Here is a 132435-nt window from a genome sequence, read left to right on the forward strand (position 1 = left end):
ATCTGAACTTCAATAAGAATAATAATTGCAATAGATTAAAGCACATCAAATATGTATAAACCCATGAATTCATTGATAATCTTTTTAAATGTTTATTGATCGATTTTGGAGGATGATAGAGAACCAAGGCATTATTTTGAAAACTGATAGGGCCGGCCCTGTGGCTTAGTGGTTAAGTGCGTGCGCTCTGCTGCTGGTGGCCCGGGTTCGGATCCAGGGCGCACACCGACGCACTGCTTCTCTGGCCATGCTGGGGCCATGTCCCACATACAGCAACTGGAAGGATGTGCAGCTATGACATACAGCTATCTACTGGGGCTTTGGGGGGATAAATAAATAAATAAATAAATAAAAAGAAAACTGATAAAGGGAAATTCTATACCCTAATAAATCACTTTTAGGTATATACCCAGGAAAACGTATACAACAGGAGACATTCACAGGAATGTTCTTAACCACACTATTTATTATAGCAAAAAACTGGAAACTCAAATGGTCATCCTCAGGATGAATAAATAAATAAATGGTGTGTGGTATATTTACACAGCAGAATAGTATACAGCAGTAAAAAGTAGGTATGGATGGAACCATGAAATGGATAAACCTTGGTAACATGTTGAGTGAAGAAAGCAAATAAAGGACAAAAAAATATGATACTCTCTTCATAGAAGTTCAAAACTAAGCAAAACTAAACAATATATTGGTTAGGCATGTATATGTGAGTGAATTTATTTTTCTTAAAAATTTTTTCTTTCAAAAAAGTCAAGGGAATAATAAATACAGAATTCTGGATGGTGGTGCCCCCGACACGGGGGATAAGGAAGGGAAGAACAGGTTAGGAGCACAAGGGTGGATCTAAGTCCTGGCCGGGTTCCATCGAGCCCCTGGAGTTTTGCAGTGGGTACACTGGAACTCGATGTATTAATTTAAAAGTTATAAACACATACGAATTTTTAAAAAGAGGATCATGCGAGGATCAATGACGATTGTGTGTCACTAACCAAAGATTATAATTAATCTATTCTGTCGACCTGAAGTTGGCCTCCTCAAGAAAGTTAGCAGACTTTTCTAACGGGGCCAGCCACGTGAGAAACTCAAGTGAGTGGGAGGGGTAATAACTATTTTCACTTTTCTCTTCCTGTTTTTTCAGAGCCTGGGAAAGCAAGTCAGAATTTCCAATCTTTTCCAATTCCCACATGATTCCCTAATTTAGAATGAATTTAGAGAATATAAAAAAGTCTTTCTTCATCTGGGGAAGGCTCCACCGCCTGCCATGGAGCATCCTCATTCTCGGATGAGGAAACAGCCTGGGGTGGGGGGCGCTCTAGCCCCCTCCCTCACCCCGCACGAATGCGCCTTGGGGTTGGCCTTGGGGACAATACTCCCGCCGAGGGCTTGCATGACGGTTAACTGCTGGAAATGCTTTGGCCAACGGTTAAACTCTAGCTGGAGGCCCTGGGGAGGCGGGCGGGGGGCGTGACCCAGCGGGTTCAATTGGCCCCTGGGAGCCCCGGACCTTCTAAGACACAGGCGTCAGGCTGCGGAGACGAGGTTCCGGAGATTGACCCCAGGGCGCCTCCTGCCCAACCTCTGCCCCAGATGGCTGGCAGGGTGGATGCATTTTAAACCGACGAGCCCTCGGCCCGCTCGCCGGCGGGAGCGGACGCGGCGCGGAGCCTCGGTCGCCCCTTGCGTGCAGTGGGCTCCGGGAAGCCCGCGATCCAAGCACCGCCAGGTGGAGAGGTCCGGGCGCTTCCCTTTCCCCGTGCTGCATCTCGATCGGGGTGGCCAGGAAACTAAAAAGTGCTTCTGCGGCGACAGCCACCAAGAGCACATTTAGCGATTAGGAAACCGTGTGGAGGTCAGCCACCCGGCCTTTGCGGGCGAAGCAGGCCCCGGGCCTTTCCCTGCGCAGGGCGGGCGGCCGCAGCCCAGCAGCCCTGGCTCTGCTCCAGACCCGGCCCTGGGTGACATCACCAAACTCCTCCGATCCGCGGGAGGGGGCCCCGAAATCCCCTAAAAACATTGTGAGTAATCGCCGGGCCCGCCCTCCAGGAGGCCCAGCCCCAGGAGCGAGCCAAGCCGCCCCGCCAACCCCGGGAGCAGCCTCCGGGCGGGTAGCCTCTTCGTCTCCCGCGGGGCGCACGCTTGTTCCCGGCCCCCGGCAGCACGGCGCGCGCGGCCTCTTCGTCCTCTGCGCAGCAGGCACTTGGCCCCAGGCCCCGCGGGGCGGCAGCAGTGGCAGCGGCGGCGGCGCAGCGCGCAGGCGCATTCGGATTCCCGGCAGTGACGCGGCGGCGGGCGCGCGCGGCGCATTTCCGCCTCTGGCGAATGGCTCGGCTGTAGTGGGCGCCGCGGGCCCAGCTGCGACCCCGGCCCCGCCCCCGGGACCCCGGCCATGGAAGGTGAGGGCGCCCTCCAACCCCGCGGGTGGCCGCGCCGGGGCCGCCGGGACCGCGGCGGGAGCCCCGCGCCGCCTTCCGCCCCTTCCTGCGCCGATGGGCGCTGCGCAGGGAGCGGCCGGCCGGATGGTGGCGCGGGGCGGGGCAGGCGTTAGGGGTCTGACTCAGTTTCCCCTCTGGGTGGAGGGGGTCCTGACTCAGTATCCTCCTGGGGTGGGGGTGTGGGGTGAGCTTTGACTCAGTTTCCCCCCGAGGCCCATGGAGGCAGTTCTGACTTAGTTTTCTTGTTAGGGGAGCCTGTATCTGACTCAGTTTCCTCTCTGGATGGGGGGTGGGGAGTGTCCTCCCTTAGTTTTCCTTATGAAAGTAGAGAAGGACCTGACTCAGTTTCCCCCAGTAAAGGGAGGACGCGAAACCCAGTTTTCCCTCGGGAAACAGGTGTTTCTGGCTCCTTTACCCCGACCCCTTAGTTTTACTGCGGCTTCCAGGTAGCGGGCCCTGACTCAGTGTCCCTCGGAGGGAGCCTCGCTCCATCTCCTCTCCGTGGGGAAGCAGGCCCTCCCTCGTGAGGATGGGAAGTGGGCTTGTGCTGACACTTGTCTCCCTCCCCTTGCAGACCTGTTCCCCCTCATCTTCTCCTCGGGTAAGTGGACCATCCTTTCTCAGTGGTTCGGGATGAGCTCCCCCCGGGGGTTAGGGGCCATGGGGTCAGCCACCTGATGGAGGCGGGCCGGTGTCTCCCCAGCAGAGCCAGCCCAGGCTTCTGGCCCCTATGTGGAGATCATCGAACAGCCCAAGCAGCGGGGCATGCGCTTCCGCTACAAGTGTGAAGGCCGCTCAGCAGGCAGCATCCCAGGCGAGCGGAGCACGGATACCACCAAGACCCACCCCACCATCAAGGTCAGCACTGGCTCCCAGGGTTGCGGGGGAGGCACAGAGTCATCCGGGCAGGGCTCTGGAACCCCAGCGGCCTTGCTTCCAGACCCCTGTGCAACCTGTGTCTGGGAGTTGGGTCTGCAATTCCTGAGCCTCTAGGATGCTCTCTGTACTTTGCACAGATCAATGGCTACACAGGACCAGGAACAGTTCGCATCTCCCTGGTCACCAAGGACCCCCCTCACCGGCCTCACCCCCACGAGCTCGTGGGGAAAGACTGCCGGGATGGCTTCTATGAGGCTGAGCTCTGCCCGGACCGCTGCATCCACAGGTGAGCTCCCCTCGGACAGCAGAGGAGGGAGCGGGAGGTGGGAGGACCAGAGAGGGGGCAGTGTGTAGCTGTCACAGTGTTACTCCTTTCTGGACAGAGGGCTGAATTCCTCCCCAGCTCTGCAAGCAGATTCCCTTTGTCTTGAAGTTATCTGTTTGTGTGTCTACTCTCAAGCAGATGTGAGCTCCATGGGATAGGGATGGGTCCTTAATCACCTCTGAACCCCTAACCCCTGTGACTGGAGGGGCAAGTCCCTCAGTGTCACATCTCTTGCAGTAAGGAAGAAAACCACTGGACCAGCAGTCTCCCCTGGAGCTTACATACCAGTTGACAGAGGCAGGCCGTAAATAAATATACAAATAAATAAACAAGATACTGTTAGTAATAATTTCAGTGCTGAAAATAAAACAGTAATAGGCTGGAGGAATAGCCCGGAGTGGGGGAGGCGGGGGAGCTGGTCTCATTCCTTTGGATCAGGAGGTCAGGAAGGCCTCTCTCGGGTTAGATTTGAACGGTGAGAAAGCAGAGAAGCACAGAAAGAACATTCCAAGCAGAATGAACAAGTGCAGAGGCCTTGAAATGGGAATGAATTTAGTGTGTTTGGAGAACGGAAAAGAAGCCCCTGTGGCTGAGGGCAGGGAGCCAACGGGGACTAGGGCTAGGGCCAGGTGGCCGGGCACGGGCGTGTCAGCCAGAAGAAGGAGTGGGTGTCATTGCAGCACAGTGGGAAGCCATTCGAGGGGGTTAAGCACGGAGTGATCATCTGGTGAGTGGGTGGGAGAGGAATGGGCAGACTGGGCGAGGCGGGAGGGCCCAGGCTCTGCTGGAGACAGTGGGACTGATGCCTGGGGGGCCTCAGCTTCCAGAACCTGGGGATCCAGTGTGTAAAGAAGCGGGACCTGGAGCAGGCCATCAGTCAGCGCATCCAGACCAACAACAACCCCTTCCAAGGTGAGGGGTGAGGGGGAGAAGGCCTGGGCCTGCCTGGAGCACCCCCTCCCTCTGTCCCCCTTTCGAGGCCACCTTCCCTTCATCTCTCCCTCATTGGCCAAGATTCACAGTATAGATGGCATCTTGCTGCCCAGTCAGTACACGCTCCCATTTTACCATTAGGGAAACCGAGACCCAGAGAGGGGACATGACATGTTGGGTCACAGGTGGAGTCAGTGATGGGTCTAGAACCTTCTCTTCCTCCTCCTCTAGGACTCCTACTGTTTCACAAGCCTTCAAACAGCCCTCCCAGCCCAGAGCTCCCTGCAGCCCCCTGCCCCCAGCCCCAGCTCTCCTGACCATCTGTTCTTCTGGCAGTTCCCATAGAAGAGCAGCGTGGGGACTACGACCTGAATGCAGTGCGGCTCTGCTTCCAGGTGACGGTGCGGGACCCGGCAGGCAGGCCCCTCCGCCTGTCGCCTGTCCTCTCTCATCCCATCTTTGACAATCGTGAGTGGCCAGGGAGTGCAGGAAGGGGAGAGGGATGGGCTGGGAGGAGGAAGGGGGTGGGGTGGGTGTGGCATGTGAGAGGAGGTCCGGCTTCTTTCAGTCATCGGGCATATTCGGTGTCTCCTCTGTGCCCAGCTCTGTGCTGGCTGGGGAGACAAGGCAGAGAAAACCCAGAGCTGCCTTCGAGGTGTAGCTTCTGGGCTGGCAGGGAGCCAGAGGGGAGACAGGCATTTCCAATATGTGATGAGAGGATGGTGTGGCCATAACTGCGCTAAGGGCTCCAGAAAATGAACTCCCAGGCCCCAGATAATATTAGAGAGTAATAATTCAGTGATGAAAGCTCACCGGAAATTCACAGATGCATTGGGCTGACGTTGATCAATTGCAGTCTTTACTTAAGTAACCAGCAGGACAAATGAAAACAAAAGGGTTCTGGTGCCCCAAGGACAGGAAGCCAGGATGAACCGGGGCTCAGGAGAGAAGGGTTTGTGGCCAAGGTGTGTATGAACTGGGCCTTGAAGATTGCTTGGCCAGGTGGAGAAAGAGGAGGTGTGATCAGATTGGGTCCCACTAGACGGTGAGCTCCGTGAGGGCAGAGCTGTTCGGGTTTTGTGCGTTGTCATATTCTCCATGCTTGGAACAGTGCTGGGCACGTAATTGGCACGAGTAGATGTAGTTGCTGAATTGGTGGGGTAAGGAGCCAATAGGAATGGTGGAACTTGACTGCAGAGATGCAGTCAGCAAGCTCTGGACACCCTGAACTCTGGGCGGGGCAGGAGCCTGGCATCTCCTGCAGGCCGGCCTCGGAGACGCTGGTGGTTCAGGGCTTCCTTCCGTGTTCCCACACCCTCAGGCGCCCCCAACACCGCTGAGCTCAAGATCTGCCGAGTGAACCGAAACTCGGGGAGCTGCCTTGGGGGGGATGAGATCTTCCTGCTGTGCGACAAGGTGCAGAAAGGTAGACACCGGGAAGCAGGGCTGGGCTCTGGAGCAGGAGTGAGGGGCAAGGCTGAGCAGAGATTTCGAGTGTCAGGGAACTGGCTCTAAATGCTCTCCCCACCACCGAAGGGCCGGCAGGGTGATATATCCCAGGAGACGAGTATCGACAGTTGTGGGAGTGGTGGGCCATGGGTGAGGTGAGCACACTGACCCACACTGCCGCCCCGTCTCCTGTAGAGGACATTGAGGTGTATTTCACGGGGCCAGGCTGGGAGGCCCGAGGCTCCTTTTCGCAAGCTGATGTGCACCGACAAGTGGCCATTGTGTTCCGGACACCTCCCTATGCGGACCCCAGCCTGCAGGCCCCGGTGCGCGTCTCCATGCAGCTGCGGCGGCCTTCGGATCGGGAGCTCAGCGAGCCCATGGAATTCCAGTACTTGCCAGACACAGGTACACAGCTGCGGAGGGTGGCAGAAGGGCCACTGGGCTCCAACCAATGAGAGTGAGGCCGGGGCTGGATGTCTGGGGCTGCAGCTGAGTGTCAGAAGCTGGAGTCGGGCAGGGATTTGCACAGTAATCAGATTCTCTTTCTTGCTTAATTTAGTAATATTGATACCCCAGACTTATTGAGCTCTTTCTTATTACATGCCCTAACCAAGCATATCAATGAATTACCCGATTTTATTCTCTCAGGAACCTTTTGAGGTAGGAGATAGCATGTAGCTTGCCTCAGGTCACGTAGCCAGTGCGTCAGCATTTGAATCCAGGCCATCTGACCTCAGAGTCCTGTTGCCATGCTGTGTCTCTCGTCACTACCACACAGCCGTGGTTTGGTCAAGGCTTTCAGGCATCTGACCACAGTAGGAACAGCCAGAATGACCCTTTATCCAAAGCCCATCGTCTTGAATGTTTTCTCCCCTGGGAGCAGTGTAATACGGTTTGGAAAACAACCCTGAAACAGCCATCAGTTCATTCCACAAATAATTATTGAATTCCCACTCAGTGCCAGGGCCTGTGCCAGGTATTGTGAATACAAAGATGAATAAGATGCGTTCCCTGCCCTTCGGAAGCTCAGTCACAGGAGGAAGACACATGCAAAACAGATCCTTAAGTCACAGGATGACGTGTAAAAGAGGGAGGAGTGTGCAAAGTGCCAGGGAGCTGGAGACGGCTGCATGGAGGAGGGGTGGCATTTAAGTTGCAGAAAGACCGGGAAGCGCATTCTCCCGGCGGGTGGACCAGCAGGGGTGTTGGAGAGTGCACCGCACGTTTGGGGGCAGCTTTTTGGTGGGAGCTGATGTTGGGCAGTGATTTCCAAAGTAATCAGGCAGGAGGGCCTTGAGTGTTAGGCTCACGGCGCTTGTCCAGGGTTTCATCTTGAAACAGCGGGGAGCCACTGAAGGTTTATAAGCAGGGAAGTGACGTGTGCAGATCTGGACGCTCACTCTGGCGGCAGTGGGTAGAGGATCAGAGAGGGAGAGACTCGAGACAGAGAGGCCATTTTGGAAGATGTGTGGTCCGGGAAGAGAAGACGCTGCGAGAACCACGTGGAGGGAATGACAAAGCAAGACGATCTCGTCTACCGCTGTCCTCCATGGGTACCCTTCAGCCCCACGAGCCCTTTGTGTCCGACACACACCAGGCTCAGGCCCTCCTCTGGACCTGGGTTCCAGCTGTTGCCTCTGCCTGGAATGCTTGGCCCTCAGATCTTCCTGTGACAGGCTCACACCAGTGCTTCCCCGGCCGCCTCTAAATGACTCCCTGACCTCACTACTGTTACGTCACTCTGTGTCTCTTCCTCAAAGCTCCTGTCACTTGTACATGGTTGTGTCCCTGCCTCTCTGTCACTGGGATGTCACCTTTTGGGAGCAGAAACCTTGTCTGCTTACTCAGGGCTGTATCCCCGGTGTCTAGAATGGAGCCTGGCACATAGTGGATGCTTGGTAAATATATGTCGAGTCAGGGAACGGGGGGGAGTGAGAGAAGGGAAGATGTTGAGGATGATTCCAAGGTTGTTAGCTTTGGTGACAGAGCACACAGGTGGTGAGGGAACATGAAATGAGAAAGAACCAGGTTTTTGAGGAGAGATGATGAGGCTGGCTTTGGACTGATGGTGTTGGGTACTTTGGAGTTATCTAAGTGCTGCGGTAGTTGGAAAGACAGTTCTGAAAGCTCTAGAGTGAACTATCAAACCCTCAGAGACAAGAATAAGAGTGTCTGTTGAAGTCATAAGCAAGCCAGTCATGCCTCAACTGCCCCAGAGTGCCAGGAGATCATCGCCAGGCCTGGATCGAGGCTGGAGATGAGCTAGGACATGAGCACTGGAGGTAAGCGAAGAAGCTGGAGACTAGGGCCCCAGGAGGGCTCCTGTCCCCCAGAGCATGGCCTCTTTACTTGCAGGCATCCATGTGGCCTGCAGAGGGGCAGAGGCAGCCAACAGAGGCCTTCTCAGAAAGCTGTGGGACTGTTAGAGTTGTTTAAGTGTCTCGCAGCTCTTCTCATTGGCTGGAATGGTTTGGAGAAAGGGTCTTAGGAAAGCTTGGCTCATCCTCTTCCTCCTGAGGGTCCTCTGAGAGCTTTAGGGGTCCAGCTAAGGAGAACAAGACCCACTTCCTATTACTTTTCCAGATGATCGTCACCGGATTGAGGAGAAACGCAAAAGGACATATGAGACCTTCAAGAGCATCATGAAAAAGAGTCCTTTCAATGGTGAGAGGGGCAGTGGGGAGAATTGGAGAGAAGGCAGTAGGCAGGGCAGGGGAGACCCTGGGGGCCAAGAACTGACCCAGCCTTGCCCTGCAGGACCCACCGACCCCCGGCCTCCAGCCCGGCGCATTGCTGTGCCTGCCCGCAGCTCAACCTCCGTCCCCAAGCCAGGTAAGGGTTTCCTGTTGTTCTGGAACTGCAGGCTCAAATCCGTTCAGCCTGTGGTTTAGACACTTTCTGGAGGAGAGACACCAGCAGGTGTCTGAAGCCTGCCCTCTGTTGGGCTTGTGTTTTTCAGGGTGTGAGGCCTAGTTACCTACGTCAGAGCCATCTGGGGAGGGGTGAAGGTGCAGATTCCTGGGCCCCATTACAGACCTATGGAATCAGAGGGTTTGGAAGTGTGGCCCAGGAACCAGCAACTTCCTGGGGATGCTAATGCACACTGAAATCTGAGAACTGCTGTGCCAATTAAACCCCATATTGGATGCCTTGGGGTACAGAAGTCAAAAAATGCGCAGTCTCTGCCCTCAGCTCTCAGTTGAATTAGGGAAAAAAAATCACCTCTAGAGAAGCAGAATGTGGGGTTGGCCCGGTTAGCCGGAGTAGCAGTTAAGTTCGCATGCTCTGCTTCGGCAGCCCGGGGCTCCCAGGTCCAATCCCGGGTGCTGATGATGCACCCGCTTGTCAAGCCGTGCAGTGGCAGTGTCCCGTATAAAGCAGAAGAAGATGGGCACGGATGTTAGCCCAGGGCTAATCCTCCTCACAAAAAAATAAATAAAAAATAAAGTAGCAGAATGTATGTGCTGGTGTGGGCCTCAAAAAAAAGTGACAAAGTCACTCAAAAAAGTGTGACGAGTGCCCTGCTTCAGGCCACTACTCACTGGGTGCACCCTGGGCCCAGGCCCTCTTGAGGCTTGGTTTTTCAGCTGTAAGAAGAGGTTTTACCAGCTGATCTCTGAAAGCATCCCTTCCTCTAAAAGGCTGAGAGAGCTTTGGGGGCTGGAGTACACAGGGAGGGCTCCAAGGAGGAGGTGAGACTGGAAGTGGGCCCTACAGGCTAGGTCAGCTCTTCTCATTGGCTGGAATGGTTTAGAGAAAGGGTCTTAGGAAAGCTTTGCTTTCCTAAGGTGCTCGCAGTGACTCCCTAGCACTAATGACAGGCCCTGGGGTACAGAGGACAGGGTGGGTCTCTGAGGCTTTCTCTGACCCCTGCCTCTCTGTCTCTCCTCCAGCTCCCCAGCCCTATCCCTTTACGCCATCCCTCAGCACCATCAACTTTGAGGAATTTTCCCCCATGGTCTTTCCTGCTGGGCAGATCCCAAGCCAGACCTCGGCCTTGGCACCAGCCCCTGCCCCAGTCCTGGCCCAGGCCCCAGCCCCTGCCCCAGCCATGGCATCAGCTGTGGCCCAGGCCCCAGCCCCTGTCCCAGTCCTAGCCCCAGGCCTTGCTCAGGCTGTGGCCCTGCCTGCCCCGAAGACCACCCAGGCTGGGGAAGGGACACTGACGGAGGCCCTGCTGCAGCTGCAGTTTGATGCTGATGAAGACCTGGGGGCCCTGCTCGGCAACAACACTGACCCAGCCGTGTTCACGGACCTGGCATCCGTCGACAATTCAGAGTTTCAGCAGCTGCTGAACCAGGGTGTATCTATGGTCCCCCATACAGCTGAGCCCATGCTGATGGAGTACCCTGAGGCTATAACTCGCCTGATGTCAGGGTCCCAGAGGCCCCCTGACCCAGCTCCCGCTCCCCTGGGGGCCTCTGGGATCCCCAACGGTCTCCTCTCAGGGGATGAAGACTTCTCCTCCATTGCGGACATGGACTTCTCAGCCCTTCTGAGTCAGATCAGCTCCTAGGGAGGTGACACCTGCCATGCCCAGAGTGCTGGGTCGCAGGGGATTGAAGCCCTCCAAAGCACGCACTTACGGATTCTGAGGGTTTGTGCTCCAACTGCCCCCAACTTCTTTGGGTGATATTTTCCTGGGGAGGGGGGGTGCATTTTATTCTTTTATTGGCAGTATCTCTCTCTCTCTTTTTGGAGGTGCTTAAGCAGAAGCATTAACTTCTCTGGAAAGGGCGGACCTCAGAGCATTCAAACTCTTCCTTCCCCCATCCTGATGTTTAGCTCCCTTTTCTCTGTAGGGAATTCTGGGGGCCCCCATCCTCACCCTCCAGCTTCTAGTACTCTCCTAGAGAGAGTGACAGGCTGGAGCTATGGCCTTTGAGGCCGCAAAGCCTTATTACCAAGTGTCCTCAAATCATGGATTCATTTACACCTTGAGCCAGAATAATGCCCCTGTTACCAGCCCCTGTGGTGCTGGTATTGTCCTTGTTCCTAACACCAGCGTTTGAGGGGCTGGCCTTCCTGCCCTGAGAGGTCTCTGCCAGCTCATTCCTTGCTCATCTGTGGCTGAAGGGAACTGGTGGGACTGCACTGGCCCTCTCCATGATCCAGGGAGGTTTGGTCTGAGACTTCTCGGTTCCCCCTTTTCTCAAGTGCCTTAATAGTAGAGGGAGTTGTTTGGAGAGTGGGGGGAGGGCAGGCTGGCAGCTCTCCAGTCAAGAGGCTCAGTTTATACTGAAGTATCAAAGCAGTTGGACTCTTGCTGTTTCTACTCTGAACTAATAAATTCATTGCCAAGCTGGCCAGAGATCTGCCTTCTTTCAGCGAACACTCAGCACACTCTTTGCTGGTCATGTGAGGCTGGACATTGGTGATACAGAATTGGATGAATATTTACACTGTCATCTGGGAGCTTGCAGTCCGAGGATGCCCTTGGAAACCCCTGGTTTTCATCCAGTGGATGAAAGCAGGCAGCTAAAGTGGATGGGGTCCCAGCGTAGTGAGAGCCCACCCAGCGGGGCCGCTGGCTGTGGGGATGGAGCGTTTCAGGAAGGGCTTCACACAGAGGCTACGTTAGCTTCAGGTCTTGGAGTAACAGAGGAGGGTGGGTCTCGCAGAGGGGCTAGCCAGCGTTTGTAAGTGAGCGGGCTAAGACAGCGGATGTGGGAGAAGTTGGATGGGGCCAGGCTGTAGATCAAGAACGCTGGGCTAAGAGGTTTGGACTGCATCTCTGGGCTGGTTAAAGGAGGGTTTGCGTCTGTTAGGGAAGGGGAGCTGCCAGGTAAAGGTCTGTGGTTTGATACTCTGTTCTGCTTCTGCAAGGACAGAAGAAGTCTTAAATCCGTAGCCCCAGGAGGCCTAAACAAGAGTCCTGCCAAAGCCCGAAGCGCTAGCGCGGGATGTACTTCCGGTTTCGCCCGACGCACGCGCAGTAAAGCAGGGTCAGCGACAGGCCCCGGAGGGCTAGGCCCTGCCTTCTCAAGTGCGCATGCGACGGTGAGGCCAGGCAATACGCTTCAGAAAAACGCGTGTCCTGAGAGCAATGGCGTTTATGTTCCGGGCTTCGCACTGTTGCAGGAAAGTGAAGGGAGGGGCAAGCGGGTTATCAGTGGGACGTGCTGCAAAGGCCAGCGAGTCCCCTGGGAACACAGGAGACTTTGGGTGCAGACTCAGATGGACGGTGCCTACGAGGGAAGATGCCGGCGGGCGGCGGAGTGTTGGGGAGCCAGCAAGCGTCTAGACAGTTGAGCTCGCGCTCCAGCCTCTAGGCCAAGGGGCGGGGCCTGAAACTGGGTGGACCACTCAGGGACCAGGCCAAGCTGCACTTCCGCCCGAGGGGCGGAACCCGAGCGTGGTGGCCCGCTCAGGACCCGGGCGAACCTGTCGGGGAGCGCTTGGGGGCGGGGCTTGATGGAGCCGCGGCGCTGGGGGACGGGGCCGGGGCGAGAGCGAGGAGGGACCTGGCGGGTGCGAAGACTCTTAACCGGCGGAAGCGGATGGCGGAGCTGCCCGCAGTGGGGCCCACCTGAGGCCCAGAGGGGAACCAGTGAGCCCAGGTCCTCCAGCCCAGGCCGCACTTCCCTTTTCTTGGCTTCCCCGGTGTCCTGCAGTGCCCTACCGTGACCCCTGGAAGCCTTCTCATGGTCCTTCCCACACTCCCTGAGTGACCACATGATGCTCTTGGCTCCCCAGTCCCAAATCCTTATCTCCAGCCCAGACCTGTCTCTCCTGCGCGCCAGCTCACTGGACATCTCACGCCGACATCCTTCAAGCCTCTCAAAGGCACCGTCCCAAGACCGGAGCCATCCCCAGCCTGCCCCTCCCCCTCCCAGTCCCTGGCCCTGCCATCCTCCAGGTGTTCCAGCCAGAAACCTGGCCACCGCTGTGGATGCTACATCTTCTCCCCTAGTAACCCCAGTCCACTGCCTCGCCAGGTCCCGGCAAGTCCGCCCACGTCTCCCCATCTCCACCGCCATCACCTAGTTTGAGCCACCACGACCTCCCACTGGGGCTGCAGCTACAGCCTTCTGCCTGGCCTTGCCTTCCCTGCAGCCAATGGGCTCTGACACCCAAATCTTACCTCATCACTCCCTCTGAACATCTATCAACCACGGGACCAGATCCCAGTTTTCTGCAGACACGCCCAGAGAGTGACCAAAGCCTTTCACACTGCCCGGTGAGGGCTGCTCACGGTAGTTCATACCAGGTAAAAGCTGGGACACGGTGTGGGGGAACTGCTAGTACAGGACCCGTAGTGCACCCTTCACAGACCTTTCTGATTCAGCTCCAGCTTCCTCGCCCCTGGGTCCCTGCATGTGCCCTGAATCCAGTCCAATAGGCCCCCAGTCTGGTCCCATCCGGGTAGCTTTGACTTCTCTGCCTGGTGAACCCCTATGCAACCTTCAAAACTCAGCCCTCACATTACTCCCTCCATGAAGCCAAATCCCCTGACACTGTTTCTCAGAGCCTAGCTCATCCTACCAAAGCCTAGTGGACCCAGGGCCTGGGTCTCAGCAGGGGGAGCCTCAGGCAGCCTGGGAAAGGGGCTGGACTTGGCATGTGATGCTGGGCAAGTCAGTGCCCTCTCTGTGCCTCAGATTCAGAAAACAAGGGGTTTGGACAAAATCCAAGTTTGGACCTGCTGATGCTGCTCATGGGAAAGGGCCCAGCCTGGTGGGGAGAGAAGTGGGTCCAGGGCTGATTTCCTCTGGGACATGAAAACGTCTCCCAAGCAACTAAGGCAGAGAAGCTGCCCCTCTGGAATTGGGCCTGCAAGATCTGGCCAGGTGGCCAGAGTGCCAGGCTTGGGGGCTCAGTGACTAAAGAGAGGTGGGGCCCACGCTGGGGGGCGGGGCCTTGCAGGGTGAGATGGCCTTTATAAGGGGGTATGGTCAGGCTCTCCTTGACCCCTGGGCTCTCCCTCCCCTGTCCTGCAGGTCTGCCTTCTGCCCCTGATCTCAGCCCCTCAGTTTGGTTCCAGGGCAGGGGCCTGGCTGGGCCTGGCTCAGACGACAAAGCAGAGTTAGGTGTGGGGTGTGGCCACCTGCTTCCCAACAGACCAAATAAATGTTTGTGGGAGAGAAGCCAAGGGGTGGCCGAGCCTCAGAGAACCCCTCAGTGAGTGCCAGCCCAACCCTGGGCCAGTGTTGCCAGGGCCTGCCCTTCTAACTGGTCCCAGGAGCTTGGCTGGGGCCTCTGGGGGAAAACCCCTTCCCCTGTAATGTCATGAACATGCATACAGACACAAATAGCAGTGGTTTCTTTACTCCTTGAAGTCCTATTTTCTCCACAGAATATTTACAAACAGGGATGTGGCAAGGGCAACTTCGCCACCAAATAATGGGCCGGGCAGTGGGGGCAGTGCTAAGATGCGCCTATGCGCGGGGGCAGTTCCTGAGGAAGGCCAGGGCCCGGTGTGCCCCGGGGCCCTGAAGGTCCTGGGCAGTTCGGAGCAGGTCCACGGGCAGGCTGAGGCTGGACCAGGCGGCTCAGGCCAGGTCGGCGGTGGGCGGGCCTAGCTGCTTGGAGGCCAGGAGCAGGCGGGTGGCCGCGCTCTCCGACTCAGCCTGCAGCCGCCGGTTGTTGTGCCGCAGGCTCCGCACTTCCTCCTCCAGGGCTGCCTTGTCTGCCTTCTCCTGGGGTAGGGGGAGCAGGAGTCAGTGGCCTGCCCCTGTCCTGGGGCAGCCCTGTGATTCCCAGCTGACCCCAGGCCCACCCAGTCACCTTCTGCAGGTCATCCTGCAGCTTCCTGAGCATGGACTCCAGGTGACAGACCTTCTCCGACAGGTTCCCCGGTTCTGGCCTGAGGACACGGGGGTCAAGACTCAGCAGGATCAGGGCAGGGGGCAGCAGCACAGGCTGGCTCCCAGACCCAGCTGAATGAGAGGGGCCTAACCCCAATCGTCTCAAACTTAGTGTCTGTGAAAGCAGAGCCCGGAACAATGCTTAACTCCAATGGATGTGCACAGGCAGTGGTCACCAAGGCACAGTGAAGGGGCTAGGTGGGGGCGGGGAGCCTTACTCAGCATCAGAGTTTGGAGTTCCCTTGGCATCTCCGCTCTCTGGGATGGGCTGTCCTGTGGGGACAGAGGGACCGTTTAGACAGGTAAGTAAAGGGAACAAGAGCCCATCCTGGCTCCTACCCCCAGCACCCTGGTAGCCGTAGCCTCACCCTCCCGGGACAGCGACTCCAAGATGGTGTTGCAAGTGGAGGCGATCTCCGAGATGGACTGCCACTCATCTTCCAGGGTCTCGCTGCCTGCCTCTGACATGACTGTGGGCACGAGGAGGTGGGCTCAGCCAGGGAAGCCGAGGCCAACTTCCCCACCCCCCCCCCCCGCCGCCCCATACCCCACCTTGCTCCAGACTTACTTTTGCTGATGGAGTTGCGCAGAGACAGGGTTCGTGGCAGGAAGGAGGCCCTCAGCTCCGGGGCCGGGTTGTCCCTGTCCTCACAACCATTGGGGCTGCCTGGCCCGTCCTGGGAGGCAGAAGTGGGTATGGATGCAGCGACACCCACCATCACCACTGTGCACCCCCCATTTTCTGGGCTCCAGAGCCTCGTTTCTGCCCACCTGGGTCGGGGGAGTCTCCCTGCCAGTGCTAGGTGTGGCCGGCTTGGCGGTGGTAGCTAGGAGGAGGTCCGGGGTGGTGTTGGGCAGGACTGGGGCCTCGTCTGACAGGGAGCTGGGGAGAACAGGGACAGCTCAGCACTCAACGCTGTACCGCGTGGCCCCTGCTTTCAGAGGCCTGCCTGTCCAGCCTCGGGGGGCTGGAGAAGAGGGAAGGCCAAGAGGGTGCACCTGTGGGGTGATGGTGAGTTCTGGCTGTGCAGGAACTCAGTCCTCTCCTCCGCCAGGTCCCTGGGCCCTGGAGGACCACCGCCATCGTTCAAGCACAGATGTAGCAGCTGCTTTGTGGCAGGCAGCAGGACCAGCCTCGGGGCCTCATCCTGCACAGGCTCTGGGGCACCCCGCCGGCTGGGCTCCTGCAGAGACAGTGTGTACAGCTCCGAAAAGCTCCTGGGGGGAGGAAGGGACAGTGTCAGGGACGCCCTGCCCCCAGCGTCCTGCATTGCCAGCCCCCTCCCAGTTGTGCCTGAGGCTCACTTCCAGGAGGAGGAGGAGAGCTCTCCAACTCCCTAACAACAACGAAAACTGTTTGCCTGGCTACTGGCCATTTTCCCAGATCTAGGTTCACATCACAGTGCTGCCCCTATGTATCCTGGGCAAATCACTCTGAATATTCACTTCTCCATCTGTGAGACGAGGATGACAGTACGGAACTCATAGCTTACGGTGAGGATCTAAATAATAACCCAGGCTAATCACTTAGCATAGAAATCCAAAAACTACTGCCTGAGGACCGAGTCCAGCCCCAGCCTTTCTCTTTTCTGTTTTAGATGTGCCTGTTTTTGTACTCCTGCAAGCTAAGAATGGTCTTTACCTTTTTAAATAGTTGAAAGAAACCAAAATATTTTATGACACGAGAAAATCATATAAAATTCAAATGTCAGTGTCCATAAATAAAGTTTTAGTGGAACACAGCCACACTCATTCATTTGCATTCTCTATGGATGCTTTTGTGCTACACCGACAGTCCAGTTGCCGCAGAGACCAGACGGCCCAGAAAACCTAAAATATTTACTATCTGGCCTTTTACAGAAAAAGTTTGCATATCTCTGACTTAATGCAGTAAGTAATCAATAGTGTGTCTGTGTGTGTCTGTGTGTAATACTTTTAAAAAGAAGTGAGGGCTGCTATTTGATCTTTTGAGCAGTGAAGACGGCGGGCTTAATTGGCTTCCTTCTACCTATAAGGAAAGTGCGGTGGTTCAGAGAGACGCGGGATTCCGGAGGGAATACTGATGCCGACACGGAGGCACTACGCGGTGGTCGGCCGCCCGGTCCTCCCACCTCCCCGCGCCCGGGCGTCCTGACCTGCGCGGCCGGCCGGTCTCGTCAGGGAGCAGGACGGTGACGCAGACCTTGGGCGCCGAGCGCAGCAGCTGGCCGGTGGCCTCGGGGCCGAGGCTGGGCAGCGTCTGGCCGCACACACGCAGTAGGCGCGCCCCGGGCCGCAGCCCCGCCGTCTCGGCAAAGGTGAAGCGCTCCACGTGCGTGACGAAGCCCTCGGCGTCCACCTCGAAGCCCAGGCGGCCTTGGCCGTCGCGGGGCAGCGCCAGCTCCCGGGTCTCGCAGCCGCGGCTCACCAGCTGGGGAGGGCGGGGCGTGAGCGGGCTGCCGGGGGCGGGGGGCCGCCCCAGCGCCAGCCCCGGGGACCCCGTCCCAGGCCACCCAGACCTTTGCACAGCCCCCGAGGAGAGCATTAGCAAGCACCCGGCCGATGAGGGCCTGGGGCTCAGAGACCAGGGACCCCCCGTTCCAGCGCTGCCAAGCTCCCGGGCTGGGGCTGCACCCTTGACTTTCCCCTTCGCAGGAGGCGGCGGGAGCGAGGGCTTCCAAACCCGGCTCCGCCCCCGAGCCCCCGAGGAGCCGAGGGCCCCGGGCAGCCAGTGCCCCTGCGCCCCGCCCTTACTGGGGGCCTCACCTGCAGCCGCGCCACCACCTCGCCCACGGCTTGGCCGGGGGGCCCGTCGAGCCGCAGCGTGACAGCCTCCCCGCGGCCGTGGTACAGGTCGAGCTGCTGCTCGGAGAATGTCCAGGCCAGCACGTCGCGACAGGCACAGTTGAAGACGACGCGGCCGTCGCGCGGCGCTACCAGCACCAGCGCCTCGGCCGAGATGCCCAGCAGGCAGGGCACCTCGCCACCGTCGGGGCCGCTCGCCTGGGCCCCGGCCGCGCCCCGCGCCCCGGGCGCCGCGCGCACGCCCCACACCAGCGCGCCCGCCGCCTGCAGCTCGGCGCCCGGGCCCCGAGGGGGCGCTCGCCGCCTCCCACCCAGGGAGGGCAGACCGAAGCGCGAAGCCGAGTCCAGCGACGTGGTGGTGACCTCATTGGTGGCCAGTTCCTGCAGGTACTGCTGGCGCGTGCGCGTGGCCATGGCGTGGAACTGGCCTGCGTGGCCCGCTGCCTGCTCGCCATTGAGCGCCTTGGCCAGCAGGAAGGCCCGGAAGTCGGCGTTGGCTGCGAAGGGGCCCCCGCCAGGGGGCAGAGCTGGCCCAAAGGCCGGGGTGTCCTGGGTGCGGCTCACGGCCACCCTGCGGGGAGGGAGGCGGTCGTCAGGGGCAACAGGGAGGGTCCAGGAAGCCAGGCCAGTGGCAGAACGGGGAGCACCGGGGCGCCCACCTGTAGGAGGTGTGCGGGGTGCAGGGCGCATGCGCCCGCACCACTAAGAACACGTGCTGGAAGTGCGAGCGGATGGTGGCGGGGCAGAAGGGCTTGCTACCGGGTTCCTGGAACACGATGGTCACAATGTCGTTGCCGATGTGGCGCTTCCGCAGGAGCTGGGGGTTAACGGTAAGGGATGTGAGTGGGACCTGTCTGCCCCCCAAATCCCTCCTTATTCAGGCAGGGCAGAGCTCGGGCACCAGTGGCTCCCCCACCCGCCCCTGGAGAAGGCCTGGGTGGTCGTTTTTGGGGAGCGACACCAGCAGGGAGGGTTGTTGGGGGTTAGCAGAGCTCAGGCCAAGGCTCAAATATTGCCACCCACACAGCACCCCTCCGTGGTTCCCCAGAAGCCCCCAATCATCCCCCACCCTATCCTAGCCACCTCACACCTGCTGCTGGTTATTGGGGGTGTAAGGCAGCATTGTGGACACGTGGAACATGACCTCGTAGTCCTGGTACGTCGTGTAGAGGGAGTGCGTGCCCGTGGAATCCGCTGCGGCCAGGGAGTTGGGGACACAGAGGGAGACCAAGGGGAATCGGGGTGGCTTGAACCTGCCATCCCTGCCTGCAGTCTGGAGCCTCTGTGCCCCCAACCAGCAAGCAGACAACTCCTTTCTGCCATGAGGTCCAGGGGCCTCAGCCTTGGCTGCTCCCCTCCCCCTCCCAGGCAGGCTCCAGCCTCCAGCCTGGGGTGGGGCTGGGGGCTGTTGAGATAGAATGAAGACAGAAATGAGAAATGGCCTGCTAAGAGGGAGGCAAGGGCAATGTCCTAGGAGAGGACAGATGTTGGCCTCGGCACCAGCATGTGTGGAGCAGCTGCAGGAGTGGAAGGCAGGCAGGAGATGCTCAATAAAAACACTTCCCGGTGGCCCTTCCAACCAGCGAGGCAGGGGTGCTCCCCAGGAGGCTGGGCTGGTGGAATATGTGTGTTTCATGGAGGGGGTGGTGCCCCATAACCCTCTTGGCCCCAGCTCAGGCAGTAGGGCACAGGGGCCTTGGGGGACAGTCCCAGCCCCTCCTCCCAGCCCATGGCTTGGCCTCTGCAGCCCCTGACCCACATCCTCAGCCTCCCCAAAGAACTCTCCACCCTCTCCACCCATGGCCCCAGCCCCAGGACAATATGGAACAGAGAACTGACTAGGCAGTTGGTTCTCACAAGGCAGCCTGCCCCCGCCCCCCAGTCCCCTGGGCCTCACTTTTGGTGTCCAGCTGGGCCCGGTAGCTCTCGAAGCCTTTGAGCCGCACCACGTCGCCCAGCAGCGTGAGGAACTGCGTGAAGGCCGGTCCTGCCTCCTGGTTGTTGTACATCTCCTCCTCAGAGCCCTGGCCCTCCCGGCAGTACAGGATGCCCACTTTGCGCTGGAAGCTCAGCTAGAGGGGAGGGCACAGGCACAGGCCTCAGTCCCCCCCAGCCCCACCCCCACCGGGCCTTGGGGAATGGATGGGGCACTGGCCTGGGGGCTGGACTGCCTTGATGTGTAGCCCCGAGCACCGCCCTTTCTAAGCTGCCTCTGTCCTCACCCATCAGGTGGGTTCAGTCTGTCCTGTTCCCTCCCAGTGCTCAGGAGGGGAGAGGGGGTCACAGGTGGGACGGGACCAGGAGAGGGTTGGTTCTCATGTGACCACAGAGGAGGTGATTGACAGAAAGGACCCTGCACGTGGTGTGCTCCATCCCAATAAATGTCCCCATTGTCATCCTTCTTATCTCAAGGTTGGCCTGTCCTACCCTCCCTCGAATCCCAGGCATCCCCCTGCCCTCACGCTCTGCTCCCGGCTCCTTTGGCTCCTTTCCATCGAGGGTTAACCCTGCACAGCTCAAGGTGCTCTGACCCCATTCAGACAAGCCGGGTGCCCTCCAGCTCTGGCCTCCCTTCTGCAGACTAAGCTTGTCTCCACCCACAGTCCCCGAGTTCATGTCGTCCCTTCTAACCCCTGCAGCCCTGCTTCCACCCCAGCTCCTAGGGCCCAGCTCGCTCTTGAGGAGGGCACAGCCTTGGGCCGGCACCCTCTCACCATAGTTGGCTCTTGGGACAACGGGAACTTCACTCTGCCTGAGACCCCAGGGACCCCACCCTCTCGTGCCTGGGACTCTTCCCCACCCGTGCTCTTCGCCCTCAGGGGCTGCAGTAGCCATCTCCATGGGATGACACCCCCGTCTCTGCCTCTAGCCGAGGCCCTTCTCCCAAGCTCCAAACCCATTTCTCCAGCAGCTCGGATGTCCTTCCAGCACCTCGGCACCTCACCTCCTCCCTGTGACTGCCCATCCTGTCCATCCTCCAGGTTCCCTGACTCTCCAGTCTAGCCCCTACACTGCAGCCAGAGGGCTGCTCTACCTCTCAGATCTTCCATAGCTCCCTAGTGCCCTCAGAACCAAATTCAAGCCTTTCCCACCCATTCCCCCCAAGCCCTACTCCAGCCACACTGAACTGCCTGCAGGACCCCAGTGTGACCTGCTTTCAGTCTCTAAGGCTTCACACAAGTTGTTCCTTCTAGTCAGAACACGCCTGCTCTTCCTGGCTCAAGCTCTTGCATTTCCTCCATGATGCTAAACCCCTGACCGAGGAAGAGCTGTCAGCACTACCTTGGTGCCCCAGGGAGCCCTCAGTATTACCCTTTCACTGTTATCCTGCTCCACGATTCTCCATGATTCTCTGTGGTTCTCTCTCCCCCACCTGGCTATGAGCTACTCAAGGACAGCACCTGGTCTGGACATGTCCCCAGCATCCAGTCTGGGGCCTGGCACCAAGATGGTGTCAGAAATGTTTGTTGAATGACTGACAGATTGAATGACACAGGAGAATCAGGGCCAGTGGGCAGCTTTCAGCACAGAGTAGGGAAGGACTTCCACTGGCTTGAGCTGTGCCACAGTGGAATGGGCAACCCCAGGAAGAAGTGAGCATGCCATAGTGGGAGGAAACCAAGCAGGGCCTTGCAGGGCAAATTGACAGGGAATGAGAGGGACTTGCAGAAAGAGGGGGTCAGACCAGTGCTTCTCGGCTGAAATGTACAGAAGAATGACCTCGGGATCTTCTTAAGTGCAGGTCTGGGGTGGGGCCCAAGAATCTGCAATTCTAACAAGCTCCCAGAAGATGCTGATGCTGCTGGTCTACAGACCTTACTTTGAGAGGCAAGGCTCCAGATGACCTCTGATGCCCTCTCTGAAAAGCCATGGCTCCTGGGGTCACCATCCAGCCCAGGATCAGGGTCAGGGCTAGTCAGCAGAGAGCTGGGCACGCTGGGTTCAGACCAGATCTAACTCAAGGACTGGGGGCGCCCCAGCCACTCACCACTTGCTCGTCCAGTGTGAGCAGCGTGCGTGGCACCTTTGGTGAAGCGGAGCCCAGGCGCAGGCAGGTCGGGCTCAGCCGCGGCGCCACGTGCTCCAGAAGCTTCCTTGGGGACAGGCCCCGCGGGGGCCCCGGCGGCAGCGCATCCTCGGAGATGGTGCCTCGGAGGGTCCGGAGCTAAGGAGGGATGTAAAGGCGCTCAGGATCCGTACAGGTTGTCTGTCGAGGAGGCAGTCCGCGTTCTGATCCCACGATCCCGGCTCACCTGCGTGGTCCGCACGATGATGCGGTAGCTGTGCAGAGTGCCGCCTCCGCTGCTCTCCTTTTCCTCCCGCCGCAGGCTCACTGCCACCGGGCCCAGCGCCTCGTCCAGTCCGAAGAAGTTCTGGTGTTCTGTGGGGCCAGGTGGTGGATGACCAGCCCTGTGCCCCACGCCGACCCACCCTCGCTCGACCACGCCCACCACTAAGTCCCGCCCCGGGCCCCGTCTCCTCACCTGGCACAGACCTTAGGCTAAGTCCCGCCCCCTCCGCAAGCCCGCCCACATCCCACCAAGCCTAATCCGGACTCGTGCTTGCTTCCATCCACTTGGCCCTATGCCCCGCCCCCTCTGCGGCCCCGCCCCTATCACACCTCGCCCCGTGCCTGCTCCCATCCCTAGATGCTGTCATGCCCGCCCACCATGCCTTCATTCTTCTCCAGGATGTCTGGGGCCCTCCCTCTGGGCACCGACGAGAACAAGGTTCCCGGATGCAGAATTTTTCAGGCCTCAGTTTCACCTCACGGAAATGTAGATGGGAAATCTGTCCCCAGCTGGGAGGGGGATGAGGATGGACCAGATGGAGGCAGAGGAATGTGCCTGGCTGTGGATGGGGCTGGGGTTGGCCTTAGGGGGGTGGTTAAAGCCGAGCCCAGCGAGGCAGCCTTGGCCTGGAGACAGAGCCCGAGCCTTCGTATGGCCCGGGACTTGATGGGGACAGGACAGCTCATGAGCCCTACTGTGTGCACTGCGGGTGACAGGGCCCTCCGCCCCTCCCTGGCGGCCCTCCCCTCACCTTTGCCATAGAAGTACTTGCGGTAGTAGCCAGCACCCAGGTCTGCGTGCTCCAGGCTGTAGGCCGAGGTTCGGTTCTGTGGCTCCTCCAGGACAGACACGGCCGCGTTGGGCAGCGCAGGGGGCACAGGTGGGGACACAGGGCCACCCAGGCCCAGCTCGCCCTCGCCCCCGAGCTCACTCACGAAGCCAGGCGCGTCAAGCAGCAGGTCCGAGCTAGCAGTCTGGTCCTCAGCGGAGGCGGGGGTCCCAGAGCGGGACTCTGTGCGGCCCCCCGGCCCCCGCGGCCTTGGGGCCCAGTCGAAGAGCAGGCTCTGCACGTCGTAGTGAGCGAACCAGCGGGGCTCGGGCACCGGCGGGAAGGCGGGCTCCGGCTCCTCGGCCGGCAGCCCCAGCAGGGCCAGCGGGTCGGTGAAGAGCCGGGTGACGGCGGCGGCGGGGCGGCTGGCCTCCTCGTGGCTGTGGGCCCGGGCGCGAGGGCTGGCCGGCGTTGGGGGCCGGGCCTCGCCGGCATCGCTGCCGCTGCGCAGGAGCGGGCCCCGGGCAGGCCTCGGCTCGAAGGTGAGCGGCGTCAGCGGGGGCCGGGACGGCTGGCGCAGCTTTCGGGCGAACAGGTCATCGGTGGGCGCAGGGGCCACGCCCCGCCGAGGGCTCCCCACGCCGCCGGCCCACATGGGCGTGCCGCGGGCCTGGCGTGGGGGCCGGGCCGCATTGGCGGGCACGGGTGTTCGGTGCCCAGCCGGCAGGCCGGTTTCTGCCCTGGGGGAGGAGGGGGCTACTCAGAGGGGCCTGGGGAGAAAACAGGAACCCAGCCCGGCCTGGTCCTCCACCTCGCCGGTTGGCTTCCGGCCCCCTCCGTGACCATCAAAGCCGCTTCCGCTTTCCTGGCCACTTCCTCGTCTGCCTGGGGCTTAGGTTTCCAGACCCCTTCTCCAGCTTAGCTCTGGGCAGGGCCCAGGGTGGGCTGTCGAGGCTTTGGCCCTGAGGCTCTTGAGCCTGGGCAGCCCTGGGGCTGCCAGGGTCCTCTAGTTCCCACTCCTACACCTTGGCTTTGGCCTGGGCCCAGAGTGAGGGTCCCCACCAAGGCCTGGCCCAACCGGACAGATGATTTGTCTCATCTGCGACGGGAAACCCGTGGGGCCACTGGTGTCTGGGTCCTGCCCACTTGACAAAGGGAGGACGTCCTGTCCCCAGAGACCTTCCTCCCTGCCCCTCCCACTTCCTCCAGGGTCCCTGAGGAGCTGAGCACCCAGAGGCTGGGTCTCAAGGCCCTGGCCCTCACGGCTTCAATACCTCAAGGCCACAGGGGTTCCCAGGGGGCACTGTCAGGACAGCAGGAATGGCAAAAGGACGTCCTTCAGCACAGGAAGTGGCCCCAACTCTGGGCCCAGCCCCCTGCCTGGCCCCACATCCTGAGGAAGGTGCTGGGGGTCATACCAGCTCAGTAATGGGACCCAAGTCACCCTGGGCTGAAGGACAGGCCCGGGTTCACCCTCTTGCAGGCTACTGTGGCCATACTGGGGGCATGGGAGGGAGTCATGCTGACTGGGCCCCTTTGCTGGAACTGAGACCCATGGGGACCTCTGCCTACCTGGCCTCACGAATGCTGACAGGGAGGTCTGAACCATGTGACAGATGGTCAAACTGAGGTCCAGATAAAGAGATGCTCTTGCCTGAAGCAATTCTATGTCACAGCAAGAATTTGAACTTGGGTTTGTCAATCTCCAGGGCCTAAGCAGTGCCGTACCTCCCCCCTCCTATCTAGCGTGTGTAGGTGTGGGGTGAGTGGGGGGTTGGGTTGAGCTGAAGGTCTCACAGGATGTAAGACCGAGACACGCAAGGCCCCAGGGACCTGTGAAGTACGGAAATGTGTCTGAGGCCAGGGGCAGGTGCAAAAGGTGGTGTGAGAACATGAGGGGGAGCCACCCCTGGGTGAACCCAGGATGGAGTGGGCAGCTGCAGGGGGGATGTGGGGACCCTCCACTAGGGGTGCAGGCACCTACCAGTGGGTCTGCATGCATCACCCAGTGACACTGTGTGCGGCTGGGCTAAGGGGAGGTGGGGGCGGGGGCTCCGTGCACCCCTCAACTGACGCTCCAGAACAAGCAAGGGTAGGCCTGCAAAGCTCAGAGTGCCTCCTCCCTAGGTCTCTCCTAGGACAAGCTCTGATACTGAGCCTGAGCCTCTGCTCTCACATCTCTAAAATGGGGTTAACCATTCCTGTCCCCTCCCAACACTGCTGGGAAATTGAAAGGAGGTTGAAGCAAGCGAGGCTGGCTATGTGTTACGTGTGTGGCGGCGGATGCAGGCCTGGCCCCGTGTGCCAAGCTCTTGGGCCGGGGCTGTGGTGTGTGTGATGAGGGTGAGAGGGGACATGAAGGAGGGGTCTGTGCAGGCCCCTGCTCCGTGTGGGCTGAGCTCTGTGTGTGTGCGTGCACAGCCCACGGGCTGCCTCTTGCTCTGGCCCAGTGCCGGGCTCTGGCCCTGCCTTGGGGGTGTTCTTGGGCTCTGCCCCCCACCCGGCAGCTTCACACAGGGTCCATTGAGGCCAGGACATTCCTCGCGGCCTGTGTCACTGGGGGGGAGGGGGCGGGCCCCGCCCCCACAGATCCGGAAGGCCTGGCTGCCCCAGGAGGAGGCGCTGGACGCTTCCCAGCACATCTGGAGGTCATGACCCCATTTCTGCTGCCAGGGGGTGCGACAGATGTTTCCTCCCAGGCCAGGCCAGGGATGGGGGGCAATGTGCAAAGGCTCCCCGCCCAGGGAGAAGGGGAGCCCCAGAACAGGGAGAGCCCCGCAAACAGCCGGCAGCAGGGGCGGCCGCCAGTGCCGCCGAGGGGAGCCGGGGGCGCCGCATGCACTCTCCCGCACACCGGCCCGGCCGGGCCGTTACGCAGAGGAGACAGTGGGAGCCCGCCGGCCGGGGGCAGGGGACTGGACGTGCTGACTCTGGACGGGAGCTGGCGCCCAGAGGGAGGTTGGGAGGGTTTAAGCGACGGACGGCGGCGAGGACCCCCCTCCCACACACACACCACCTGGGCCCACGCCAGGCCGCCACCTCCCCTGTCCGGCCCGACCGCGGTGCCTCCGCTCCCCAACTCCCGCCGGTACCTCTGGGGCTCCCGCCGGCGGCCGCCTCCCGCGCTGGGGTCCCGCTGCCTGCTCTCCCGCTACCGCTCCAGGCGCCGGCTCCGCCTGGGGGCGGGGCCATGGCGGGGGCGGGGCCGCAGCGGAGGGGGCGGGGCCGGCCGGGAGCCGACCTCGGCGGGAAGCGCAGACGCGGGGGTGGGACTCCAGGCCAGGCCGGCGCGCAGACCCGGCGCCCAACCCGAGCCAGGCCCAGCCCAGCCCTCGGCTGAGAACCGCGAACAAGTGTACCTGCCTTCCAGACCAACTGGGAGGGCCAGAGCAGGGCACCTAGTGTCCAGCTCTTACCTGGTGCACAGCAGGTGCTAGGACCTTCCAGCACTTGCTAAGCACTGGGTGGGCCCTGCTCTACACACGCTCATTTATTCTTAAAAACACCTTAGACCAGTGTCATCTCTTCTTTATAGCTAGAGATATTGAGGTTCAGAGACAGGCTCTGGCCAAGGTCACAGCTGATAATCCTAGGAGCCAGCCACTGAAGCTGGAAGTCTTTGAATATACGGGGGTGAGAAATTGAACTTCAGATTAAGGCTTGAAAAGGCAACGGGCTTGTGAGGAAACGGACCCAGGCCTACTTGAACCCCACCTTGGTCTGACGTTGATCTCTATCACAATCAGGCAGCCTCACACCCTTCATCCCCTTCTCCATGCTCATCCACCCTGATCTGGCCACCTCCTCTAGCCTCCACCCAAACATTCCCAAATAGAAAAAACCGCCAACCAAAATCAAAAATAGTGTTATTAATTCTGGTGTCTCCGAAACACAGAAAAAAAAAAAGAAAAAGACAAAGAAACCACCCTTCCCACATTTCAGCCCCAGGTCCAGGCCAAGGGGCTGCCCCTGCAGGCAGTGCAGGCCCAGGGGCCAAGTCAGTCCTGGCCACGGGCTTCAAGTGGGACCAGCCCATGGGTTTGGTTCTTAGGGCCTGGCTGGGAGGCTGACTGCCTCAGTTTGGGGAGCCCAGGCCCTAGACGAGGGATGAGAGGTCTGGGCCACTCAGTTCTGGTGCTCTGGCTGAGGCAGCCAGAGGTCAGGGTTCAGATGTGGAAGCCAAAGCCCTCAGTTCTGTGGTCCAGCAGAGAGGCCCAGAGGCCAGGGGTCCAAGTTACTGAATCCTGGGCTGCAATCCAGAGGGCACCAGGCTGCTCAGTACTGATGCTCCAGCAGGGGCTGGGCGGCCGGGCTCTCACGTTCCTCAGTAGGGACAGGCCAGTCGCCCAGGGCCCCAGTGGGCGTGCCACTCTCAGGACCACTGCTGTCCAAGCAAGGAATGTCCTGGGCTGCTCTGGGGGGTGAGGTGTTGGTACTGATATCCGGGCTGAGGCTGAGGTCTAGGGGCACCTGGGGAAGGAGAGAGAGGTTGGTGGCAGAGTAGATCTGAGCTGCCTGTGACCCGACCTTCCCACAGGACCCTTACCTGAGATTTGGGGGTGCCTCCTTTGGGGCTCCCTGAGGTTGGCTCCCCCTCGGATACCCCCAACCCCTTCCGACCCCCCAGGCTCCACTTCCCACTGGGACCCTCAGAACTGAGGAAACCAGGGCCAGGGGGCCTTGAGGGCCGGGGACCCTCGGTGGGGGTGGGTGAAGCAGGGGGCGGCCCAGAGAGCCGAGGGGGTGGCCATTGCAGCAGAGGAGGGGGGCGTCCATCACCAGAGCTGCTCAGGGAGGGCCTCGGGCCCCAGCCAGGGCCTGACGGGAGGGGTTGGTCACCACTGCCTGTGGGAGAGAGATAAGAGGGCAGAGACCTCAGGCAGGCTGTCCTCCTTACCCACTGGTTCAGCCTGGTCTATACCAGCTCACCTGAAGTGTTCTCAGGCGTGGGGTGTGCCAAGGGGGGGTTACTGCTGAGGGAGGTCAAGCCACCGCCTCCGCCACAGTCCGAGTCGTCCACATTCCCGCCACTATTGCAGCCGGCACCACAGCCCTTATGAAGCCTGGGGGCAGGGAAGTAGTGAAGAGCTGGGCGGGGGTTAGGGCCAGAGACCTCACCAACATAAGCCCGCAGCCCAAGTCATCTAACATCTCTGAGGCCCAGGGTCCTGTCTCTTCTCAGGATCTTTTAAGGGAAAACAACAGCCAGGGGGTGGGGGGGGGTGGATCAGGTCAGCTCCGGGAGGGGCCCACTCCAGGGCTCAGTCCAGGCTTCAGTACTTCCTCACTCTGAGACCAAGCAGGGAGCAGCTTCATCTCTCTCAGCCTCTTTCCTGCTCCATGAACCTGGCCTCCTGGGCTAGGGGCGGCGGGCAGGGCTCACCTCTCCCAGCTGTGCAGAAGCCAGCGAGCAATGGCGCCCAGGCTCACGGGGCCCCCCCACAGCACGCGCAGCTGAGGGTGGCTGCCAGCCAGCGAGGTGGTCAGGGGCGACACGTAGATGGGGTAGCCCAGCGGCTGGTCGCAGGAGGAGTTGATCATGTTGCGCAGCGCCTGCTTAGCATTCTGGATGCTGCCCCGCTCGGGGTTCCGGTTGCGCAGGAACACCAGCTCCTGCTGCTGCCCAGCCCACAGGCCTCGCACGCACTCGCGGTTCACCTGCGGGCGGCCACACGCAAGGGTCAGGAGGCCGGCGCCAGGGCGGGGGGCCGGGTTGGGCGGGTGGGCCATCCCCACCTTGATGACTCGGAAGCTGAGGTGGCGCCGGTTGAGCATGATGATCTTGTACTCGTCAGAGGCGTCATCCAGGACGTGGCGCAGAGCCAGCAGTGAGGGTGTGTTGCTGAGGATGGCGCTGCGCCAGGCTGGGTCGCCCTCATGCGAGATGACGAGCCGCTCCTCATTGGCCGCGATGGCATCATACAGGGCGGCCGGCTCCTCATACTCATCTGGGGATGTGAAGTGGTCCTGCAGGGAGGCCGGGAGGGCCGGGGTCAGTGGCCCCTGCCCTCGGGAGGGGCTTCATCACCCACCCAGCCTGGGTACACTTCTGCCCACCTGGTGAAGCTTCAGGGCCATGCGAACCCCAGGCGCCACCACGCGGTGAAGCAGGTCCATGTCGGCAAAGACCCACTCGTCTCGTGGGGAGGTGATGCGGAAGTCCCCCTTGAACAGGGCGTGCAGGCCATAGAGGAAGGGCTCCAGGCTGGGAAGAGGAGCAGGGAGGTGAGCATGAAGGTTTCGGAGCTCTGGCTCTACGTGCGGTGGTCCGAGCCAAGCCCTTTCTTCATGCTGGGCCTCAGTTTCCCCATCTTGACAAGAAAGTCCGTCTCTGCCCAGGTCCCTCACACGGTGGTGAGAAGGAGGCAAGGTCACAACTGGGAGATGCCTTGCCCACAGGAAAGAGCCACACAGAAGGAAAGACCGACGTGGTTCCTGGGGTCTCTGGCCCGGAGCTCTTGACAGAGTGGGTGGAGGGGAGAGCGGTAGGCCCGGCTGGACCCGTGGGCACTCACCTGGCAGACATGCTGTGGGAGGCTGTCCCCAGGGCCCGGCGGCCCAGCACACACAGGCCAAAACACAGCGTGACCAGCGGCGAATTCCAATCCTGGTCCACAGGCTGTGGCACAAGAACCCCCGTCCCCAGAGCCCAGCTCAGACCTGGGACAGGTAACTTGGGGTGCAAGCCGGGGCCCAGGCCAAGGGAGGCTGAGGGTGAGAGGAACCCATACAGGGAGAGCAGAGAAGTAGAGAGGGAGAAGGCAGCTCCAGGGTAGTGGGGGCCGGACCTGGCTGCGCCGGGAGGCGCAGTACTGGATCCACTCGAGGTGCACTGCGCAGAAGGAAGGCAGTGAGAGGCCAGAGAGGCGAAGGTCATAGTCCTCATCCACGCTCAGCGAGAAGGTGGGGTCCGAGTCAGCGTAGCCAGGCGCCCGCACAGGCCGCAGGGCTGCCACAATGCCCTCGTGGTTCAGCCACGCTTCCAGCTTCGGTGAGCGGCTCACGTAGTAGATGATACTCTGGAAGGCGAGGGCAGGCATCAGGGCTGGGACCAGTGGCAGGGGTAGTGCCCTAGACCTAGCCAGTGGAGGGAAAGCATCAGGGTAAAGAGGTTTCTCCCTGGGGCCTGGTCCCGTGGCTTAGCGGTTAAGTACGCGCGCTCCGCTGCTGGCAGCCTGGGTTCGGATCCCGGGTGCGCACCGACGCACCGCTTGTCCGGCCATGCTGAGGCCGCGTCCCACATACAGCAACTAGAAGGATGTGCAACTATGACATACAACTATCTACTGGGGCTTTGGGGGAAAAAAGAAGGAGGAGGATTGGCAATAGATGTTAGCTCAGAGCCGGTCTTCCTCAGCAAAAAGAGGAAGATTAGCATGGATGTTAGCTCAGGGCTGATCTTCCTCACAAAAAAAAAAATAAAAAATAAAGAGGTTTCTCTCCGAGACTGAGATGAAGTCTGCTCCCTAGGACACCCACCCATGTCCATCTCAGCTCCCAGAAGCCGCACAGGCAGGTCTGCGCCCCTCCCCACTCCAGGGAGGAAGAGCGAGAAAGCAGACAGCAGCGCCTCTCCTGACAGAGTGCGCCCTGGAGGGTCCCTCACTGAAGTGCTTGCATGCTTGCCTCAGAAGACACCCCATTTGTGAGGGAAATTGAGGCTCAGACAGATGGCAGACTTGCCTGAGGTTACAGAGCAGGGCAGATTGAGCTGGGACTGGAACCCGGGGACCTTCGACACCATGAGGCTGTGGGATCCAGATCTCAGAGGCCTTGTAAGGTCAGGCTGAGGTGGCGGGGCTGCCTGTAGGCCAGTGGGTCTAATGCCCCTGGGTCACAGGTCCCTTTAGGTAGCTGAAGTGTGACAGCCACAGAGCCTCCTCTCAGAAGAAAGGTAGAGGTGCAGCATCCTGTGCCCAGCTGGGGCTCCCAGACCCCTTCAGAGACTGTGGGTATCTAACCAGGGTTTGGGCACATGGAGAAGGTAGGCAGCTGGCACAGCCAGGACGGATGGGCAGTGCGAGGCTGGCAGCTGGCAGCCAATGAGGTTACTAAGATTCCATGTGCCGCCCTGGGATGGAGCCGATGGGGCTGGCCCTCTGCCTGGGTAAGGGGTGGGGAGTCCGGGGCTGGGGAGGGTGGTGCAGCTGGCCATGAACAGAGGGCACCCAGGCAGTAGGGGTGTCCAGCAGGGTGGCTCTGGTGGGGCATGGAGAGGCCAAGAGCCTGGGCTAAATGACTGCAGTACAAGCTGGGAAGAGCCAAGGGCCTCAGACAGCTCCCTGGGGGGGTCACGTGGAAGCCACGGCTATGGGGGGAGGGGGGCTTGCCTGGCGGCTGGGAGCCTGGCCCCAGCATCACCTTGGCAGTGGGCAGGTGGGCGGGCAGTCTGGGGAGGGCTGGGCTGCCTCTTCACCAAGAAGAAGGCGGACCAGGAGCCTAGCGGGGTGAGCGGGGGCAGAATGGCTGTGGGGAAGCTTCAGGCTCCAGGCAGACTGGCTCCAGACTGACCTTCTTGCCCAGAGGGCGTCTCCACAGTCCCCACCACAGCCCCCAAGAAGAACCAGAAAAGAAAACCTTCAGGGGTGGAGGGAGGAGCTGCCCTGGCACAGAGTAACTGCTCCCTTAACTTCTGCCACCGCCGTTGTTCTGTGACACTCCAGCTGTCCTGGGACCCAGCCCTCGGCGTGGCTCTCAGCTGTAAGAGCTCGAGTCTGTGAGCGTTCGCTGGGAGTCTGCTTAGTGTTTCACATGGGGTGCCTCACTGAATCCTCAAGAGCCTCACGACTGTGGCGCCTTTTCTGCCTCATCCCCACTCTACTGCAGAGCCAGGTCTGTGAGCCTCAGTTTCCTCAGCTGTGAAATGGGCCAATTACATGGGCCCTGCCTCTTCTTAGGGCTGCTAAAAGGACCACAGAAGGTAACAAACATGCCTGGGCTTGGAAATGGTGCGAGGTGTGGCTGCAGGTGGATGTGGGGGCCAGCATCTCCACGGCTGTGGGGGCTGGATTGAGTCTCTCACCCAACTGCACTTAGTGACTCCCAGGGGAGGGGCAAGGTGAAGGAGGAGGTGCCGAGAGGGCTGAAGCCGCACAGGAGGTGGTCTGCCTGCTCTGCAAACCCCGAGGACTGGACAGGACACATCCTTGCACTGCCCCAGGACCGAGGGGCAACCCTGCACAGCTGCTCCCCTCAAGCCCAGCCTGTGGCAGCCCCCACTTGTCCTTCCAAACTTTACCTCACACTCCGTCCCTGGCGGAGCCTTCCCCAGGTCCTCCGGGCACCTCTACCTGGCTCTGATTCTGCCCAGCCCTTGCAGCAACTATAGCCGTGGCAAGTTGGCATCCCTGTGGGACCATAAACTTGGCAGGGGCGGAGCTCATCTCAGCCTGCCAGCCTGGGCCTGACTGGGCGCCTGGAGCACAGCCGTGAGAAGGCTACGTGGGCCTGGAGCTGGGCTTGCGGGAGGCAGCAGGGTGACCCGGACAAGAGCACTTCTCTCGAGATGAGAGAGAAAGGTAGGCAGGAGCATAACCCCTGGGTGACCCTGGGCTTGGAATATCCCTGACTGGACCACAGCCTCTTTTTTGGTGAAAGGAGGGGGGGGGGGGGTTCCACAAACCCTTCCCTAGGAGTGGATGGGTGGATGGAAAAAACGACAGAGAAATTACAGCTTCTTGGACACGTAACACAGATGGGACATCCACCGGAAGCAAAAGGACAGCTGGGGAATGCATAGGACCACCCTGGACAGAGCTTCAGGTGGGCAGGCACACCTGGGCCCCACAGGTCACCCCTCCAGGCCCCTCACAGGGAGCCCCAGGGCAGATGCTAGGAGTGACGAGGGGACCCGGCCTGTGACCACCAACCCACCCCGCTCCTACAGCAGGAGCCACAAAGTTTCATCATTCATGCCATCTCACAGAACTACAATAATCTCCACTTCTCAAGGAGGTAAACTGAGGCACGGCAAGGTAGGTGACATTCCAGGCTTCCCAGAACTCAGTCTGGACCCCACACTGTGCCTCACAACCCCCACCACCCCCAAGAGGTCTCAAGACCCTCAGGCCCGGCTTGGAGCTCCGAGGCTGAGACAGGGAAGCCCAGGCCTGGGTTAAGTCTGGCTCTGCCACTTTCTCCTGATTCTGGGGCCTCAAGCAAATCACTTCCCTCTGCAAGCCAGCTTCCACATCTCAGATGGCGGGACCTCTCTTGGAGGGTGTGGTGGGCCTCCCCCAGCTCAGGAGAGGTGCCTGCACAGAGCCTGCCCCTTGGTAAGGACCACTGCCTGGCAGTTGCCCCTAGATTGTCATTAACGCCACCACTGTTAGCATTCTCATCATTGTGTGCTGGTGGGATGTGGGGCAGGGGGCTAGTGGTCTAGAAGGCTGGCTTCAGCAACTGCCTCTCCCAGGAGCAGCAGCTCAGTGATGGGGTCCATGCATGTGCTGCCCACCTGCCCCCAATACTCACTGCCCAAGGTGGGCCTTCCAGAAGAGGGTGACAAGAAGTACCCCCTCCAGGCACCCCACTGTCAGAGCCACACAGGCCGCTGAGGCCTGAGGCCAGCCGTGCAGTGGTGGCACCCCGGAGAATGCTTAAACTCTCAGAGGCCTCAGCCTCCCTTGAGCAAAGGAGATTCTCAGTGCTCCAGAAGCTGGCGCTCGGCCTGCTCGTGGTCAGCGCACGTTCACCAGCGGGGACCCCTGCTGCCCAGCCGCCCACCTGCCGTACCTTGACATAGTAGGTGATGAGGATCTTGCGGAGGTCGAACACCTGCAGCATGGAGGCTGCGTTGTTGTCGCTGATGCTGTAGCCCTCCAGCACGTACTTGCTGGCCGTCACCTCCCAGGCCAGCCAGCGCTGCCCGAAGGCGGCATTGAAGGACAGGACCCGCGGCAGGTGGCCGGGCTCACAGCAGCAGCAGCCCTCGTCCTCCTCCACACCCTCCGTGATGGCTTCCACCTCGCGCTGCTGGCAGTACGTACCTGCAGGGGAGGGGCGGCCAGTCAGGGGGCCGCCTGGACATCCCTGCTGACCTCCTCCCCGGGGAGGGCCCAGGCACGGCGCTGGAGGCCTGCGCCACTCACCCTCCCGCCCAGGATGCTGGGTGAGAAAGCGCTACTGAATGAATGAATGAACAAATGAGTCCCTTTCTCCTCCTGACTCCCAGCAGCCACGGTGGGTGGGAGCAGGTGGGAAACAGGGGTCTGATCCCTCGTTTATAGAGGCAAGGACTGAAGCTCAAAGAGAAGTGACTTGCTCAGGTTTGTGTGCCTGTGACCTGTGCTTGGCACCCCCGTGCGTGTTCAGGGGCCTCTTCTGAAACTGGCATCAATGCGTCCATCTTCCTGAGGGCGAGGAACTGGCTCACTCACCAGGGGTTATACGTGGCACCCGACCTGGGCCACGGCCAAGGCCACAGAGCAGGCCAGTGGGAGCTGGTGGGAGAACCCAGAGCTCCAGGCTCATGCTTTCACCACAGCAACCGCTCAGTCACGGGGGACCCAAAGTCAGGGTCAGGGGTAGCCAAAGGAGACCGTGCCACCTCACCGCTCAGACCGGGAAACCCAGGCCCAGGGAGGAAGAGGCCTTGCTCAAGGTCACCCAGCAAACAGGGCAGAGCTGGAACCCAGCCCTCACGCACTAGGAAACGCAGCGCCCCGAGTCAGGCCCAAGCCCCGCGGCTCACCCCTGAACTCAAGGCCACGCAGCTGGAAGGTGACAAGGCCGTTGCCAACCTCGATGAGGTGCACCAGGGCGTTGAGGTAGTCGGAGGCCAGGACGAAGCAGTCGCCGGGGCCATAGTTGCCCCAGCGGCCCAGCACCAGGTCCCCACACAGCGTGTGCTGCAGCGAGCGCGTCAAGTGCTCGTAGAAGATGGAGTTGAGGTTGTTGTCGTCAGCGCCTAGGACCCAGGTCAGACAGACACGTCGACAAGGTGACAAGTAAGCAAGCCTCCCTCCCCGGGAAGCCCCACCCTAAGGCCCCTGGATGGCTGGGTACCCACCGGGGTTCCGGTCCAGCTGTGTGACCAGGCGGGTGTTGGAATGATCCACACGTTTAGTGCTGTTCACAGAGCAACAACACAATTGGCTGGGAGGGTGAGGCTGCCAAGGGCTCAGATGATAATTCCTGCCGGCCCACCATCGAGCCCTCTCTGAGCCCATACTCCTGTGCTCTGGGAGGATGCCGTGACAGCCCCCAGGAGGCGGCTAAGGCTCAGGAACACAAGAGGACTCACCGAGGACCACGAAGCCAGGAATCCCAGCATGTGAGCCCGAGGCCTTGGCCTGGCTCAGGTTTTGCCCTCATCGGATCAGCCATGTGAAGCCCACCGTGCCCAGCACTTGCCCCCACTGCGGGCCCCTCTCTGTGCCCCATCCAGCCTGGGCTCCAAACTCCTCCCTCGCTCCCAGCAACCTTCCCCGTCCGGCAGCTCCACTCCTCCCAGGGTCCCCCAGACAGACATGCTGCCTGTCTCCCATGAGACTTACTTGTAGTCACGCTCCCAGAACTTGAGGGGCCGTGCGTAGGACATGATGAAGACGGCGCTGCCCAGCAGGGGGTTGAGCGGCGTGGAGAAGAGTGCCGAGAGCAGAGCCTGAACGAACAGCATGGCCGAGTCTGGGCCCGAGTCAAGGAGGCAGCAGGCACGTGGAACCCTCCCCAGCCTCCCTCACCACCCCTCAGGCCCCGCCAGCCTGCCCCACACCCCCATCCAAGGCCACGGCCCTCCCTGCGCCCCCCACCCGGTGGGCGGTAGGCCAGGTACGTGGCACGGCAAAGGGCTGGGCAAAAGCGTGGAAAGCTGAGCCCCAGGTGATCTGCCAGGGCGCGATGTAGGTCAGCACAAAACGCAGCTTGTACAGCAGGTCCCACAGCTGGCAGGCCGGAGAGGGGAGGAGGTGGAAGACACACGGGTCACTCACAGAGGTGGGGTCTACCAAGTACCCGTTCAGAGCCTGGGGGCCACCCCACTGGCTGCCCACATGGGAGTCAAGCTCAACATCACTCCCACCCTTTCTCTCTGGACCTGGCTCAGAGCACCCGTTACCGTTAGCAACCCCAGACAGAGCAACCATGCTAAAGGGCATGAGTCATTTAATTCACGCAACCACCCTAGGAGCTTCCTACTGCTGACTCATTTCACAGATAGGAAAGTTGAGATTCAGAGAAAGTAGAGCAGGTAAATGACTTGCTCTGGCCACGCCACTCAGTCAGTGATGAGGCTGGGCCTCAACTATTGTACTGAGTGTCAAGAGACAGCCACCGGCCCTGGCCTCAGAGGGGGACACAGTCTGGATCTTCACTATCCTGGGCCAGACCAGAAAACCAGACGAGAATGCCGAAGTGAGTACGAAAAAGGCTCAGGCCTGTGCTGGGACCCACTGCAGGCCTCCAGCACAGCACCAGGGAACGGTCCTTTGTTCATAGCGACTTCCCCACCCCTGCTCAGGGACCCCTATAGCCTGGTGGAGCTGTCTACATACAGCCAGGCCCTAGGGGCTTCTGAAAGTCAGCTCTTCACGGTCTCCAGGGCTGTGGCTGGCACACAGGCAGAGCTCAGAGGCTGCTGTCCAGAGAAGAAGGCCAAGTCCTAACCATCTTCACTGCTTGTGAGGAAAGGGGTCAAGAACACGACCCAGAGACAGGGCTGTTAAGTCAGACAGGCCTGGAGTCAAATCCTGACTCGCCACTAATTCCCTAGGGGACCTGAGGCGAGTCACTCGACCTCTCTAAACCACAGCTTCCTCTCCACCCCTCGAGGAGCTGCTGTGAGGCCCACAGTGGGGCTACTATGGAGCAGCAGCTACGAAGGCTGAGGCCCGAGGAAGTTCTCCCGCACCAAGACAGCAGAGGTCCGCTCCTGTTGCGCGGCCTGACGTCTGTGCCTCGGCCACCAGCTCACCTTGCTGCAGAGCAGGGACATGAGAAAGTAGTCGAGCAGAAAGCCCTGGGAGAGGCGCGGGTAGTCGAAGTGGAAGAGCAGGACGGTGAAGGCCAAGGTCAGGTACTGCTGGGGCGGGCAGCAGAAGGCCGAGCGCAGCAGTTTCAGCCCAGCCACCGTCATCAGCAGCGCCCGGCAGCTGTGGGCGAGGGGCAAGCCTTAGGTGCCAGGTGGGGGCTCCGGGGGCAGTGGGTGTGGGCGCCCATCACTTGCCCTGCTCTCTTGGGCCAGCCACTCTTAGTCTCTGCCCTCTAAAGGGGTCACCCCCTTTAGACACATTTGGGGAATACATCTGCTTTCAAATAGGCAACTGCTTCAACGGAAAGTGTGTCAGGAGCGAGGGTCCTACTTTAGCTCGCTGGGCAACTGAGGCAGGTCCCATTCCCTCTCTGGGCCTCAGTGTCCCCATGTGTCACTTGGAAAGGTAGAAGGTGGGGAGCGGGCAGTCCTCACTAGAGGCAGAACTTGTCCGGGTGGCTGACGACAGTGTGGGCGTCTACCGTGAGGGCGTTGAGCACCACGGCAGGGTAGATGAGGTACTTCTCGACGCACTGCAGGCCGGCGTACAGCTTCTCAAACCACATCACCTGGGCTGCGCCTGCAACAGAAGGCACGGCTGTTGGCCGCACATGGCCCTCCACACTCTCCTCCCACTGCAGGGCCGGGACAGGTGCACTCTCAGAGGGAACCTCGAGAGAGGGCAAACCACAGGATGTGGTGTTCTGGGTCCCTAGAGACTTTGTGGGGGAGGCTGATCTTTGGCAGCTCAAATGCAGGCGATGAGGCCCAGACAAGGCGTGTCAGAACGTGCCCGTTCTGCTCTGTGAAAACTAGGCTGACGAGGACATCCCAGGCGCCCACCGGGGCCAAGGCAGGCTGGGTGAAGCCTGAGTACATGGTGACCCCAAGCTGCAGGGCCCTTCTGAAGGCGCCACTGCCACTTGGCTCAAGCTGATTGTAGCCACATGCCACATACCTGGCCCAGACACCAGCCCAATGGGCAAAATCTTTTATTGTTTAAGAACAAGAAGGCATGTGGACCTTCACGTAATAAATGCAGATGTTTAAACATTGGCTCAAGGGTGATTTTGTGGCACAACCCAAGTGAAAACGTGCACCAGGCCGATCCAGTCCATCGGTAACCAGTCTGTAACTCTGGACAAGACATCCGTTAGGGCCCTGGAATTCTACTTTTCCATCTCCTCAGAGAAAGCAAGGCGGGCAGAGCAGGCCAGGTGAGAGCAAAGCAGGGGCCAAGCCGGGGCACAGCAGGTAGGAGAGAGCACGCAGGGCAGTGAAGGGCAGCAGGGCCAGCACAGACAGGGCAGTGTGGGCACAGGCTGCCCCCTGCTGGCACTCTGGGCAGAGAGGACCTGCTTCCATCAGGCTGCAGGTCAGCCAGGAAATCGGGGCAGGAGGGGTGGAGGGGTCCCAGCCCCAGGAGGACACTCACCGCGCACTTCATATTGGCTGTACTCCAGCGGCTTCAGCACGGGCTGCGACAGGCAAAACCAGGGCAGCTGTTTACGGAGCTGCGGCAGCAGGTAATGTGTGAAGAAGCCCACGACCCCAGCCAGCGCGTACAACACGAAACCCAGCACCGACTGCAAGAGGGAGAGGCCACAGGCTCAGCCGAGGGGAACAGGCCTGGGGCCACAGGGCAGAGAAGGACATGAGGCCATGGCTTCCCAGGGCCCTCAGGTTGGGCAGGCTCCCGCAAAGACTGAGGGGGGGGGCCGTGCCACACCAACCTTGAGGGCAATGAAGACGGTGCTGGCGCTGATGGCAAAAGTGAGCACGGCGATGACCATACACATCACCAGGTCAGAGTGCAGGACCTCACGCTGCAGGGCCGGGAAACACCAGTGTGGGTGCCTGCCACCCAGTGGCTGACCACACCATCCCCCCAGCCCCCTACCCCAAGACTAGAACCCTCACCACCGACTGGCGCATCTTGTCTGGCAGTGGGTCTGGGGGCTCGGCCCGGGCTGTCTCCAAGCTCCGCTCCTCCAGCTCAGGGAAGAGCTTGCTCCGGATCAGAGACCTGGGGTGTGTAAGGAGAGTCAGGGGCCCACCCGGGTCAGGGGAGGCCACCCCCTCCTCCCACAGGCCTCAGGGTCAGTGGGGGACAGGCACATGCACAGACCCCCCCCACACCCTTGCCATGCACAGACCACACAAACACACACGTGTGTGCGCATGGACAGGCACATGCAGGCACCCACCAGAGCACAGTGGGGTCACTGCTCTGCCGGCTCAGGTGGTAGGACAGCGCCACCAGGAGGCCACAGAAGACGGAGAAGAGGACAGGGACGTGCTGCTCCGGCCAAGGAGTCTGGGGAGAGAACGCATGCTGGTCAGGGGAGGCGAGGGTAAGCGTGGGGGGGGGGGTGCCCCCCATGGGAGAAGCCACTGCTGAGCCCAATTTACAGCCCTGTCCCCACAACTCCCCTGGGCCTCAACATGCCCCCCACCCCCACAGGTCACCCCTACCTTGAGGGCCCCGAGGCAGAAGCCATAGAGCAGGGCAGCAGCTAGCAGGCTGCGGGAGAGGCTGAAGACTGCAGTGAGCGGGCTGGTGGCGGCTGCGAAGTGAGCAACAGCAGGTGAAGCCAACCCTTACTGCTGGCACCCCACCTCCTCCCACCCCACCCGCTGCCCCTCAACTCCCAGAGGCTAACCTCCCCGGGACCCCGGCCCTGGCCCATTGGTCTCTGCTCCCCCAGCCCTGAGAGGCCTTCAGGGGTTCTGGCACTCTCTGGTTTAAACCACTTGCCTGGGGAGGGTGAGGAGGGCATGGGCTATGAGGCCACAATACAGACGCAGGAGAAGGCTCAGCAAAGGGCTGGAGCCGTAGACCTAATCCACAGCCCCTCCTGGCCCACAATGCCCCCCGACCCCTGAGCCACCTGTGGGCTCCATACCTGTGCCCCCAAAGCCGTGCATATCTATCTGCTCCAACAGGTACATGAGGCAGGTGTTGACCTGGGGCAAGAGGCCCAGGAGGAAGACGACTGGGAAGCACAAGGTGAACACTGGCAGGGAAGGGAAGTGAAGGCCTGGTCAGCCTGCCGGCTGCCCCTTGGCCCACCCGTGGGGCCTCACTCCCCCCGCCCACCTCAGCCCTGCCCAGTCTCACCAGTGGCCACGTCACGGGCACAGAAGAAGAAGGAGGCGGAGAAGAGCGTGAGGCCGTACAGGGAGACGGGTGGGAAGGGCTGAGCTGAGCCCAGGGCGTCCAGCAGCCAGATGAGCAGACAGCAGATGCAGAAGTAGACAGGCCGGCTGTACGCGATCACCCAGTTGTGGCCCTGGGGAGTGGGCCCGTCAGGAGCTGGACCTCCTCCACTGACCACCTCACATGCATGTGCACACACATGTAAACACACTCATGCTCGCTCACATGACCCAGCCCAGCCCTGGATCCAAGATAGAAAGCTTAGCAGGGTGGGGACAGCAGGACTGAGGATCTGGGGTGATAGAGGTGGCGGGGAGCCTGCCCTTCTCCCACTTGACTCCCTCCCGACCTGGTCTCAGGCCCACCCAGGGTCCAGGCCTGAGCCTCCTGGGAAGGGATGCTGGAACTCACGTGCATGGGAGATGCTGCATCAGGCTGGACGCTCTGGAAAAGACAGGAGCTGCACTGGCAACAAGAGCCAGAGCCCAAGGGAGGGTCAGAGGCCCCAGCACCCATTCAGTTCCACCACTGGACTGTTATGAGCAAACAGGGAAGGACCCTGAACTCTTGTTTGTAAGATGGAGGGGCTGGCTACAGGGGATCTTAGGCATCTTATCTGCTTTCTAGCTCACACTCCTCAAAATGAGTCGTGGGAAGGCGTGGTCTGGGAAGAGGTGGGTGGGGGAAGGAGACCCAGGGAGTCAGGTCTGACCTTCAGCAGGGAATACTGGCAGGAGGCGATGACCAGGCAAAACTGGAAGACCCAGATGTCGGTGAAGAAGCCCTTGAGCAACAACAGGTAGCCCAGGAAGGCAACGAGGCTGCTCAGGCCGACGCCGAGGATGTTCTCCACCAGCCCCCGCGTCCTGGAGAGACAGCAGGGTCAGGGCACTGCCACCTCCTCACCCAGTAGTGGGGCAAAGGTGGGGAACTGGGGGACAGGACCTGGCCTCAAAGGCCCATGTCTGGGCCTGTGCCTGACAGCCCTCATCCTCTGAACACACAAACCTTTGACCTCTCAGGGACCAGACCAGGTTGCACCTGCCCCAGGAAGCCACCCGTTGCTCCCATGCATCCCAGTCTTTGCCCTTCTAGACCTCGGGGGCTCTAGGTGCCGCCACTCCGGGACTTGCCCACTTGCAGCTCCCACATGCCACATCAGGCCCACCACACCCAACCAAGCCCAGTCACAGTGCCAAGAGAAAGCCAGAGCCCGGGAAGCCAGGACACAGCTCTAGGTCCAAGTTGTCAACAAAAAACAAAAGTCACCTGACTTCACTATCTGACTTTCTGAGCCTCAGCTCCCCCTGAGAAATGGGAAGGCTGGGACAAATGGTTTGTGAGCTTTTTCAGGCTACAGGACTCAATTTAATCAAATCTAACACAGAAGGAAAATAAAAACAGACTGAACAGGAATAGTTTGTTGAGAGAACTTTGGGAGAGAGGAAGTGATTAGAGCCCCACCTACGTGGCCACCCCTCTGCTCCCCAGAGGAACCTGAAGAAAGCCCACTGCAGACTCCACTCCCCGATGCACCCTCAGCAACCCCCCTAGTCAGGTTCTCTGATGCTGTGATGGCCTCCACACGCTCACAGGGTCCGAAAGGCCAAGGGCCAGGGACGTTCTGGGAAGTGGGGGCTGAGGCAGGCGGGCACTCACCGGTCTAGCAGGGCCAGCAGGGCGAGCCGCTCGTAGCGCACAGAGGTCCAGCGGCCAGGGAGAAGCCAGTACTTGTAGCTGTGCTGGGCACGGGGCGGCGCCTCCTCCATCAGCGTCTGCTCCTGGGATTCGTGCAGGGAGTCCTGGTCCAGCAGGTCAAACTGCGGTCCCCACAGCCGCGGCCATCAGCCCCTCGCCCCCCACATGGTCGATGGCCACACGCCCCCACCCAGCACACACCGGCTGGTTGGCCATTTCCTCCAGCACAAAGTCTCCACCATCCAGCAGCCCCGTGGCCTGCCCTGACCCTCCACTGCAAGGGCCTGCTCCTTTCTCCAGGTTCCCAGGACAGGCTCAGTGGCTGCTGGGGACTGCAGGGGCTGTCTGGGGCCAGAGTTGCAAGCTCCTGTGTCTGTCTTCCCCTCCCAGGCAGCATCTCCCGCCTCCTGCTGGGCTCAATAAAATCCACCTTGTCCTCTGGGACATGGCACAGTTGCTACCCTCCTCCTGGACAGAGCCATCAAGGTCACTCTGACCACCCTACCTACACACAGAGCACCGGCCCTGAAGACAGGACCTGGTGCCAATGCCAATGCTGTGAGGCCCTGGGTGAACTACTTAACCTCTCTGGGCTTCTGTGTCCCTCATTCAGCAAGTACTTATGGGGCACAACTATGGGCCTGGCCCTGTGCTGGGCCCTGGGAATACAACGGAGAGCCAGACACTCAGTCCTGCCTCTGGAGGTGGCCCTCAGCTGTAACAGGACAATGCCTAACCCATATGATGGTTAAGGAAAATCAACGTATCAGGCAGGGGCAAGTGGGGCTTCTGGGTGCCGCTCATGGGGCTGTTTGTGGCTATGGGTGTTAGATGCATGGGTGCTCCTTGTATGACTGTTTTTTAAACTCTTGAGTCTGTTCTATGCATTCTCAGTACTTCTGTTATTACTAAGCTGACAGCATAAGTTACATCCAAATTAAAGTACTTTTAGGAGTGCAAGGGGGCACGATGAATAACTCTGCTGAGATGACAATCGTGAGCAGAGCGCCCTGAGCTATCCCCACATCAGGTACCCGGCACAAGGAGCAGCACAGTCATGTCTGGTTAAGTTTTACGGCGCCTTCTGCAGATATCATTGCTGACATCCATCATCTCACTAACTGTGGCCCCCCAAAATAAAAAAGATACTCCAAACATGTTAGTTACATAAGCAAATAAGGGACCTCTTGAGCCACTCAGATCCACAGCCTGCACACCCTGTGCGAGCCATCAAAGGTCAGGACAGGCACCTTAGGGGCCCGAGAGCCCTCACTCAGAGAGGCCTGTCAATCCCGGTACCTGGGCAAGTGCTCAGTGATCTGCTCCCCACCACTGCCCCCCTCCTGCAGGTCCTTCCCCAGCCTCTGGCTCCTCACCTCTGGGATCTCCAGGGGCACTCGGCGCACCTGCATGCCCTGCAGAACCACAGGCCTCGGCTGCAGCAGGTTGAGGCCACCCGCCGCCTCAGGGACATCAGCCGAGTGGAAGCTGGAGGAATGCGAGTGGCGGTCCCTGTGGGAACGACAGCCATGAGGGTGGGGACCACTGGTGTGCCCTGGAATGGGGTGGGGTTGAGCCCGAGGCACGGCCATGACTGGGGGCTCCAGGGGACTCAGATACACCAGAAGCAGCACAGGGGGGTGCAGAATAGGCAGGCGGCAGAAGTGCCCTCCTCCCAGGTCCTGGGCTTCCTAGAGGGCCCTGGAAGCCTTCTGCTTGAAATATTGTGTCCTGACAGCATCAAGGGATCCCTACAGGCCCGCCCTTCACTGCTCCCCACCCTCCTCTACTCCTAGAGATTCTGAGCTGCCCCTGCCCCAGCCCAGCGAAGGAAAGAGACAATCCTCAGAAATGGCAGTCCACCAGGCTGCTGGCCTGGGAGAGCCTCTTTTGGGAGACTCACCAGGCTCCATTGGCTGCCTGTTCCCCCTGCTGCCCTACAGGGTTCTCGTAGCCGCCTCCAGCCAGGCCAAAGGTGTAGGAACGCCGCACGCCTTGGGCAGGGGTGTGGGACACAAGACAGCACATGAGCAACAGGAGCACCAGGGCCCAACCCAAGGCCATCGAATGAGGAAAAACCCTGTGCTGTGTCCCCCTGAATGGCAGCCCAGCCCCTGGGGACCAAGAGCTGGAGAGGAGTGGGTCCGTAGGTTAAGGGCCGGGCCCTGCACTCTGCCCATCCTGGGTTTGGATCCCCATTCTACCACTCGCTCAGCCTGTGCCTCAGTTTCCTCAACAGCAGAGCAGCAATGATGAGGCTACTCACACCTCACCACGGGGCTGAAGTATGCACTCAACAGAGCGAGCACTGCCGCTGAGATGACAAAGACCCTCAGCGGAAGAGAAAGGGGGCGCTGGGCCAGCCAGGGTCAGAGGCTTGGCAGGGGCTCACCACTCTCATCGTAGAAGTAGTGCACGGCGCCCTCAGAGGTGTCATCAAAGGTGCAGGCCTCGTGGACGTTGGCGCCGGCCCGGGTGAGCAGCAGCGAGGAGGCGAAGTGCAGGGCAGAAGGCAGCGTCAGCGCGCGGGAGTGGGAGGCAGCCCGGCCGCGCTGAGCCTCCTGCAGGCTGCTGGGGAGGGGTCAGCCTATGGGTCAGCACTGCTAAGAGCCAGCCGGCCCCCACCGTGCCTCTCTAGCCAGCAGGTGCTCACCTGGGTGGCGAGCCCATGACGGAGGCTGGAGGGGTGGGGTTGCTGCCTGCATTGTGGCGCCTCCGGATGGCCTGGGTCCGCCTCACACCGCTCAAGCACTCCCGTTTGCCAGTCTCCTCAGCCGCTGCCCAGAGAGACCCCCAATCATGAGTGACAGAGGCTTAAATACACCCTGAGAGCGGGGAGCAAATGCTCCTACATGGAGCCAAAGGCCAGGCCTGCCCATAGTCCAACTGTGCCCTGCCTCTAGGGTCCAGCCGGGTCACCTAACTACTTGTGCCTCAGTTTCCACATTTGGAAATGAGGACGTGACCTCCCCCACCCCAGTGGTGGCCCAGAAAAATGAATGTGGATGCAGGTAGTCCTCAAAGGGCAGAGACTTCGCACTAACTGCAGGACCTGGAGCCAGGTGTCTGAGGTCTTTCTGCCTCGGTCTCCCCATCGTTGGAGCCCTGCTTATCTGAGAGGTTTGGCAGATGCCACTCAATCGCTGCATCTACAACTGTCTGTTCTCCGACACAGAGGCTGAGCTGACGGTGACCAGATGCACTCCAGCCTGTCCCTCACCCAAACCCAAGCCCCTATCTGGCTCGCCTCCTCACCCCAGCCCTGGAGCTGGCACTCACCTCCCCCCACAGCACCTTCCTCCTGCAGCTCCCCCCGCCAGCCGGGCTGGTTGGCAGCAGGTCCCCTCCGGGCCTCAGCGGGCAGCAGAGCAGGCTCACCAGCAGCCAGCTCCACCCCTGCCTGGGCCTCCAGCTCAGCCTTGGAGCCAGCCAGGGGGGCCCTCAGAACATCACCCGCTGCCCCATCCATGCTCAGCACACGGGCATGCGTTTTGGCGCTGGCAGTACTAGGCGTCCGCTGGGTCCCATAGGGCCGCTTTGGGGGCACAGCAGTCCCCTCCTCAGCCCCGTGGGGGGCCCGTCGCTTCCGGGCTCCCCCTGCTGCACCCCGGGAGCTCTCGGGGGAGTAGCAGGAAGTAGAAGAGGAGCTGTCAGTACTATAGCGGCGCTGAGATCGGAGACTGGAGGCCGGGCTCAGTTCACTGCCCTCGCTGGTGTCTTCATCCTCAAAGAAACCCCCACCTTCAAGCAGGGGCCGCCGAGGGGCACGGCCAGGTGGGGAGTGTCTTCGCATGGGCGGCCGCCGTTTGCCAGGCCGCAGCAGGGCCAAGTCCTTGGGCCGCACGACCAGGAGTGGCTCAGCCAGGCCCGGAGGTGTCCCTGCTCCTATGACTGTGTCAAAGGAACGCAGCGTGTCATCTGAGGGGACTCCAGCATCTGGTGAGGCGGGCAGCTCAGCCTCAGAAGGTGGGTCTGTGTCACTGCCCTCAGGCGCCTGCCCACCGGGGGGGCTGTCCAGGTGGGTCGAGTTGGTCTTCTCACTCTTGAAGCTGCTCAGCGTCTCCCTGTCAGTGCCACTGAAGCAGGAATCTGAGGAGCCAGCTTTCTGGGGCATGGGCTCCCCCGAGCCCCGCCGGTCCAGGGGCTGGTAGCCGCCTGCTCCCCGGCGTTGTTCCCGTCGACTGCTGGTCCTCACCAGGGCCCGGTCAGGCCGGGTCAGGGTCAGAAAGCTCTTGCTCAGCTCCTGGCTGAGGCTCCCCTTCAGCAGGGGGCTCATGGGAGTGTCAGCCACACTGCTCCCACTCCAGGGGGCTCCATCTCCAGCCAGGGGAGAACGTTCTGAAGAGTCCGTGCTGGGGAGAGAGGGGTCTGGGGCAGCTCCCGGGGGCGTCTGGGGAAGGTCTCCAACTATCAAAAAGAAAAAAGACAGCAAATGACAAAAAGGCATGCTACAAAAGGAACGGGTGGCTAAGCGGTTCCCACGGCCTCTCCTTTCCAAGAGCCCAGGTGGGACAGGACACTGAGGCGGCCCCATCCAGGAGGACACAGAGAGGCCCCAGGGAGCAAAACCTGGGGTGACAGAGACAAGATGGCTAGTCTTCCCCCAAAGCCCCTGCCATATCGCACTCACTCAGTTTCTCCTGTGAACTTAACTTCAGCATCTCTCGGTCGGCTGAAGTCACGATCACATTGTTGCTGCCCTGCTCCCGCACCAGCTCCTTGATGTCTGCAACCACGGCCCCAGAGCCGTCAGCAGGACCTCGAGGCATCCGCACGCCATCCCCTCTTCCATACCACCACCACCTTGAGCTCTGAGCAGCAACCACCTACCTCTGAGGAGTCCAGAGTCCTCCATTCGGGGCAGCAACTCCTGAGCAGGCAGAGAGAGCCGTGAAGGAGCAAACAGGGCAAAGAGTAGGCTCAGGACACACCCACAGTGGGGACGAGCTCCCAAGAGTGCGAGAGGCTGAGGGCTGGGACCACTCACCGAAACCTGGTTGAAGCCAAACACAGAATGCTGGGAGCTACAGCGCACTGGGGGTGTGGAACTCACTTTCCGAAACACTGTCATCTCCACTCCAGGGTCCCTAGCAGTGGAGAAAAGCATGAACTTTGAGCTAACCTCCCCTCTTTATACGGTACTTCCTCCCCCATCCCCATCATTCCTCCCTTCTCAATGGTGCCCTTAAAAGTCCCCTTACACACGTAGTGCTCGATAGCTCAAAGAGCCAAGGTTCCCTAAGCCCCTCCTCCATCCTCCAATGCTCAGGCCCAGACACCAAGACCCCTCAATTCCCAAACAGCCACTGCCCCACCCACCTGGGCAGACTGCTGTCCCCCTGGGCGGGCTCTTCCTCCGGCTCTCCCATGGTAGAGTTGCGCTTCTCCACAATTTCGCCCTGGTCGAACATAGCGTGCAGCCGATAGTTCACAGTCTTGATGGTAGCAAAGATGACAGCCACCACAAGGCAGTACACGCCGGCCACCATCAAACTGGGGGGCAGGACCTGGAGGTGACAGCAAGTCAGGTCCTTCCTCACACAGCCCTACCCCCATGGGCTGGACCTACCACCAGTTATGGCTAGGATTCACAAATTCACAAGAAAATTTCATCATCCCTCCTTGGCACCAGTACAAAAATCCTGTTACGGATCTCTATCTTCCGACTGGAGAGAGAGATTAAGTGAGGGGCTCAAGGTCACCCAGCCCAAGAAGGGATGCATTTGGCCTCTCCTCCACACACTCCAAACTCTGCAGATTCCTCTCTCCACACGCCAGCGCCCAAAGCACAGCCCCAAATCCGTACCAGGTAGTCAACCCGCTGTGACATCTGCCCTCCCTTTCCCAGGCGGGATTTACAGGTGGCGGCAGCATCTCACCATGTACAGCAAGAAGGGAAAGGTGAGCAGGAAGATCCAGACATAGAGATGGAAGCAGTTGGAGAAGGTGCTCTGGTGCGGGTCGAAAAACCAACCGCCGGTGAGAGAGGCCCACACCCCCTGGCGCAGGATCTGCAATACCTGCGACCCCATGGCCCCGCCGCTGCTGCGCGCGCCCCCCTCCCGGGACCCTCATGGGGGCGGCCCCCGGCCCATGCCCCGCCTGGCGCCCGAGGGCCCCGGGGCCCGGCCTCGCGCTCACGCCATGGCCTCCCCCAGCGGGGGAGAGGGGTCGCCCGGGGAAGGTGCGGGCAGGGGGCGGGGCTAGCCGAGACGGTCAACCGTGCGAGGCTCGGCTGCGGGGGTGGAGCCGCATCAGGGGCGGGGTCTGGGCCCCCACCGCCGGCCCAGAACTGCTCCGAGGGGCCGAGCCGGCAGGCAGGCGCGGGGCACGGGCCGGGCACCAGTCGGCGGCATCCAGAGGTGGGCGTGGGGCGGGTGCTCCTGGGGTGCAGGCGACGGCTCCGGCCCCAGGAGAGCCCGGAGACCCTGAGGTCCACTTCCGGGGTCACAGGTCACTTGCTTCGGGCTCCGCGTTCGCCCCGCTTCTGCGGGAGCCGGCCCGAGGGGGAGGCCGGAAGGAGCCGCGAGCCGCCAGCCTGCAATGGCGCATGCGCACGACGGGCCCAGTTGGGACCCGGAAAAGGAAAACCGGACGGCATGAATGCGCAAGCGCAGGGAGGTGGTGGAGCCATAAAAAACGGCGGAGCCGGGTGTGCGTGCGCAAAGTCTAGGTCTGAGGGGAAAGACGATGCAAAGGTGGAAGGCCTTGGGCGCATGCGCACACCTAAGCCGAGCCAACCTAGCAGAGACCACTGGGCGAAACCGAAGGGATAGTTGGGTGGCCATTGGTTAACGGCGGCGTTAGTTGGCGTAAAGCTCTCCTGGTGATTTACAGGAGGCGGGGAAAAGGATGGAGGCGTGGACTCCCCAGGGTACGGCGAGAGTTCTGCGCTCTGGAAGCACACCCCTCTTGTGCTGGACCTCAAACGTCATGAGCGTCTCTCGGCCCGAGGGGCCTCTACTTCCGGGTCAGAACTCCGACCTAGAGTGGGGCGGGCGGGGGGGAGAGACCCTCCAGAACAGGCAGGAATAGTCGAAATAGGATAGCGTCGTTTTTCTTAAAGTGACAGGCTCAAGGCGCTTGGGGCTAAACCAGCGGTTGTGAGGGCGACTTAGCTATTCTGAATCCAATCACTGGGCAGATTTCGGGACAACAGTCTCAGGTTTCTGCCCACTGGGGAAGGGTCATGAAGAAGTGGATTGTTTCCCAAGTGAGGAGAGCCTTAGACAACCCCTTCCAAGAGCTTGAGGTGCAGCCAGTTTCTTCCTCCTCGCATCTGCCCTTCCCCCATCCCACTAGCTGTGCAAAGCGGAGCTTCTGGTCCGTATTTCAGATATGAAGAGCATGAGGCGCAGAGAGGATGGGGCACACAGTCCTGCAACTTCGTAGCCAAGAGCAGACTCAAGTTTGCCCCACTCCCAAACCAGGTTCTTGACCCCATTTTGCTGATGCGGATGTAGAGGGCGGGGATGGCCCGTCCTTAGCAGAGACCAACCTTGACCCTAAACCTGCCGTGATGGGGCGTCGGGCCTACCCTTCCCCTCGTTCTGCCCCTCTACGCCTGCCTACCCGGGAACTCCCCGGCCCAGCTGCCTGCAGCCTCTGGGAGGGGAGCGGTGCGACCCGCCCGCGTCATCTGATGCTGTTTCCTGCAGGAGGGAGAAGAGCGGAAAAAAGTGAAACTCCACCCTCCACCTCTGCCTCCCGCCCCCGGGGCCAAAGTACAAAGGGAGGAGGAAGAAGGGAACTGGGTTGGAGCCGTTGGGCTGCGGGAGCCGGCCGGGAAGAGGCAGCTCGGCCCAACTAGGAACACTCCAGCCACCTCCTGCGCAAAAAGACCCAAGCGGAGTCCAGGCGCTGCCCCTCGCTGGCTGCAGCTTACATTTGGTGGGTGCAGGAGACAGGCTCCCAGGACTGCTCCAGAACTGAGGGACGCCCGGGTCCCTCCGAGCCGGCCATGGTGAGACGCCGGAGGCCCCCGGGTCCTACCCCGGGAGCCTGACTACACTGCCCTGGGTCGCTCTCCCCTAGAAGCGCGAGATGCGGGGGGCCAGGAAGCGACACTCCTGGTTCCCCAGAGAGGCGTGGGTCTGGGGCTGAGGGCCAGGGCCCGGATGCCCAGGTTCCGGGACTAGGGCCTTGGCAGCCAGCAGGGGTGGGGACCAGGGACACCCAGGGAAGGTCCCCCACACGCCCCAACGCCGGCTCCCAGCCATGGAGCCCTTGAAGAACCTCTTCCTCAAGAGCCCGCTGGGGTCATGGAACAGCAGTGGCAGTGGGGGTGGTGGGGGTGGCGGTGGAGGCTGGCCGGAGGGGTCCCCAAAGGCAGCGGCTTATGCCAACCCTGTGTGGACAGCCCTGTTCGACTATGAGCCCAGTGGGCAGGACGAGCTGGCCCTGCGGAAAGGCGACCGTGTGGAGGTGCTATCCCGGGATGCAGCTATCTCAGGCGATGAGGGCTGGTGGGCGGGCCAGGTGGGCGGCCAGGTGGGCATCTTTCCATCCAACTATGTGTCTCGGGGCGGCGGCCCGCCCCCCTGCGAGGTGGCCAGCTTCCAGGAGCTGCGCCTGGAGGAGGTGATCGGCATCGGTGGCTTCGGCAAGGTCTACCGCGGCAGCTGGCGAGGTGAGCTGGTGGCTGTGAAGGCAGCTCGTCAGGACCCCGATGAGGACATCAGTGTGACAGCTGAGAGTGTGCGCCAGGAGGCCCGGCTTTTCGCCATGCTGGCACACCCCAACATCATCGCCCTCAAGGCCGTGTGCTTGGAGGAGCCCAACCTGTGCCTGGTGATGGAGTACGCGGCCGGTGGGCCCCTCAGCCGTGCCCTGGCAGGGCGGCGTGTGCCCCCCCACGTGCTGGTCAACTGGGCCGTGCAAATTGCCCGTGGGATGCACTACCTGCACTGCGAGGCCCTGGTGCCTGTCATCCACCGAGACCTCAAGTCCAACAACAGTGAGTTTTGGGGAGTGTGGTTGGAGGGTGGTATGGCCCAGGCACACACCTACTGCCAACTCAGCTGAGCCCACCTGAGCTGAGCTCTTGCCTTTGTGAGGGTCCTTTGTGCCCCAGCCCCAGGAGGAGTCCTTGACCTCAGCTTACAGCTGCCAAGTTAGAAAGTTGGGATCTCTCAGAGGGGCCATAAGCATCCTGCCTTGCCATGGCCACCACCTCAAGGAAGTAGAACGCTGGGTGCTGGCATTCTTCATCTCCCCTCCCCTGCCGTTCACACTTGTGCTGTTGGTGCCCTGCTCTCCCCTCCACCTGTGGTGGGCAGCTTCTCTGGAACAGACGTCTCAGAGGGGACAGCCCCCCGTGGTGGTCAAAGCTGGGGCCAGGGCTAGAATTCTGGCCCCACCCCTCCCCTGGGTGCATGACCTCTAGCTGGTTATTTCAACTGAGAGCCTCAATTTCAGACTGTGAAAAGGGAGTGACTGGGAGGGTGAAGTGGCTTAATGGACTAGGCAAGCCCTGGCATCCGATGCCTGGCACGCAGTGGGTCTTCAGCTATGGGTGTGGACATCTGAGGGCTGGATCACCAAAAGGGCCTCACCTGGCATCAGCACTTGGGGTGGGCGTGGCGGGGCTGAAGGAGACTGGAGCAGCCAGGCACTCCATCTCCCGCCATTTCAGGCCGTGCAGCTGCCCAGCATGGGCCCGAGACAAGCGAGGGACAGGTTCAGAGGGCTTCCTGTAGCAGGCAAGCTTCGTACCAGGCCAAAAGCAGGCAGTGTTCAGAGAGGCCCCCAGTTGTTGGCAGGGCCTGACAAGGGCGAAGGCGAGGAGGCAGGCCCCAGCACAGCAGTGGGGACACGGGCTGGGCCTGCTGGGGCCCAGGGTGCAGGCGATAGAGCAAAAGTAAGTGCAAGAGGGGCCAGTGGGGTTATAGGAGAGGCATGGGTGGCTCTTGGAGGGGTGAGCATGGATATTTTGAGCCTCCTAGCCTGGGCTATCTGTGGACAAGGGGCTGGGGGGAGCAGAACACCAGGACCCAATGCCATCCACATCAATGTTAGGGCTGGAGGGGCCGAGGGAGGCCTGCCAGCCACCCACTCACTCCTCTCACCCACAGTAAGGGACAGTTTCCAGCCTCAGCCTCACTCCTGGGCCCTAGCCGTCTAGGGACCCCCACTCCCTGCCCCAGCCTGAGGGGGATTCCCCGAAGGCCCAGGGGGGAGGGGACTCCGTCTTCTGTTTTTCCTCTAGTTTTCTTTCCAGAGAAAATGGAACAATAGCCCAGGGCCCTGCTCCCCACCCTCCCCACTGCTTCCTGCGTTTCCTGCTGCCCCTGAGCCGGCTTCCTGCCCCTGCTCCAGCCTCTGCTCCCTCCCCAGCCCAGCTGCCTGCAGGGGAGGAAAGAGCTGGGGGTGGGGGGTTTGTAGGAGAGGAAGGAGCCAGGGATTGCACCCCCACTCCCCCCAGTTCCCCTGCTTCCCTCCCAGAGTCTGGCTGGTGGTGAAGGGCAGGCAAGGTGCCCTCAGCCCCCCTAAGCCTGGCCTCCCACCTCGCAGACCCCAGTCCTAGGCCCCGGGTGCCGTCTGCGGGATTGGTGGGGGGAGTCCCTGGGCTGGGGGGGCGCAGGCAGGAAACAATGGCGTGATTTTCCTGGACAATGGGGGCCTTGTGAGGAAGCCTGGTGGGGAGAGGAGGGGGAATTCTCCAGGCCCACGAGTCACAGGACTGACCAGCCAGCCCGGCCTGGGCCTGACCTCCCTCAATTCTCCCCCCAAAGGCCCCCCCCCCAGTTGGAGACCTGGCCCAGGCCTCCCAGAAAGGAGAAGTAGGGACCATGGCAGGGAAGCGGAAGAGGTGTGAGTAGCCTAAGCCACTCCCAGGCCCTGCAGAAGCCAGCCAGGGGAGGGGGATGGGGGACCTGGTCCCTTTCACAGGCCAGGGAGCCCTAAGGGGGAGCTTGGAGCCTGGGGATCTCTAGCCCCATCTCCTCTGGGTGGCCCCTCACCTCCCCGATCCCAAAGTCTGCATCAGACACCAGAAGAGCATCTTGGGTTGGGACAAATTCGAGGCACTTGGAAAAACAAGGGGGGACGTGGATGTGAGGATGAGGTTTCACAGGTGTCAGATCGAGCTGGGGACAGGAGGTGGCAGAAAGGCCACCAGTCCTGAGGCTTGGGGTGAGTTGCTGCTCCTCCCTGGGCCTCAGATTACCCGACTGAAAGGGGGAGATTGGCATCCCAGCCTGAGATAGTGGTGCAGAAAGGGCTTCTCTAGCCTGTGAGGTACCACAAGTGGCTAGAGACCCAGCCAGGAAGCAGCAAGGGTTGGTCTTCAAGAGGATGGGTGGGTCCTGGCACCAGAGGAGGCAGGAGTCCCTCCCCGACTCCAGCACACAGACCCCTCTGCCTGGTCTCTTTCCAGCCACCTGTCCCCAGCCTGCTGTGGTTCTTTGGAATGACATTGGAAGCAATGTAGGGCTTGCTAAATGGTTCAGTTCGGAGCCTCCAGTAGCCAGGCTGGAGGCCGTTGTGAAGTTAGAAGGAAGTTGTGATAGAGGATGGAGAGGAGAGAGTTGACACGAGAGATGTCAGCGGCAGAATCTTCAGGACCACTAGGATTTGGTACATACTCAGGCCAGATGTCAGACCCGTGCTGAGATTTTAGACAGTGTCATCTTGTTTACTACTCATGACCCTCTGAGGTGGGTTTTGTTGTCATCCTCGGCTTTATGAACTGTTCAGAACGCAGCCCGAGTCTGGCTCAGAGGAGAGGATGGAGGCAGGACCGTTCTCTGAATTAGGAGAAATTGCAGGAAGATTTGTCAGGCACGGTGGGATGGTGAAGGTGGTTGTCCAGGGCACAGGGCAGCTGTTGGGCAGCTGAATTGATGTCCAGCCTAGAGCTCCAAACGGGCGAGGTGCCAATGGGGAGGGGGCAGCTGGCACCTGGGAGAGGCTGAGACAGCCCGGGGGCAGTGGGCAGAGGAGGAGAGGCCAGGCCGTGAGAGCATTGAAAAGGCTGAGGGTGGGGAGGCCCTGGAGGAAACAGCACAAGCAGCCAGAGGCCCCGGGAGCCAAGGACAGCAGGGAGGGGTTGGACAGCAGTGCCAGATGCCCCCAAGAGGCCCAGAGAGCTTGGCCAGCAGCAGGATCAGGGGTTGTGGCTTTTGGCCTGGAAAAGTGAATACCCTGGTTCCGCCGCCTCCTCTGAGAAGTCTTCCCTGACTCACCAGGCTGAGTTAGGTGCACATCCTCTCTGCCCCACCCCCACTACCCTGTGCTGCCCCATTATGGTGCAGTCACCTGGGCAGGATTGCTGAGAAGTGTGCCCGGAGACCACACGTGTTCAGAAACATAGTTGGCCTGGATGTCAGTTCTCTATGATGCAGTCGGCTCTAACCAGGAAAGCAGAGAGGCCCCTTCAGACCCTTGGTAATTCTCTGACTTCGTCCTTTTTCTATTCCTCTAACACTTCTCTCATTTGAGCCATGTTTGTCTTGAAAGATCTGCAAGTTGCTGCTTCTCTCTGTACAGAGCCTGGTGGCCCCATTTGGGTTGAAGCCATGAGCCCCTGCCAAGTCTGACCGTCCCCTCCTACATTTGCCCCAAGCTCCTCCTTTCTGGCCAAGACCCATCACTTCCTTAGCCTTTCCCTTTCTCCTCCATCCAATGGCATCAGTAGTTATATCTTGGAGTCTTTCTCTCTCCTGGAAGTGGCTGCACTGGCTACGGTGCAATATGGATGCTGGGGGCCTGTGGTGCCTGCTGGGCCTCCTTTCTTGCCAGGGGTTCCCTCCTGCTCCCCACCAAGGGAGGTTCTGATTCACACTCTTGCCTCAGCATAATGACAAGACACGGGTTTCTCTTGAAATCAGAGCCACAAAGGCTGAGAGGCTGCCATATTGTCAGTTTCTATTCACTGTGGTATTAGGGAAAAGTTACAGGGCTGGCTTTGGAACCACACAGACCAGGTTGGAATCTTTGCTTTGTTTGCATAGGACCTTGGCCAAGTCATTTCCCTGCTCAGTTTTCTCATCTGTAAAATGAGGATAATGATGTCTACCTCACAGATTTGTTTTTGTGGGTGCTAGAGCTGAGCGTAAAAGGTCTGGCCTTTAGTAACCCCCCTGTAAATGATTCCCGGCATTTTTATTTTTGTCTTATTCTACCCCAAACCCAGCTGTGAGCTCTGCAGGGCAAGATCACCTCGGTGCCCCCAGTGCCCAGCCAGGATGTCTGTCGGATGACAGTTTGCTCCCAGCTCCTCCCTTGTCCCCACCACTTAAGCCTGGAGCACTCACAGTCCTGCCCTCCTCTTTCCCAGTTCTGCTGCTACAGCCCATTGAGGGTGACGACATGGAGCACAAGATCCTGAAGATCACGGACTTCGGCCTGGCCCGTGAGTGGCACAAAACCACACAAATGAGTGCTGCGGGCACCTATGCCTGGATGGCTCCCGAGGTCATCAAGGCCTCCACCTTCTCTAAGGGCAGCGATGTCTGGAGGTGCGGCCTGGGTAGAGGCTGGACAGGGCCAGCTACAGGGCTGCAGAGGGGGCTGCCAAAATCCAGGGCTGGGCAGAGAGGGAGGGACCCAAACTTTTTAGTTCCTGGTCACTTCAGGGTGAAATGGCAATGAGTGAGTGGAGGAGGGGACACAGACCCTTTGTCTCGCCCACAGCTTTGGGGTGCTGCTGTGGGAATTGCTAACCGGGGAGGTGCCCTACCGTGGCATCGACTGCCTTGCTGTGGCCTACGGAGTGGCGGTTAACAAGCTCACACTGCCCATCCCATCCACCTGCCCTGAGCCCTTCGCACAGCTCATGGCCGGTAAGGGGATGGGGCGGGAGGGTGAGGGTGAGGGGCAGAGCTCCTTGGTCCTGGACACATCCACCCACAGACCCCTTCTTCTGTCTCCTCTCCACTCCATGTCCCCAGACTGCTGGGCGCAGGACCTCCACCGCAGGCCCGACTTCGCTTCCATCCTGCAGCAGTTGGAGGCGCTAGAGGCACAGGTCCTGCGGGAAATGCCACGGGACTCCTTCCATTCCATGCAGGAAGGCTGGAAGCGCGAGATCCAAGGCCTCTTCGATGAGCTGCGGGCCAAGGAAAAGGTGGGAGGTGTCGGGGTCTCAGGTTGGAAGGAGACTCCGAGAAGGAATGTCTCCCTCGTCTCCGTGGAGCAGAGAGTGGGGGCGGGCGCCAGGGTTGGTACCCGGCTGACCCCACCGCCTTCTCTGTCCCGGGCACAGGAACTACTGAGCCGCGAGGAGGAGCTGACCCGCGCGGCGCGTGAGCAGCGGTCACAGGCGGAGCAGCTGCGGCGGCGCGAGCACCTGCTGGCTCAGTGGGAGCTGGAGGTGTTCGAGCGCGAGCTGACACTGCTGCTGCAGCAGGTAGACCGCGAGCGGCCGCACGTGCGCCGCCGCCGCGGCACCTTCAAGCGCAGCAAGCTCCGCGCGCGCGACGGAGGCGAGCGTATCAGCATGCCCCTCGGTAAGGGGCGGATCCCACCACGCCGCTCGCCATTGGCTGTACGGCGGAGGGGCGGGGTCGGGCGTGTGTGCCGGCCGCACGGGGATTGGTTTAGGGCGTTGGTGAGCTGAAGGCTGGAAGGGGCGGGACTAAGCGTGTGTTTTCTCCCTGTGGGCGGGTGCTGGCGGAAATATTTGCAAGTCGGCCTGGGAGTGGCTGCGGCCGGGAAGGGGCGGGGCTCATGAAAGTTCTGGGAAGGCCCAGGGGGCAGGGCAGGCTGGCTCCCGGGAATCTCCAGCTCTGCCGCGCTCCTCCGGGTGGTGGAGTCCAGGCGGTCCGCTTTCATTACCGAGAACCTGCGGCCCAGGAAGGCACTGAGCCTGGCCCCAGTCACACAGCCACCGTGCCAGGCCCAGTCCCTGCCCTGCCTGTGTGGCCGGGGAGCCGGCCGAGGGCCCTGCGGGTTGGGATCCTGGTTGGGATCCTCGCTCTCCTTCACCACAAACCTGCACCCTTCTTCCCCCTCAACCCCAGACTTCAAACACCGCATCACCGTGCAAGCCTCCCCCGGCCTGGACAGGAGGAGAAACGTCTTCGAGGTCGGCGCTGGGGACTCACCCACCTTCCCCCGGTTCCGCGCCATCCAGTGTAAGAAACCTTGCCTCCCCATGCCTTCTCCCCCCATCCTTCTGTCAAACCTTGTCCTTGGAGATGGATCCCACCCACTGTCTCCTTCTCTTCCTCCCTGCCCCCAGGCTCCCTCCCCTATCCGTCTAGACTGGTACCTCTCAGTTCCCCAAGCAACATTTATTTTACTAATTTTTTTAGTCAAACAACTGTATGCCACTATGTACTACTCATTTTCCTAAATGCTTTGCTAATATTAACTTAGTTCCTCACAACAACCTTGTGAGGTAGCCATCATTAGTATTATCATCTAAGTTTTATATATGAGAAAAATGAAAAAAATAACTTGCCTAACGTCACATAGCTAATAAGTGGCAAAGCCAAAATTCAAACCTAGGCAGTTTGCCTCGGTGGCTGTACTAACAACTGAGCAGCAAATGCCAACTGAAGGACTAGATGAGATGTCCCACCCCACGGCCAGCCCCAGGACCAAAACCCATCTCCCCGGGCCCAGTTCTGTTTAGTTCTCTGTGGCCCAGAGCCCACCCTGGGAATGGTATGGGGCCCAGCCTGCTCCCCCATCCTCTAAGTTGCCCCTGGAGCCTGACTCTCATGATGGGAGAACAGGGATCAGCGTTCTTGACCTCTGCTCAGATTCTACCGGTTTTCCCCTTACAGTGGAACCTGCAGAATCAGGCCAGGCGTGGGGCCGCCAGTCTCCCCGACGTCTAGAGGACTCAAGCAATGGAGAGCGGCGAGCATGCTGGGCCTGGGGTCCCAGTTCCCCCAAGCCTGGGGAAGTACAGAATGGGAGGTGAGTGCCTGAGTGCCCCGCACCCCAGTGTAGTCTGCTTCCCAACAGTCCTGAGATTCACAGAGTACAACTGCCTTCCCCTCCCCAGGAGAAGGTCCCGCATGGACGAAGCCACGTGGTACCTGGATTCAGACGACTCATCGCCCTTAGGATCTCCTTCCACACCCCCAACCCTCAACGGTGAGTGGCCTGTCTCCCCGCAGCAGGCTCTTGCTGCACTCCTGTGGGTACTATGGGGAGGCTACAAAAAGCCAGCAGGCAGGCAGACTGTTTCTAGAATCCAGGTCTGACCCATAGGCCCACGACTGAGCTGGATATAGCCCAGTCCTCCCAGGGCCCAGGGTCTGGTCCCCCTGTTCAGGCCTGCAAGAGAGCTCTTTCCTGCCCTGTGGCAGCCACTGTGCCCTCAGCAGGCTCTAGGGAGGAAAGGAAACTGCTCCTGTGGGGTGGAGCCAGCCAAGTGGCTATGCCACACTGTGCTTCTCAGAGTCTCTTTTGGGGAGCCCGTGGGTGGAGAAGAGGATAAGAAAGCTGAGCAGGCAGGGATCCCAGGCCCATTCTCACTGCAACTGGGGCAGTTCTGGGCTTTTCTGTGCTCCACGATGATACCAGCACTGACTATGTGCCAGGCACTCCATCCAAGCGACAAGCCTGTGAGGGAGGTGTGTTATCATCCCCATTTAGAGATGAGGACGCTGAGGCTCCGAGAGGTGAAATAACCTACTAAAGGCCCCAGCTAAGGATTTGAACCAGAGAGACTTTGGCTCCTATGCTCATAGCAAGCTTCCTCGGAAAGGGAAGCTCACTTGAAGAAAGGGTTTCTCACACACAAGCTGCCTGGAACCTAGGAGGTCCGGGAGAGAGCGGGGCTCCCGTGTCAGAGGGATGAGGGCTCAGCTCAGCTCTGCCCAGCATTGGGGAGGGCTAGAAAAGCGCGGCCTCCCTTGCCTGTGGCTCCCTTAGAGTCCCCAGCCATACCTGCTTCTCCCAGCCAGAATACAGGACCCGGCTTAGCTGTCATCAGACCAGAATCCTATTCAGCAAACAGTTGAACTGCACTCCTCTCAGCCCACCCAGGCCATCACTTCTGCCGTTACGTGAGCTGCATTCAATAGTAGTAACAACAGCTAACATTTATTAGGTCCCTCCTTCATGCCAGGCAATGCTGCGAGGTGGGTATCATTGTTAGCTGCACTTTATGGAGGAGGAAGCCGAGGCATGGAGAGATTAAGTGGTTTGATGTAGGGCACAGAGCAGAGCCGGGACTGGAACCCAGGTCTAACTCCAGAGGCAGGGCCCTGGACCCCCGTCTGCTGCACCATTTGCTGCCCCAGCGGTGGCACTGCCCCAGGCTAGCTGTGCTTCAGGGACTGAACTGAGAATTGGAAGGCCAGGGGGGCTGCCTGGATTCACCTGCTTTAGAAGGTACCAGGTCAGAAAGGTCAATGGAGAACTTGAGGTTCTGTCAACCCAGGTGTGTAGGCTGAAGCAGCCCCTGACCATGGTCTTCAGATCCCTTTGGCCTTGTCTCCCTGAACAACCAGGGACAGGGACACAAGGGTCTGGGCTACATCCTTCTCACGCTTGCCCCCTTACCTGAAAGGACGTCACGTGCCCCGGCCCGTGAGCTGGCTGAGCACTTGGTTCCCCTAGCACAAGCCCACACTCCAGTCGCCATCTTGGGGCCATGAGAGTACGTGACCTTGACCTCCCAGCCTCGCACAGAGTCAGAAGCCTGGCTGAGAATCAAAGAATGAAGGCCCTATGAGATTGTCCCAGGCATAAGCCACACCACTGGGGAGCCCCATCTGTCCCCCTCTCCCCGCCTGGATGTTCTGGCCCCAGGGGAGCTGGTCACAGGGAGTTACATGGTGGTGGTACAACCAGTCTACACTGACAGAAACCGCCCTGGGAGGCTTTGCCCTGGAGCCACTAACTCCATGGGGCATGTCCTCTCCGTGAGGCTCCACGGAAGCGATTTCACCTTCATCTCTGGGTCAAGCGTGATTCTGCCACTTTCTCCTAAACAAAAGGGTTGCCAACTCTTACTGCCAGGAAGCTTAGAGGCAAATGAAAATCCTTGCCAAGTTACCTTGGGCACGTCACTCTCGGAACCTCAGTTTCTCGGGCCATTGACCACAGGAACCTTATTCTACTCTCAATTCGTGTATTGATCTCCATCTTCACTTCCCTCTGTCCCATTTCCCTTGCTTATTTTAAATATGTTTTTCCTTTGTTCTGTTTAAACTCACTATAAATTGTCAGTTTCTTCACCTGTAAAACGGGGTAATAATGATAATCTTATGAGAATGGATTCTTCCATCAAACATGTACTGAGGCATTTTATGAGCCAGGCATCAACGTGTTAGAGACCAACAGTGCCCTGGGAAGACTTCAAAAAGAGGAAAAAACTTGTTTTCCTCTACACACTACTCACCCCACTTCTGACACCAAATGTGTGGGATTTTTCCCCGCACCAAGCAATTCTCTGACACCACCTGGGTGTCCTACAATTCAATTTAGTTCTGACCTGGAGTTAGCGGCAGGCCCCACAGGTTAAGGGCTCAGTCTCACAACACTGCTCCTTCCCCTTCAGATGCCAGTCACAAGTCCAGGTTGTCATCTGTGCTTTAGACCAACCTCCTATAAGTCGGAGGTTGCCATGACCCCCTCTTCAGGTTTGAAAGTTTGCCGGAATGGCTCCCAGAACTCAGGAAAACAATTTACTTACTAGATTACCGGTTTATAATAAAGGATACAGATCAAGAACAACCAGATGGAAGAGACACATAGGGCAAGGTATGTGGGAAGGGCCACAGAGCTTCCATGCCCCACCAGGTGCACCACTCTCCTGGCACCTGGATGTGTTCACCAGCCCAGTTCTCTGAACCCTTTTGACCAGGGTTTCTATGGAAGCTTCATTCCATAGGCATGATTGATTGATCAAATCATTGGCCATGATGATTGAACTCAATCAATCTTCAGGACCTCCCTAGAAGAGGGTGGGGGCTGAAAGTTCCAACCCCAGTGGTTCCTCTGGCAACCAGACCCCATCCTTAGGGGCTTTTCAAAAGCTGCCTCATTAATAGGAACTCAGGTATGGCCTGAGTTAGAGTTAAAAGGGGCTTGTTCTGAATAACAAAAGATGCTTCTTTCACCTTTATCAGTCTGTCACTTAGGAAATTCCAAGGGTTTTAGGAGCTCTGTGCCAGGAATAAGATGAAGACCAAATATATGTTTCTTATTATGAATCACGATATCACAGCTTCACAGAGGAGGTGACATCTTAGCTGGGCCTTGAATGGTGAATAAGGGATTACTGTAAGCAGAGGTGGGAAAGGTGTGCTGGGCAGAGGGAATAGAGTGTGCACAGGCATGGGGCTCGCCAGACTTGAGGAAGAAGAAACCTGGCTGGAACTCAGAGACAGTTGAGAGCCAGGGAGTCACAGCCAGAGCCACAGGCCTGGGGTGGCAGTGGGGGGCCAGGCCTGCATCCCCTGGGTCTGTGGAGCCCAGTGCAGCCCCAGCACGGGGGTCAAAAGATGTTTGTTGAATGAGTGAGTGAATGAAGCTGGAAAAGCAGGTACGAACAATTCAGGAATGGCCTGAAATGATGGGTAGTTTTTAAGCAGAGACATGTCCTTAGCAGATTTGCATTTTATAAGGCAGTGGCCATGGGGTGGGGGATGGGGGGAGGATAAGCGTCAGACTGGGTAAGGGTTGTAGCTGAGAACACCGCCAGCCACCCACCCACCCATCCAGCCAAGTCCTGGTTCATAGGAGAAGCTCGCTTTTCCCAGCTTTGCATTTCTTCCTCTGGACACCCAGCCCAGTGCCCTGCTCCAAGCAGGCCCGCTCAATGCCTGGCCCAGGGAGGAGGGAGAAGGCTTTGAAAGCCCAGCCAAGGAGCTTGACTTTATCCTAGTGGCAGGGGAGAGCCATGGCAGGTTCTAGAGCCAAGGAGGACCTGACCAGATTGGGGTTTGTGGAAGGCCATCACAGACCACCCCCTACCACCTCAATGATGGGTTCCCCAGTCCCAGCCCAGGTGGTCTAGAATGGAGTCAGGCCAACCCTAGGCCCACAATGACCTGAAATCCAGAGCAGAGACTGGGTGGCAAGTGGTGGAGAGCAGAGGCTCTGCCCCCACCCCCCCCCACCCCACTCCCCCACCCCACCCCACCCCCGCTTGGAGTGAAGCCAGCTCCACTCCTCGCTGGCTGTGCAGCCTTAGACCAGCCCTTAACCTCTCTGAGCCTGGAACCCCTGGGGCCTGAGGATCAGACAACATAATGCCCTTAAATCATTCAGCTCCAGCCTGGCACAAATAATTGACCTCTCTGAGCCTCGGTTTCCTCACTTCTGGAATAGGGACAGTGACACATGTCTCTTGGGGCTATTGTGTACATTGCAGTTGAGCCGTGTGCAAGCTACTGCTGGATTGAGGGCAGACGGGCAGAAGGGCCAGGGATGCCCAGCCAGGAAGATGTGGGCATAGGGCTCTGGTCCCAGTCGATGGTGCCAGCCCTGTCCCCGGGGCCCTGTGGATGCCCCTACCTGGCCACTGAGGCCCACTGTGATCTGACCTCAGCTTGCCTCCTGGTGGTCCCCTTTCTCTCCTTGCGTGCCTGTCCATCTTCGCTCCAGGTCACCTGGCTGCCTCCCAGGCTTTGCTCCTCCTGGTTCCTCAGCCTGCACTGCCCTTCCCCCACCCCCACTACCGAAAGGCCAGAATACGTGAGAGAGAGAGAGAGGGAAGCACGGTGGGCAGGGAGGAGCTGGGCTGGGGGAGCAGCCGAGTCAGGGAAGGCGTTCGGGGGGGAGTAGAACTCAGTCATTCCATGGCCAATGAGGGGTCCCTTTGGCCCCCGCCCAAAGGTGGCCTAACCTGTGCCCCGCCCCCGCCGCCAGGTATCCCCCCGCGGCCGAGCCCGGAGCCCGAGGAGCCACGGCGGCCTGGCCCGGCGGAGCGCGGCAGCGGCTCCGGGACGCCCAAGCTGATCCAGCGCGCGCTGCTGCGCGGCACCGCCCTGCTCGCCTCGCTGGGCCTGGGCCGCGACCTGCAGCCGGCGGGGGGCCCGGGCCGCGAGCGCGGGGAACCCCCGCCCACGCCCCCCACGCCGCAGCCCACGCCGTCCCCCGCCGACCCGCCCCCCTCGCCGCTCATCCGCTTCTCCCCCAAGACGCCCGACGCCCCCGCCTCCCCGCTGAGCCCCGACGCCCCCGGCCCGCCCACGCCCGCGCCCCTGCTGCTGGAGCTGGGTGTCCCCGCGGGCCAGCCGTCAGCCAAGAGCCCCCGGCGCGAGGAGAGGCGCGGTGAGTGGCCTACTGGGCGGTGACATGAGGGGAGGGGCCGGTGGGGACATGCAGGGCAGTAAGGCGGGGCCGCAAATTTCTGCTGGGCACAGACCCGGCCCTCAGGGCGCTGGGGGTGCATGTAGGGAACTGAGTTCTAAGTTCAGCCCCTCAGTAGCTGGGGGTGTGGCTGCGCCAGGTCCGTTGTGAAATAATAGTTTAGTACTAACAATGGTGACAATGATAATAACAGCACACTTACTGGTTGCTTGTGCCACGCACTGTCCTAGTGTTTTACAGAGATGTCTCATTTAACTGTAACCACGCTGTGAACTAGGAATTCCTGTCATACCTGTTCCTCAGATGAGGAAAGTTAAGGCACAGAGAGATCAGGGGAGTCAGGGCTCCCACTAGTAAGTGGGAGTGAGCAGAGCGGGGGTGCAAGCCCTGGCCGGCTGCTCCAGAGGCCTGGCTGGTAACCACTACAGAATAAACAGATGCACCGTGGAGGGCGAAGGGCCATGGAAGTTACGCGTCAAGTAGCTCACTGTGCAGATGGGGAAACTGAGGCCCAGAGCAGGGCAGCGCCACCTGGGGACACCCAGAAGTTGGTGGCTGCCTGACCCTGTGTCCCCTCCCCCACCCTTCATAGGAAGCACTGTCTTGCCCCCACCAGGGATATCACGCTCTGCTCCTGGCACCCCGGGCACCCCACGCTCACTGCCCCTGGGCCTCATCAGCCGACCTCGGCCCTCACCCCTTCGCAGCCGCATCGACCCATGGAGCTTCGTGTCAGCCGGGCCACGGCCTTCGCCCCTGCCCTCGCCACAGCCTACGCCCCGCCGGGCACCCTGGACCTTGTTCCCAGACTCGGACCCCTTCTGGGACTCTCCGCCTGCCAACCCCTTCCGGGGGGGCCCTCAGGACTGCAGGGCACAGACCAAAGACATGGGTGCCCAGGCCCCATGGGCGCCAGAGGCGGGGCCCTGAGTGGGCCGGGCTGCTCCCCCACGCTCCGGCTGCCCTGAAGGAGCCACAGCATACACTGGAACAGGAGCCAGGCAAGCATTCATAGCGGCCTTGGTTTCCCCCAGGGACCCCGCCCCCTTTGGGGATCAGGAACACTACACTGCACAGGAAGCCTTCACACTGGATGGGGGGCCTGCACCCCCCACACACCTGCAACCTGTGGGTCCCCCGACTTACCTGCCCCACTGGGGCCTGACACTGTACCCAGCTGGTTGGGAGGACCAGAGCCTGTCTCAGGGAATTGCCCCCAGGGGTGGTGCAGGGAGGAGGGGAGGTGCCGGGGAGAGGGGCCGCCTCAGCTGTCACCAGCACTTTTGACCAAGTCCTGCTACTGTGGCCCCTGCCCCAAGGCTCAGTGCCTGGACCCCCCCTGCCCTGGGGGTCATCTGGGGCCGGGGCTCTCTGGGTGCCTTCCTGCTGCCCCGGCCAGGGTTGAGGCCTCGGCCTCGGGATCCAATGAAGCCAAATAAACTCCCCAAGCTGTCTCCCCAAGCACAGCCTGTCACCTTTCTTGGAGGCAACCAGGGATCCCACCCATCACACCACTCTGACCGAATGCCCCCAGCACAATGGGCAGGTGGCCTAGGCTGGGACACCTCGCACCACCCCCCCCTCCTGGGATCAAGTCCCCTAGCCTCAGTCAGGCACCTACACACGCTGGCCTCACCCACCTTCTCCCTACCTTGCCAGCCCTTTGCCACCATTTCAAATGACTGTTTACCCTGATTCTTCCTGCTGCTGGGTGGCCCCTGCTTGTTTTAGGGTCCCAGCTGCAACCTCTCCTCCCCTGGGACACCTTCCCTGGCCATGCCATTCCTACCCCAGGCAGCTGCCTGAACTCAGGAGCCCACAGCCCTCTGGGCAGCATCTTGGGGTTTGTTTATCCCATGGTCTGGATGCAGGAGGGGTGACCTGCCCTGGCACCTGGCTCCACTCCTCTTACTGCCATGGTTTATGGTGGTCATAATCCTGGCTCCCCCTCCCCCTCCCCCACACACACCCCAGCAGCCAGACCCACTGTGGCGGCAGTGTTCAGCAGGGTGGGGACTCGGGAGGCTGGGGCACAAAGGGTTCTTAGGAAGGACTCGGAATGGAGCATCATCTGTCCAGGACCGCCCCTGCCCGGGCTGCCACCCATCCATCCAGAATGCCCCTCCCCCAGGTCCCCTGGGCCACACTTGTCCTCAAGCCCTGTGTCCTTACCCACTTTCCCTCCCTCACAGCCAGCCCCCTATTCCTCTCACACCCCGTGCTCTTTCCCACCTTGACTGGCCTCTTCTGTTCTCCAGTTGAAATGTCACTCTTTAGACTGGGAGCCTTCCTGGTGACATTCCCCTGCCCCCAGAACTCTCTCCTTCAGGGAGCTTATGACCATGTGAACTTGTCATGTTCCCCTGCTAACAGGTTTTCTGTGTGAACACCGGGAGGGAAGGGACGTGTGCCGTCTTCTTCCCTGGCGTCCTCGGGATCTAAGCCCCTGTGGAGTGGATGAATGGAGTGTGTGTGACTGAGCGTGTCCTTGAATAAGCCACTGCAGTGTGATTTTGAGCCAGTCACCTACCTCTCTGGGCCTCGCCTTCCTCCACCCCGCCCCCACTGCTCCAGCTGTGGGGAATTGGGCAAATAATGTCTTGCCCCCTGAAATTGGGAGGCGTGATCCAGCTCACCTCCAAGCCTGAGCTGCCCCCTCTCCCTCCTGTGCACACGCACCCCAGCTTGTGTCCCAGGCTTCCCTCCCTCTTCAGCCACCCACACAGCACCTCCTCCCAGCCCCGCCCCTCCCAGGTGTCTGCATCAGAGCAGCCAGCTCCCAGGGCACCTGAGACTCCAGGCAGCACACCATGGGGGGTCTAAGGCCCTGGGCCCGATATGGGCTACTGGTTGTGGCCCACCTGCTGGCCCTGGGGCTTGGGGCTGCCATGCTCCAGGTCCTGGAGGGGCCGCCGGCACTCCGCCTCCAGGCCAAGCTCAGGGCGGAGAGGGCCACTTTCCAGGCAGAGTACGGGGCCTGCCTGCCACCTGGGGCACTGGAGGAGCTGCTGAGCACCGCCCTGGCAGCCCAGGCCCATGGGGTCTCCAGCCTGGGCAATGGCTCAGAGACCCGGAACTGGGATCTGCCCTCGGCCCTGCTCTTCACTGCCAGCATCCTCACCACCACGGGTAAGGCTGCCAGGCAGCTGGGCAGGAGGGGGCTCCTGGTGTCCCTGGGGGTGCAGCCCTTTGCCCGGCCCAAAATGCCAGACAGAGCCCAGGCCCTATTAGGCCTGACATCATGGCTGGGGCTCCCCACACCAGCACACCCCAACTGGTATCTCAACTTCAGCTGCCAGGAGGAGTGTGGCCTCTCCCCAGCCCCACCCCCAGGCACCCTTTGAGATCCAGGAAGGTGCCCAGACACTGTGGGCCTGAAGTGAGGCAGGGAACATATTGTGGGATGGGTTCTTGGTTGTGGGGAAATGGAGTGAACCCAGGGAATACAGATTAGGACGACCAACTCAGGGAGGGAGTGTGAGAGAAGGCCCCGAGGGAAGAAGTCCTGATGAGATGTTAGCCAAGGCAAGAAGGTACAGAGATGAGGGATGAAGGAATCCCTGGCAGAGAGAACAGCATGTGCAAAGGCCCAGAGAAATAAAACAATGGGACCCACAGCTTGGGTTTTTTTGTCCTGCAGTGTCTAAATATCTTTTATTTTGTATCTAAATATCGTTTATTATGTCTAAATTTTTTTAAAATTTAAGTCTGTTTTCCAACTTCTTTTGGAAAAATCGAGAAACCTATTTGCACTGAGCCAGAATCCCTGCAAGGTAACATTCTGGCTGGAGTGGAACAGGGCCTGCCCTTTGGAGTAGAGCACATGCTCCCCAGTCCACCCTGGTCCCCACCACTCCCTCTTGTCTCACATCTAGGCATCTGAGTTTGCAACCTCTGGACTGGCTGATCCTGTTCTCCCAGTACACCCTGCTCTCTCGTCTCCCCTGCCTTTACACATGCTTTTCCAGCCTTGGAAGCCCTTTCTCATGATCTCTTGTAGCTCTTCAAGTCAAGTGTCCTAATTTTCCCGCCTGCCTCCCCCACCAAATGGCAGGGCCTGGACAGACTCAGATTCCAGCGCAAGGCCTAGCACACACGTTGACTTGATACACCTTTGGGGAATGAAAGAGCGGGTGGCACTCTGCCCAGTGAATTTGGAAGTATCCGTCAAGGGCAGAGCTGAGGAATCTATCAGAAAGCCAGGCTCCCTCTGGGGCAGGACAGTAGTTCTCAGAATTGTCCCAGCTACAAGAAGCATGAGAGGACTGTCTCTTTTAATCCTTTCATTTTCCAGAAAAGAAAATTTTCGAGTGGCCCAGAGAGGTTAAGAGACTTGCCCAAGACTCCCAGTGAATGAGGAGCAGAACCAGACAGAGCATAGGCCTAAACAGTTCCAACAATGTCGGCCACCAGAGGGCAGCCTTCTGCTGGAGGCGAGGTTGGGGGAAGTGGGGACCCCAGCAGGCGTCCCACTCAAGTGCTCATTGCCCACTCTCTCTCTCCTTGCCAGGTTATGGCCACATGGCCCCACTATCGGCAGGCGGAAAGGCCTTCTGTGTGGTCTACGCAGCCCTGGGGCTGCCAGCCTCCCTAGCCCTTGTGGCCTCACTGCGCCACTGCCTGCTGCCTCTGCTCAGCCGCCCAGGGGCCTGGGTAGCCGTCCGCTGGCAGCTGGCGCCAGCCAGGGCTGCGCTGCTGCGGGCAGCTGCACTGGGCCTGCTAGTGGCTGGTACCTTTGTGCTGCTGCCAGCACTGGTGCTGTGGGGCCTGCAGGGCGACTGCAGCCTGCTGGAGGCCATCTACTTCTGCTTCGGCTCGCTCAGCACCATTGGCCTGGGGGACCTGCTGCCTGGCCGGGGCCATGGTCTGCATCCACTGCTTTACCACCTCTGCCAGCTCGCACTTCTCGGTGAGTCCAGCCGCCAAGGAGCAGGAGGGGGAGAGGAGGAGGGGAGAGGAGTCTGGACTACAGTTCCCATAAACCATTGGGGAGGCTGAGCCTCACTGGTGGAGGGACCCTGCCCTAGGGTGTGGTATAGGAGTTGTAGTTGGAAGAACCCAGGTGGCAGTGTTAGAATTGTGAGTGGCACCAGGTGCCAGGGTGGGTCACCAGGCTGGGAGGTGGGTGGGGCGCATCATCAGCACCCTGAGAGCTGCCCTAGAAATCTCTCCTCCCCAGGTTACTTGCTCCTGGGGCTCCTGGCCATGCTGCTGGCCGTGGAGACATTTGCGGAGCTGCCACAGGTCCGTGCCATGGTGAAGTTCTTTGGATCCAGTGGCCCTTTGACCGCTGAGGACCAAGGTGGCATCCTAGACCAGGATGAACTGGCTCTGAGCACCCTGCCACCCCCAGCTGCACCCTCAGAACAGGCCCCAGCTTGCTGACAGGTGTCAGGTGATAGAGATGAGCTCCTTTCAGGTGGAGCAGCCTGAGGAGGAAGCTGAGTGGTTGGGAAAGCTTCTGCGGAGGGGAGGGGAGGGGTGGATGTGGGGACCTCAGGGAATAATGTGTTGATCAATAAAATGGGCAACAACGCCCACTGTGTTTACGTCTCTTCTTTGGAAATGGGACTTCCCTACAGCGACCAACAAGTCAAGCCCCCATCATCCTACGAAGGCGGAGGTCCGGCCTCCGTCGGCATCTGGCAACCTCAGAGCCCGCCCAGCCCCATTGAGGATCGCAGACAACCTTATCGGCCCACGCCCCGCCCCCTTCCGTCTATTGAAAGCCCCGTCGTCCCGAGAAAGGGCCGGCGCTGGTGTAGCCTTCCCTAACTTTATTGCTCTCCAGCAACAGGAAGGGGAGGGCGGGGGCGCGTTAGCTCACGGCCATCCCTCTCCCCGGGGCTGGCCGGCCCGGGCCCTGCCGTCGGGGAGGGGTTCTGCGCGGCGCTCCTGGGCCCCAGCCCCACGCACACACACTCACACGGACAATAAATGCGGCCCGGACGGCGCGGCCGCCCAGCCGCTCCTGTCCCACGGGGCCGCCCTACCCCCTCCCCGAAGAGGGGCGACGGGGCCCCTCCAGGCCGTGCTCGGCATCCAGGAGAGTCCGGTCCTCCGGGGCGCAGGCCCGGGGCGGCGACGAGAAGAGCTGCGGTCCGACGGGCCGGGAGGGCGCGGCCTCAGCTCAGCACGCAGCGTTCGCGCCGGCTCAGCTGGCGGCTCAGCTTGCGGCGCCGCTGCTCCAGGCCGCGTTCCAGGCGCTCGTCCTCCTCCAGGGCGCTGGGGGGAACGGGTTCAAGTCAGAACCAGCGTCCCGGGTGGGCGCCACCCCTAGTCCACTCCCGGGCCGGACCAAGCACTCCGCGGAGAGCCCCTGCGCCCTCCCCAACTCCCAGCGCATCCCGGCCTCACTCACATCCGCTCCTTGTGGTCCAGGTCCCGGACCAGCTCGTCGCGCTGATTCACCAGCGACACCAGCTCCTCCAGCAGGAGCTGCTCCCGGTGCTGCTGCGCGGCCGTTTTCAGCCAGTCTGAGGGCGGAGGAGGCTGAGGGTCAGAAGGCGCCGGCCCCTGCCCTGTGCTAGCGCCCAGCCCCTCCAGCTCCATCTCTCACCTTCGATGGCCAGCATGGCCCGTAGCTCCCTGCTCAGCAGCTCGAACCTCCGCTCCAAGTCCTGCTCCTCGATGCTGGCAGGTGGGGGAGCCAGATCAGGGAATGGGGAACAGGAGGGGGTGCCCAGGACTCTGATCACTCTCCTGCCCCCATCCCACCTCACTACCAGTTCCTGTGTCCCTTTCCCAGTCCCACTCATCTCCATTCCAACTGTTCTCCAATCATGGATGTTTACATTATCTCGTCCCACCCCCACCAATCTTTTTTTAAAAAATAACAACTCAGCAGGATTATTTGATGAACATTACTCATAAACAGCAAGTTTCAGACTAAAATTATTCTGAAAAATGATCCAAAATGCAAAGGGGGGCAAAACCGCCTCCACCATGCAGGGCTCTAAAGGCAATCATGGCGGAGAGTGGATTCTGACTCCACTCGAGAAAGCAGTTCTGCTCTCTCCAGGTCTTAGTTGTCATTATGTAAAGGAACAGGGTCAGACTGGGCCACTCAGCCCTGTCCCGCCTGCACCACATTTTTCTTTGGGCCTTGGCTTTCTCGTTGGTACAAACAGTACCAAGAGGTATACACTTTATACAGGAAATTAGGAAAAAATTAGTAAGGTGGCTGAACAATTTCAAAAAGATCTTTGCAGAAAGAAGCAAGGAAAGAATATCTCTAACCGATGTAGCTAAGATTCCCTCTTCTCCGCAAGCCCTGGGTGGACCTGGGGGTGGGGGGAGCGGGGCGGAACAGGGCAGAGCCAGCACTCACAGCAGCTGCAGCTGATCCTGCCTCCGGATGAGAGCGTTCTTCTTGTTGACCAGTGTGAACCACTCCTGGATCAGCACCTCCTCCTGCAGCCTGTTGGCACCTGAACCAGCCAGGACAGTCACCAGACCTGCCACCAAGTGGTGTCAGGAGCAGGGCGGCTGGGGTTGGGGGACGGGGTTTGCACTCTTGTGGCATCCCAGAAGCCAGTGCTGTGTGCCTCCAGCAATCTGCTTTCCGGCTCAGGGTCTCAGCATGCCCAGCTGTAAATGGGGAAGACCACCCCAGCCTCGCCTCCTCCCCACGCCTCCCAAGGTGTGTGGGGAGGAAGGAGGCCTGTGTTGGGGAGTGGACCCCAGATGCCCACCCCACCTGACTCCATGAGGCTCCTCAGCTGTGTCTCCACCTCGGCCGCCCGTCCATCTATCTGCCTCTGCTCCTGTTCCAGGGCCTGCAGCTCTGCACACACGTACTGACTTGTGTCCTGGAACCGTTGCTGGGGTGGACGGTGGGGGGGCAAGGGACAGGGTGGGTTCAGCCCAGGCCCTGACTGGGAAGTGCCCACCCATCAGCTCCCCCCACCTCAGCCCACCTTACCAGCCCAGCCTCCTCCCCTGGGCTTGGCGGTGGCTCCTCCGATGGGGGACTCCCACCTGCAGACAGAGACCAGGCTAAGGTCCCCCCCAAATGACACCTGCCCCCAGGAGGTCCCCAGCTCAGGATCTGTGAGCAGCCTGAGCTGAGCTGGTCCACTACCCTCTCGGAACTACTCACCAGGGAGCTGCTGCGGGGCTGTGGCTGCGGATGGGCTAGGGGCAGGGCTGGGGTCAGGGCTCAGGCCTTCCTGTGAAGGAAGGGGCCAGTGAGGGCTTGGCGGGGCTCTCCAACAGCCCTGCCCTGGAGCCAGCCAGAGCCTCACACACGTAGGGGAGAAGGGGCCTTCAACTCCACACCCTGCCCAACCTTCTGCTTTTCCAGTCCTTCATGCACAGAACTCCTCCCCCTGCCTCCTTCTAGGAAAACTGCCTCCTCCAGCAAAGGACACGGCCTTCACCCTCCTTGGCCCTGAGGTCCTGGGCCAGTCCACTCCCACTCTCCGAGCTGTACAGTCCTTGTTCCTCGGGCCTCACAGGGCTTTTGTGAGAGTCGGGGGTAAAAGGCTGTGAAGAGCCCAGCTGGGGCCTCTCCTTCCCCTCTCATCCCCTCCTCCACGGAGCCCCCTCAGGCCACCTCTGGCTCCCATCACCTAGCGCTGGCATCTCCATCATGGCCAGGACCCCACGCTGTCACATTGAGTGGAACTGATCTGGCCCCATCACCAGACCTAGGGTCATTCATCTCCTGGCCAAAAGGGGGCGCTCTCCCACCTTATCAATTCCCACACCTGGAGACTGCTGTGCTCTTCACACGACACTCAGTACAGGACAGGTTGGCTAGACCTACCAATTTCAGCCTGGAAGGGCAGAGCTGGCCCTTGATGTCCCCTGCCCTGGAGACTTGCTGGGACTGTCAGCCCTGGGGGCCCCCAACTTCCGGCTCAGCTGAGAGCCTGACCCCCTTTGGTGGTACCTGCTCTGGTCACCTTTCCAGGTCACAGGGCAGGGAAAAGGAGTTAAGCTACCCCACTGTCTGCCCCACCCTGCACCCCTGTGAGAGGCAGCCCTGGATGTCCCCAGCTTAGGTCCCATCCCCTCTGGCCTGGGTCAGTGGCGGCCTCTTCACCATGCCCTGCCTGCTGACTCCACCCTCAAGCCTCCATTGAGGAGTCTTCCTAAAACCTTCACCCGATGGTGTCACCCTCCCCACGCCCCCTCCCCACGCCCCCCTCAGCCCCCAGCCTCATTGCCAAGGCCTGTTGGCAGCTCCAGCCTCAACTCCTACTATCCTGAACCCCACCCAGACACCACCCTCCGGCCACAGCGACGGACTTTCGCTTCCCCAAACAGCTTCCTCAGCCTGGAGCCGGCCTCTGTCTTGGGCTGCTGGACACCAACTCCACCCTCATGACCCGGCTCAGCTCCGCCTCCTCCAGAGGCCCCTTTGGGCTCCCATGCCGCTTTCGGCCTCCTGCCTGATCTTCATGCCTCCTGAAGCCTCGTTGGATCCCCAGGCAGGGCAGATGCTCCCCCATGGCCTCCTGGGCCTCCCCCATCACAGCTCCCACCCCCACCCACCCCATCATGGCTGTTGGTCACCCGTGTCTCCCTGACCAGAGCTGGCCTCTGCAGACAGGGTGGGGCCCAGGGAACACACTCAGGGTACACAGATTAACGATAATAGCCGACATCAATTAAGCGCCTATGTTTTGGGCACTGTGCCTGTATTGGCTCACTTCTCCCAACAATCCTGTAAGGCGGGGACAATTACCATCCCCACTTTACGGATGAGGAAACTGAGAGTCAGAGATGAGGCTCAGACAGGGCCTGGCCTAGGGCCCAGGGCTGTCTAATGCCAAGGTTTGCTCCCAAGCTCGGCCACCAATTTGCCGTTTCCCTCTGGGCCAGTCATGCCCACTGCGCTTCTGTTTGTGACCTTGTATATAAAATGGGGAGAAACCCCAGCCCAGTGTAACCTGGGGGTTGCGGGGCTCCAGATAGGCATCTTTTTAGACAGCACCCCGAAGTGATGCCTCAAGGCCACTTTGCAAAGAACTTTCAGGTGTTTGCTCCTCATCCTCAGGGAAAGAGCACAGAGAGGTTAAGTGGCTTGCTGGGGATCACACAGCCAGTCAATAGTGCTGAGCCCAGCAGAGGGCGCCATTTTAGAGTTCAGGCTCAGAACCTGGGCTCACACTTGTAGCAACCCCCTTTGCCTCCTTCATCTCTCTGAGCCTCAACATTCCCACCTGCAAATGGGGTAGTCATTCCTTCCTGGAAGGGGCACTGTGAGGACTCAGTGAGGAGTTGATGAGGGGTGCTGGGGGCAGGCCAGGCACACAGTGAGGGCTCAACTGACAGGGCAGGCAGAGGCAGGAGAGTGGAGAAACCCCAACCTCAGCAGCAACCGAGCTTACTCATGCCAGCCCTGATGGGCATTCCAATGCTTCCTCGTGTCTGACCCAAATTCCCCTTTCTACACCCTCATGTGTGGTTCCTCCTCCAGGAAGCCTTGCTGGGCCGCACCGGAGGCATGCTGCCCTCCTCATGGCGCAGATTCAGCCCCACCTCAGCTTCAAGGAGCCTGACTTCATCCCACTTCAGGACTTTGGGAGCTCCCCGGGACGGGGCTAGGCCTGACGTCCTCCCACTGCACGCATGGGGGATGGGGGATGGGGGATGAGACTGGCCAACGAGGAGGAGGCTCCTCCAGCCCCACGGGCCACATATCTCCTGTGAGACCAGGGCTGGAGGGGGGCCTGGCTTGGAAGGACCAGATGCTGGGACTCGGGCCCAGAACAGTGTAGGATGGGGCCTCCCCTTTAAGATTTAAAGAGCCACTGACACACATTAACGGGGCTGTGGCCAGAGGCCAACAGACAAGCCAAGGGTGCTCTGTCCCTCTGACTCCTGCCTATCACATCTCCTGTGGGTGCCTCCAGTGCCCTCCTGTCTCTCATTCACAGGCTCAACGCTGCGCCTCTGACCCTGCACTCAAGGCTCCTGCTCCCCAGGCCAGCCACATCACTGCCTGCGGACCCTACAGAGATGACTGGCAGTTCCTAAATGAGAGCTGAGCTTTCCAGGTGCCATGTTGATGCTTGTGCGGGTCCCTCCACTCAAGAACCCCCCTCCCATTCTTCACCCGGGAAACCTGCCCATCTGATCAGCCTAGCTCAAATGGCTGCTTCTTCCAGAAAGCCTTTCCTTTCCTCTCTTTCTTAGACTCAGGGGTCATCCCTGGGCAGCTGAAGGCTTGCAGCGACCTCTGCTATCACAGGCAGAACGGGGCAGTGGTTGGAACCCCAGCTGGAAAGCCCGTGGCCTGGACTTCAGCGGCTCTGAGTCCTTCAGCAAATCATTGTCCTCTCTGGGACCAACTTCCCTTCAATGAAGTGACCACATGACACTGTGGGAGACTCTGACCCGAAACGTGCAGGGGGTGGGGGGACATAGGTACCCAGCAGGGCCTCCCATCTCCAATCTCCCATTATCAGAGAACGGACGACACTGGTCTCCAGCATCTGGAGTTAAAAACCCAAGTCAGAGAATTTGGGGGCTGGAAGACCCTGGAGAGACCCCTTGAGTATGGAAACCCGGCCCCCAGCTTATAGGGCAGCGGTGGCTGCTGGCTGACCTCGGCCACCTGCAGGGAAAGAAATGCCCCAATCCACTTGACAGTCCATAAACAGCGCTGCCCTGGGTGCTGACCACATGGAGCCTTCTGGGAACTTCCCACTACAGCCATGATTGCACTAACTGGGTGCCAAGCGTTAAAAACCACGAGCATATATCCCAAGGCTGGCAGCAAAATCGGGACCCTGTCCCAGCAGCGGCTCTGGGCTCGCATGTGTCCCCTGATGAGGAGCTCACTACGTCGCCAGGGGACTCTTCCGCGGCCCCACGGTCCCTCCAATAAGAAAGCGGCTCCCCGCGTCCAGCAGAGGCCCACCACCTGTGCCCTGGGGTCCCTGGGGCCTCGCCCCTTCTCTGCCCGGCTCCCCACGACCCCCCGCCGCAGGAGGCCACTCACCGCAGCCGCGGCTCCGGCTCCGGCAGCGCCCGCGGCTCCCGAGTCCGGCTCGTCCACCGAGAAGGAGCTGCTGTTCCGCAGCCGCGAGCGCCTCTTCTTGAGCAGGTCGGCGTCGCGCACGTGGGAGAAAGAGCCATGCGCGCGGGGCGGGGGCACTGGCCCGGCCTCCCCGTTGACCGACGGCCGCCGAAGCTTCACGCCGCCCCCGGCGCCCGGCGCCCCCGCCCCGTTCAGCAGCCCCTCGGCCGGGGGCACGGATGCCCGGGCTCCGGGGCCGTCGGGGGACTCCACGGAGCGCGCCTCCTGGGCGGCCTCGGCCCCTCGGTCCTTGGAGGCCGCCTTGGGGGCCGCCCCGTCCGCGCGGTTCGCGGCCTCCTTGGGCTCCTCAGCCCGGTGCTCGCGCAGCCGCTGCGCCAGGCCGCCGGCGTCCAGGGCATCAGGCGGGCTCGGCTGGGCGCTGGCCACGCGGTAGGTGCCGGCGCCGCCGCCGCCCTCCAGCTGCACCAGCTGCAGCTCCTGCCCCGTGCAGAAGGCGCGGATCTGGCACAGGTACGTCATGACGATGAGCTTGTCGGGCACCGACAGCAGCACCATGTCCGCCGGCTCCAGCAGCCGCGAAACGCCCAGGGCCGCGAAGCCATCGAAGGCCTGGAAACCGGGCGCTCTGGGTCAGCGGCGGCGGGCGTTACCCAGCTACGCTGCGGCCCTGCGGCGCCCCGCAGAGAGGGTCCTCGCGACGGGCACCCCGGGGTTTGCCTATCAACGCCTTCACCTTCCTATTGGGGGAAACCTAGCAACAGGCCCCGCCCTCGCGTTACCCAGCAACTGCACACCGAGGGGTGGTTTTGGAAAAACCATCTAGTGGAAATATGCTTTAAAAAAACAAAACTAAAGCAAGGAAAACGAACAATTTAAAGACCAAAAGAGTAGAAAGTGGCAGAACTTCCAAAAGCCACGGCTGGGGCCCTGCAGCCCACAGATTCCTCTCCTACAGACACAGGGAACCCAAATCTTGGACCTATGCCTGGCTCTAGAGCCTCTTCCCCTTCAGGCATTGCTTCCTCCCCATCTCACCTGCTTGTTGTTCTGTTTGATGTTGAGGGGGTCGAGGGAGGCATAGTCGCTGCAGAGAGAGCACTGGTCAGAGACTGCATTCACACCGCCCTCCCAGCGGGCTCCCCCACACATTGCCACCCCCTCTGGCAGCTCACATCTTGTCCGGGTGAAATCGGTGCAGGATGGCACAGAAGGCCAAGCCGTTGCGCCAGGATGTAGTGAAGTTGGTTACGCGGACGCCGCGGTAGCCAGCGGTGACTTCCTGGCACCACTCCAGCAGGGACTGGCTGGAGCTGACCGGGGCAGATGGTGCCTGGGGACATAGGGAGGGGCTTAGGGAATGTGAACATGGCACCTGTGCCCTCTGCACCTTGGGCACAAAACAGCCCTGGGTCTGGGTTTGCAGGGGTCACCGGAGACTACTGGCCAGAACCTCAGGCCAGGCAAAGAGATTCCAACTCTGGGGTTATCTACCAAGGTCACCTAGAAGATCAGTGGCCCCCAGGCAAGATCAGAGCTCATCAGCAGCCATACTTCAAGTTCAGCCCAGAAAATCAGCTTAGGGGTGTCCCACTCCATGCAGCCCAGGGAAGACAAGGTGGGGGGGCCAGGGCATCCTGAGAGAGGAGGGGGTGAGGGGGCTCCTTGAAGCTGAGCCCCTGTCCACCCCACTCCAGTCGACCAGGTGGGTCCATGCAGAGCCGCCGTTCGCTCAGCCCCAGGTTAGTGGGAAGCAGCAGACTGGGCCCTCGGCGGCCCCCATCCCTACCTGGCTGCCCGGCAGCCTCCCGTCCTCTTCAGGCTCCTCTGGGGAAGAGGCCCCCGAGGGCCTGGGCACCCCAGCCCCTGCCCCACTGGCCACCTGAGCCTCAATCAGGCTGGCCTCTGGGAGGCTTCCCTCAGCTGCTTTTCCCTTCTTGGTTCCTGAGACCCCAGCCTCTGCTTCCTGGGCCTCAAAAATACCAGATTGGTTCTCTGGAGGCCCTAAAACCCCCGTCTCTGCTTCCTGGGCCCCCCAAACCCCAGATTTGGCCTCTGAAACCCCCAAAATCCCAGCCTCTGCCTCCTGGACCCTCAAAACTGTACTTTCTGCTTCTGCTCCCTCGGACCCTAAAACTCCAGCCTTAGTGAGTGGGGCTCTTAAAGCCTCATATTTGAGGGTGCCCCAGAGCCCTGCCTCCTGTACCCCTGAAGTCTTAGCCTTTGCCTTCTCAGCCTCTGAAACTGTAGTTTCTGTCTGTTGAGTCCCCAGTCCCTCAGCCTCTGCCTTTCCAACCTCTAGCCCTGAGACTCCTGAATCCGCCACCTCTGTCTCCTGGGCCCCTGCTATCTCAGTCTCTACCCCTAGGACCCCTGAACCCCCAGCTGCTACCTCCTGGATCTCCAATATATGAGTTTCTACTATCTCAGTCTCTACTCCTGGGACCCCCGAACTCCCCACCTCTGTCTCCTGGGTCTCTGCCATCTCAGCTTCTAGCCCTGGGACCCCTGAACACCTAGCTTCTATCTCCTGGGTCCCCAATATCTCAGCTTTGGCTACCTCACTCTCAAACCCTGGGACCCCTGAACCCTCTACCTCTGTCTCCTGGATCCCTGCTCTCTCAGATTCTATCCCTGAGACCCCTGAAACCCCCACCTCTGTCTCCTGGGCCCCCAATATCTCAGCCTCTGCCCTCCCAGCCTCAGTCTCTGGTACCCTGGAACCTCCCACCTCTGTCTCCTGGGCCCCCAATATTTCAGATTCTCCTATCTCAGCTTCTATCCTCAGTACCGCTGAACCCCCAGATATCTCCTGGGGCCCCAATATCTCAGCTTCTGTTATCTCAGTCTCTATCTCTGGAACCCTGGAACCCCCCACCTCTGTTTCCTGGGTCCCTGCTATCTCAGCTTCCATCCTTGAGGCCCCTGAACCCCCAGCTGCTATCTCATGGGTCCCCACTATCTCAGCTTTGGCTGTCTCAGTCTTGAACCCTGGGACCCCTGAACCCCCTATCTCTGTCTCCCAGATCCCTGCTATCTCAGATTCTATGCCTGAGACCCCTGAAACCCCCACCTCTGTCTCCTGGGCCCCCAATATCTCAGCCTCTGCCCTCCCACCCTCAGTCTCTGGTACCCTGGAACCTCCCACCTCTGTCTCCTGGGCCCCCAATATTTCAGATTCTGCTATCTCAGCTTCTATCCTCAGTACTGCTAAACCCCCGGGTATCTCCTGGGACCCCAATATCTCAGTCTCTGCCATCCTAGTCTTTGTCCCCAGAACTTCTGAACCCCCAGCCTCTGTTTTCTGGGTCTCCAGTACCTCACACTTTGCTGTCCCAGCCTCTGTCCCCAGGGCCCCTGAAATCCTCACCTCTGTTTTCTGGGCCCCCAGTTCCTCCGACTCTGCCACTCCAGCAGCCTCTGACTCCAGGAACCCTGATCTCCCTGCCTCTGTCTCCTGGGCCCCCAATATCTCAGCTTCTGCTGTCCCGGTCTCTATCTCTGGGAACCTTGATCCCACTGCTTCTGTCTCCTGGGTCCCCAACACCTCTGACTCTGCCTCCCTAGTTTCTGTTTCCAGGACCCTTGAATCCCCAGCTTCTGCCTCCCAGACCCCCAGATCCCTAGACATCGCCCCCTGGTCAGCTGCTGGTGGGGCCCCCTGGTACCTGCTCACCTGGGGCCTGGTGCTCGCTGCTCCAACAGAGGGGCCCTGCTCCAGGCCTGTCCCCCCAATACCAGGGGCTCCACCCCTCACCTCTGCATCCTCTCTCTCCTGGCCTGTAGCAGCCCTGGCCCCTCTGAGGTCACCGAGATCCCCAGAGTGACCTGCGGGCTCTGCTAGAGGTGGGCTCAGGATTGTGGGAACCTCATCCCTGGTCCTAACCCCCATCCTCCCCTGAGAACTCCTTGGAGGAACCTCAGGAGTCCCCTTGAATCTTGCCTCAGATGTCACCCCTGTAGCCTCTGGTCCCTTAGTGTCCACGTGTCTCACCTGTGACCTCTGCTCAGCATCCACTTGACTAACTTCTGAACTCTCTTTGGTTTCCCCAACTCTGACCTCTGACCTCTTAGTGTTCACCTCTCTGACTCCTGACCCATGCTCAGTGGCCACCCCACTCTCCTCTGGCCTGTCCCCAGCGACCCCCTCCTCAACTTTGGCTTTCTGCCCTCCCGAAGAGTCTCTGGAACCTCTGTCCTCAATGCCTGGGCCCGGCCCGGCTCCCTGGGCCTCTGTCCCTTCCTGAGGGCTTGCCTGGGCCTGGGTCTCCCCGGCAGAACCCACTCCTGCCGGGGGAGGCCCTGAGGCTTTGGGGGCCTTGTCCTCCCCTTGGGGGACTGGGGGCCAGGGGGCATCAGAGCCTTTCCGGAGCCGAGGAGCTGGGGTGGGGGCCACATCCTGGTCTGGCTCTCTGGAGGACCTGAGGAGAGAGCAAGAAGAGGCGTTGTGGGGCTTCATTTGGCCACTCATTCTCAGCCCCACCCCCCACCCTTCAGCTTGCTGGGGCACTGGAAAGGCAGGCTGGGAGGGGGAGCGTAGCTTCCTAACAGTGGGCAAGGGATGGGGAGTGGGGCTGGTTCCAAAGCTCACCTCGTCTCCAGTGGGGTTCCCGGGGGCCTTGGGGCCTCAGGCCCCACCTGGCCCCCAGCTACAGTAGCTGGTTCTGCCCCCTGGCCCCGGGAGGCCCTGGTTGGGGGCGCAGGAGCACTCACAGGGGCTGGGCTGTTATCCTCAGCACTAGAAGGGCTGGCAGCTGGGGAGGAAGGAAGGGAGGGAGCACTGAGGCCTGGGCCCTGTGACTGGAGGTCCAGTCCCCCCACCCCAGCCTGGGCCTCACCTGTCTGCCGGGGCTGCACTCGGCCCTCCTCCTCCTCCTCACGAAGTGTCCTCAGCTCCCGAGAGGGATCTGGGGGGTTCGGGGGGCAGGGTCAGCCCAGGGCAGGGCCCTGCAGGTCTGACCCCCCTCCCCCCAACTAGAGCACTGGGCCTACCTGGGAAACGCCCCAGCCTCAGGGCACCGCCCCGGCCTGCGAGAAGAGACAGGCCCACAGATGCAGAGAAAAAGAGAGAGAGAACCACAAGGACAGACGAGAAAAAGCCTTAACAAGCCAAAGTGAGGGATGAGGGAGCTGGTGGCTGAGCATGAGCGTGGGCGGTGAGGGGTGGGGAGATGGGACTGCAGCCCCTCTTCATGCTTTTGGCCCAGCTGTCTCAGGGCAGGCACCCCCTCAGGGGTGAGGAGAGGGCCAGGGGCATGGGGAGGCACTGGGAACCCATCCTGCAGGACTGGGCTGAGGACCCAGGCCACCATGGGACCAGGAGCCACGTTGGGCCAATCAGGGCTGCCGGCTGGTTGTGAGCTCCATCGCTGGGTGGGCACAAGCTGGCCCGCCCATCACAGCAAACGGCTTATGGCCCGGGTTATCCCCACCCTCACTAGGTCTCCATGATGTCAATCCACAGCAGGCTGTGAGCCCACCTGGCTGGGGGACACGAGCCCGTGCCTCAGGGGCCCCTGGACCATTAGCCTCCTCCTCATCACTCTCAGCAAAGTCGTCCAAGTTGCCCACGTCACTGGGCTTCACGCTCATGAGACTCGCGAGACTCTGCATGTCATCGTCCCTGGGGGTCAGAAGTCAGGGGTGAGGGCTGGGGTCAGAGCTGGCAGACCAGGGCCAAGGAGGGCAGGCAGACACTCACGTGGCGCGGCCCTCCCGCAGCAGCACCCCCGAGAGAGTGAGGCTCAGCTCCGCGTGCACCACCTTCACCGACTTGGGCTTCAGCCGCAGCCGCAGCGGAACCTGGGCGGGCACGGGCCCCGCGTGGCGGGCCAGGTCCACCTCGGCCGTGGCCAGCACCTTCCGCTGCCCCTTGGACTCCTGGGGGCCGGGGGGAGGGGCAGAAGGAGCGTCAGTGCTGCCCCCGAGTCCCCGAGACCCCAGGCCCCAGCCCACCCTGGCCACTCACATTCTCAATAATAAACGTCCACTCTTTGGCCTCATACTGGTCCACGTGGGGGTCCTGGGAAAAACGGGCACTGATGAGTACAGGAGCTGCTGGGGTGGGGGCAGTGCAGAGGGGAGAGGTATTTGGTTGGGGCCTTCACACATGCTGGGCCCTCCTGCCTAGGAAGCTCCCCAGCTCTTCTGGTCCCAGCTGTCTCTCATCCCGCACGTGGCAGGTAAATGTCACCTCCTCCAAGACCTCCTGCGCCGCTCACGCTGAGTAGGCCCCCTGCCTCCGTTCTTGGTCTCACCCATCTGTTCTTTCCTATTTGGATTGATAAGCCACCAGGGGACCCGGTGGCTGCCCAGGGATATAACTGCCCACCCATTCTCATCTATGCAGGAGGGTCAGAGACTCACCCTGTATAGGGTCACGGAGATGTCCACATTCTCCGGCACCATCCACACCACGGTGCCCCGGTATGGGTTCTGGATGCCCGGTTGCCAGCTGTGGGCCTACAATGAGCAGTCTGAGTCCTCCCCCCAATCTTGACTCTCCCCTTCACCCCTTGCCCCTATCTCCAACCTTGACCCCATCTTTCTCTCCCTTCTGTGGATTCTGATCTGAACCTGACTCCATTCCCCCATCAGCCCTCACCCACTTTCCCCGCATCCACCATTGGCCCCACCGCCAACCTGGACCCCCAGTTGACATCCTCCCCCACCTTGGAGCAGATGCGTCGGTTCCGCCGGGTCCACACCACCACCAGCTTATCTGGCTGCCTAGGGGCATGGAGAGGGGGCTACTCAGTCAGGCCCACCCGGCCTCTCCATCTCCTCCAGGGTCTCCCTTCTGCCCGCATCCCCCTCCCCCAGGAGAGGGCCTGGACGGCCCCTTATCTGGGGCCACAGGGAGCAGGGTGGGGCTGCTAGGCAGGGTGGGGCCAGGGCAGAAGGGCAAAGGCCCGAAGTGGGTCAGGGATTATGAAGAAAGAATGAGAGAGTCAGAGACCTACAGAGACAGGCACACACGGAGACAGAGATACACAGAAACACAGCAAGGAGCCTGCAAGAGACACGCAGACTCAGAGACACAGGGGGAGGCAGACTCGGGGTAAAAGGCCGTTCACCCACAAATATTTGTGGAGTGCGTACTCTAAACCCGGCCCAGTTCACGGGCAGAGCAGAGCAGAGGAGAGGAGAGGCAAGACCCTTCTTGGAGGACAACAGGGGTGGGAAAAGAGTGCCAATCCAGGAGGGACACAAATTAACAAGCTGACTCAGGGAGACAGGAGAGAGCCGCTGGGGTCTCCTTGAGGTTGGGTGTCTGAGCAGAGGTATGACTGGGGGAGGGATGGGCCACATGAGGTCTGGAGAGGCAGGGCTCCAGGTAGAGGGAATGGCCAGGGCAAGGGTCCGAGGTTGGGCGGAGGCGCATGGTCAGAGCAGGGCAGAGGGTCAGCTTGTCATTAGACACCCTCCCGCGGCCTTCCATGCCCAGCCCTTTGCTGGGCCCAGGGGCCCCTCGAGTCAGCCATGCTCCCCACCTCTCAAACCCAGAGCCCTGGACCCTAGCTCTGTAGGGTCTCTGACTCCCACGAGGGCATCAAGGAAGACTTCCAGAAGGTGACATCTAAGATGAACAGCATACACAGGGGCAGGCTCAGAGGAGAGGCAAAGAGATGTGGGGAGACAGACAAAGCGAGAGGAGAGAGTCATCTGCGCAGGGCCCAGTCCCAGACACGGAACTGACACATGGCTGGGCCTGGGAGGGAGAGGGTCCCTTTGGGTTAGAGGGTCCAACCAGTGCTCAGAAGGATGGGGATGGAGGAGGGGACCATCAGGCTGAGGGCAGCATGAGAGCCCTCCTTGCCTGTACCCAGTCCCATGCCAAGATGCTCAGGTTCACCTAGCTCACTGCCCCTCTGGAGGCTGAGCCAGAATAAATGGCTCTCCTGTCAACCCCTAAGGATGCTGAGGCCCAGAGAGGCTGGGGGCCAAGCAAGGTCACACAGCTAAGCTTAGAGCCAAGCTCCCCTCCCCAACCCCAAACTGCAGGCGATGGCTGAGCAAGGGTGGCCATGGGGCCTTCCCAGAAAGGGGAAGCGGACAGCGGCTGCCTAGAGAGGGCGGGGCCTGTCTAGGCAGCCTGACTCAGGCTGGGCACGCCCTCCCGGGGAGGTGCCACCTGGGCAGGGGCAGCTTCCTAGCCTGGGCTCCAGGCTAAGAAGCCCTGGTGGCCCTGCCCCCCGCCATGACTCAGATGCACTGACACTGTCCCACACCTCAGCCTGCTCTCCACGACCATGCCCAGCGTCCTCCTGGCCTCGCCCAGGATGCTGCGACAGAAGGCAGAAGCCAGAGGGCAGGGTTCAAGTCCCAGCCCCGTGCTGTGTTACCCCAGCCAGCCCCTGTCCTCTCTGAGCCCAGCCAAATGGACTGGACGGCCCTCTGGCTGGCCCAATCAAGACCAGGGAGATGGCTGCTGCCCAAGGGACCCCAGCCTCCTTCTCACTCCCCTCCCCTTGGACCCCACGGTCCCTCCCTGCCCCAGCAGCCTCTTGGGAGCCTAAATTTAGCCCCGCCTGGCGGGTGAGGCCCCCACAGCTGTGCCCTAATCCAGCCAAGGGAAGCTGACACCAGTGAGCACGTATATTTAGGGTGTGACGCAGGGGCCCGGGCAGCTGTGGGTGGGAGCATGTGAACGAGATGCCCCTGGGCCCTTCGGCAGTTAGGGCCAGGTCCTCCACCCCCCCACATATCTCCCCCCACCTCACCACCTCACCCTCCCCAGACCCTCTCCTCCCGGATCCACAACCTCCTAGGCCCTCAGGCCCCTTTAAGCTGTTCCCCACCTCCCCCCTCATCCCTCCCAGCGCTCAGTTTCCCCTTTTAAGGACATTGTGGAGACGTGTCCCGCCTCCCAGCGCCCACTCTGGCTGAAGGGCGGCTGGCTCCTCTGGCTCAACAAGTGGGCAGAGGAGGAGGGGGCAACATCCTTGTTCTGAGTTGGATTAAGGCCCATGGAGGTTTCTGTCCCAGCACAGCCACCGCAGACCTCAAAACTTACTCCCTTTTCTGAGGCCATCCTGAACCATCCCTCTGGCCAAAAACATGAGGCCTCCCTTCCCCCATCCCTGAGCACAGCTAAGGAAAGTGTGGGCACAGACAGATTCTCAGGCCTAGAAGTCCTGACCTCTGCTCCCCAAAAGCTGCCCACACCCCCCAACGCTAGGGGTCCCCCAAGCTGCAAGGGCACTTTTGAGTCCCTGTGCCTGGGACAGCAGGGCCCAAGCTGGGGTAGGGGGTCCCTTTAGCCATTGGGCTGGGGCAGGGTTCTCTCAGCCTCCAAAGGCCAGATGGGGTCCTGGCCAGTCTGGGGAGCCCCCCAGGCCTCGCGCCCACTCACCATTTCTTGGTGCACTCCACCACCAGCTCGTGGTAACAGGCCACAAACTGGAACTTGGCGGCCCGCTTGCCCACGCGCTGCAGGCGCTTCCACACCGAGGTCATGGCCCCCGCCGCCCCGCCGCCCGCTCCTCAGACGCGGGGCTCCCGCTGGCCCGCGATCGCCGGCCCGGCCCCCGTCCCCATGGCCTCCCGGGCTCCTATCCGCGCCGCCCGCCCCGTCTGTGCGGAGGTGCCGGAGGCTCGGACCCGGGGCCGCTAGCCCGCTGCCGCGGCTGGGGCTCGCCGGGTGGTCTGGCTGAGTCGGCGGGGTCGTCTGGGGCGCGCCGGGTCGCGGGAGCGCCGAGCCGCGAGCGCGCCGTTTCCTGGAGCCGCACCCCCGTCGGAAGGCGGGCGGGGCTCTGGCGGGGGCGGGGGCCGGGCGGCGGCGTGGGGGCGGGGCGGCCCGGCTTCCGGGGCCTCGCGCCGTGACCGCGGTGCGGGGGAAGAGGGGGGACCGCAGCGCCCGCTCGATGCGAGCCGAGGCATGTGGACACGCGGCCCGGGAGAGGGCACCTGGCAACTCGGTGCCGCCTCCCTTCCTGCCCGCAGCCCAGGGAGGTAGGTCCTGGTGGCCCCATTTCAGAGCCTGGGGAAACAGAAACCCAGAAAGGGGAAGAGACTTGCTCAGGGTCACACTACGAATCTGGGCCAGAGCCAACTGTCCTAACACTGGGGTGGCATACCCCTGCTACCACCCACGTCTTAACCAGAGCAGGAAGGCACAGGGTCAGGGGCCAAGCTAGGTGGCCCTACCTGTGGGCAGCACCCATTCGCTGGTCTCAGAATCTGACTCTTCAGCTGTCCTCTGGGAAAATGGTCCCAACATCCCACAAGGAGCTGAATTCCAACAAGTGTGTGACCTTGGGCAAATCGCTAACCCTCTGAGCCTCAGTTTCTCCTGTTTCTCCTGTTAAATAGGGATAATTATAGTTCTGCCCTTAGAGTCATTGAGAGGATGAAACCTTGGACAGCATTTAGTACGGAGCCTGGCTGATTTTGCGAGGTCTCATTAAATGGAATCCGTTATCATGGACAGGAAAGAGTATGTGTGTTTACTCTCCCTCCCCTGAGAAGCCTGCCCTGGGTGTTAGCCGCTGTTCACACCTAGATTAGAGTACTTATCGTTTATCGCCTACCGGCTGCCCCGAATGGTAATGAGTGGCTGCAGGTGTCAGGTCCTGACTTAGAGAACTGCCCTGGGGCAGCACCTCGGTGGTTCCCTACCCACAGTGCCAGCGCTCTGCAGGGTTTGTGAATGGACGGAAGCCTGGTGCTTGATAAACACTCGGTTTGAACAGGCCGTCTGATCTGCCAGGAGTGCCAGCTGAGTTGTCTCCAGGAGGCAAGTGACTGTGCAGCAGAGCTTGGAGATGAGGGCCCACAAGCCTAAGTGTGCAACTTTGAGGTCTTCTCTTGGTCTCAGGAAGTTGTGGGGGTGTTGTGTGTGCGTGGTCTGAGCCCCCACCGTCCCCAGATGTGCAAGCGTCTTTCAGCGGGTCTGACACTAGGTTCGGCTCCCAGTCTCAGAGGTGTGGTCCTCAGTTTCCTCTGTTAAGAGAAAGCCTTTTATATACAACCCTAAAGGTCACAAGTGTGGGGGGTGGGGGAAGAGCCAGGCAGTCTGTATGAGACTAAGTGCGGAATGGGGGTGTCTGGGACCCCAATCACCCCTCACCGCCAATGGGAGTCTCAAGCACCAAAGCCTGGGGCCCTGCCCCCATCTGCCCTCCAGGGCTTGTCTGGCCTATGGGGAGGCCTGGAGCACCGCGACGTCACCCCCTTCGGCCTCTGCAGCTCTCCCCTCTCACACATAGGGCACTCACTAGCTCCCAAGCCCTTTCTGGAGGCGCCTTCCCCTCTCCCTCTCCCCACCTCCCCAAGGGCCCCTTGGCCTGCCGGCTCGGGCCCACCCATTTCCTGTGCCGCCCCAACTCCGCCTCCACTCGGGGTGGAAAGTTTCTCTCCTCAAGATGGGCGGCTCCTTCACCTTCCTTCCCGGCTGGCCAGGAAAGCCCAACGCGACTGTACAGGGGGGTTGGGCTCCCAGGCCTCAGGTCAGAGACGGGAAGTGACTCGCCCGAAGTAACACAACCTCAAGACCAGGCTCGGCCAGCTGGGAAGGCTGGGCACCCCCGCCCGGAGAGGGAAGATTCGCACCCTGCAACCAAGCATCGCTTCCACGCGGGGTCTCGCGCGCCACCTACCGGCGGACCGCGAGGCCGCGCTTGCCAGAAACTCCGCTATCTTCCCGCCCCACAGCCAGGCAGGCAGAACACAAGAACGCTGAGAGAGTATTTATTTATCTATGCGCCCAGGAAGCTGGCCCCTAAACTTAAATATCCAGCATGGAGCCTTGGCCCTCCTGGCCGTGGTGGGTGCAGGAATGGGTTCTGGAGCCCTTGTCTAGGGCAGTGGGACCCAGGGACCAGAGGTGGGATGCCCCTGAGCCAGCAGCTGCCAATAGCAGCAAAAGGTGAAAAGGAGGTGGGGCCACACACTCCTCCCAATCCCAGAGGCGCTGAGGGCAGTGCAAGACGCTTTGGGCCCCACCGCGAGACTGAGGGTTGGCCAAGCTGGGGTGCACACATGTGGGAGAAGCGGAGCTCCAGTGCCATGGGCAGAGGCTGTAGCCCAGGTGCCCACCCCAGTGCCAGTGGACCCAAGACAGAGGGGATCGGTCGGCAGTTTTGCCTCTGAGGGGCCCAGGCCTTGCCCTCCCATGAGGTGAGCTGTGTGGGGAAAGCAGGCACTAGAGTCTGAGTACTTGCTGGGGGGTGAGTTCTGAGCCCTCTGCACGGGTGCATGCCCCCCGCCCCCCCAGCTCTTCAGAGGCTGATGTGAAAGGCATCCTGCAGCCACTGGTCGCGGGCGTTGTGCGTCTGAGGCACAGTGAGGGGCGGCGGGTCTGGGGGCAGGCTGGCATCAGGAGGCTCGTCGTCATCGGACAGGCCTGCATCAGGTGGGTAGGAGCTGTCCGAGTGCAGGGAGGATGACAGGTCCTGGCAGAGGCTCAAGTCTTGGCACAGGTGCTTGTAGTCCTGGATCGACTCATACAGGCCCCACAGCTGGCACAGCAGGGACATGTCCAGCTGCCGCAGCCCCACCTGCGAAAGACTGAGGGTGGGCTGGGGTTGGGGTCCAGGCCACCCTCAACCCAAGCTAATCTTCCCGCACCTTCCTAAGCACAAGTTTTTGTGGACATCAGACGCCACCTGCAGGCTATGAGTCTTTAGGAAAGTCACTGACCCTCATCTGTAAAATGGGTGTAACATTCATCTAGCAGGATGGAATGAAATAACACGAGCAAAGCATTTAAAAATGCATGGTTACTTTTGTCACAAACGGTAACTATAATTATTGTTACCATATCCCCTCTGACCCAGCGGGCTTCTGCAGGTCCTGAGACCCAGGCCGCGTACCTGGTTCCCCGCCTCTGCGCTGCGCCCCGCCCCGGGACCCTTAAGCTCGGCGGCAGCCCCGCTCCCAGCCCGCCCGGAGCCCAACTACTCACCATCTCCTTGCGCAGCGCCGCGAGTGCCGAGTCGAGGTTGACAGGGCGACGCGGGCCGGGGGGACCGGCGGCGGGTCCCGCGCTGGCGGCGCCGGCGGCGCTGCGGGGCCCGTCCGGGACGCGGGCGGCGCGGCTCAGCTCATCGTGGATGCGGCTGCGCTGGCTGTAGACGCGCTCCAGCTCCCGCCACGAGCCCCCGCTCGCGTTGAGAAGACCGCTGAGGCCGCGCGGTAGCGGCGGGAGCCCAGCCAGGGCGCAGCCCGCGCCGCCCGGCGCCTCGACCGAGGGCAGCCCATTCATGGCCCGGCCGGCGCGGACGGCGATGCCCCCTCCTGCCCTCCAACGCCCCGCCGGGGCCGCGCCCACACGCCCCGCACCCCCGGCCCCGCCGGCTGAGCCCCGCCACCGCCCGCAGGCCGTGCTTTGTTCCTTCCCCGACTCCTCGGACTCCGCCCCTGCCCCACCCCCTCCGCGCGGGCGGGGCCTCTCTTAAAAGGGCAACGGCTGTGGGCCAGCCGGGTCGCCCCACGTCGCGGAAAGCTGAGAAAAAGGAATGCGGTACTGACAGAAGGGGAGACGGAAAAAGGGAGGAGGGAAGAAGCCAAAAGCGGCAGGCGCGGTTCCTTCACGGTTCTTTTTGCTTCCCCCCAACACTGTGTTTAATTATTCTGCCCAATTATAACGCCCAAGGAAAAGGATCTAAAAGTGGGGGTCAAGAGACTGGGTTAAGTCCATACTTGGTCACTACCGTGGAGTCTGATGCCCTGTCAGTGTCTGAGCACATGGGCTGGGCAAGAGGTGGGCTAGGATGACGGTATCAGGATGCTTGGGGGCAGAAGGAGAAGCTACCAAGAGAATTGGAACCCCAAATCTCACTCAAGGGTGGGAATGAGAACTGGATGGCTCAAAAGGCTGCAGGGGTGCTGCAGAGGCCCACCCCTCTTGTTCCTGCCTTTGAGGAGGCTGGGGCCTCCTCCTCAGAAAAACAGTATCACAGAGTCCTCTCCCTCCCCCTTCATCGTCTGAGTGGGGAAACTGCACAGCAACAAGCCCAACTCAACTCTCAGGGCATCAAGGAGAGCAGACAGTGGTAGGGGGAGAGGCCAAAAGCAGGAAAAAGGCAAGTGGAGCTGGGGCTGGCATGCACACTCCGAACAAGAAAAGAACAAACCACACAAGAGGAACAGCTGTTTTTCTAGAGGGTTTTTCTCAGGAGGGGGTTTCTTAGTGCTGCAGCTGCCGCAGGCTGTGCAGAGCCTCAGCACAGGCCCGGATAAGGCTGCACAGCTGGATGCTAGTCTCCAGGGAGGTGCTAGAGCCCAGCTCACCTGAGGCCCAGGTCAGCTTCTGCAGGAGGGCCTCCTGTGTGCAGGCCAGGACACCGGCATTTGGAGGTGTAGCTGGAGGGGGCGGGCCCTGAGCTGCCTTGAGCCCTGCTGCAGCTCCCTCACAGTGCTCTGGACGGGGTACTGGGGGCTGAGGGGCAGGCCGAGAGCCCAAGGGGAGCTCCGAGGCAGAGGCGAGCTGGTGCTCCCGGGCTTGGGAGAGGGCAGCCTGGGCATTCAGTGCTAAAAGAAGAGAAAGTGGGTGGAATGGTCAGGATGCCTGGCCCACCTCAGTCCTGAGCCACCTCCTTACTCTTTACTGCTCTGTTCTTTCTGTGCCTGAGATGTTTTGCCTGCCCCTCTATAAGGCAACTTATTCATTTTCTTCTTTGTATCAGAGTTACTTATGCCCTGCTTCATCTCCCCCATCAGGACTATGCCTGATTGAGTTCAGACTCTCCATAACGTCTGGCACACAGGAGGTGCTTAAACCTCTTACTGAATGAATGGTCCTCTCTAGAGCTGAAAGGGGAAAGCACCTCACCTCTGCCCAACCCACAGACTCCACTGTCACCTCCCAGGCCTACTGTTCCCGGGCCTCTAACACCACGCTTCTTCTCCGCCAAGCACACTCGGCCCCTCACCTGGATTATCTTTATCCACATCTGAGTCGAGCTCCTGACAAGCCACGCAATAGATTTTCCGCTGTTTGTCTTGGAGGAGGATCGTCTGGGGACAGACAGCACAGGGGGCAGTGTGAGACGCCGAGCAATGGGGTCCCGAAGGGAGAGCTGGGGAAGGGCCGTGCGGCCTAGCCCGCGGCCCCATGCGCGATCCCACGTCCCGAGTCTCTGCTCACCCCGCAGTCCGCGCACGTCTCCCCCAGCATGCGGTAACCACGCAGCAGGTAGTCGCCCATGAGTCGGGAGATGCGATCCTGCCGCTCCCGTCGCGCCTGCAGCACCTTCGTCTCTGCCTCGGTCGGGGGCTCCCAGGAGAAATCGTCGGCTTCTGGGGGAGGAGAGGCACAAGGGACCGGGGGGTCTCGCCGGAGCAGGCTGCCTCCCGTACCCCGCAGCCACAGGCCCCCGCAGCCCAAGTCCTCACCAGCGCCGTTCAGGGCCATGTTGCCGTTGTCGCCGCTAGGCTCGCCGGAAGTGACGCACAAGCGGAGCGCCGTCCGCCGGCCCCGCCCCCTCCGTGTTGGGCCGAGGCTGAGGGCGCAAATGACGCTCGCTGTGCTGCTCCGGCGTCGCGATGCCCAGAGTAGGGCGTGTCTGCTGCAGACTGGACCCCGCCCTGTTGGCCCGCCCCTCAGCGGGAAGACCGTGGACAAAACGTTCAAGTGGCTGGGCCTCAGGAGGGGCGTCTCCGTAGTAACGCCGCTCGGGTCGCAGGACCTGGAAGTGGCTGCGGAGGGTCGCCCTTCCTGCCCGCGGCGGTTGGACGGGAGCGCTTGGCTTGAGAAATCCCCGCTGGCGTCGGCCTCCCCTGGGGTTTCCCTTTCCTCACAGACCGGACCCGGGGCAGGCGGGGCCGTGGCGCTTTCACAACAACAATACCCGTGATAATAACAAACGCGTGCGCGCGCGTGCAGCCTCCTCAGCCTTCTCACTTCAACCGGCGAGGCAGGCCAGGCGGGGATCTTTCTCGCTTTACCTTCCAGCCTATTTCAAGACCCCTCCCCTTCAGCCTTTTCGGTGTCCCAGTCTGCTCACCCACTACCCGCAACCCTGGGACTGATGCCACCCCTAAAAAAACCCTGCTGACTGAAAAGCGCTGTACTGGGCATGCGCAGTTCCGGGTCTGGCTCCGGCTGAGGGATGTCCGCTGGAGGGTAGTGATGAGAGCTTATTACAAATGTTTGTGACCGTTATGCTCTCCTTGAGTGGATTGCTATTAAAATTACTAGTGCTCCCTGAACGGTGGCCTTGGTGATTTTTTTTTTTCCTCTTCTGTGTTCTTTTTCCATACATATCCTCTCCCTTATTAGGTTTGGAGAAGCCAGAGGACGTAGGCAGCAGTCCCCAGATGTGCAGCCTGTGCCTCAAGGCTGTGCACCAGCGCAGTGGAGACGGAGCGAGGACTTAGACCCCCATAATTTCAGCAGCAACCTCCTTCTTTGACTGGACAGCACATGCTTTCGCAGTCTTTCCTGAAGATTTAGTGCCCTCCTCCTGGACCCATCTTCTTCCTACCCTGGAACTGCCATTTTCTGGCCCTTGCTGCCTCCTGCTTACTTGGAGAGCCCTGTGCCCTCTTCACTCTCTCCATCTACTAGCAGGCTCTTGGGCAGTAGTGTAGCTGACCCAGGGCCTGATCCCACGTGAGTTCTGCCAAGCTGACTAGAGGGACTCTTGGACTCTAGCTTGTATGCACAGACCCTCCAGGTCCTTACTGTCTACCCAGCCTGAATTCCTCAATGCACCCTTCTGTGTTGTCATCATCATCATGGCCAATATCGAATATCCATCATGGCCTATTCTGCTTGGCACCAAGACCCTTACACTCATCCTCCCACTTAATCCCTTTCATTTACTCCTCATGACCTAGTGGGGTCAGTACTACTGTTATCCCCATTTTACAGAGCAGGAAACTGAGTAACTTTTTAAAAATATAAATCAGATCATGTCACTCTTTTGCTTAAAACCCTCGGGCATCTACCCATCACATTTAGACAAATATCCAAAGTCTTTACTATGGTCTCCAAGGTCCTACGAATCGGCCCCTGTCCCTCCTCATCTCTTCCCACTCTCCCTGCATGCCTCCTCTCCCACTCCTCAAGGGAATTCCCATCATCTTTCTCCCCTCAGGGCCCCTCCCTGCCTCAAGTTCCACAGGAGGGTGGACAAGGCACAGGCCTGGAATCAGGCGGGCCTGGGTTTGACCCTGGATCTTCTGTTTACTGGCTATGTCACCTGGAGTAATTTACTTCACCTCTCTGGACTTCAATTACTCATCTGTAAAACAGAACTATTTATACCTACTTGGCGGGGTTGCTGTGAGGATTTAATGAGATGTGAGGGGAGAGGTGTTAGGAGATGGTTCTACCAGTCTCTTGCATTTATGCAGGTCTAATCAGCAGAGACACTACCTTTGTTCTGGTCTGTCTTTTCCAGGATGTTTCTATAGTGGACAGCCTTGGACAACAGACAGGGAGGTCTAGCTCCCTCTAGAGCAAAGGGCAGGCATACTTACTACCCATTATACGATATTTGGGTGCCCTAAGCTCAGAATTCCTCTCCTGTAACACAACTTACCATGTGTGTAGGCATCCTTGTGAGTCCATCTGCGTTGCCTTCATGAGACTTGAGGGTAAGGGGAAGTGACATAAATATGCTCACATTCATAATGCTTGTCGTGCTGTAATAAAGTCCTTTTTTTCTGATCCAGAAGTCTCGTGTCTTCCACCAGCATCCATGAAATTGTGTCACTCCAACTTTTGTTTGAAAGTAGGGTAAAATCAAAGAGCTTTTACAGTTCTTGATAGTTTTGGCAATGAGGGAGGGATGCTGACAGAAACATGGTTTTCTGTAAGAGGAAGGATGAGGACCTCATGCACTGATTAACAGGGTTTAAGGGAAGACCAAGGGAATTGGCAGCAGGTATGACCAAATTGTATAGTCAACCAAACAATAAATGTTCTTCAACTTTATTTCTTGTTCGTGAGAAGGAATTAGGGAGGGAGTTGCAGGTCGAGTACCAGGAAGTATGTTCAAAGTCAGTTACCAGACATTGCCTTGGTGGTTGCTAACTCTCCTCCAGATGGGGTAGCTCCTCACAATCCAGTTGTCAGCCTCAGGTCTGCCCCATTGTAACAATCAGTACTAAGACTCATCCTGGGAATTCAGAAGTTTCCACCCTCTTTCAGACAGCATTTATAGACACACCCACACTAAACATGAATGGATGGAAATTCACTACTGCCATGGACAAAACCCAGATGAATCATTAGAACTTCGGTTGGCTCACTTGGGAGATGAGGGACAAGGCATGTGATGCTTGGTAAGGAAGAATGGCAACAGCTGGGCCATCTTACAGCTCAGCCCTTCCTACAGTCTATCACACCAACCTTGTATCCATTTCAAGATGACAGTAGAAGGTCTCAGGTTTGTTTTGTTCCTCCAGTGTGTCCTGGCTGCTATGAGTCCCTCTCAGGGAGATTTCCTTGAGACAGACAGACTCCCATAGGAAACCACAGATGAGGCATTGATTACTCTTTGGGCTCTTATTGTCTTAGTTTGGGTTTATAATGCTGACAAATGTGACCCAAAGAAATCTAGATAAATTCTTGTGATTAGTTCTACTCTGCCCTGGAAAACTCTCCTAGGCTTTATATTAAAACAAGGCAAAACCAAGAGATGTTATTATGACAGCGGGACAGAAATACCCTGTATCAAGGTGGTCTCCTTAAAAAAGAAAGGTCATAGCTGTGCAAGTCAAGCCTGAGTCCTGACAGACATCTATAGAACACTCCACCCAACAACTGCAGAATTCATATTCTTCTCGAGTATACATAGAATATTCTCCAGGAAAGACCATAAAACAAGTCTCAGTAAATTTAAAAGGGTTGAAATCATACTAACTGTGTTCTCAGACCACAAAGGAATAAAATTAGCAATCACTAGCAGAAGGAAATATGAGGAATTCACAAGTATGTGGAAGTTAAACAACACACTCCTAAATAACTAGTGGGTCATAGAAGAATCACAAAAGAAATTAGAAAATAATCTGAGATTAATGAAAATGAAAACTTAACATACCAAAACTTATGAGATGCAGCCACAGCAGTGCTCAGAGGGAAATTTATAGCTGTAAATTTTTGTGTGTGTGTGAGGAAGATCAGCCCTGAGCTAACATCCATGCCAATCCTCCTCGTTTTTTTGCTGAGGAAGACTGGCCCTGGACTAACATCCATGCCCATCTTCCTCTACTTTATATGGGACGCTGCCACAGCATGGCCTGACAAGTGGTGCATCAGTGCACGCCTGGGATCCGAACCCAGGCCGACAGCAGCGGAGCATGCGCACTTAACCGCTATGCCATGGGCTCAGCCCCTATAGCTGTAAATTTTTTATATAAAAAAGGTCTCTGGGCCAGCCCTGGTGGCCTAGTGGTTAAGTTGGGCACACTCTGCTTCAGCAGCCTGGGTTCGGTTCCTGGGTGTGGACCTACACCACTTGTCTGTCAGTGGCCATGCTATGGTGGTGGCTCACATACAAAAAGAGGAAGATTGGCAGCAGATGTTAGCTCAGGGCAAATCTTCCTCAGCAAAAAAAAAAAAAAATTAAATTAAATTTTAGAAAAAGAAAAGAAATCTTGATTCATTATTTTTAAAAAGTCTCAAATCAATAACTTAAGCTTCCACCTTAAGAAACTAGATAAAGAAGAGCAAACTAAACCCAAAGCAAGCAGAAGGAAGGCTCTAATAAAGATTAGAGAATATCAACTAACTCACAAGTTAGTTCTCTGAAAAGATCAACAAAATTGACAAATCTTTAGCTAGACTGACCAACTCAAGCCCAGGTCAGCCAAAGGATGTGAACCTTGCAGCACCAGCTGGAAAGCAATGTGGCTGCAGTTGCTGAGTCAAGGAGTCCCCAAATGTGAGATATACAATATCAGTAATAGTAACCCTGCTGCCCAATAGACGGTTTTGGATGGCAATGTTTTCAGCTAACTGTGGAAACAAATCACATCTGATCAAGCCTTCTAGATCACTTATGTTAGATGCCCATGCTAAGGGCCCATTATCTGATGAGGCTGACAGGAATCAAGGTGTTGACTGAGGCTGCACTGCCCAGATTGTCTCCATTTCTGCCTGGATCCATCATAGAATACATGGCAACATGTCCACCATCACACAGTGGGCACAAAGTAAAGGACTCCATGCTTCTGATGCAAAGGCCACCACTCCATGCCAGACTTGTGATTCCTGCCAAAAGTTCACCTGTCTCTCCTGCAAAGAGGGAGGCCACAGTGTATGCAGCATTGAGACTGAATGCATGGGACCTTCGACTTCCTCTTGGGGTTATCAGAGGTGCCTCGCACTTTCAGGTTACAGTTCCAGTCCAATCAGCCAACTTCGGCCACACCATTGTGGTTCTTGAGACTACTGTGTGTCATATTTTTGGCTTTCGGGAATATTTGAAGTCTAACAAGGGTGCACTTTTATCCCCAAAGCCACTCAACAATGGGCTGATGGCCTAGGTACTGGGCAGTCCTTTCATGCTCCCTATCATCCACAGGCATGTGGTACTGTTGAGCGTTGAAATAGGCCCCTCAAAAATCAACTCAAAAAGACTTCTGGCTCTCCTTCCAGGTCCACACACCTCAGTACAGCAGTTCAGTCACTGAATGTGGCTGTCCTCAGGATGGGCCCATCTCCTCTTGCCCATGTCCTTCATAATGATCAAGATGAGAGGGGTGGGGTTTATATAGACTGGTTTTGAATATTCAGGATTCCATGCTCACTATTCCTGGACATGATGCTTCTTTCTTTGCCCTCACAGCACCCCAGGCCAGCCTGATTGGTGCAACTCCCAGGTGGCAGCCCAGCCAAAGGGAGCCTGGGAGATTCAAACTGAATCATAGCTCAACCACCAGGATTCTCTTGTTGGACTGACATGATCCTGGATCATGAGAATAACTAGAGCGCTTGCTGTGTACATCTCTCTCTTTCAGTCTCCCAACAGTGGCCCACATGTGCAGTGAGGAAGATAATGGGTCCCCGGAAGTTTTATAAAAAACGTCCTGTCTTTCTTGCACCTGATGCTTCCGGATGAAAGGTGTGAATGTGGGATGATTAGAAAAAAGGTGAAGTTCCAGCTACTAGACTAGAACACATCGATTTTGTGACAGTGGAGGAATAACAACCACCTTGGCACCTGGAGAGGGAACACATCAGGCCCAGGAGATATGGGGGAAGGAGAGACATTAATGATCTTGGTCTTTCCAAACCACCTGGAGTATTCTTCACTGAGGAAACCATCCTGGTCCAACTCTCCCAAACTATGGCAAGTGATTTAAATTTGACTGCTGGGTCTGCCGTGCTCCACTAGGTAGTTCTGCTCTTGATTTGATTGGCATTCTCCTTAATCTTACCAAGAGATTGGAAGCAACAGGAGGTAGCCTCAGCTCCTGTACCTCCTTCATAAAACACCTGTCAACACCAACACCTCCGGATATCTTCCCCATCCCCAATCCTGTAGTCATCATCACTCACTCATTCTATGGAGTGGATGAATGCCATCTGGTGGCATGGATAAACAGGACAGATTGGACTTACTGCCCTTAGTCAGATCCTCCAAAAACAAGGACTAGACTCAATTACTGGAATTGGACTAGGACCCCTAAGGCCTACCAGCCTGTAGGGAGGCCACATAGGAGGCACTGTCAACCTGCCGCCCCCAACTGATGTAGGTCTCACTTGGGGGGCGCCATGTTTCTTCCTGGAAGCACCGTGTAGACCCTTTAGACTGTACGACTTCTGTGGTAGTCACACATAAACTCGCCTCTCTCTCTCCTGAAAACAGAGTGACTTGAAATTTATCCCCGACTTTGGCCGAAGTGATCAATGACACGACCTTGGCCTGGAAGGCATTTAGGACGGCCTCAATTCGCTGACCAAGGTTGCTACGGCTGATAGAATTTCCCTGGACTTCTTCCTTGCAGCCCAAGGCAGAGTCTGTGCAATTGTTAATATATCCTGCTGTACCTGGATTAATGCTTCCAACCAGGTGAAAAGTTCAACACAGAGACCTAAGAAGCAAGCTACCTTGCTTTCTAAGGTGGATCTGGGGGGCATGGTTGAGGTCAGTATTGCAAGTTGGCCTCATCCTGCTGCTTGGAGCCCGGTTGATAGCAGCCTTAACTAAATGTTGTATGTGGCAAATTGAACAGATTTGTGCTAGCCTCTACTGATCAGACTTGTCAACAGAGCGCCGAACGTGTGGGAAAATTTGCCAAAAGCCAAGAGAGTGTAGAAATGAGGGGTGGATATTATTGTAAGAAAGACAATTCTCCAGGGGTCTCTTGAGTTTCTGCACGTTTTGCAAGCGAGGCACTGCCTGCCTTTGTCTTGGACTCTCTTCTCAAGGATGTTGGTACAGTGAACCACGGAAGATGGAGTCAACGTCTCCCTCCAGAGCAAAGGGCAGCCATGCTTACTGGCCATTAGAAAAGATTTGGGTTCTCTACGTTTAGGGTCCTTTTCCACACTGCAATCCACTGTGTGCAGGCATCTATCTGAGCCCATTGGTGCCACCCCCATGGGACTTGGGGACAAGGAGACTGACGTCAATATGCTGATGCTCGTGCTGTTTACTGTGCTGTGAGTAACAAAATCCTTTGTCTCTGACCCAGGAATCGCCTGTCTTCTGCCAGCATGCATGATCTTGTGGCTGGCTCACTAGTTTGCAAGTAGGGTAAAACCTCAGACCCGTCACAGTCCTTGACAAGGGGTGGGTACATAGAAGGTTCCAGAAGTGCTGGTGGTAAAGCCTATTCACAGCAGTCATGGTGGGCAGACCAGTTGTCTGGGAAGCGGTGGGCTTGGGCTCTTTCAGACCCTTGCCTTCCATTGTGTAAGCCAGCCCAGCATCTGTCCCTATCTGTGGCACAGTCAACATGGCAGTGGTTAGGCCCATTCCTGAGTGACAGCACATACCATGGCGGCATAGTCACACACAGCTCAGCTACAGGCGCCCCTTGACTGCGTCCTTTGGTGGGTCAGGTTCACGTGGCCTGCCAATGAGTGGCCTATGCCGCACAGCTGTGGCTTTGAAACTCATGTTATAGGGCCGGCCCCGTGGCTTAGCGGTTAAGTGTGCATGCTCCGCTGCTGGCGGCCCGGGTTCGGATCCCGGGTGCGCACCGACGCACCGCTTCTCCGGCCATGCTGAGGCCGCATCCCACATACAGCAACTAGAAGGATGTGCAACTATGACATACAACTATCAACTGGGGCTTTGCGGGGGAAAAATAAATAAATAAAATCTTTAAAAAAAAAAAAAAAGAAAATCATGTTATGTTGTTGTATTTTCACACTAACAGACACCCAAAAGGGGTCAGCTTTTCTTCCTGTTTTTCACTGCAATGTGAATGGACCTGACACCTCTGTGAACCAGGAAAGGGCTAGATGATACAGTGACAAAAATAATAATACTCAACTTTTGGTACATGTTTTCTTTGGACCAGGCACTGTGCTAAGATCTTTTCATGACATCATTTAATCCTCAGGACAACACTGTGAGTTAGGTCTTATCATCCCCAATTTGCAGACGGGAAAGCTGAGGCTTGGACAAGAGATGCATCCGGGGTCACCCTGCTGGAACGTGGCAGGGCTGGGACTCCATCGGGCAGTGCATGACCAGAGTCTGATTCTCACTGGTGGACTTTTCCTGTGTTGGAGAGGTGGAGAGGAGTGGAGGGGGCTAAAGATTCTCAGATTTGTCAAGCGTGAAGATAAGTTCATTTCCCTTTCCAATCCCATCTCTCAGGGCCCTTTGTCACAGTATGTGGCACATCAGAGGGACTCAGTGACAGCCACTTTCAGTAAAGTGTCTTTGGAGAGAGATGCTTTAGGGCAGAATTGTCCCCTCCAGGCCTCTGAAACTTCCAATCCTCGTATTTAGAAACACCTCCCAGAGCCACTTCTTTCTTCAGAGCCTGGAAGCTTCCCAAAGAACTCAGAACTCAGAGGGGCAGTGCAGAGCCTGGCACCCGGTCAGCCTCTTTCAATGGTAGCTCTCCTTCTTCCCCAGGGCAGCCTGGCTCCCACCAGCCAGCCCATCGTGGCTCCCAGACCTGGATAATAATGGAAAGAGCTAACACACACTGAAGACTTTCTAGGTGGCCAAAGTCCATGAAGGGCTTCCTAAATGTCAGCTGTTTGATTCCCTGTCTAACAATGAGGAAATGGAGGCATCGAGAAGTTGAACAATTTTCCCAATTCACAGCTGGTACAGGATGCAGCCAGGAAAATCTAACACCAGAAAACAATGGCTGTATGGGGCCAGCCCAGTGGCATGGGGTTAAGTGTGCATGCTCTGCTGTGGCGGCCCAGAGTTTGGATCCCAGGCGCACACCAACGCACCATTTGTCAAGCCATGCTGTGGCGGTGTCCCATATAAAGTGGAGGAAGATGGGCACGGATGTTAGTCCAGGGCCAATCTTCCTCAGCAAAAAAGAGGAGGGTTGGCGACAGATGTTAGCTCAGGGCTAATCTTCCTCACAAAAGAATAGAAAAGAAAAGAAAAGAAAAGAAAACAACGGCTGTGCTCACTGCCTCCTGAAACATGACTTCTGTTATGCAGGCTGCTGCTGCTGCCCTGTGCAGACAATGCAGCCAACGAGGCATCAGGAGCCCCGGTTTGAGCCCTGGCTCTGCCATTGAACAGTTGTATAACCTCAGCCAGGTCCTTTGCTTTCTCTGGGCCTCAAGAACCACTCTGCATGAAGGGCCCTTCCCTAACATTCAAGCATTCCTGGGCTTGGGTCTTGTGGCTCCTCTTTGTCCCATTCCAGCAAAGCCCCTCGTTGCCCTTAGGGGCACCCCCCCATCTTGAGGACATTTGTGGGAGCCCTCTCATTCCTGCCTCCCAGGAGCACTGCATGGGTTTGGGATCTGGCGGGCTTCAGTTCAATTCCCGCATCTTACTCACCAGATGACCTGGGTCTAATTGTTTCATCAGAGCCTCAGGGTCGCTGCGAGGATGAAATAAGGTAACAGTGTAAAGAGCACAGTAAGTGGTGAGCGCTCTGTGGTCTCATTCCATTCAGTCAGTCAACAAACTTCAGCACCCTCTGAGTGCCAAGGCCCTGTGCTAGGATCTAGGGACAAGGCTGTGCCTCCTGGGAGGGCCGGGAGACGGACAATAAACAGTAAACAAACCCATAAAGAAGCACATTTTAGGCTGTGATGAGGACCAGCAGGAAACAAACAGGTGATGTTACCCCGAGGGCCTGTTTTAGAGGGTGGCTGTTTTAGAGAAAGAGGATGGAAATGCCTCCCAGAGGCAGGAACCCTAGACACCAAGGATCACCCCCAGGCTGAGGAACGGGCTCAGCACCTCTGAGGCCCAGAGGATCTTGCAAGCCCAGGGGAGCAAAGGGAAGCCACTGGAGGCTTTGTAAGCAGGGGAGTAGCATGGTTGCAATTACATTTTAAAAGGACTCTGGCACCAGGAGGGACCAGAGCAGGCAGAGCGGTGGTGGGGAGACCTGTTGGGCAGCAGAAATGATCTAGAAGGAGCACAAAGGCCATGGTCTCCTTGGGCTGATAGGAGAACTGACATCTAGGAGGAATGAGAGTGTGCCGGAAGATTCTAGGAAGGTGAAGTGGCTGGGTGTGGTGACACGGGAGACGAGGCTAGAAAAGGTTGACAGGCCAAGGATCCACACGTGTTGGATTGTCACAGTCTGCCCTGAAGATCCACCCTGCGTCCTTGTCCCCTCGGCTCTGTGCCACAAGGCTAACCTCAGGAGCTGCACCCCCCAGGCTCCTATGCCCTCAGACTTCCTTTAGGGTTCAGCTCCTGGGAGGCCCAGCTGGACAGGAGACGAGGGTAATTTTTAGCTGTCCAGCTCCGTTCCTGCAGGCCGCCGGTGGACAGGAGCTGCAGGTCTCTGCTGAAGCCACAGCTCTTGTGGGGCAGCCCACTCCTGCAGCTCCAGCGCTGCTGGCCGCGGTTAGGTTAATGGGTCATGGCTCTCTCTTCTAGTCTCTTCAGCGGGGCTCAGGCCTGCCTCTGTTGCTAGTCCCAGGGCTCCACCAGCCGTGGTGGTCCCCTCAGCCCTTTGTAAACAGTTTCTCCATTCTAGTCCCCTCCATCACTGGCATGACGGTGCCCTCTCTTTCCTGCTGGGACCCCGATGAGCACCAGGAGTTTGGCGATGACAATAAGTAACATCTGTGGGGCACTCAGTAGGGGCCACGCACAGGGCGGGGTGCTTGCTATCACTGCTCCATGTCACTGAGTCCCCTCAGCAGCCCCTAAAGCAGGGCTGTCATTACCCCCATCCTACTCTCAGCAGCATCAGACACTGTTGGCCACACCCTCCTCCCACTCTCTCCCCTTGGCTCTTCTGTATCACACTCCTGGTTTTCCTTTCTGCTCCCTCCAGCTGCTCCTTCTGAGTCACTTCTGCCTCTGCCTTCTCCCCCTGACCTGGGAGTGGTGACCTCCCAGGTTTGCCCCCGGCCCTCTTCTCCCCTGAGCTGAGCCCATCCTTTCCATGACCCTAAATGTCCCTGTATGTTGAGGGCGCCGAGTCATTGTCTCCAGGCCAGACGTCCCGTCTGAGCTCCAGACCCCCGGGGTTGAGACGTCTCCACTTGGATGACACAAGCATCTCAAACTCAGCAGGCCCCAAACAGTGCTCAGACCCTTCCTCGTGTCCTCCTCTCTTCTATTACCTTCCTTGCCCACTCAGGGATGTAGGCCAGAAACCTGGGAGCCATTCGCGCCACATGCCTCTCTGGTACCCTCCAAAACCCAGTCTCCAGAGTCCACCTCCCAAATACATCTCCAGCACATCCAAGCTACATCATCCCTCCTGGGAGGATGGCAACAGCACCCTGATACAGTCCCATCGCAATGAAAATAAAACCCCAATTCCTCCCTGTGGCCTCCCACCTCTGGCTGCTCTCCCCCCTCTCACCCTGTTGCTCTGCTGGCCTCCTCTCAGTTCCTACAAGAACTGACTCTCTTTCCCATTTCTCAACTCTGTGTGCCCCTTCATAAATGGTCTCTGCATCACAGTCCCCTCAATCCCTCCGGCCTCCTACAAGCTTCCCTTCGGCTGGCCGGCTGTGCACCCTGCTGCGTCCTGCTCCTTCTCCAGCTTCTGGCTTAGAAGTCCCTTTGTCAGAAGGGCTTCCTGGACCTCCAGGTCCCACCATTGCCCTTGCTCCTAGCACCCAGCTCTTCTCTGTCACAGCACTGACTTCTGTTGTAGCCACAGACATATGTGAACTGATTTGTCACGTCTGTCTCCTCCAGGACAGAAGCTCCAGGAGGCCAGGGGTTGGTTCTGTTTGTTAGCAAGAGCGTGGCATGTGGCAGGTTCTCAGTTTGTTGAATGAACAGATCCCCATCTCACAGGTGAGAAAACTGAGCCTTAGGGGCCAGCCCGGTGGCGTAGTGGTTGGGTTCTGCGTGTTCTGCGTGCTCTGCTTTGACAGCCCGGGGCTCGCAGGTTCGGATCCCAGGCCCGAACATACACACCACTTGTCAAGCCATGCTGTGGCAGGTGTCCCACATATAAAGTAGAGGAAGATGGGCACGGATGTTAGCCCAGGGCCAATTTTCCTCAGCAAAAAGAGGAGGATTGGCAACAGATGTTAGCTCAGGGCTAATCTTCCTCACAAAAAAAAAAAGAAAGAAAGAAAGAAAGAAAGAAAACTGAGCCTTGAAGAGATTAAGATTCCAGCCCTGGTCTGTTTGTGTTGTGTTCCAAGGTGAGCCACAGCCTGTTCTGGCCAGAGGAGGGTCAGGTTCAGATGAGGGTGAGGAAAAAATGACTGTCGAATGCTCAGCCCTACCCTTGGCAGGTGGTAAGCACTCAGCATTATCCCCAGCCTCAGTGTGACCCCAGTTCTGAGAGTGGGCGGGGCTGCCCCTCACACCCTCTCCTGGATTCCAGACTCAGGGGTCCCCTGGGGACATGGGATCCCCCCACCCCACCCCTGCAACACCAGGCTATATGAACCCGGCCCCTGAGCAATTCCGGCTGGAGCTCCACTAAAGGGTCTCCCTCAGTCCCCCCAAATGAGTCCACCTGCAATGTAAAAACCGTGAGTTCCCTGCACAGGTCTACCTGAAGGTAAGTCCCTAACCCACCCCCACCCCTCAGCCAGACTGCCACCCCTAGTGCCCAACAGGCGAGGGTTTGGTGCCACCCTGATTTGGCACTGTCCTGCTCTGGATGTATCCTGGTCACACCCACCCCCTGCTGAGTTCTGAGTCAGTGACTGAATCCTGGGGTCTCCTGGCCAGGCCCCCTCCCTATGGCCTGGGCCCCATGACACTGCAGCCCCCCAGGGCCTCCCTTCCAGACCAGGGGACAGGCCTGGCTCCTCTCCAGCCTTGACCAAACTGAAGGCCCCTCCTCAGCCCCTGCCAACCCCTGCCCTGGGGCCCTGCTGTGCCCCTCCCCAGCCCCCTGGGCCCTCAAGCAGCACCCCCCTCCTCCCGGCTGTTAGCCTGGGAAGGGGGCCAGGCCCTGAGCTCAGACCTTGGCGATTCGAGTGTCTGAGTCCCAGAGCCAGGCCCGCCAGCAGGGCCAGACAAGGCGAAGGGGGGAGGCACGGTGGGCACCAGGAAGCCATTTAGAGGGGGCTTGGCAGGGAAGCTGGGTTTCCAGCTTTGTTCTTTCTGTTCTTCTTCTGGACCCACGGTTTTTCCTGGCACCTGGCTGAGCCCCTGGCCCAAGGGTGCCCACTCCTTGAGTCCTCTCCCCAGAGAGGAGTGGAGGACCAGTACTGATAAGAAATGACTTTGGCGGGGGAGAGGGGTAAGACCCCTCCATGCGCAAGGGAGGCTGGGGAAGGGCTGAGGGCCTGGCTTCCAGTCCCACCTGGCCCCCCATCGTCCGCGCGACCCCGGCGAGGCCCGTCTTCCTCCCCGGCCTCGGTTTCCCGCTTTGATGCGGCGGGCAGAGGTCTGGGCCGGCCTCCCCGCCCCGCCCGGAGGAATCTGCGGGCCGCCCGGCGGTCCCAGGTGAGGGCCCTCTGGACAGGGCCCCGCGCGGCGGCGGCGGCGGGTTCCGGCGGGGGCGGGCATCTGGGGTGGAGCCGGCTCCCCCCCACCTCGGCCTTCCCCCGGCCTCCCCCCGCCCCCCGGCCTCCACCCGCCCGCACACCCTCGCTGCTCCGGGCGGCGGCGACGACGCTTGCAGCAGAAAAAAGCTGTCTCCCTGGCCCGGGGCCAGCGTCCCAGCCCCCTCGCCGCCGCCGCGCCGCGCTCCCGCCAGGGAAAACAACTGCTCACTTCTCCCTGCGTCCGCCCCGCGCGCTCCCTGCTTCCCGGCGGCCGCGAGCCCAGCCCGGCCGGGGGAGGCGCGCAGGGGCCGGCCGCTGGCCTTCCTCCCCCTCGCTCCTCCTCTCCGCCTCGACTTGCTCTGGCCTCCTCGCTCCGGCCGCAGTTTGGGGCCTCCGCAGGCCCCCGGCCCGGCTAGTGGCTGGGCTCCTTCCCGGGCCGGTGGAAGTTTCTGGGCTCCCCGCAATCCAGCCTCCATCTCTCGCCTCTCACCGGGCCCCCGCCTGCTGTCCCCTGCCCGCGCGCTTCCTCCGTGCCTCTCCCTCCCTCGCTGCCCTCTCTACCCCTGTCCCGGGCCCCCGGCTTGCTCCCCGCCTCGGGCGCCGGGACCATAGCCCCCGCCCGGGCGCGCCCCCCGGGTCCTGCGGCCCCGGATGCCCGGGCCCCGCGGGGCTGCTGGCGGCCCGGCCCCTGAGATGCGCGGGGCGGGGGCGGCGGGGCTGGCGCTGCTGCTGCTGCTGCTGCTGGGCCCGGGCGGCGGGGCCGAGGGGGGGCCGGCGGGCGAGCGGGGCGCCGGCGGGGGCGGGGCGCTAGCCCGCGAGCGCTTCAAGGTGGTCTTTGCGCCCGTGATCTGCAAGCGGACCTGTCTCAAGGGCCAGTGTCGGGACAGTTGTCAGCAGGGCTCCAACATGACGCTCATCGGAGAGAACGGCCACAGCACCGACACGCTCACGGGCTCCGGCTTCCGCGTGGGTGAGGGCCGGGGGCACGGTTGGGGGAAGCGGGGACGGCAGGCACCAGGACAAGCAGGATGCATGGCAGAGGAGGCCACATGACCCTGAGGACCAGGGGTACAGAGAGCAGAGCTCCCGGGGCCTGGGGCCCCACGGGCATCAGGGGGCTTGGGAGGCTGGAGTCCTGGGGCCAGAACTGGGGGGGCGGCAGGACCCCAGGACTTCACAGCTCTGGGTTAGGGCTGAGGCCTAAGGCGTGGGGTTTGCTGGGGTCCTGGATGACCCAGGCCCTAGGAAGGTGCTGGGTTCTGAGACAGGGTCAGCACACAGGTCTTTTGAGGGATGGCAGCTGGGGGCAGGAGGTCTCAGAGAAGGGATAAATATTCCCCTGAGAAACAGATCTGCTGGAAGAAACAGGAAAAGTCTTTAAAAAAATATCTACAGTAGGGCCTGCCAGGGGGAGACACCTGCATTCTCTGGGAGGAGGAGCTGAGGGCAGGGCTAGGGGTGAGGGAGTTAGTTACTGGCAAGGTCTGCGAGGGGAGGGGTTTGAGGCCTAACAAGCAGAGCAGGGTGCAGGCCTGGAGGTAGGGGCTGGTTTGGGTCCTCCGTCCCCCCTTTTCCTGGTGCCCCCTCTGTCCCTCCCGTATAAGCTCTCAACTGCTCTGCCTCAGAGTCTCCCCCCAGCAAGCTCTTATGACTCCCCAGTTCCGCCGGGAGATCCCCCTTCCCCAGCATCTTTCTTCAAAGGGCCAGGCCTGGGGCTCAGCTCTCCTCCCCCAGGGCCCTGTGGCCCAGGCTGGGGGAGGTGTCCCAGCAGTAATTACTCTCCCGGACAGGGTAATTAGGCCGGGCCCAGGATGGCACCAGCGAAACAGCCCCTCTTACACATTCCTGTACTCACATAGCCACTCACAGACCTAAGGAAGCCCACCGACAGATGTGGTTCCCAGGTCTCATGAGACATGTGTGTGTGCCATGGCACACACACGGGGCGTGCATGGGCTTTAGAGTGGCACACTGTCATTAAGTACATATTTCTTTGTGTTGTCTTGGGTGCGTGTCTCCAGTCACTATGGGAGTGTTTATGTGAGCCTGTGTTGGTGTCAGAATGAGTCTGTGCATGTGTGTGTGTGACGAGATGACTGTGCGTGTGAGTGTATGTGGGCCCGGTCTCCCAGGCCCCCTGGCTATCCTACCCCGGCTGCTGTCTCCATCCGTGCTGCCCACATCCCCCAGGCTCAGTGCCCAGGCCACAGTGGGCGGGTGTCACTGGGAGGTCACCCTCACCGCTATGGGTGACTCACTGGGAGGCAGGAAGGAGAGGATCCTGCCCTTCTGCCCTGAGAGTCCTGGCCCCAAGAAGCCCAGCAGGATGGGCTGGGCTGGGATGCTCTTAGCCAGGCCCTGATGGCGATGGATGTGGGCTGTCCCTCTGAGGCCCTTCGGGTGTCCAGGAGAGCAGCACCCCCACCTTCCCATCCTGGGAAGTGAGGGCAGCCATGGGGCAGGCAGGAGAGGGGCTGGGGCTGGTGCGTGAGCTCAGGACCCCAAGTCTGGATGTCGGATGTGAGCGTGTGTGACAGAAAGACACAGGTCCCATCCTCTCAGTCACTCCATTTATTCTCCCTGCACCTCCTTTGGGACCCAGGGCTGAGGCAGCCCCGGCCCTGCCCTCCAAAGCACGCTTTATGGTGTGGGAGACAGACAGAAATATAACGAAGTCAAGTGCCAGAGTGCCCTGGGGGCAGAGGGTGGTAACTCAGGAGAGGGAACAGGGGTGGGTGGGATATGAGGAAAGCTTCCCTTCCTGGGAGAGAAGCTGAGCCTGGAAGGATAAGATTTGAATATGTAGAGATGAGGGAACAGGGCTCTGAGGTGGCGGGAATGGCATGATGAAGCCATGGCGGCAGATGGGGCATGTTGGCAGGAGGAGGGAGATGAGCCCTGGGGCATGGGGTGCGCCTGGAAAACGCAGAGGGGGATGGGCTGAAAGATTTGTTCTGGGCCATGGAGAGCCTTAAAAGTCCCGGCAAGGAAGCAAGTGTGAGCAGGGGTGTGGTTCTGCCAGGGCTTTGCCTGCGGCAGGTTTCTTTGGGGGTGCTGGGATGGGGACGGCGGGGAGAGGCACACAGGGCATGGGGAGGAGGGAAGATGGATTCATTAGACAGTACAGAGGCCGGAACTGGGCGGGTGGGAGCAGGAGAGATGGAGCCTGGAGGCTCAGCTATGAATGACCGGGGCAGGCAGGGATTCCCAGTGGTGATCCAAGGTCCAAGGAGGTGGGGAGGCAGGATGCTGATTTCTGATGGTGTGGAGGTGCCCAAGAGAGGTCCCGGAGAGGTGTAGCTAGAGATGGCAGTGGTGAGGTGTGGGCCCTGGGATGGCAAGACAGAGGGAGGGAGAAGGGGAGAGCCCAGAGAGGGCTGAGGCCTGAATCAGGGGGAGAAGTTAGGAGGAAGCACCAGATAGAGATTGGATTCCCAAGAAAGGCCAGAAGGGAAAGCCAGAGGAGGGAAAGGCTATTCCATCATCGTCATCATTTACGACTACTTATTAAGCACCGTCTGTGTACCAGACACTGTGCTAAGCATTTGTGCAGGCACTACCTCAGGTAATAAACACAACATCCCCACAGATGAGGACACTGAGGCACAGCGAGGGGAAGTGACTTGCTCAGGGCCACACAGCTGGCACATGGCCTCCTACCTAAGATTTAAGTCCAAGACAAGACTCCAGAAGCCAACATGGGTAGCAGGATGTTGGGGGACCCAGAGGGCAGTTTCTCTGTGCATGTGATGTGTTACAAACACCAGCTTCCCAAGGAGGGCAGCACCAGTGGGTGGCAAGGAAGTAGGGAGGAGGGGGACAGAGACAGGATGTGGGTGAGGGGCTGGGCCTGGGGGTTGCAGGTGGGCGTCGGCCTGGGCCCTGATCCACCTCCCCTCCCCAGTGGTGTGCCCTCTGCCCTGCATGAACGGCGGCCAGTGCTCCTCGCGAAACCAGTGCCTGTGTCCCCCGGACTTCACCGGTCGCTTCTGCCAGGTGCCCGCCGGAGGAGCTGGCGGGGGCACCGGCGGCTCAGGCCCTGGGCTGGGCCGGGCCGGGGCCCTGTCCACAGGCGCGCTGCCGCCCCTGGCTCCGGAGGGCGAGTCTGTGGCCAGCAAGCACGCCATCTACGCGGTCCAGGTGATCGCCGATCCGCCGGGGCCCGGGGAGGGCCCCCCGGCCCAGCACGCGGCCTTCCTGGTGCCCCTCGGGCCAGGCCAGATCTCAGCGGAAGGTACCGGGTGTCGGGCAAACCCGGGGAAGCCGAGGTGGGGGGGCACTGGGATGGCGGCACCCAGGCGGAGGCCAGCCCTGGAGGAGCTCCGCACTGCCGCCCGCGGTGCGGGGCAGCCCTGAGGCCACCGTGCCCCGCCCCCCAGTGCAGGCCCCGCCCCCCGTGGTGAACGTGCGTGTCCACCACCCGCCCGAGGCCTCCGTCCAAGTGCACCGCATCGAGGGGCCCAACGCTGAGGGCCCGGCCCCCTCCCAGCACCTGCTGCCGCACCCCAAGCCCCCGCACCCCCGGCCACCCACCCAGAAGCCCCTGGGCCGCTGCTTCCAGGACACGCTGCCCAAGCAGCCAGTGAGTGAATCCACAGTCCCCGCTGGACCGGCCCTTCCGTCCCTCGGGGCTGCCCTGTCCCAGCTCATAGGGATTGCTCCAAACCGGGGTCCGCAAGCTGAGTGCGGGAGGAGGAAAAGGGCCTCAGGAGGGAGGCCGGTGGGGGCTGGGCGCTCTGTGACCCTGCCCATCCTCCTCCCCCTAGTGTGGCAGCAATCCCCTCCCTGGCCTCACCAAGCAGGAAGACTGCTGCGGGAGCATCGGCACCGCCTGGGGCCAGAGCAAGTGCCACAAGTGCCCCCAGCTGCAGTGTGAGTGCCTGGGCCCAGGGACCCCCCACCGCTCCCAGCCCTGCAGCGGGGGGTCCCAGCCTCATGCAGCTTGAGCCTCTCCCTGCCCACCAGATTCCTCTCAGCATCCCAGTGCCCTCCCTTCCCTCCCTGCAGTCCCCCAGTGTCCTCCCCTGCCACGCTCTCCTCTCTCTGCAGACACAGGGGTGCAGAAGCCAGGCCCTGTACGTGGGGAGGTGGGCGCCGACTGCCCCCAGGGCTACAAGAGGCTCAACAGCACCCACTGCCAGGGTACGGCCGGCCAGGAGATTCTGGGGGCTGGAGGGGCAGGCCACTTGTCACTGGAGGAGGTCCCCAGGTGGGTGAGGGAGGAGGCAGGGCTGGGGCAGGACCCTGAGGTTCTTGGAGCAGCTTGCTGTCACCCTATGGCCCCAGACTGGAGGGACCAAACTCCTGCTTACCACAGACATCAACGAGTGCGCGATGCCAGGCATGTGTCGCCATGGTGACTGCCTCAACAACCCTGGCTCCTATCGCTGCGTCTGCCCACCTGGCCATAGCTTGGGCCCCTCCCGCACACAGTGCATTGGTGAGACTGGGGGACCCTGGGAGGTCACAAGTCATGGGTGGGAGGGGTAAGGCTCCAAGCAGTAAGGATCAGAGGTCAGAGTGTGGTCAAAGGTTGACTGCAGGAGGAGTGAGGCCGAGAACAGATAGGACCAGGCATCAGTGGGGTCAGGAGTCAGATGAGATCTGGGGGTGGAGGTCACATGGGATCAGGGATTATGTGGAGTCAGGGTCATATGAGATCACAGGCTTGATGGATAGAAGGGATAAAGTCTAGAGCAGCTAGAATCCAGGGTCAAGGTGTCAGTGGTCAGAGAGGTTTCCGGGATCACATGAGGTCAGAGTAACACAGATTCAGGGTCATACGGAGTCAGGGGCCACATGAGGATCACAGCTTGTCTGGGCCAGAGAGGCAAGGTCTGGAGCAGCTGGGAAGAGGACATGGGCAGTGTTCAGGCCCCGATGCCCATGCCCACCACTGGCTCCTGCAGCAGACAAGCCGGAGGAGAAGAGCCTGTGCTTCCGCCTCGTGAGCCCCGAGCACCAGTGCCAGCACCCACTGACCACACGCCTCACCCGCCAGCTCTGCTGCTGCAGCGTCGGCAAAGCCTGGGGTGCCAGGTGCCAGCGCTGCCCGGCTGACGGCACCGGTGAGCCTGGGGCGCGTGGGGCCGCAGGGCTGTCTGTGTGCTTGTCCAGGCTATGCTGACTTCTCTGCCCTTTGCTCTGGCCGCAGCTGCCTTCAAGGAGATCTGTCCAGCTGGGAAGGGGTACCACATCCTCACCTCCCACCAGACACTCACCATTCAGGGCGAAAGCGACTTTTCTCTTTTCCTGCACCCCGACGGGCCCCCCAAGCCTCAGCAGCTCCCTGAGAGCCCCAGCCGGGCACCGCCGCCTGAGGATGCAGAGGAAGAGAGAGGTCTGGCCTGACCCCTTCTGTTTCCTGACAGATGCTGAAGCCCTAGATCTGACCTCTTCACCCCGATCCACAGATATGATCTCAGAGTCTAACTTCTAACTCGTAATCCCTGAGCTAACCACTGACCCCCAGAGCTGACCCTCTGACCCCTAAGCGAGGTTGTAACCCCACGATTTGACCCCTGATCAACAGGATCTGACCCTCCAGATCCAATCCTCTGATCCTGGGAACCACTTTGATTTCCAGACCAGGGCATTGATCCAGCCCAGATGCTGCCTCTGGATCTGACCCCTGACCCAGGGATTTGACCCTAGCTATAACCTAACCCCTGTTCTGTAACCCAAGGACCTTGTCCAACCATTGCTCCCCTGACCTGTGATGGAAAGACTCCCTGACCCCAGGATCTAACCCTTGACACTTGACCCAGAGACATGATCGTTGAACTCCTAGAGACCCTAACCACAAACACCCAACTGCCGACCCCAGACTTGACTCCGTTCTCCCAGCCCAACACCTAATGGCCCGCCCTTCTTCCCTTCTAGGGGTGAGCACAGACTCAGTGAGTATGAGAGCCCAGGCGGGAAGGGCGGGGAGGCGAAGGACACACAGATGGCTGATGCTGCTGTCACCCGCAGCCAGTGATCGAGGAGCAGGCAGCGCAGCAGAGCCACCCGACCGCCACCACGTCTCCGGCCCGGCCCTACCCTGGTGAGCTGGGCACTGAAGGGACCAGTCCTCCAGGGCTGTCACTGCGGGGGGAAGTTCCCAACCTAGGCACCAGGGGGCGCTGAAGCTGGGTGTGACGTTTTCGGCCGATGAGCTGCAGAGAGACGGGCGGCCCTCCCACCCTTCTCATCCCCTGACGGTTGTGCGCTGCCGCCCGCAGAGCTGATCTCCCGGCCCTCGCCGCCCACCATGCGCTGGTTCCTGCCCGACTTGCCGCCGTCCCGCAGTGCCGTGGAGATCGCCCCTACTCAAGTTACAGGTGAGACCCGCCCACTTAGGCCACGCCCTGGCTAAGCCACGCCCCCATAGCAGTTTTTTCCTTCTTCTCTACCCCGCCTTCCAGTCATTCGAGAGCGCTAACACTTATCCAGGACTTACTGTGTGCCAGGCCCTGGGCTGGGCTCTGGGGAAGCCTCGGTGTGCGGCAGAAACCCCACTCTGCCCTCAAATGATCTGGGTATTATGGTGGTCAGCTCAGTCTGAAAGCATTCATTCATTCATTCATTCATTCAACAAATAATTATTGAGCACCTCCTGTGTGCCGGGCACTGTCATGTGCTAGGGATACAGTAGTAAACAAAACAGACAGAAATCCCTTGTCCTTGCCGAGTAGACAGACAAACAGGTCAATAAGTAAAAATCTAGTATGTCTCATAAAAGCTGAAAAAAATAAATCAGAAGAAGGAAGGAGGTCTGGGGGTTGTGATAATAGGTGGGGTGGTGATGAGAGAAGACTTCCCGAGCAGAGCTTTAAAGATTGTTAGAAATTAACGAGGAGAAGTGGGGGAGGAATGGGCATGCAGATTGGGGAAAAGAACATTCCAAGTGAAGTTTGGGCAAAGGCCCGAAGGAGGAGGGAGAAACCACACACAGATCAGTGTTTCTGAACTAGGGGAGGGCGGGTGCATGGAGCCTTGTTAAGAGGCTTGGGTTTGATCCCAAAGGCTGTGGCAAGTGTCTGCAGGGTTTTGGGCATCATCATAATTGCTAGCTATGGCTGAGCCATCACCCTGTGCCAGGCACTGACTGAAGAGTTTTACAGACTAAATATCATTTAAGCTTCTCATACTCTGTGAAGTGGGCACTGTTAGCCTCATTTCCTGGTGAGAAAACTGGGGCTCAGAGAGGTCAGGTAACTTGCCCCAGGTCACACAGGTGAGCCAGATTCAAACCCATGTTGTGTGGACTCCAAAGCCACAAGGGAGCTGCCAGCCTGATTGAAACCCGGAGCCTAGATATGCCCCTGGGGGTCGAGTGGAAGGTGGCTGCCCTGGAGGCTAGGACCACCCAGTGACAGCCTTGGGGTCTGTGGGAATGTGGAGGAAGAGGCCCCTGGGTGGCTTCTCAGAGGAGGAGGTGTTAGGGACACCTAGGAAGAGGCCCTGGAGGCAAAGAGAACAGCCTGCAAAAGCCCACTGGCCACGTGTGTTTGTGGGGGGGCAGAGTTCAGCATCAAGGCCTGGGTTGCATTGTTGGGGGTGGGGGGATGTAGGAGGGAGACCAAAAGGAGGGAGAAGTAGGAGGCAGGGAGACCTGGGACTGCGACAGAGAGGGTGAGGGGGGTTCCTGGATCTGACCACCTATGCACAGCATGGGGCAGCCAGGATTCCCAGGAAAACGGCTCCTGCCTGCCTGGGGAGGGAGAGGTAATCAGCCATTCTGGAATGGGGGGCCCAGGTGCCTGAGTTAAGAGGTGTTGGGGTCACTGGGCTAGAGAATATTGGCGTGACTGAGGCTGCAGAGTTTAAGGTATTGAGGTGACTGGGGAGAAGGGGGTTTCAGAACCCCTTGGGTAGGGGTATTGGGATGACTGAGGGGCCCGGAGGGGATGTGGTTGGGTTGGGGGTGACTGGGGTCAGGGTATAGTGAGTGGGGACAGAAGTTTCAGAGGTCCTGGAATTGAGATGAGGCCATCAGGCACCTGGAGTTATGGTTTGGGGCAACCTGGGGTGGTAATATTGGGGCTATCTTGGTGAAGGTGTAGGATATCCTAGGACTGGAGGATGAGTGTACAGGGCCCTGAGGTCATGGTGTGACCAGGCTCAGGTGTTGGGGTCATTGGGAATGGGGTATGGAGGTCTGCCCTGGGGACGTGGCAGAAAGTGAGTACTCCCTGCTCAGCCCCCTGCCCTGGCCCCCACCCGCAGAGACAGACGAGTGCCGACTGAACCAGAACATCTGTGGCCACGGAGAGTGCGTCCCGGGCCCCTCGGACTACTCCTGCCATTGCAACCCGGGCTACCGGTCGCACCCGCAGCACCGCTACTGCGTGGGTGAGCGCGGCGGGTGGGTGGCCCGGGGGCAGCCCTGGCTCCGCACCCCGCTCTGACGTCTCCTCGCCCGCGCATCCTTCTCAGACGTGAACGAGTGCGAGGCGGAGCCGTGCGGCGCCGGCAGGGGCATCTGCATGAACACGGGCGGCTCCTACAACTGCCACTGCAACCGCGGCTACCGCCTGCACGTGGGCGCCGGGGGGCGCTCGTGCGTGGGTGAGCGCGGCCGGGCCGGGAGGCGCTGGGTCTAGTGGATGCGGGGCTCCCCTCCCGGCCGCGGTGTCATCCCCTCCGCCGCCCCTTGCACTCCCCTCGCACCCCCTTCCTCCTGCTCAGACCTGAACGAGTGCGCCAAGCCCCACCTGTGCGGCGACGGCGGCTTCTGCCTCAACTTCCCCGGCCACTACAAGTGCAACTGCTACCCCGGCTACCGGCTCAAAGCCTCCCGACCGCCCGTGTGCGAAGGTGGGGGAGACCCCGTCCAGACGGCCGTGGGAAGGGTCCTCAGCTGTCCCTCGACCTCGGGTGGGGGCGGGGGGCCTGGAGTCCTGTCTCTGCCCAGCTCTACGCCGGGAGCTCGCAGGGATCCCAGAGGGCTCGGTTCTCCTTGTTGATCTGTGACGGAAGGAGGCCCTGCCGAGGACCTTGAGCGCACGGCCGGCCACAATGTCCCCAAACGTGTCCTCCTTTTCTCCCTCCCGTGCAGACATCGACGAGTGCCGGGACCCTAGCACCTGCCCGGATAGCAGATGCGAGAACAAACCTGGGAGCTTCAAGTGCATTGCCTGTCTGCCCGGCTACCGCAGCCAGGGGGGCGGGGCCTGCCGCGGTGAGGGCGGGGCCTGGGTCCCGGATAGGGTAAAGGGCGGGGCTTTGGCGGCAAGGGGGCGGGGCCCGTCCTGGAGTAGCCCCCGCGGTGGGGCCGAGTCGGGCAAAGGATGGGGCGGGGGCGGGGCTCCTGGCGGTGAGCGTCGCCTCGAGGGCGGGGCCTCCCGGGAGTAGAGGTCCCCCCATTCCCGGTGGAGGGGACCCCCCCACCCCGGCACGGTGCACCATCCGATGGGGCAGAGTCCTAGGTGAGCCTTCTCCACCGCAGACGTGAACGAGTGCGCCGAGGGGAACCCCTGCTCGCCCGGCTGGTGCGAGAACCTCCCGGGCTCCTTCCGCTGCACGTGCGCCCAGGGCTACGCGCCCGCGCCGGATGGCCGCAGTTGCCTGGGTGAGCTCCAGCCCTCCCCCCATGCCACCTGCCACCCACTCACGCACCGAAGATGGGGATTGGGTCACCCCGTCTGTCAGACAGGTGGGCAGGAGGTAGCTAATTCACACACCACCCTCCGTCCCCAGTTCCCTGATCCATTCACTTATTTTCTCAGCGAACTTGACAGAGGAAGGGGCCGCCAGAATTCCTACGTAGGAACGGGCTTAGGAGGCAAGGATTGAAGCTGTGTTTGCAAAGCATGTTACTTAAGTTTGAAGAAAAAAATATATATAAAAGAACGGGGGAGGGGATGTTAGTAGTCTCCCCTGCACTAGTGTTTCTTATGCACCCAGAGGTGGGCTGGGATTCAGAGAAACTGGGGAACATTAGACACAGACCCTAGAGCGCAGGGTGGTACGCCTGGATGGAGTTTGGGTGCTTCTCCCCTCCTCCCCTCCTCTGAGGAGGGGAGGTCTGAATTGTCTTAAAGGATCAACAGGAATTCGCCAAGCAAAGATAGATGAAAGGGAACAGCATGCCAGGAAGAGGGCTCAGCACCAGAGGATTCAGGGGTGAAAAACAGCACGGAGTGTGCAGGGAGCTGTAAGGTATAAGCAGGGGATGGAGGCCGAAGCTGGCTGGTGAGGGGGAGGTCCTCCACTCCCTGGAGGACCCCCTAAGCCCTGCCCAGGAGGTTGAGCTTCATCCTGAGGGTGTTAGGAAGCACCGGAAGCATTTTTAAGGGCAAGAGTGACAGGATGCACCATTTGCTTTAGAAGGTTCCCTAATGTCATGTGGAGAGTGGCTGGGAGGTCTGTTGGAGAGACCCGAGACAGAGATGATGGTGGACGAGATGTGATGAGAGTAGCGGCCTCAGGATGGTCATGAGATGCTGTGATATTAGAGAAATAGCATAGTAAATTACCTGGGCTTGTTAACTGGATGTCCAGGTGAGGGAGAGGGGAGGGACCCTCCAGGCTTCCAGTTTGGGTGACTCAGTGGATGGTGCTGCTCACTGGGATAGGGTCCCCAGGGGTGGGGCATGTTTGAGAAGGAAGACACTTAGTTTCATGTTGGACAAGTTGAGTGGGTGGTCCCTGTGCGCCTCTCAGCTGGAGATGCCAGCAGAGGGTGGGCCATACGGATTGGAAGCCTTGGGCCAGATACTTGCACCTGGAGCTGTGGACCGTGGGGGCTGTGGAGCTTTGGGGTGTGCCTGCTCAGCCAAGGAAGGGGGTCCAGTGTGGGGAGCCTTGGCAGAGTCCGTGGACACTGCCACATCAGCAGAGGGCGGGAGATGGGGGGGAGGGTCCAGGGAGCACCAGCTAAGAAGCCAGAGAAGGGAGACTTCCATGGCAGAGGAGGATGAGCTAAATGCACTAGAGAGGTTCTTGGGAAATAGGGGAACTGACTGGGGAGATGAGAAGGTCCCTAGGGGCCTTGGCAGGGTGGCTTCTGTGGCATGACAGGAGGCCAGGAGATGCAGGCAGCAAGTGAGGAAGAGCGAGACCCGGGGTCACCGGAGTGGGGTTTAGGTCTGTATGCCGAGGAGGAGATGCCAGGAAAGTGGGCAAAGGGATGATAGGGGCAGCTGGAGAGGAGCCATGGACAGGAGAAGGGACGTCTTTTGTTCTAATGGGAGCAAGAGAGGAATGGATGTAGATAATGATTTTCAGGAGGTTAAAGGAGATGACCCTTAATTCTCTCAATAAACAGTGAAGGGCCCGAGTTGAGTAGGGGACTTGAGGAGAACAGTAGAAGTCAGGAACTGCCCAAGGGCATGGGAGCTGCCAAGGGGCTTTCCAGGAGTCTAGGCTTGAAAGAATGGGGAGAGGGTGGTGCTGGCCACGCTGAGGATCTGGCTGCCGGAGGCCAGAGGAAGTGGCCGTGGCCCAGTGTGCTCAGCTTGGCGGCTGCCTCCAGCCCCCCTTCAGTCCCAGGATCCGGAGACCGAGAGGCAGGCCGAGTCTGATTTTGCCAGCCCAGTGAGGAGGAAGGAGAGGTGTTCACGGGTCCCTGTGAGAGAAGGTGGAGTGGGGCCTGGAGAACAGCAGAGGCAGGGGGCAGGAAGCAACATCTGAGAGGCCCGAGGAGGGGCCGATCCCAGCCCCCTGTCCTGAGAGTGAGTGGCTAGAATTGAGGTGAAGGTCCTAGAAACCAAGGGATCAAGGAATGTAGGGTCAGAGGCTGGGCCCGGCTGTCCACACGGATGTTGAAAACTCCTCGGATGGGGAGGAGGACAGAGGGAGAGGGACTAGGAAGTGCGTGCTGACAGCGGTAGAGGAGGTGGAGGCTGGCATGGGGGCAAGAGCTCCTCAGAGGAAGAGCGTGGTTTGGAAAGGCCTGGGGTTGGGCGAGGACCAGCTCCCACTAGGAAGGACTGCAGAGAAGTGTGCTCTCAGGGCAGAGCCAAGATCCTTTACTGCACAAGCAGAAGAAATTATTCTGTGAGAAGGACAAAGACATGGGGAAGCTTGTTTACATGGGAAGAAAGGGAGCCATGGCAGGTGGAGGAAGGGCGAGAGCAGCGATGCAAGCAGCTGGGGCAAAAGCCCAGGGCAGGATGGGAAGAAGCAATGCAGAAGTGGCCTCTTGTTTGGTGAGGATGGATGGAAGATGGGGAGGCTTGAGCTCTTTGGAATCAGACATGGCCCAGGGCCCCTGGCAGCACCTGGCCTGGCCACCAGGTCATGGTGTGCCACACGGAAGTGAGGTGAGGGTCCATGCTTTTCTCGAGCTGTACTGGCCTCAGCTCTGGTGCTCCAGGCCGTGGGCAGGAGTCGGAAAAAGGTAGCAGAGGCCAGAGACCACCCCATCCTGGCCCTCTGACAACCCCTGTGCCCTGCAGATGTGGATGAGTGTGAGACTGGCGACGTGTGTGACAACGGCATCTGCACCAACACGCCAGGCTCCTTCCAGTGTCAGTGCCTCTCTGGCTACCATCTGTCCAGGGACCGGAGCCGCTGTGAGGGTGAGGGGGGCTGAGAGCTGGGGGGCTGACTTGTTCCTCCCTACCCCAGGACTTCCACTGCCGGGGCCCCAAGCCCAGGGGCCACCTGTCAACAAGCCAGGCACTCCCATGCCCAGCCCCCATCCAGACCCGAGGTGGGGCATGGGGTGTGGGCCTGACCCAGGACTCTGCGGGAAGCCTTGACAGCCTCGGGCTGTGGGAGTGGGGTCAGCCCCTGAGTTTCCACCTTTTTTATCCCCTACAGACATTGATGAGTGTGACTTCCCTGCAGCCTGCATTGGGGGCGACTGCATCAACACCAATGGCTCCTACCGATGTCTCTGTCCCCAGGGACATCGGCTGGTAGGCGGCAGGAAGTGCCAAGGTATGCGGGCACTGGCTGAGAGCTCCTGAGGAGGACTGGCAGGGAGCGGTAATCTCCTAGACACATTGTTGATTGTCTTTCCATCCATCCACCCACTCACTCATCCCTCCACCCCTTCACCTAAATAACAGTAACAGTAATAATGACAGTAATTAGGTGGTGCTCACTATGTGCCAACTCACCCTTACATGCACACATCCAGCAAGAGTTTACTGAGAATCTGCTATTGGCCAGGTTCTGTACTGTGTACTAGCTATTGAGCAATGACCCAGGGCTCCCAGCTAGGGGAGGCTGATGTGTAAATTAATTCTTAACAGTTCAGAGTGCTGGGTGCCAGAAGAGGTCTGGACTGGTGACTAATTGCAACAGAGAGGTGACAGTTGAATTGGAACTTAAGCATAAATAGGTCCCTAAGCAGACAAAAGCATGGGATGGTATTCCACACCTGAAGAACAGTATTTGCAAAGCACAGCAATCTGGAAGGAGCCAGTTGTGTTTCGAGGGAACAGTAGACACCTGTGCCGTAACATAGAGTTGAGGGTGTTGGTGGTTTGGAGTAAACGGTGATGAGACTTAAAAATATTGGGAGGCCAAGCTGAAAGTCCTCCAATGCCGAGCTGAGAGCTAGGACTTCATTCTGTGGTCAGCAGGAGCCACTGAAGGCTTTATAAAGGATAATGCAGTGAATGTGCACACATCTCCCCGCATGCACAGACAGACAGGAGTGGACTTCCTGTTGTGTGTACTTTGAAATCAAAGTGGAAACTCAGGATCTGAACTTATGTGAGGCCCTTGAGGCACCCCCCCCAGGGAAAGAGGGGCCGGTTTCCCTCTGAGCAACTCTTCCTGCTCCCTTCGCTCCTGCAGACATAGATGAGTGCAGCCAGGACCCGGGCCTCTGTCTGCCCCACGGGGCCTGCGAGAACCTGCAGGGCTCCTACGTGTGCGTCTGTGATGAGGGCTTCACGCCCACCCAGGACCAGCATGGCTGTGAGGGTGAGTGCCCTCCCGGCTCCCTCTTCAGACCAGACAACCCTGAGCTGCAGCTGGGGTTCAGAGATGTATCTTGGTCTCACCCCCCGGAATTTTGCCTGGGAGAGTCCGCTGGGGCCAGACTTTGCAGGAGGGCCTTGAATGCCACATTGAGGATGGGGGTTGGCTCTCACAGGGCAGTGAGGGGAGCCAGGGAATGTGGGGAATGGGGGGAGCAGAGGGATGAGGTTGGTGGGCAGCTCGGACAGGCAGACCATCTGCAGGACCGCGACCTGCCCTCCCCTCCCCTCAGAGGTGGAGCAGCCCCACCACAAGAAGGAGTGCTACCTTAACTTCGATGACACGGTGTTCTGCGACAGTGTACTGGCCACCAATGTCACCCAGCAGGAGTGCTGCTGCTCGCTGGGGGCTGGCTGGGGAGACCACTGCGAGATCTATCCCTGCCCAGTCTACAGCTCAGGTCAGGAGCCAGGCAGGCCCTTTCCCTTCCCAGAGCCTCAGTTTCTTCATTTGGACATGGATTGGGGGGAACGGCCCGTCCCTGGGTAGGTGGGAGATGAGGCGGAGTGCTCCGACCTGAGGCCGACGGCCAGCACGCACGCGCTCAGCCCTGCCTCCTTCCTTCCCCACGTCCGCTCTCTTCCATAGCTGAGTTCCACAGCCTCTGCCCGGACGGGAAGGGCTACACCCAGGACAACAACATTGTCAACTACGGCATCCCCGCCCACCGTGGTAAGCCCCAACACAGCTCCGTCCCCCGAGGTTTGGACCGCGATCCCGCGTGAGCTTGCTAGGTCAGTTGCGGGCGCTGGCGTAAGCCCCGCCCCTCCAGTAAGCCCCGCCCCATCACTCTCACGTCAGCGTCGCGTCACTGGGTTTGCTCCCCTCCCGCGGTAAGCCCCGCCCACACTTCCCCGCTGCGGGGCCTGAGTGGCCCGGCTGGTCACTCCACAGACATCGACGAGTGCATATTGTTCGGGGCGGAGATCTGCAAGGAGGGCAAGTGCGTGAATACGCAGCCTGGCTACGAGTGCTACTGCAAGCAAGGCTTCTACTACGACGGCAACCTGCTGGAGTGCGTGGGTGAGTGCGGCCGTGGGAAAGCGGTCGGGAGACAGCACAAGCTCCCGACCCCGGGCCGGTTCCTACCTCTCGCGCCTGTCCTCCCCGCAGACGTGGACGAGTGCCTGGATGAGTCCAACTGCCGGAACGGAGTGTGTGAGAACACGCGCGGCGGCTACCGCTGCGCCTGCACGCCCCCGGCCGAGTACAGCCCGGCGCAGCGCCAGTGTCTGAGCCCGGAGGAGATGGGTGAGGCCCGGACCTGCCGGCTGGGGACACAGAAAGGGGACGGGGGCCCGGGCCGAGCTGTGACCGCCACCCCCTCCCATCCCCTCGCTGCCCCTAGACGTGGACGAGTGCCAGGACCCGGCAGCCTGCCGCCCTGGCCGCTGCGTCAACCTGCCGGGCTCCTACCGCTGCGAGTGCCGCCCGCCCTGGGTGCCCGGGCCCTCTGGCCGCGACTGCCAGCTCCCCGAGAGCCCGGCTGGTGAGGGCGAGCGTCGTCCCGGGCCGACTCCAGGGCCCAGTCCGCTATGTGGAGCACCGGGGACGCAGGCCCCGCGCGGGTGGGTTGGAGCGGGGACGGGTGGTCTCTGTCTCGGGCTCCTCCCTGAAGCCGGGTTCCCCTCCGCAGAGCGTGCCCCGGAGCGGCGGGACGTGTGCTGGGGCCAGCGCGGAGAGGACGGCATGTGCGCGGGGCCCCTGGCCGGGCCCGCTCTCACCTTCGACGACTGCTGCTGTCGCCAGGGCCGCGGTTGGGGCGCCCAGTGCCGCCCGTGCCCGCCGCGCGGCGCCGGTGAGCCGGCCCGAGAGCGGTTGGCCGGGAGGGAGTTTGGGGGCGGGAGCCCGAGTGCATCGGCGTCGCTGACCGCCCCGCCCCTCCCAGGGTCCCAGTGCCCGACGTCGCAGAGTGAGAGCAATTCCTTCTGGGACGCGAGCCCCCTGCTGCTGGGGAAGCCCCCGCGAGGTGAGTGCAGCGGGAGGGGACGGAGGCGGAGTCCGCGGCCTCCGCTGGTGGGGGTGTTGACCTCTGTATTCTCCCGGCCGCCGCAGAAGAGGACAGCTCGGAGGAGGATTCGGACGAGTGCCGCTGCGTGAGCGGCCGCTGCGTGCCGCGGCCCGGCGGCGCCGTGTGCGAGTGTCCCGGCGGCTTCCAGCTCGACGCCTCCCGCGCGCGCTGCGTCGGTGAGCCAGGCCGCGGGGGCGGGGCGGGGCGGGCCGCGGGGGCGGGGCCCTGGGGAACCCGCCGGGACCGGAAGCTAAGGGGGCTGCGCGGCTCCGGCGCCGTCGCGACGTCCGCACCTGTCACCCGCACCTCCAGACATCGACGAGTGCCGAGAGCTGAACCAGCGCGGGCTGCTGTGCAAGAGCGAGCGCTGCGTGAACACGAGCGGTTCCTTCCGCTGCGTCTGCAAAGCTGGCTTCGCGCGCAGCCGCCCGCACGGGGCCTGCGTGCCCCAGCGCCGCCGCTGACGCCGCCCTCGGCCCGGACCTCGGCCGTCACCGTGGGGTTTCCGCCCGACGCTCGGGGCGAGCTCGGCCTGTCGCTTCTGCCCCGACTCAGGGCTCGGACCCAGGCAGCCTCGGGCCCGCAGACCCCTTCCCGCGCCCCGTGCTCCGAGGGCGCCCATACGGGCTCTGCCCAGTTCAGGGGCGGATGTTGGGTCTCTGGCGCTGCCGGCCTTCCTCCCAGAGGGCGTCTCCTAGAAACTGATAAATCGGATCGTGCCAGTTTACTCTTGGCTTTCGAAACAAGTTGATGTTCACGTCTGTGGTGGGCACGGCCTCCGCAGGGCAGCGCCAGCCCCCAGCCTCCTCGGAGGGGCTACACTGAGCCCAGCACAGGGGGTGTGAAATAGAATTTATTGTGGCTCTGATTATGTACACGTGAGATGCGCCTGGCCAGGCCGGCCAGGCTCGCATGGTTTGTACAATAAATACATCCGCGGGGCCTGCTCTCCGCGGCCGGGAGCGCCCACATGGGAGGTTCAGTCCAGCTTCCGGGTTCCCAGCTTCATGGGGCCCTTGGCTGCCTTTTTCTCAGCGCGTTTGGCTTCCATCTCCCGCCGGCGCTCCTCGCGCTTCTTCCGGGCCAGCTCGGCCTTCGCCTGCCCTGTGAGCAGGAAGGGGAGGCGGGCTGAGGGTGGCAGGACAACCCAGGTCTCAGCTTCCCAGCCCGCACCTGCCCCAGGATGGGTAGCCCTAGTCAGCCCTCCCAGGGGACGCTTACGGCTCTCCGTCTCCAGGCCTTCCCAGTTGTCATCGCCCCAAGAGTCCCGTCGCGGCTGAAAAGAGAAGTGTGGGCTGGAGTGGAGGCGGCCTCCCAGCTGAGGTTCACCTCAGGTCTGCACCCTCCCACCTCACTGGCACTGAGTACCTGGGTGCCAGCCTCCCGACGCACGGACAGGGCAGCAAAGGGGTCGCCTTTGTCACTGGGTTCCGGGCCACCCCAGTTATACTCGCTGGCCAGCCGTGTGCCCTCAGGGGGCGGCTCTGGGGGACTTGGCTCTTGCCAGCCCTGCTCCCATGAGCCCTCAGCTTCCCAGCTGCTCCAGTCCAACTTGGAGGATCTGTGGTCAGGGTTGTTGGTCTGCAGAAAAGTGGGAGGAGGGGGGTAGCACCAGACCAGGAGGGGCCAGCCCACTCCCCACGCATACACACACCCTATCCAACACCACTCACCTGCCCAGCACGGCTGGCTTGGCCCCCAGTACTCCAGTCGTCCTGCTGGGCCAACACAGGCTCAGCCTCCTGCTGCAGTGTGGGAAGGAAGGTATGACCATACCCCCTCCTATCCCATCCCCAAAAAAGGCAAGGAAGCCCCCCAGCCCCTTCCCAGCCATGGCCTCCACCCTTTCTTCTTTTGCCTTCCATCTCATTTGCGCCTCAGGCCCTGTTTCCCAACTATAAAGTGGACACACTGAACCTGGCCAGCCATCACTCCTCTGTGAGGCTGGGGAATGAGATCTACATGTCCCACACCCCTCCCCACAGCCTCAGGGGCCAGAGACCGCTGTCAGCCAGATGGAGACTTGGGCCCAGAGCTCTGCCCCCATTCCCTGCAGGGAAGCCCCACTCCATCCTCAGCCCACCCTGAGCCCCACCCTCAGGCAGGACTGGGGTCTGGGTCTGGGCCCGGCAGCGGCCTCTCTCTGTTGGCCACTGGAGCTGGTAGAGGAGGCACAGGAAGTGGAGGAGAGGAAGAAAGACCAGTGCACTGCCCCAACCACCACCCGCCTGGCCTCTCATTTCCAACCCTGCTCCCAGGGGCCCCTGGAGTTGAGTTGGGGCTCAGCTGCCGGCTCTGGCCCACAGTGGCTGCTCCATGACACCTGCTCGCCAGGGATGCTGTGCAGACGCAGACAGGCTGGACTCCAGCCACACCCACATGAGCTCCCCGAATGGCAGCCTGTGACCTTTGAGCTGGGATCCCCCAGGAAGGCCTCCTCAGCCCCACTCACCTCCAAGCTGCCCCAGTCTTCGTCATCCCATCTGTCAGCAGCACTGCTGTCCTCTGCTGTGTCCTTGTCTTCCTCTTGTGTCTCCCATTGGCCTGAGGTCGTGGGTGTGGCAGGGACAGGGGTGGGGGCTGGGGCAGGAAGACCTGGGGAGCAGAGACTCACTGAGCTCCCACACACTGGGCCCAGGAAGGTCTCAGAACAGGACAGATGTTGCTGGTGGGGGTGGAGGAAGCTCAAGAGGGAACTAGACCCTACGTCGTCCCCTATGTCCCCATCACCACCCCAGACAGTAACAGTTCCTGGGTGCCAGCTCCCCCAAGTCCTCTCAGCCACTGCTGCAGCCAGTCCGGGACACTCACCCTCAGGCGTGGGTCTCTGGGGAACATTGGTCTCAGCCGGGGCAGCCGTGGGGTGTGCACGGATCAACTTGGAGGTGAGCGAGGAGACGCCTGTCACGGCCCAGCCTGCCCAGCTGGCTGCGGCTCCTCCCATTCCAGGGCTGGAGGCTGCATGGACGTCCTTCTCTGGGCAGTGATGGAGAGAAGCAGGAATAGGCACCTCAGGCTCCCGTGGGGTGGGTGACAGAAGGGCAATAACTGAGACACAGCGACCTGCGGTGGACCCCCCCTGCAGTGGACCCCCCTTCCTCCAGGCCTGCATTCTCCCATCTGTGCGATGGGGGGAAGGGGAGGAATGGTGTCAGGTCTGTGCTCTAAGGTTCTTCTAGCTTTCAGATACTCCAACGAGGTGGAAGAGGGCCACGACATGTGACAGTCAAGGATGTGGCAGGACAAAGAGGGAGCACGAGTGTGGGCCACTCACCCACTTCGGCCAGCTGGCTGGGGTCCTCTGACACAGACTCCAGTTTGGACAGGAAGCTTCGAATGGCCTTGAAGGCCTGTGGGGTAGCAAGAGGCAGAGCTGGGGGCTCCAGGGTTCCCGTGAGCCCGCCAGGCCAGCTAGGGCCCAGACAGCCCCCAGAGCCCCACCTCCAGGGCCCGGCCCTGGAGTGCCTCACCTGGTCCCGCACAGATTTCTCGGGATCCACGGTGAGGCCACAGAGCACGGGCAGGATCTTATGGGCACAGTCGTTCATTGAGTAGAGGTTGTGGGTGGCAGCGAAGCCCAGGACACCGGCGACCCGGGATGGTGCAAATGGGTCCTTAGTGGCCCGGCTGAAGGCGGAGGTGAGGACCCTGTGTCTGGTCTGGGTGCGGCAGGGAGAGGGCTCCTGAGTGTAGGGTCAGTACTGGGGCCCGGAACTGCCAGGCCTTACTTCCCAGAGCAGAGGCTGTCCACCCCCAGAGCCTGAAAAATGTGACTAAATCACTAACAACTTAAACGAGGAGAATTTATGTAAAACTCTAGATCATGGCTTCTCCTCCCAGATTACTGGGCTCAGGCTGCCTCAGGGCCACAGGAGCTGAGGCCTGGGCCTCCCTTCCCACCGGCCCTGCTGACCTGCTTCGTTCATCACTGTCAGGCCCACAGCTGTCTCCATTTACACAGCCTGGCTGAGGGGACACGCACAGTGGGTCAGGTCCCAGATCCCCTGCCTACTGGCTGTGTGACCTGGTGCAACTCTCTCCACCCCTCAGACACCGGGGCTGGGGGCGCCCAGGGCCTAGGTCTCTGGGAGGATGACGGCCCACAGACAAGGAGGCCGGCCCTGGAGGCGGCTGTGGTACCGCGACAGTGACAGAACTCCTGGTACGTGTGCAGGGCACTCACGCTGGCATTGAGGTAGGAGCCGATTTTGCCCAGGCAGACAGTGGTGTTGCAGCGGATGGGGCCCTGCTCGTCCTTGGCCTGCAGCCGCGCGAAGTGCTTCATCAGCTCCACGTTGAGGTTGGCCTCATTCAGCTTCGGGGCCAGGAGCAGCATGGACTGCAGGGCGGGGGACAGTGGAAACCGTGGGCCGGGGCAGCCAAAGGGCCGCATGCAGGAGTGGCCTCCTGGGAGAGTGCAGAGGCCACCAGTGGCCCTGGGCGCTGAGGAGACCTGCCAAAGCCCTCCCAAAACTACCTCTAACCTGGTCCTGACCCTACTCAGAATGCTGAGGAAGGGGACCCCCATTTCTCTGGCCCCTTCACAGCAAAACCTCCAGAGTCTGTCTGCACTCCTGTCTCCCTTCTCTTTCCTCCAGGCACGCTACTCAGACTTTCGCAAAAATACCCCCCACACGCCCTCTACCCATTGGTTTGGGTTGAGGTCACCAGTGACTTCCATGTTGCTCAATCCAATGGCCAATTCTCCATCCAAACCGCCCTTGAGCCCTCAGTAGCTCTGACACCCCCGAGTGCTCTCTCTTCCTTGAAACTTCCACTCTGGCCTTCCAGGACACCACTCTCTCCTGGTTCTCCTCTGATCCCACAGCTGCTCCTTCTCGGTCTCCTTTTGCTGAGATCTTACTGTTTGGACCGCCAGAGCTCCTCCTCCAGCCTGTTCTCTCACCCTCAGCCCAGGTCATGGCACCCATTTCACGGCTCTGAATGCCCGTTTGCTGACAATGCCCAGGTGTGCACCTCTGGCCCAGACTTCTTCCCCAAACTGCATACGCGCACGACCAGTGGCTGGCTCGACATCTCCACCTGGCTGGCTAACAGACATGGCTGAGACTGGGCCTGACCCCCTCCTGCAAACCTGTTCCTCCTAGTCTTCTCAGTAAATGGCGACTGAACCTTCCAGCTGCTCAGGCCAGAAACCTCAGCGCCCTTCTTGACTCCATATCCATCCATCAGCGAACACTGTCGGCTCCACCCGTGGGCCCTTCTCCCCACCTGCTGCTACCACTCGGATCTGAGCCACTGTCATCTCTCACCCCTAACAGCGTCCACCCTTGCTCTGACAGTTCTCCACACAGCAACACAGTGAGCCTTTTAAAACAAGTCTCACCAGGTCACTGCTCTGCTTAATCCCCCAGTGGCTCCTGTCTCACTCCAGTGAATGCATCAGGGCCCTGCCAGAACCTACAAGGCCCCGGCCCCCAACCCCACCATTACCTCTCAGACTCCACCTTCCACAACCATGCCCCTTCAGCCATGCTAAACCTCTTGCTACTTCTACACTCTAGGCACATGCTAGCCTCAGGACCTTTGAACATGCCATTCCTTCTGCAGGGAGCACATTTCTTCCAGATCTCCACGTAACTCAATCCCTCACCTCCTTTCCTTAAATGACACCTCCTCAGCAAAGTCTTCCCCGACCACTGTTCTTAAAACTGCAAACCCTCTCTTCACCCTCTCCATCACTTTCTAACACAATATATATTCTAATTCTGTTTATTGTCTACCAAGCCCATGCCCTGTCCCCTCAAAAAGAAGCTCCATGAGGGCAGGGAACTTGGTCTGCCTGGGCACAGAGAGGTGCTCAGCCAGTGTCTGCTGAATGGAGCACTATGGGCCATGCCGACCCTGCTCCCCCCACCAGCTGCTGAACTGTACCCACAGCCTGGGCCCACAGTAGGACAGTGCCTGCCCTTCCCATAACGAGCCCAGACCCACAGGCTGAAACCAAGGCCTCTGTGTCCTGAAGTAAGCCCCCTGCAAGCCTTGTAAAACCAAGGGTGGCTGAGCCAGGCCCCACCCACCTTGACTGTCTGCTCCCGGATGGCAGGGTTGGTGTCCAGGAAGCCATGCATGACATGGGGAAAGATCTGGGTGTTGACTGTTGGCTCATCAAGGTACTGGATGAACTGCTCCATCTGTGGTCCAGGTTGGGGGGACCAGGAAAATGCAGTCAGCCCCTCCACCCCCCACCAGAGCCACGGGACCACCCTTGGCTTGGTTTCTCCACCTGGCAGGCACTGGCAGGCCAGGCGAGTCTCCTGAGCCCCGACCTCGCATCTGGCCTCAAGCCCATGTGGAGGGGTGAGAAGAGGCCACGAGGGTGCTGGAAAGAGCCAGGGATGGGACTCGGAGGGCCTGGCCTCTGGTCCTGTGCAGCAGGCCGACTGTGTCACACCCCCGTTCAGAGCCTCCCTGCCTCTTCTGCCAAAGGGGGTGTGACCCCCACCCAGACAAGCGCCGTGAGGAGGGCTGGTGTGTCTGGCAGCTGGGGAGAGAACGAGACCTGGGAGCCACCAGGTACTTCCTGGTTCATAAGGGGCCTCCACCCTCGATCCCATCAATCCTGTCTGATGCTCCCAGCTGCCCTGGGGCTGGCAGGAGAGACACTAACCCCCCTCTAGAGGGCTGGAGTGACTGAGAAGAGGGGGGCGTTTGAGCCCTGAAGCCCGGGCAGGCTGGGCATTCCCACAGCGGCCATGAGCCCTGTGATTATCCCAACTTCCTGACGGCACTGCTCCCTTACCGGGGAGTAAGGGAGTGCCAGGGCAGGGGCCTCCCAGCAGCCGGGGTGGGGTCTGGATGGGGTGGAGGGGACAGGGTCTGGTCACAGCCCCTACCTGCTGCAGTAGGCGGATGCGCATGGCCCGGTCGGTGGATGAGAACATCTTGACCACGACGGGGATGATCTTCTGCTGATACTCCTCGGCGTTGAGGAACTTGCCCACCTAAGGGAAGGAGCAGGAAAAGAAGCTGCTACATCCACAGGAGGGGGACGACTTCAGCAGCTCCTTTAACTTTCTCGGGCCCCCTGCTGATTTCCCACAGGGGGCATGGGGTGATGGTAGGCAGTCAGGGGAAGAGGCATTTCCTCAGCAGCCCCTCTGCCCACACTCCATCCCAGTCAGCCCCGCCCTTCACCTTTCTGGGTCAAGGCCTCTTTTAGGAGGCAGATGAAAGCTCTCTGCCCTCCCTATAATCAGGCACCTGTACATCACATGAGCGTGCGCGCACACATGCACGCGCGCGCACACACACACACACACACACACAAATTCTGCCTACAACTGCTGGGGGTTCCCGGCCATACAGGACTTGCTTGCTGTCTGCCCCTTCCCCCCAAGCCAGGTCCCTTCAGGAGAAAGTGTTCTCCCAGGATGGGCAGAGTGGGGAATGGCAGGTGCCCAGGTAAGGGCGAGCTGGGGTCTGACGATGGGGAGAAGGATCCAGCCCCTGGAAGCCAGGAGAGCTGAGTGCCGAGTGGTCAGGAGGGAGGATGGAAAGTGGGGTGGTTAGCAGGTGACCCCCTGGGCCCTGGAAACCAGGGTGCACAGGTCAGACCAGGGGGCCTGTCTTGGGGAAATAGAGGAGGGCTGAAGGCTCTGAAGCATAGGGTCTTTGGAAAAGAATTTTGGAGACACAGGGTTTCCCCTCCCCAAGAGCAAGAAGTTCCCACAGGCTCCCTGACAGCTGGTCAGATGGCCCCCACTTGCTGAACCCCCAGGATGTCGGCAGGAAGCAACTCCTCACATGGGCTTGGGCTGCCCTAACCAGGCTGCCCCTCCCCAGGATGCAGGGCTGGCCCCCACCCCAGAGCCCTCTCTGGCTGTTCTGATCTACCCAGCCAGTCTCTGGGCCCCACAGTTCCTGAGGTTCCAGGCCTACCAGGCCTCCCCTCCCTGAGGCTCCCGGCCCCACTCACCTTGAAGAGGGGTGTGAGGACCACTGCCCCTGCGTTGCCAAACTCGAAGGCAGTCAGCAGCTGGGGCAGCACCTTGTGCCGGCAGAACTCCTCGGGGAATGAGTCTAGGCTCTTGCTCAGCTCTTGGAAGAACTTCTGCTTCTCAGCTGGCTCTTTGATCTGGGGGAGCAAGGACAGGATGGAGGAAATCACCCTGGTCACGGCCCCCCGCAGCCATGGGCAGGGACAGGGAGTCACCCCAAGCCTGAAGGAGAACTTAAGCTTGTGGGCTCCGGAACCCAACTGCCTGGGCTCAAATCCCAACTCTCCCATTTATTAGCCAGATGACCTTGGGCAAGTTCCCCCATCTGTAAAATGGGATAATAACAATACCACCTCACAGGGTTGTTCTGAGGATCCAACCAGAAAATGTACGTGAAAGCTGCCAGCACAGTGCCCGGCACAATCAGTTAGTGACTGTCCCTCTCACCACTGGCACCTGACCCGCTGATAGATCAGGCCCTTTCTCAGCGTTGCCTGTACTCATGACAACCCAAAGTGTATCACACAGATGGGGAAACTGAGGCTCAGAGAGGTGAATGGCCTACTCCATTCCCCTGGCCCTGGCTGGATCGGGCACACTTGTAACTCCATGCTGGGTGGAGCTCACGGCAGGCTGTGGAGGCAGGCATTAGGGCAAGTTTACCCCCGACCTGACCCTCCCAATGAGCCCAAATGGTCTCCTGTGTCCTCCTACCCTCCCTGTGAGGCTGTAATAGCCACAACTCACACTTCCAGTGCCAGACAGGGTGACGTGCCAAAACCTTTACACAGACTAAATAGTCCGGCCCTCAGCTTTATCAAATAGGTGCTAACATAACCCATGTTTAATTCAACAAGGAAGCTAAGGCCCAGAGAGGGCAAGGAGCTTGTCCAAAGTGACACAGCTAAGAAGTCAGGGAAGGGTTTGACCCAGCGTGGTGGCACCTCTGCTGTGCTGCACCCTGTGAAGAGGTGCTGTCATTCCCTCATTTACAAAAGAGGAGGATGAGGTTCAAGGTCACCAGCCAAGAGTGGCCGGGGAGGGATTATGACCCAGTTTTGTATGCTTCCAAAATTCCTGTGCTCTCTGTTAAACCCTCACCCCCATAGCCTCTGCCCGGCCCAAAAGAGGCGGCCTCTGGCTGGGGATAGGGAGGATCGGGTTGGCCCTGGAGCGGCTCAGTCCACTGTGGGAGGCGGGCTTGGTGCTCTAACAGCAGGGTTCAGGGAGAGCCAAGGTCCAGAGAGAGGCCAAACCACATCCAAGGTCACACATGGAGAGTCACAGCTGGGCTCTCTCCACTGCTCTGCCCAATGACAGGAAGAGGGGCCTCTGGGGACTGCCCTCCCACATTCTCCTCAGGACTGGCCAGGAACGGCCCATTTCCTCTGGGGCACATTTAAAGGAGAAGGGCAGCCCCGCAGAGCCAGCCATGTGAGGAGCACTCTATGTAACGGAGTTCCTGCCGCCCCCACACTGCCCAGGAGGCCACAGGGCTCAGCATTGCCGGCACTTCTCCTTCAGGATGCAGCTCGGGTTCCCCATCCTCCAAAGGCCCTCCCAGCCCCCATTTGAGTCAAGATTCCACAGAACATCGAGGTCTGTGGAAGCGTCTCTAACTCCTCCCCCAGTCCAGATTCTGCCCCCCCGTCGCCACCCCATGTCCCACGCACGGCCAGGTCAGAGCAGGTGTCCAGAGCAGAGCCTCCCTCCTTCCTTCCCTACAACAACCCTATGGGCCAGTATATACTACAGTCGTCTCCCTTTGTCCGCAGGGGAGATGTTCCAAGCCCCCCAGTGGATGCCTGAAATCGTGGATAGTATGAACCCTATATATACTACATTTTTTCCTACATGTACATACCTATGATAAAGTCTAATTTACAAATCAGGCACGGTAAGAGACTAACAACTATAACTAACAGTGAAATAGAACAATTATAACAGTATACTGTAATAAAAGTTACCGTAGATCTTAGCAACCTCAGCATACGATTTTTTTTCTTTCCTTATTAAGTCTAGAACTTCCAACTTTTCACTTAAAGGAAGCACTTTACGGCTTCTCTTTGGCAATCGGAATTACCAGCATCACTGCTCTTGCACTTTGCGGCCGTGATTAAGGGAAATAAGGGCTCCTGGAACACAAGCAGTGCCATACCGAGACGGTCTGGTAACCGAGACGGCTACTAAGTGACTGACGGGCGGGTAGTGTATACCGCACGGATCCGCTGGACAAAGGGACGATTCACGTCGTGCAAGATTTCATCACGCTATTCAGAATGGTGTGCAATTTAAAACTTATGAATTGTTTATTTCTGGAATTCTCCATTTTCTATTGTCAGAGCACAGTTGACCACAGATAACAGAAACCGAGGAAAGCGAGACCGCGGATAAGGGGGGACTACTGTTTTGTTATCCCCATTATATAGATATGGAAACTGAGGTTCAAAGAGGTCAAGGCGAGGGCTCCCTTCTCACCATCTTTCCATTTGCTCTTCCCTCTGCCTGGAACGCTCTCCCCCAGTTAGCATCGCCATGGCTCCCACCTTCACACACTTCAGGTCTCAGCTCAAATGTCACCCTTGAGAGAGCCCTGCCCTGAGCACCCTGCCCAGCACGTACCCCCATTCCAGGGAGCACACGTTTCCTCATGTCTTTGTTTTCTGTCCCTCTCCCCACAACGAGAGTCCCCAAGGGTGGGACCTGGTCTGTTTACTCCCCACTAGATTCTTGAGGACAGGGATCTGGGTCTGACTCTCCTTCCCCCCCTCTCTGCTGCCCACGTCACAGCCCAGCCCTGGGCATGGCCCACATCAGAGAGAGGGCCAGAATGTGTGTGTGGCATTAATGGAGTGCCAGGAGCATCACTAAGCACCTACTGTGTGCCAGACACCACACTGTGCACTTTGAACTCACTGAATCCTCGCCATGCTCCTTTGCAGTAGGTATTACAGAATCATTAGGACTGAGCCTCAACCAAGGGCAGTCACACAGTGAATAAGAGTTGGAGCCAGGCTTTGAACCCAGAGACCCCAGCTCCATCACAGCCCATGCTTGTCTCCAAGGGTCTAATTATGAGGGAGCTCACACACTGGGGAGGGGGCACGGGGGTGAGGAACGTAGGGCCAAAGCCCAAGGTGGGGCGGGGGGCTCACCTGAATCTCCTCCAGGAAGAGGTTGGTCTCCACGAAGCGGTTGTTCATGAAGCCACCGGGTGCCCGGCAGTTCTGCAGGAAGCGGGCTGGGTTGGGACGCACCTTGGGGTTGGCTCCGACCAGCTCGCAGTAATGCGGCACCAGCGATTTGGGGATCTGTGGGAGAAGGGCTAGGGTCAGGGCAGGGCAGGCTGGTGGGCAGGGAGGGGCTGGAGTGGGGTCAGACACTCACCTTCCCGGGGTTGCGCAGGGCGGCCGCCCGAGGTAGGGGCCCATTGAAGACTTCCCAGATGAGGCAGCCCAAGCGCCACATGTCGGCTGACCTGAGGCAGCGACCAGAGCTGCTCAAGGCCCTGCCACCTGCCAGCACAGGCCTCCAACCTGCCTGGCCACCAGGCACTCACTGCATGGCAGACCCTGGGCTGTGTCCCTCAGCTAATCCTCCCATTAGCCCCGAGAAGCAGGTTTCATTAGCCCCATTTGACAGATAAAGAAACTGAGGCTCAGAGAAGCAAGGACATCACCCCAGGTCACACAACTTTCAAGTTCAGAACCACCTAACCGCAAAGCCTGTTTTATTGTGCCCTACCTCCCTGAGGATCCTGGGAGCAGAGAAGCGGGCCCCACCCTGAGGACCCTGGTTCCCTCCCCAGCC

At 59.8% G+C, this 132435-nt stretch overlaps 10 protein-coding genes across 31 annotated transcripts in view; 4 read left to right on the forward strand and 6 right to left on the reverse strand.

The window, feature by feature from the left end:
* Positions 1-1562: 1562 nt before the first annotated feature.
* Positions 1563-11338, forward strand: RELA (RELA proto-oncogene, NF-kB subunit). 3 transcript variants are annotated; one of them, XM_058526415.1, is made up of 11 exons: positions 1564-2405; positions 3019-3045; positions 3148-3302; positions 3461-3609; positions 4469-4560; positions 4918-5049; positions 5903-6007; positions 6226-6438; positions 8617-8697; positions 8791-8865; positions 9927-11338. In XM_058526415.1, exons 1-11 carry the CDS (start codon positions 2399-2401, stop codon positions 10547-10549), a joined length of 1659 nt encoding a protein of 552 aa, XP_058382398.1. In that variant the 5' UTR covers positions 1564-2398; the 3' UTR covers positions 10550-11338. The 3 variants fall into 3 exon arrangements, with proteins under 3 accessions (XP_058382400.1, XP_058382398.1, XP_058382399.1); XM_058526416.1 differs by having other exon boundaries at positions 3151-3302; XM_058526417.1 differs by lacking the exon at positions 5903-6007 and having other exon boundaries at positions 1563-2405.
* Positions 11339-14273: 2935 nt separating this feature from the next.
* SIPA1 (signal-induced proliferation-associated 1) lies at positions 14274-25846 on the reverse strand. Of its 2 annotated transcripts, XM_058526408.1 has the most exons (16): positions 25778-25846; positions 22668-23425; positions 21878-22005; positions 21613-21789; positions 19522-19696; positions 18715-18818; positions 18284-18441; positions 17586-18195; positions 16976-17250; positions 15840-16058; positions 15612-15723; positions 15409-15517; positions 15209-15310; positions 15059-15113; positions 14761-14839; positions 14274-14672 (listed from the first exon to the last, which is right to left on the reverse strand). In XM_058526408.1, the coding sequence occupies exons 2-16, from the start codon at positions 23338-23340 to the stop codon at positions 14526-14528; spliced, it is 3123 nt and encodes a 1040-aa protein (XP_058382391.1). In that variant the 5' UTR covers positions 23341-23425; positions 25778-25846; the 3' UTR covers positions 14274-14525. The 2 variants fall into 2 exon arrangements, with proteins under 2 accessions (XP_058382391.1, XP_058382390.1); XM_058526407.1 differs by lacking the exon at positions 25778-25846 and having other exon boundaries at positions 22668-25433.
* A 948-nt stretch (positions 25847-26794) lies between these two features.
* On the reverse strand, positions 26795-48004 carry PCNX3 (pecanex 3). Of its 4 annotated transcripts, none has more exons than XM_058526396.1 (35): positions 47392-48004; positions 46832-47019; positions 46500-46599; positions 46343-46382; positions 46143-46238; positions 44792-45919; positions 44166-44289; positions 43905-44083; positions 43416-43506; positions 42889-43024; positions 41474-41616; positions 40527-40680; positions 40226-40258; positions 39776-39947; positions 39561-39671; positions 39130-39221; positions 38862-38971; positions 38575-38680; positions 38388-38480; positions 38090-38240; positions 37090-37234; positions 36598-36775; positions 35461-35569; positions 35183-35312; positions 34696-34754; positions 34378-34593; positions 33420-33673; positions 29474-29704; positions 29201-29304; positions 28743-28890; positions 28422-28652; positions 28069-28343; positions 27615-27748; positions 27232-27530; positions 26795-27155 (listed from the first exon to the last, which is right to left on the reverse strand). In XM_058526396.1, the coding sequence occupies exons 1-35, from the start codon at positions 47542-47544 to the stop codon at positions 26961-26963; spliced, it is 6108 nt and encodes a 2035-aa protein (XP_058382379.1). In that variant the 5' UTR covers positions 47545-48004; the 3' UTR covers positions 26795-26960. The 4 variants fall into 4 exon arrangements, with proteins under 4 accessions (XP_058382379.1, XP_058382378.1, XP_058382380.1 ...); XM_058526395.1 differs by having other exon boundaries at positions 41474-41634; positions 43905-44080; positions 47392-48003; XM_058526397.1 differs by having other exon boundaries at positions 41474-41595; positions 47392-48003.
* A 60-nt stretch (positions 48005-48064) lies between these two features.
* Positions 48065-64198, forward strand: MAP3K11 (mitogen-activated protein kinase kinase kinase 11). 5 transcript variants are annotated; one of them, XM_058526409.1, is made up of 11 exons: positions 48065-48482; positions 49171-50468; positions 54792-54972; positions 55148-55296; positions 55405-55580; positions 55719-55962; positions 56476-56589; positions 57247-57382; positions 57471-57562; positions 62294-62698; positions 63330-64198. In XM_058526409.1, exons 2-11 carry the CDS (start codon positions 49730-49732, stop codon positions 63665-63667), a joined length of 2574 nt encoding a protein of 857 aa, XP_058382392.1. In that variant the 5' UTR covers positions 48065-48482; positions 49171-49729; the 3' UTR covers positions 63668-64198. The 5 variants fall into 5 exon arrangements, with proteins under 5 accessions (XP_058382392.1, XP_058382395.1, XP_058382394.1 ...); XM_058526412.1 differs by having other exon boundaries at positions 48065-48386; XM_058526411.1 differs by lacking the exon at positions 48065-48482 and adding an exon at positions 48543-48942.
* A 493-nt stretch (positions 64199-64691) lies between these two features.
* Positions 64692-68224, forward strand: KCNK7 (potassium two pore domain channel subfamily K member 7). Its single transcript, XM_058526423.1, has 3 exons — positions 64692-65866; positions 67248-67646; positions 67917-68224. The coding sequence occupies exons 1-3, from the start codon at positions 65548-65550 to the stop codon at positions 68120-68122; spliced, it is 924 nt and encodes a 307-aa protein (XP_058382406.1). The 5' UTR covers positions 64692-65547; the 3' UTR covers positions 68123-68224.
* A 275-nt stretch (positions 68225-68499) lies between these two features.
* Positions 68500-84409, reverse strand: EHBP1L1 (EH domain binding protein 1 like 1). 9 transcript variants are annotated; one of them, XM_058526403.1, is made up of 20 exons: positions 84085-84409; positions 81401-81458; positions 81096-81191; positions 80698-80751; positions 80431-80609; positions 80210-80352; positions 79568-79636; positions 79321-79483; positions 78406-79150; positions 76519-76695; positions 75905-76062; positions 75768-75816; positions 74694-75341; positions 70839-70908; positions 70662-70717; positions 70437-70560; positions 70068-70167; positions 69297-69370; positions 69099-69213; positions 68500-68962 (listed from the first exon to the last, which is right to left on the reverse strand). In XM_058526403.1, the coding sequence occupies exons 1-20, from the start codon at positions 84186-84188 to the stop codon at positions 68863-68865; spliced, it is 3282 nt and encodes a 1093-aa protein (XP_058382386.1). In that variant the 5' UTR covers positions 84189-84409; the 3' UTR covers positions 68500-68862. The 9 variants fall into 9 exon arrangements, with proteins under 9 accessions (XP_058382386.1, XP_058382385.1, XP_058382383.1 ...); XM_058526402.1 differs by having other exon boundaries at positions 76519-76701; XM_058526400.1 differs by having other exon boundaries at positions 78100-79150; positions 84085-84408.
* Positions 84410-86404: 1995 nt separating this feature from the next.
* Positions 86405-88001, reverse strand: FAM89B (family with sequence similarity 89 member B). The gene is made up of 2 exons (XM_058526427.1): positions 87637-88001; positions 86405-87229 (listed from the first exon to the last, which is right to left on the reverse strand). Exons 1-2 carry the CDS (start codon positions 87934-87936, stop codon positions 86951-86953), a joined length of 579 nt encoding a protein of 192 aa, XP_058382410.1. The 5' UTR covers positions 87937-88001; the 3' UTR covers positions 86405-86950.
* Positions 88002-88039: 38 nt separating this feature from the next.
* ZNRD2 (zinc ribbon domain containing 2) lies at positions 88040-90142 on the reverse strand. The gene is made up of 4 exons (XM_058526426.1): positions 90069-90142; positions 89821-89972; positions 89606-89690; positions 88040-89204 (listed from the first exon to the last, which is right to left on the reverse strand). The coding sequence occupies exons 1-4, from the start codon at positions 90085-90087 to the stop codon at positions 88861-88863; spliced, it is 600 nt and encodes a 199-aa protein (XP_058382409.1). The 5' UTR covers positions 90088-90142; the 3' UTR covers positions 88040-88860.
* A 13727-nt stretch (positions 90143-103869) lies between these two features.
* LTBP3 (latent transforming growth factor beta binding protein 3) lies at positions 103870-121469 on the forward strand. 3 transcript variants are annotated; one of them, XM_058526428.1, is made up of 28 exons: positions 103870-104695; positions 107630-107959; positions 108105-108307; positions 108492-108597; positions 108775-108867; positions 109043-109165; positions 109635-109793; positions 109880-110065; positions 110608-110624; positions 110701-110773; positions 110952-111050; positions 112939-113064; positions 113149-113280; positions 113401-113529; positions 113771-113893; positions 114161-114283; positions 117114-117236; positions 117481-117600; positions 118468-118596; positions 118886-119053; positions 119242-119325; positions 119548-119676; positions 119767-119904; positions 120002-120142; positions 120290-120451; positions 120542-120622; positions 120709-120840; positions 120977-121469. In XM_058526428.1, exons 1-28 carry the CDS (start codon positions 104377-104379, stop codon positions 121126-121128), a joined length of 3900 nt encoding a protein of 1299 aa, XP_058382411.1. In that variant the 5' UTR covers positions 103870-104376; the 3' UTR covers positions 121129-121469. The 3 variants fall into 3 exon arrangements, with proteins under 3 accessions (XP_058382411.1, XP_058382412.1, XP_058382413.1); XM_058526429.1 differs by having other exon boundaries at positions 109638-109793; XM_058526430.1 differs by lacking the exon at positions 120002-120142 and having other exon boundaries at positions 103871-104695.
* Positions 121470-121497: 28 nt separating this feature from the next.
* SCYL1 (SCY1 like pseudokinase 1) overlaps positions 121498-132435 on the reverse strand; it is a 12297-nt gene continuing 1359 nt past the window's right edge. Inside the window, exons 5-18 of one of the 2 annotated variants that reach the window (XM_058526431.1) lie at positions 132013-132103; positions 131781-131936; positions 128604-128762; positions 127522-127629; positions 126706-126819; positions 124848-125003; positions 124135-124323; positions 123939-124014; positions 123476-123640; positions 123117-123259; positions 122338-122409; positions 122033-122245; positions 121886-121940; positions 121498-121768 (exon numbers count right to left, since the gene is read on the reverse strand). In XM_058526431.1, coding sequence (XP_058382414.1) covers positions 121644-121768; positions 121886-121940; positions 122033-122245; positions 122338-122409; positions 123117-123259; positions 123476-123640; positions 123939-124014; positions 124135-124323; positions 124848-125003; positions 126706-126819; positions 127522-127629; positions 128604-128762; positions 131781-131936; positions 132013-132103 — 1822 coding nt within the window. In that variant the 3' untranslated portion in view covers positions 121498-121643. The remainder of the gene's footprint in view (positions 121769-121885; positions 121941-122032; positions 122246-122337; positions 122410-123116; positions 123260-123475; positions 123641-123938; positions 124015-124134; positions 124324-124847; positions 125004-126705; positions 126820-127521; positions 127630-128603; positions 128763-131780; positions 131937-132012; positions 132104-132435) is intronic. The other variant, XM_058526432.1, reaches the window with a different exon arrangement.

The sequence above is a fragment of the Diceros bicornis genome, chromosome 31 (genome assembly GCF_020826845.1).
Source record: "Diceros bicornis minor isolate mBicDic1 chromosome 31, mDicBic1.mat.cur, whole genome shotgun sequence".
NCBI lineage: Eukaryota > Metazoa > Chordata > Mammalia > Perissodactyla > Rhinocerotidae > Diceros > Diceros bicornis.

Bases quoted from the DNA above. Each gene is read 5' to 3' on its own strand.
- EHBP1L1 (XM_058526398.1), bottom strand. From the start codon at position 84,188: ATGACCTCGGTGTGGAAGCGCCTGCAGCGCGTGGGCAAGCGGGCCGCC. The intron at 79,484-79,567 runs GTGAGGCCCAGG...CTTCCTCCCCAG, and splicing joins AGTGCAGCCCCGGCAGACAG to CTGCCAGCCCTTCTAGTGCT. The intron at 75,342-75,767 runs GTGAGATGGGGA...CCCGGTTTCCAG, and splicing joins TCAAACAGAACAACAAGCAG to GCCTTCGATGGCTTCGCGGC.
- SIPA1 (XM_058526408.1), bottom strand. From the start codon at position 23,340: ATGTGGGCCGGCGGCGTGGGGAGCCCTCGGCGGGGCGTGGCCCCTGCG. The intron at 15,724-15,839 runs GTGCACCCTCTT...TGTTCTCCCCAG, and splicing joins AACTCACCATCACCCCACAG to CTCCCTGTCAGACGAGGCCC. The intron at 15,311-15,408 runs GTAAGTCTGGAG...TCGTGCCCACAG, and splicing joins GCGCAACTCCATCAGCAAAA to TCATGTCAGAGGCAGGCAGC.
- LTBP3 (XM_058526428.1), top strand. From the start codon at position 104,377: ATGCCCGGGCCCCGCGGGGCTGCTGGCGGCCCGGCCCCTGAGATGCGC. The intron at 118,597-118,885 runs GTGAGTGCCCTC...CCCTCCCCTCAG, and splicing joins GGACCAGCATGGCTGTGAGG to AGGTGGAGCAGCCCCACCAC. The intron at 119,677-119,766 runs GTGAGTGCGGCC...TCCTCCCCGCAG, and splicing joins CAACCTGCTGGAGTGCGTGG to ACGTGGACGAGTGCCTGGAT.
- PCNX3 (XM_058526394.1), bottom strand. From the start codon at position 47,544: ATGGGGTCGCAGGTATTGCAGATCCTGCGCCAGGGGGTGTGGGCCTCT. The intron at 38,241-38,387 runs GTTGGTGTGGCA...TCCCTCTTGCAG, and splicing joins CCGTCTTCATTGCCCTCAAG to TCGGTGCTGGGTTTCGTGTT. The intron at 27,156-27,231 runs GTAAGGGTCCTG...CTCCTTCCCCAG, and splicing joins GAGGCACCCCCAAATCTCAG to GTGCCCCTAGACCTCAGCCT.
- FAM89B (XM_058526427.1), bottom strand. From the start codon at position 87,936: ATGAATGGGCTGCCCTCGGTCGAGGCGCCGGGCGGCGCGGGCTGCGCC. The intron at 87,230-87,636 runs GTGAGTAGTTGG...AGTCTTTCGCAG, and splicing joins CGGCGCTGCGCAAGGAGATG to GTGGGGCTGCGGCAGCTGGA.
- KCNK7 (XM_058526423.1), top strand. From the start codon at position 65,548: ATGGGGGGTCTAAGGCCCTGGGCCCGATATGGGCTACTGGTTGTGGCC. The intron at 65,867-67,247 runs GTAAGGCTGCCA...TCTCCTTGCCAG, and splicing joins CAGCATCCTCACCACCACGG to GTTATGGCCACATGGCCCCA. The intron at 67,647-67,916 runs GTGAGTCCAGCC...TCTCCTCCCCAG, and splicing joins CTGCCAGCTCGCACTTCTCG to GTTACTTGCTCCTGGGGCTC.
- ZNRD2 (XM_058526426.1), bottom strand. The intron at 89,691-89,820 runs GTGAGCAGAGAC...GTCTGTCCCCAG, and splicing joins AGACGTGCGCGGACTGCGGG to ACGATCCTCCTCCAAGACAA. The intron at 89,205-89,605 runs GTGAGGGGCCGA...CTCTTCTTTTAG, and splicing joins TGTGGATAAAGATAATCCAG to CACTGAATGCCCAGGCTGCC.
- MAP3K11 (XM_058526409.1), top strand. From the start codon at position 49,730: ATGGAGCCCTTGAAGAACCTCTTCCTCAAGAGCCCGCTGGGGTCATGG. The intron at 54,973-55,147 runs GTGCGGCCTGGG...TCTCGCCCACAG, and splicing joins AAGGGCAGCGATGTCTGGAG to CTTTGGGGTGCTGCTGTGGG. The intron at 62,699-63,329 runs GTGAGTGGCCTA...CACCCTTCATAG, and splicing joins CCGGCGCGAGGAGAGGCGCG to GAAGCACTGTCTTGCCCCCA.
- RELA (XM_058526415.1), top strand. The intron at 5,050-5,902 runs GTGAGTGGCCAG...CCACACCCTCAG, and splicing joins TCATCCCATCTTTGACAATC to GCGCCCCCAACACCGCTGAG. The intron at 8,866-9,926 runs GTAAGGGTTTCC...TCTCTCCTCCAG, and splicing joins AACCTCCGTCCCCAAGCCAG to CTCCCCAGCCCTATCCCTTT.